Below are 144,179 nucleotides of genomic sequence, written 5' to 3'. Positions count from 1 at the left end.
ATAATGATGGATGTCTAAAGAACTCCAGTTTACCTCAAAGTGCTACCTCAACGTTTTGCTTGGTTAGCAAAACAATTTGGGGTTTATCATGTGGCTTTTTTCACTTACCAGGTTAATGTCTTTCAGATATTGTAAACAGAAGAAGGCTGGTTCTGTGACTTAGGTATACCTGAGTCTCCTGGACTGGATGCCAAAATCACCTAGGTCAAATAGCTGTTTCTGAAAGTTTTACCTGGGGAAGTTATGTCAGAGCCTCAATTTAGCTGCCTGTCCTACTGCTTCTGCTTCCACTAAAATTGTTGAAGTTGCAGCCAGGAAGAATATGTCCCTGCTATTCACAGGTGACCCATTTCTACATGAGAAGCCCCATTAAAATCAATCATAGGTGAGAAACCCTATTAAAATAAATAAAAGTTCAGTTGCTAGCTTACTTAATGGCCTGCAAAATGCCTTTGAGCAAGTCACTTTCTCTATCTTTATTTTTTTGTTACAGTGGTAAATTATACTCACCTTTTAGAGGGGCTTTGCACCTGCCAGGAACAAGTTACGTGGAAAACCTGGGTATTGTTGCGCTATGAAGGCATGGAAACAAGAACAGTCTTTTGCATGAAACCTCCAAATCTTTATTGTCCTCCAAGTGATAAAATAGCAAGGAATCAAAGCTGAAACAAATTTCAGAGTCATCTAGGAATATAATTCTTCAAGCAAGGAATATAATAACTTCAAGCAGATGGTAAGAAACACAAGAAATTTTTTGCATTTTGGATTGATTGTCTGTGCTGCGATTTCATAGCTAACTTATAGAAGTGCTCAGAATATCAGAATAAAACTGTATGGAATTTGTCAATAGTATTTTTCACAACAGTTGGAAATTGTTTTTAACGTTAAAGAACCCTGTTACATTTCAAGGGCAAGCGTTTTATCTTTTACACTAAGACTTTCATACATACTCTCCTTTCTGCAAGACAATAACACAATCCAGTGAGTTTGTTGGTCTTCCCCTGGTTAATCTGGGCTTCCAAGCAATGTTTCCATAAAAGGGATTTTAAATGCGTGTCCTCCCTAAAGGATGCCTGCAGTCTCTGCCAAGGTCTCCTACGCAGGCTAAATTTGGTAGCATATACCTGTTCTACGGTTAGCACATGGAGATAAACGAGCAGAGCAAACTCCAAGCCCAAAGCAGTAAACCACACCAAAGGCAGATGATGTACCCCAACAAGCTGCCAAAGCATGCCAGATGCTGCAAGTTTTGGCAGCAAAATGGAAACAGAGAACATAGAGAACCATGCACAAGTGTAGTAATAGTTTTTCACCTGTTTTCTTTATTTTACCTAGGAAGGGATTCTAACTAATCCCAAGGTAAAACTGGAACCTGTTAGAGTACTGCATAGGCTACTTTGCCCAAGTGAATAGGAACTCCTTTACAGAACAGATCAGGAAAAATGATACCAATGATTATACGTTTCCTCCAAATATCACATTCTCCTATGGCTCTGCATAGGAAAAATGTTCAAAGGATCCTATTAATATTTTGATTGGGAAGGAGCAAGACTGTCTATACAAATTACGTGTTATGAATCATGCTGAATTAATTTTTAAGAATAAAAAATAACAATGCTGGCCAAGCTGTTGGGGAGACAGAAATCAAAGAAACAAGACAGACTTGGGTAAGCCCTTCTGCATGCTTTCACATAAGAAAATTCACCTGGGATATCCACTGATACTGATCTGTTCAATATCAGTCCTACAATTACCCCTTCTAGTGCTTTTCTTCCACAAAAGGCAACTTCACCAAATGGCAACTTAGCTTTGCTGTGGGTTCTTTCCTGCTTGAGGGGACAGATCCGGTTTTTGTACTGCACAGCACATCTTATCAGCACACTTCATCACAATGTCTTGAAGCATGTTAGACCATTGTGTTACTAGTCTGTGTTACTGAAGCACAAATAGCACATGGAATACATTACATGTGGTAATCAATATAAGGCAGATAATGATGTGTAGTGCATTATTACTTGAAAGTAAGCAGCCTCTATGAAAACAATAGTGATAGAAACAACATTGCTTCTTAGTACTTAGTTTTCTTTACAGGATCTATGTTTCTGTTTTATATGGTATGCGAATACTCACTCCATTACTGTCTATCTACTGGAAGCTGTGTCTTAAAGCTAAGTAATAAAACCACTTCTGCTCAGAATTAGCCAAATCTGTTCATAACAGATTACCATCAATAGCTTTTATAGAGGTGATTATCAGTTCCAATTGTCTGCCAAGTGGCATTAGGTTTAGTGTTTCCATCCGCCTAGTCATTAAGCACATGTCAAGCTCAAAGTAACTGGTAATTTCTGCAATTAAGGCCACCATTATTGTTTCCTTTACTTAAACAGGGAGTCCAAATTACATGATTAAATATAACCACCAGTTGTTCCCCCACACACTTAGGGTCTATGTTGCAGAATGGTGTTAATCCTATGAGAATAAGAGTTTGATAACTGAAGATTGCATTTGCTACTGTGAGTGTAAGTCTTCATTTTCTTGAAGGCATCTAATTTGAGGAAAGTCACAGACATCAGTCAAAGGGATCTCCTAGAACCTTAAGAACAAATAAGTTTAAAACTTCTGTTTAAATTTATGTGTATGCTCAAGAAATTGGTCGAGCAGTTGTGTGCAGTGAGATGAAAACCTTTTTTCTAGCTGTTGATATGAGGAACTTAGTTTCTTACTTGAAAAAAAACCTGGAGAAAAATGAAAAAGATTCATGAATATGATCACTGGGGAACAAGCAAAACTGAGGAAAAGCATTACAGGACATTGATGAACAGGAATAAGAGACAAAATCTGCCTGAGAATTCCCTGATCAGTTCATACAGGACCTGGTCCAAAATCCATTCCCAGCCTGTAGAAGGATTTCCTGCTGACTCTTTCAGTAACCTGGATTTTATTTCCACTCCTTAATTCTTATGTTTCTGAGTGTTGATGGTAAATGAAATCTATCACTACAAAGGCATTAATTTGACATAGGCCAGTTCCCTTGACACGTTGTACTGTGAGTGAGGATGAGTGATGAGAACAGGATAATTGATATTCCATTTACCATTGGCTACTATTAATTAAGATGAATATTAATAATTGCAGATGGCAATTTACTTCAGGGACCAATAACTGTTTAATAATTTCTGAAGTAATTGTTCAATCTCTTTCGCTTCTTTAAGTATGTGAGTCTAATACAAGAAACAATCGCATGGCACTAAGAACCAAGTGTTAGCAGTGCAAAGCCACAGAGACTCCCAAAGGAAAGCTGGTAAATTGCTTCTATTTAACAGTGGTGCCCTTCTCTTCATAAAGCAGGACTAGGGAGGAAGGTCGTATCACTCCCTCGCTGCAACCTTTTTTGCTTGTTGGTTTAAGACCAGCTGTAATGTTATTTAAATGTTGGTTTCTGGATTTGATTGAATGTGCCTTTATTGAGAGAAGCAGTGCTCTCATACGAATGTGACAGTTTTTGCTGTGTTTTTTTTTTTTTTTCTTCTTTTCTCCAAAGGAAAACAAACCTATTCAAATCACTTAAAGAAATGTGTAAAAGCTACAGTGAATTTAATTTAATCTGAGTGTGTGTTTAATCACCTTTAAGGCACTTAAGGGATTTTGTTGATTCATGTATTTAGTAACAGGGGTTCTTTTAGATCCTGCTTCATGAATGTATGGCCCCTTCAAATTAAGAGTAATGTTTTGTGTCTATTCTCTCTTTTGGCCAAATCTAGTAATTCCTGTAATTGGCAGTGCAGCATATGTAAACTGCTGAGGGCCCCATGCCCTGCAGAGCAAGGAAACCACCAGGTAGATAAAAATGGGACCTAGTGAAAAGACGAGGTGATGTGTTTTCACTTGGCTGGAGCAGAGCCTTTAAGGATGAGTGCCCCTGCCAATTTAGCCTGTGCACCCTGCTTTCCTTCCGTCCTGAAGCACCACTTTCCCTAAGAAGTACTTTTCTGTCCTTTCTTGCGGTGTTACAGAGCTATAAATACAGGTAATGTTGTGTTTGATTGGATAGAGTTTTCACTGTGGACATATTTTTGAAGGACATAGACAATGTTTTTATCCAAACATAGACAATGTTATTTACTTCTCCCAGACATAAATGTATACACTTCAGCTTCTGATTTAAAAGGGGGAGAAATCCACCACCATTATCAAGACGTATAGGAGGCTATCATGCTCCCCTTGAATTGTACAGAGAAAAGGAGAAAAATGGAAAATTAGATTTATTCCCCAACATAACAATGATGTCTTCATTAATAGTTATAGCTCAGCTCTGAAAAATCCTACATGTCAAAGCATTTGAGAATGTGGAGAACTGAAGCATGCATTTGAATAGTCCCAGTGACCCTGTTTGGGGTAAACATGAGGACCTCATTAAAGTGCTTGTGCTCCACCTAAGGTTCATGGTGTGAAGCTGCTCCCACTAGAGTTCTTCCAGTGACTTCTGTAGGAATTGGCCGAACTGCCTTTGAGGATGGATGAATTCCAGTCCCCTCAGGTTAGTTAGATATCTTTCTTCAGAGCCAAGAGTTTGTCTGATGTATTAAGATGAGGTATCAGTCACAGTAAGAAGAAACTCTATGACCAAGAGTGCCTCCATGGCAAACCTTTACTGAGAGACTGTAGAGGAAATACTTCCCTCGTTCTCGCCACATGATGTAATTTCTTCCTTAAAGCAGTGTCATATCTCTTTATCCTGGGGCTAAATATTGATAAGGCCGCTCTGTCAAGCAGAGTCATGTTAGTGAAGTGAAGTGGGAGGGGGTGCGGGAGCTTGGCCCAGTCCCCTGACAAACTGCAGACATAGCAGGCCACTCAGGCACTTGTTACAAGCACATAAACACTTGCTGTTTCAAGATATGGGAGAAGGGCAGCAGCTAAAAACAAGCTAAATCAGAGGGTCTGTGAGACTCTGCTATTTATCAACTCCTAATTAACTGTTAATTTGCTGGTCTTTAGGTTCAAGCACAGCCCTAATTCATCACAGGCAGCAATGACAATGTCAGAGCTGGGGGGAGGTACTCTGCACAGCACTTTAGCTCTCTTTTCATTAACAAAAAAACATTATGTGAAGCAATTCATATTGCTGTCCGCGGCAGAGATAAGACTGCGTGTAAAACAGAGGAATATTTCAGCAGTCCCAGCAGCCTGGGACTGAAACGTGTGTGAGCTGGCTGCCGGCCTCCTTCTGCCACCCGCAGGACTGCTGCTGCTCCCCGGGTGGTGGCTTCTACTCCCCGGGGCCTGCTCGGGGACAGCCTCCACAGCCCGGGCTGTGAGGTCTCCCAGAGATTTTAAACTGCAGTTTCTGGTTGTACCCGGAATTAGTAACTGAAGTAGTCTGTAAGAACTGCTATAAAATATTTGGCCCTAGCAATGTAATGTGATTTTTTTTTTTTAATTATTATTATTATTCTTTGCACATGCATTGAAAGTGCTAGGGTCAATGTTTTAGGGCTTTATTTTAAGTGTGTTTTGACTGCAGCTTTTGGGTACATGCCTACGATCTCATCATATCATCTTTAACAAATTCTCTCTCCAACAATTTAAGACTGCCCTTTTCTTTCCAGAAATATTCCTTCTGTGATGCAATATAATCTGGTATGTCTCTGTAGCAGGGCTCTATCTGTTGCTACCTGCCCCTTGCAGTGCTCAGTGTGGTGAATGTCTCTGTTTGCACAATGGTTCAGGACATGCCCAATGGCAATCATGGCCCCAGTGCTGCAGCAGAACCCATAGGATCTGTCCCATGGATTGACCGAGTGCTGGGCGTTCAGCACGTGTGTAAGCACAAGTCTGCAAGTGCTGGTGGCAGGAAGCAGAGTTTATGTGGTATCTGTAACATTTGTGGCACTCTGTAAGCAGTTCTTTATAGAAATGCATGTTTGCTTTTTGTTATCAGGCTGTATGTGTATTCCCCGTTTCTCCCCAGTGATGTGATCTACACTGCTGTGCCTGCAAACCTGCCACCATACACGTTGCTGAAATGATTATTTTCACTCTTGTTAGCGAAATAGCTTACAAGTAGCAACAGCAGAAGGAAAAGATTTTACCCAGAGAGGCTAAGATGAGGAAGAGTTATTAACACAGAGGCCTCATAGAGAGCTTGTGACATTTACGCACTTTGTGCCACTTCATATCCCCTCGTTATAACACCTAGTTAACGTTTTCCCTTTATGGTCTTCCAGGCATAGAGCACCTTATTAACATCAAGCCTGCAGCTCTCCCAGCCAGGGCTGGCTGCTGCCTGCTGAAATGAGCCCTCCCTTCCAGGGGAAAATGGTTTGGGGGGTGCCTTGAACGAAGTTAAGGGGCAAGTTGCACTAGTTAGAGTGCTTTTTGTGCTCTGATAACAGAAAATGCTTCATTGTTTACACTGTAGTTTGGCAGGATGCTCAAGTATTTACTGCGATCTTGGGAGCAGGGGTGCTGCTTGGCAAAGCTGGCTGCTTTATTAACACTTGAAAATTACCTACTGCACAACAGTAGCTTTTCACTGTGATTTCAATAAACTCATCTGCATCGAGGTGACCTGCAAATCCAACACCTCCCTTTTTTTCCTCTAGAGGCTCTTGGATTTGGGAAGAGTGGTTCTGAGTCCAAATTGGGTAGCTCGTGCTCATGTTTGCAGTTGGACTGGTTTAGCTCAGGCACAAATGACCCGATCTAAAAGGATGCTGCTTCTGGACCTAGTAAGTCAAAGGCAAAATGGTTTGTTTCATTGTAGGGTTGATGGGCCTAATTCGGAAGGAAGGAGAGTCAGAGGTGTTGATTCACAAATGCAGATTAGGATGATTTTGTGATTTATTGGATCACCTGGAGTTGTCCACCTCATCTCTTGCATGGATGGATTGCATGGCAAGGAGCCTAGAGGTGCTGAGATGTTTTAGCATTCTGTGTACAGGTTGTTATTGGTAATGTGCTGCACCAATTAGCATGATGAAATATAATTATTACATTTAGACTTCTGTTCAATTACTGTTTTTCATGTCATGTTGTTTTCCTAGGGTAAATTCTTAGGCCTACTGGACTGCATTTGCTTTGTGGCCAGAAGTGCAAATTGTATTTCATAAAAGCAGTTGCATTCAGGAACCACAGATGGGTCTGAAGTCTGCACAGCACTGCTGCAAGGCCTCAGCAATTCTCTGTGGTGCTCCAACACTCAGTGCGCTGCTGACCAGTCCCGAGCTCCATGACAGATGAGGTGGCACTGGCAAAGCACAGAGATCTTGTTGTTTCATTGCACACAAAATTAGGGGTAATAGATGGGCACAGGCTGTCGCGCTGTGACTGAGAGAAAAAAGAATCTGTCCTCTTGGGTATTGTTTCCATATGGTGGTGTCAGTGAGCCCAGCCACAAGTTACTAACAAACTACACTGTGCTAAGGGATGGACCGAGTTACTAAGAAAAAATAGGAGGACAGTGTTGGCCTATTTTTGTGATAGCATTAGACATACTCTGTCTGAGCCCCATTGCAGCTCTGTCTCTAAACCTTGGCATGGGCAGTCAGAATGATTGGGATGAACTGCCCAGCTTCCCAGAGAGGGAGTTTGCATTTTCAGCACACAGCTTGTTGTATTCAGAGAAGTAGCAGGTGTTTTGTGCTCTCCTGAAAGACAAAGGGCTTTGCACCTTCACAGGATGGAAAAACATTGCCCTTGGGAAACCTATGTTCTGCAGCAAGTTGTCAATGGGCTGTGAAGGTGAATACTCGTCCCCCGAGCCTGCAGGCTGCTCTCTGCCACTGCTGGGTGCTGTGGTGTTTAACGCTAACAGAGTCAATGAGGCTTAGCATTTGGGGACCAAAGTGAAAAAAGACGTGTATTCACTTCCCCAACTCACCACTACCACTATTGCTTTTTTTTTTTTTTTTTTTTTTTTTCCCCAGTAAAATACATGTGCAGGCTGTTTTTGGACTCCAGAATACTGGATACACCTGTGTAAAATGACTTCTTGGTGGTCCCTGAGTGAGCAGCACATGCAGGTGCTGTTGTGTGCCACCCTTGCTGGTGGCCTGGAAGAGCAGCAATGTTTTCCTGTGCTTGTGGGCACTGTAGGAGGTCCCTTGACAGTGTTTTACCAAGGAACTGTGGAGTATGGGTGTTTCTCCAGACCTCACTGTAAGCCAGCTCATGGCTATGGTAATAGAGGGGTTGGGGGCAAATGGAGAGCTGATTTATTTCTTGTCTTTTCTTCGCCCAAACCCGGAGTGAGAAGAATCAGGTAAGTTCACATTTGCACTTTATTATTGCCATGCATTGGCATTCTGGGTGAATTATGGTTTGTGTCTTTGTTTTTAATTAAAGTTTAAAGTGGAGACACATTTGTTTGCACTCACAATTACATCATTTATTACTCATTAATTACGTAAGTTTGGGGATATGGAATTATCTCATAGTCATTAATTGTGCTTTCCAAATAATCTTTAGTTAAAATGTAGGATGACAACTGCTCTTTAGTAGTGGAAGTTATTAAAAAAAAAAAAAAAAAGTAAAGAAAAAAAGTATCTTTAAATGACTGCAAAATCCCACAGTATTCCATTATGAAAAGGAAAAATAATCTACATTCTTTGTGTTCTTATGCACTTGTGCCTTCTTTTCCCAGCCTACATTTCATTAGGGTGCCAAGCAGACAGTGAATTGCCAGAGGAATATAAAATACAGCTATGTCCAAATAAGCCTCTAATTCATTTTGATGACAGCTTCTCTCCTTGCAATGGGTGCAGCCCACTTAACGCAGCTGTTGACAGCCAACTATTATGAGAAGTGTGGAGACAACATAACTTCTGTATCTTCTCAAGTTCAATGAGATAAATCCTCCATTCTCCCTCTTCCCTCCCAGACTTGATGTACATACAAATACCCTTCCCTGAAATAAATATTTGTATGGTGGCAAAAAGTTAATGAATTCCTAGCTAATGAGCTCTAACCAAAATGGTTTTTCTGTACAGTAGTGCCTCAGCTATGTGCATGTAACCTGAGGAGTACTCACTTCTGAAGAAATATGTACAAATGGGAATTTTTCTTCCCCTGTGCTCTCCTGAGTCTTGTATCTCTGTGATTTATGTCAGAGGATGTGAAAGCCAAACCTCAAATAGATGAGATTGATGTGATTGATACATTCTTTGTTGTCTTGATTTCAATAATCAGAGATGGAGGCTGGCCCACCACGCCTCCGCTGGGACTTCGGGTGCCACCACAGTGCTGAGTGCAGTGTTACTGCCGTAACTGGAGCATGTTCTGGTGCTGAGTGCCCATGTAGAGTGCTGGCCTGTGGCAGGGACTGGCGAAAGATGTTGCTTTCCATGGCAGGGTCCCCTGAGTGCCCCCAGCTGTCTGCAGCTCCCTGGGTGATCAGCGCAGGACCCTGTCCTGCCTGCCCCCTGCTCTGTCTGTGGCAAGCAAAATGCTGTTTGTGAGGCTCTTATATAAGAGAGATGAAATAATAAAATTAGATAAATAATTTTATTTTTAAAGAAGCTATGTCACTTAAATGAACAATATAAAAAAAGACCCTTTAAAAGCGATTAAACTTTTGTGCTGAAAAATTATACATCCTCAAATTTGCCTGATTACGTTGACTGATACTTTGTTTTCTCTGTACATCTCTAGATCTTCTTTACAGTGACACTTAAATACATCAGAATGATTTAAGACCTACTTCATCACCACATTATCCCTTCCCTTTGACCAGAGCTGGAGTCTTCGCTGCTAATTCATTCGTCTGCTGCAGGAGAGGAAGGGTCCCCTTAAGCTTCCTTATCTTTCCTTTCAAGTTGTCCTGAGACTAATCTGGACTTCCCAAAGGCCCTCTCTGTAAATATGTACTCTATCTGGCTCTGTGATGTACATGGGTTGTGAGTTCCTGAATGCTGTAATTAGCAGATTCAATTAAGGGTGACTTGGAGGTGCTCAGCATCTTACAGGATTGATCACTGAGGTTGGGAACAGAAAGGTGGCTTCTCCTAAAACACAAAATGTCTGTTTCCTTTAGCAGTGGGTAAATTCAGGCATTTTCATCTGTATTTGGAGCACGGTGTTCTTTCATCTCTGAGAGACACGAGGTATGCTTACTCCATGACCTAAGCTGGATTGCTGCTTTTTCTCTCTTCCTTTTCATGCCTGATTTCTGTATTTGTCAAGGTCAGAAGTCTTTGCTTTCTTTCTCAGGCTATATTCTGTATTACAGGCAGGTAAGAAGGTCACTGTGATTTGATCCCTTTTGATTACGCTGGAATTTGAGCCAGTGTGTGAGCACCTGGGAAGCAGTGTGTGCTAAACCCAGGCAAGGTCTGTGCCCTCAACTTGCAACAACTGTGGGGCAAATGTGGGTACATTTGGAGCAGGGGCAGGCACTGTGTTTATTTGCTAGCTTTATTTTCTAGGAGGAGGATACACTTCAGTAGCTCTAGTTAGTCCTTGTCACACTTTTCCCAGTGTGTAGGGCACAGGGCCCCTGGCCTGGGTGTCCCCACAGCAGCTCTGTGGCTGTGTCAGGGTTGATCTGGGCTAGAGGAGATGAAGAACTGCACTCACGGGTGGCCAACAGCTGTCCCAAGGGGATGGCAGCTGCAGAACACCCAAGTCCAATGAGCAGAGCATCACCCAACACCATTTTTTCTTCCTCCTATTTCTGTAGCCTTTTGAAAAGAAGATAGGCCATGTTGTATTGAAGAACTGCCTCGAACTACGATACTACAGACAAATCTTGCTTGCTTTGGAGGAAGGCGTTTTGACCAATACTAGATCTGAGGCTGGTGAACTGCCTCCGTGGACTACACAAAGTCCCAATCAGAGAGGGAGAGAGCTTTTATTTTAATTGTCTGGTTACAACCTCCCCCCAGCTCAAGAAAGTCCTTTTAAATCTATACCTCTTGTTGATCTGGAATAACTGGAGGAGAAAACAAATTTTTCATCTGCTGTCTCCCCAGATCTTCAAACCTCTGTGTGAAGATACTGCACACCACGCAACTGCAAAGCCTTTCTTCCACCTGTGCACTGTGACCGCTGCGAGCCTGGGACTCTGCTGCACTGCTCCAAACGGGAATGCAGGCATCGTGTCTGCATATGTGAAGGGTACTTAAAAACTATTGTTAGTAGGATCAGATTAGCAGTAATTTAATTTTAATGGGAATGTTTACGCTGAAACATCTACAAGTACAAAGAGCTACAAATCATATCTGCCTTTAATTAATTCTCTTGATAAATCAGCTTCTCAGACTGCACCAAATTACCTTAATGAGGAAAAAATCTTGTTTATATCAACAACGTTTAGCCAAATGTGGGATGTTTATAGCAATAATTCAACAGTGTCCTTCAAGGAGCACAAACAACCATGATGGATGTTCAGGTTGTGCTGCTTTTTCTGTTCTCTTCCCTCCCGTCAAATTAATAATATGTTTGGTTTAAAAATAAATGGAGATGTTTTGGGTAAGCAGTAGTATTGCTGAAGGGGAAATGGGCTAAATTATAGCACTAAATTATTTGCTTAGGTAGGCGAAGGTCCCACCCAGTTTGGAAAAGACCTTTTATAAATCAGACTCACCCTGAAGATTGGCTTTATTTTAGGGAGACTTTGGTTAATTTTTTACTTTAGCAACAGACTAAACTTTAGGTAAAGCTTGGTCAGTCTGAGAAATTTCCTCTCTTCCAGCCCCACATGAGCAACCCATTCCCCGCAGCGTACACCTGCTGGCACCATGCAGCCAGGCTCCATTGCGTGACACGGCATCCCACAGCTGATTTTCAGTTTAGCTTTAACTTGATTTTCAGTACGTGCCACTGCCCTTCCCTCCATGCTGCCACTGCCCTTGCCAGCAGGGCTCAAAGCGTGTGCTGCAGGCACCGATACCTGCGAGGGCACCAGTGGGCAGGGCAGCACTGCCAGGTGAGATGTGTACCGCTGACCGAGGCGTGTACCGTGCGATGGCAGCTTTGCTGGGGAAGTGCTGGTGTTTCTGGCTTATCTGTGTGCTGCATATATCAGGGCTGTTGACTCAAGATGTAATATTTCTGATGTCCAGTGCAAAGTTTTGCCTGTTCATGGGCACAGATATTGCTGAGCTCAATGACAGTTCAGGGTAGGCATGGTGGCAAAGGAGGAGAATGCTTATAAAAGAACATATGAATAAGGTGGTGTGGAAAATAGACTTATTCAGTGCCTGTTTTTTTGCAAGGAGAATGCCATCCTTCCTGACAGCATAAGGCTGGGGCACCTCCTCCTTTGTGGAGGTTTTTACTGCCTTCCTCAGTCTCTCATTTCTTCTTTAACTGCAGCAAGGAAGCTATACATGGGTCTGCTTGTGATTAGGGTTAAGAAAGACGTTTTCAGCTGACACTATTTTCTAATGGTTTTTGTGTTTTGTTCTCTGACTTTTTGAAATCAATCTTTCCAACATATTCACTGTTTGAAATCTCTCTCCTTTAACTTTTTTCAGCTCATAATTTGTCAGCATGGTTTAGAAAGCATTCCCTGTATTTTTCTTTAATTGGAATTCATACATTTGGGGTTTATACAGAAGTCATGTACTATTTTCACATGGCTTGTTTAAGTTAGCATCCTGCTGAAAAGGCCTCATGAGTATTTGCCTATACTTATGAATTCAGTATTTCCTTTCTGAAAATATTTTCCCATCATTCACTTTTAGAAGAGTTCTTGCCCATCATGGGGTATACCCCAACAGTTTCTGGAGAAAGTCAGTATAAGGACAGAAATATGTATTTGATGAATTGGTTTTAAAAAACTGAATGGACACACCAAATAATATCTTTCATCCAGTCTTGTTCATCATATTGAATAACACCAATTGTCATACTCACAATGAAAATGGGACTTTTTCAGGTCCCTTTTCCATATCAGTTTTACAGCGCCATTGATTTGGTTTGTCTTTGCAGGTATTTCTGCAGAGATTTGTAAAAAAAGTTATATTCATCCTAACAAACAATAAACGTTTCATAGCAAAGAGGTCACGCGAAATAAACCTCAGAATCTTCTATACTCTTGTTGCAATATTATAAATTGTAGCAGGAAAAAGTGTCCTTGTAAGAACAGCGCTCACCACCTATGAGAATTATCTTTTTCCTTTCTATTAGCTGTCCCTTTCACTTTCCAAAATAACTTAAGTCATTCCTGGGGAAAAAGGGGGGAGTTTTTTATTTAATAAATCAAAATTGAATATAAATAACACTTTGCAATTATGAGTGTTTAAATTCCAAATTTTTTAGGCTAATCACTTTCAGAGACAAACAAGAGATTCAATTTATATCGCCTGCAGTTGTTATTGGAAAGGTATGCCTAGAGATTGCTAAATGAAGTCAGTCCCAGTGCAATTATGATCACTCAAGCATGCTTTCAACGTATCGTGCCAAATTAGGTAGATTTGAGCAATTTGACTTCCTGTAACAAATCTCCAGGGCACTTTTGAGAAAGTACAGACTGTTTACAAACACTCTCAGGTTTCATGAGTAACTCAGCGCAACAGCAGTCCTAGCAGCACACAAGCACACACCTGTCAAACTGTGACAGCATGGACTTCTCATGCTACATGTGCTGGAGAAAGACCTCGCTCTCTTGGTTTTGTTATCCTTTATTTGCAATTTAAAAACTGAAAGGCCACCAAAGTTTTAATTACCTTGGACTCAGCCTTTTGAAAACCAAAATGCTACAATCTGTTAAATGTAAATATTGTCAGCTTTCTGTATTACATTTTTTCTTTGAATTATTTTGTATTGCTAGAGTTGAACTTTTTTTCTCTCTCTAGCACAAAAAAACAGAGATTGTGTATCTGGACTATATACAATGGAGGTGAGACAGTTTAGCTAATGCTTCTGAAGCACTGCTATTGCCCTGTTCCTGATCCAATATAGATGATCGCTACTTCTGCAAGCACTATCCAGCAGATCATTTAGCTGACAGCAGAGGTCTCAAAACCAGCACAGACGATTTAAGTCATATATTTTCCACTGAAAACAGACCAAACTTTCTTAAGAAGTTAAAAGTGAATCTTGCAGAAAGTACTAAAGTTGCTCTTATGTCATGAGTACCAGATTTGCAGAGTACAGTTCTTCCTGAGGCGGGGATCAAGTTGCCGTAATGCAGTTAGTGAGCGGCACATTTTTTCCTGTTCAATGTACCATAATGACATTTGTTTCCAGCTGGGGGCTTTGGGCCCAGCTCCGTACCTGTGCCCAAGCCGCACTCACTCCAGCAGTAAGTGTTTGCGTGGTCAGGGCCTGCAGCCATGGGCGCATAGGGTTACACTCTGTTCAATCGCTTTCCTGGGTCATGGCCAACATGCTCAGCACCTTGAAGGACTGAGCTCTAAAGAGATGTTAAAGTGCTTGCTCTTTCCCCAAGCACTGCCACTGAAAAAAAAAAAAAAAAAAAAAAAAAAAAAAGTCTCTAATTAATGGAGCTGTACAGCCCAGCACTTCTGCAGCTCCTCCAGCACAGCCATGCCAAGCTCCTGCTTGTGCCCTGCTCATCCCTGGGTTGTGGTAAAAGCCCATAGGTGTTGGGTTTGTGTAAACAGAGTTAAAATGCACTGCTTTAAAAGCACTTCTTTTGGAGCAGGAGGGTGGGCGGGTGGGTTAAGAGGGAAAAGAAGGCAAAGTTTTTAAGCCCTTCCAAAGTGCTGCAAACACATTCGTTCACATGGGTCCGTGGCAGGAGTAGAATGCAGTTAGACCTCAGTGATTTGCAATAGCTGCTTTTCTGCTGCTCACTGAAAAATCAACTCAGTCCTGTGTGTAACATCACAGGCTGGAAGCAGCAGCACCATGCGATGTGATGGTGTTTTGCTGCAGCGCCAGCCCCAGCCATGCTGGGACCTTCTGCCCGTGCACTGCACTTTTCATGATGTACGTGGAGAGAAAAAGGAGTTCCCACAATTACTCCACTGCAGAACTAGTTGTTCAGCAGCTTATAATACTCTCCCTTTTATAAAGAAGAATTAAAAGCTCACTGAAATGCTCTGGCAGCTGGGGTTTTTTCTTGGTTCTGTTTAACAGCTGGGATGACCTGTTGCAGTAAGTGGAGTCTCCTTGCTGGCATTTCAGCATCTTGCTGCCTTGGTCTTACCGGATCAGTCCCTGCCTGCCTACAGCATTTGTTCATGTCACTGCACGCTGCCTTTGCTCTTCCTACTTCAGGGCAGACAGTCAGCTGCTTCTCAGGAAGATGTAAACTAAAGAGAGTAACTTTGGCCTCTGGTCTGGAGTCCTGCGTTACAGATGTGCAATGTGCTGAGGTGTTGATGTGGACACAAGATTGAGCACTTGGAGCTTCAGAAATGCTCATGTCAAGTGTTTGCAGAGCAGAAATGTCTCGGGGAAGGTCTGCCCTTCCTTCGGGAGACCCTGAGCAAACCACCGTCCTCAGGACTTGAATCTTTGCAGGACCGCACAAACTGCCCCGGCCTTTTCCACAGGCACTGGGGAGAAGAATGTGCAGACGTGCTCCAAAGCCTTCAGCCCCTCTTCCCCTCCAGGCTCAGGGGATGCCTGGGGTCTTGTGGTCTCTGAGCAGAACACATCGCACAGTGAAGGGTCTGGGCAGAGCTCCTAGCCCAGGACCTGCCAAAGGAGCCACAGCCTGCTTTCCAGTCTGGTGCAGTGCTAATAGGATTAGAAAGATATACATTTTTTGAATTGTCTAGTTTAAAGTTTACTGTTGTGTTGGGTTGTTTTGGCCTGTGAAGCTGTAACATAACCTCCCTCGCTCCTGTAGCTCATCCAAACAGCACACAGCATCTTCATCTCTGCCATGGCATCTGGGTTTTTGTCAAGCTGCTGCATTAATTAAAGTTGGTCCTGCCTAACAAGCATGTGGGCCTGAGCAAGCTGTGCTAAAGGCCTGGCACATCTGAGTTTATTGACCAATTAAAAATCCCCTGCAGCTAATTAAGCTCCCTCAGCTTTTGGGTATTGATGTGTTTGCCATACAGCAGGGCATGTGCTGGCTGGGGCCAGGAAGGGCTGGTTTTCCACCACCACCACCACCGTGGGCTGCCCTGGTGGGACCATGCGAGGCATGCCCTGTGCCACCAGCTGAGCTGCGTGCCAGAGGGTGGGCAGCACGATGCTCATTGTGGTTTGAGCCCTGCAGCAAATGGGCAACAAGGAGCAAACTTCATAGGCTGTCTGAAACATAAGCAGTTGCTGCACTGTGAAAAACAGGGGTAAGTAAACATGAGAGAAAGTGACCACATAGCACAAGGGCTGCATCCATGGGATTTTTCATGTCTGCAATTATTCATTCCCCTGCAAACAATGCCAGAGCAGGCTGGCAAGACTGCCTGGTTCCTGTTTAAAGTGCAAAAAACACTTTATTGTTTATATTTCTACTTGTTTGTGTTCATGGTTGTCTTCATTACAATGAAGAAGATCTAAGAGTGTGTTATGAAAAGGTACTAATTGTGTAGAGCATAAACTAGATACCTGAATGTTTTGCAAGGAAATTTTTGTGCAGTAGGTTGGAGTTTTTGCATCTACTGTATAAACATTTAATTTGCAGTGTCATTGCTCACTTGCACTGTTTGTTCCTGTGATATGACGCATTGCATTTCAGCAACAATGTAGTAAGTTTTCTGCAGGAGCTGGTAATGCATCGTCCGAAAGCATTTCTTCCCCCCAGCCTTTGCCAGCTATACCTTGTTTATCTTTTACTTGTAATAACAGTGATAAAGCAGAGAAACTATTAGTTGTATATTAGTTGAAACAAGTGATCCCTAACTTTTCTGGTTTTGTTTTGTTTTAGTAGTTGTCATTGCAAATTTTATTTTATCTTTTTATGCTTATGCTATCATGTCTACCTAATTTTAAGAACACTAGGTAAGAAGTATTTGGAAATAAATATGTAGTATTTTTTTGAAAGTCAGCTGGATGTATGTCTTCATGTTTAACTCTCAGCAGACCCAGCTGTGGGAGTTTTAAACACAATTGCAACTGAGGATTAGTCTTGCCACTCAGTATTTTAAATGTAGTTTCCTTCATTGGAGGCTCTTATTTAAGCCGGTGCTGGCCCAGGTGTGTGCTGAAATGCCAGGTACTGCTCCTTGTGCCCTTGTTCTGTTTCTTCCAGATGCCCAAACTGAGGGAGATGCTTCTTTCAGGACAGACATCCTGGCAGGCTCTGCACCAGGTTAGATTTTAAAGTGCAGCCAGATATTAAAACGTGAACATGTGCTCAGGCTGTTTTACCGTCCCAAATTGTGTGGAAGTTCATGTTTACAGCTGGAGCACAAAACACGCCTGCAGTGTGCACTGGGCTGGGTGATGACCCCAGCACAACTGTGGGGCTGCTTCCAGCCTTGCCCCTCACTACTGCAGCATCTTGTCTCTCTCTGGGGCTCCTAAACTCCGGCTCAAGTTTAGCACGCTCTCTATGGTAAATAAGCACTAACAGATAACATCTAGAGTTTTTTCCAACTTTGAACTTTTTTCCAAGAAATGCAAAGGTCAAGTGGAGTGAAATTGTTTTTAAAAGCAAACAGGCCAACAAAGAAAAGAATTAATTGCAGGTTTGAAAGAACGGCATTGGAAAGGAGCAAAATGGGTTTGTAGCTTGAAATCTTTTTTTCAAGTGATTTATGTTCATCATATTTCTGCTTGTAAACAGAGATTAGAGAATAAACTTAATAAATCTCCCACTAAGGCACAGAGAGGCACATGTGCATTGCTAATGTTTTAAAGGTTCCAGTAAAAGCTCTAGATTTCACTAACAAGCAGACACATTTTTTGCAATGAAAGCTGAGGAGAAAATACTTTCCTGTGAATTAATGAGCTAATTTTTGGATTACACTCACAGCTGTTACTACACGGGCTGGCTTTGGTCATTGTAATACATTCTGATAGTCCCCCTAGTAACAAGTAAAGCAGCCTCCCAAGCTATGAGCAGTTCAAAGCTTTTGATTACACACAGGTCCTTGAAGCTTCCAGTCGACCACTTGCTGTTATGCATGCTCTCCGTCTGAGAGAGCATCCACATGACAGAAGCTTGCAAGAAGGCCTGCTTGAGCAATGCTTTCAAGATGTCAGTAATCAGCTAACAGCAGACATTAAGAGCAACTATTACAGCCCTTGCCATCCAGGTTGGGGGATTTCTGTGTTCCTTCAGGAATGATCAAACTTAATCTCAGTAATACAGAGCACAGGCTCTCCAAAAGAGATCCAGGCTTGTCATGTGTCACACTGTTTTCTCAAGCCAAAAATAAATATATATATGTTTTTTCCTTCAACTTCTACGTTTCATCTGCTGAAGGATTTGAAATATAACATGTGCACGGGCCAGCTCCATCGGTGAGCCTAACCTGGCTGCCTTATGCAGGCAAGGCTTTAAATGGGAATTGTCTCCAAGAGAGACCTGAAACACTGACCTGCAGCTACACTCACTTCGTGAATGGTTAGGATTTGTCTTTCTGCTCCAAACTTTACTTCTACGAGCCCTCGGGTCCCCTTCATACCTTGTGCATTATACACTTTCCATTAACAGATGCCACATGTTAACAGCTTTAATAGAACTTATTAGGTTTAATGGGATGGCGGTAGGGAAGTAGCAAGCAGGATGATGGATAGTTGCAATTCATCCATTAAGAAAGCTTACTTTAAAAGTCTTTGTCGGTGTTTTACCTGTGTTTAAAGCATCTCTAAAGTGATCAATTAGCCAAGAACTTTTAAACAAAATTTAAAGCTCAGCGCTGACTTGCAGCCTAACAGAAAGTACAAAAGATAAATGACTTGTGTAGCGCCTCAGCATTTACACTAATGTATGTGGGGAGGGTAATTGCATCGTTTTATAGGCTTTCATTTACATAAAAAGGAAATCAGTGCTTGACATGTAACAAAGTTATGTGAGAAATAACCACAGTTTGCCGTACTGTGCACTAATAAAATCTGTTTGTTTAAAAAGGTTTGCTCATGAGACAGCTGTTTGCACAAACTGATAGCATAAGCAAAGACGAATACTTTATGATGTGCTTTTTTTTCCTCATTCACTCCAAACACTGTGTATGCTGCAGTGCTTTTACAGTAAAATAGTCTTGGCTTATACATTTCATAAACAGAATAAAAATGAAGTGGCTAGTAATCTACCTTGCAACCACACTTGTCCACGGTGAAATTATCAGAAAAAAAGATCTGACTGTGTTTGAATGTAAAGCACTGAGAATACTTTTGGAGCTGTACAGCTGGTTATTAAATTGAACCCTTTCCTTGCATTTCAGATTTTAAAATGACTCTTTTCAAACATTTACCTGAGTTCTCTTGGGTGTTTTGCTGAGGCATTGTCAGAGATGTCTAAATGTGCATTAGCTCAGCTGTGTGTTACCCAGTGAGCTTGGATGTCACAAGCTGCTCTACTTGTGGGCTGTAATTCAAGAGGAAAGAAACATTCCCACTACTGCCCTCCCCACGTTAGCGCTGCTGTGCCCTGCTGCCACCAGACATGCTCTGTAAGGAAAATGAAGAAAAATGTTTCAATGGTCCATGTTCATTTTTCCTAATTTTAGCTAAGTTGTCTTGGGGTAATGTTTGTATCTGTGCTTCCATGCCCTGTGTGCTGCTTGCGCTTGGCAAGAGGAAAATCAGGCATTAGTGAGAGGCAATGCCCGTGCCAACCTGGGCAAGGGGATTTGGCCACGTGGAGGAAATGGGACCTTTCGGCAGAGTATCACAAGTACAAATGGCCTTAGCTTGCATTTCGCTCATCCAGCTCAGCACTCTCCTAAGGTTTTGGGGATGTTCAGGGTCAGGGTTTTGAACCGAGTCAATACCAGTTCTGTGTTTTTAGTAAACCAACAGCAAAAGCATTGATGAGTCCAAGTTTAAGACTCCTCTAAGCTTCCTCCTGGAAAATAATTTTTATCTATTATATTTCTGAAAGGTGCAATTGTTACTCAGGCTAAGAATGACTGTTATTTAAATCACAGAACATGAGTAAGAGTTTATTTATATCCAGTCAGTTCCTTAAATGGGAAACAATGCACTTGTGTTTGTTCTAATGCATTATTAATTTCAGTCTGCTGGATTTCTTTTCTTCTGGAGTATGAACCTATTGTCGAGAAACAGCCAAATTTTGTATATATTTAAATATATACACATTCCCAACGTTTGAAGTGACATGATTTGTGCTCTTTGCAATATATTTACCCAGAAAGTTTTGGATTCGGTAGAGCATCTGGTTCCCAGTGCATTCCTCATTTTTAAACTTGGTTTTGGTTTTGACATTGAAAGACCAAGTGACAGAAGGTCACATACTGAGTCCTGACTCAGCAGGAGGCTTGAACCATGCTCTTGCTGCCTGCATGCCTTTTGCTCAATGTGCTGTCCAGGCTGGGACAGGTCACCAGTAGCAGTGAGTTGCACCACAGCAGGGAAGCATGCCAGCCAAAGGCGCCTTTTACAGTAGGAAGCAGGAATGACTGCTCTGTTCTGAGGTCTTCTGCATAACCCATATCCTTGCCAGCCCAAGGTGGGATGTGGGTACAATGCTCATTTCCCCTTGTTCTATGAGAAGTACAAAGATGCCGGTGGCTCCTGGCAGATGGGCAGCACAGGAACCCTAAATTGAACAGCGTAAGTGTGGTGGGTTTGTGACTTTCCTATGCCAAAAAAAAAAAAAGCCATATATTAGTGGGTATAAAAAGCATTAGATTCCTCAAGGGCTGTTACAGAGCAAATGTCGGTATGTGTGTCCCAGTGGGCATGGTGCAGGAGAGGGAAGGCTTGGTGCTGCCCACTGGCCTGGGCTGGAGCTGAAGTGCTGCCCATGTGGTTGTAAGAAAAAGTCCAAATGACTTAATCAAGTTAGTAATTGCCTTTCTATTTTCAGATTTAAAGGGGAGACAAGCGTGCTGGGACAGCTCTTCAGCTCTGTAAGTGCAGCTTCCATTCATGTCAATGCCAAAGTACAAATTCAAGTAAGTTTCAGCTCTGAGCATTTACTTTCTAGCTATGTTTAAGCTAGATATCTGTGACACAAAATCATACTACTTTCCCAAAGCAAGCCATTGCTTTTATGCCATATCTGCAAACAATTAGTCAAAAATTGTACTTATTTGAACTGTAATCGTCTTAATCTTCCTGTTCAAGAAAATTCCTAAACCTTGAGCCAATATTGTGACAGTTGGTTTATTATTTGATAACACAGGCATTCTATATAACAACACTGCTCTGGATGTGGAGTGTCCTTTAATCAAGTGCAGGGCTGGAGACAGAAATTGTAGATGTGTTGGTCTCATAGGTGATAGGAAGCCATCAACGCTGACTGGCTCTGCAGAAAGCATGTAGTCAATATGGAGTGGCTGTTCTCTTCTCTTCTCTGGAAACCCCTTAGGATGCCCATTGCATGTCTACATGTTCTCACTGAGGTCTGAGAACCAGACTTGCTACATTTCTGCAAATCCTGAGCTTAATAAACATGGACAAGGTGGGACCTGCACCTGGCTGTTTCAGATGGCACAGTTCTGTGCTGACATGGAAATTATTCATTTGCTCTTTACAAATCTGGAAATTCCCATTGACAAATTAAATTCTGGGGATCCGTGGAGGTTCTGGGACATGCCTCCACAGACACATTCTCTCGTAATTGGCAGCTGGCACACAGTATTTTATACTGATTCAGAAACTGATATTCCGTACCACTCACAGCAAAGTCTAAGAAAGTTCTCTGCTGAGATCCCTCATAAATTTCTATAACACATTTATGTTCCCAATCTGCATCTAATTTAGGTTTAATAAGACATTTATACTATAGCGTATTCACTAACACTCCATGATTATTAAAATCTGTGGGCGATTAACAAGTTCATGACTCGCAGTGCCCAGGCTGCTGGCCCACTGCTGGAAGGACTGCTGCTGAAGGCCCTAACCCAGGCCTGCCTGGTGGGGCCTGCTCGCACGGCCCCAGGCAGGGGGTTCCCCGTCTGACTTGGCCCAGAGCAGCCAATGCAACAGCTGAGCAGTGAAACCACAGCAGGATTACCTCTTGGGTGTGGAGACTTGAGATTTCATCCCTCAAATTTCCTCATTTTTCAAGGCACACCAAGCGCTGTCATGTAACCGAGGGGCAGCTTGGGGTGCCTGGTGCCCTCAGGAGCTGCAGAAGGGGCATTTTCCTCACTTGCACCCCAAACCCTAAAACTCCCTAATCCACTTGGAGGTGGCTGTGCAGAGGGGCTCCCGCCCAGCTCGCACTACATCACATTGCCTGTGCTCCTATTTTAACCAATCTACAACACAATAGACAAAACATGAGAAATATTAGACAAAATAACGGAGGGAAAAGTTAAATTTCTTGTCAAAATATCTGTTTTTGTTGTTTGCGCAGGCCTGACGACGTCTCCTAGCTTGCGGCATGAAAAATGGGGATTATTTCTCCCAGTGCTGGAGTGGGGACAGGGCCCATAAGTCGCTCAGAGCTGTCCGGACATGCCGATCTCTGCCCCGTGGCCTGATAACATCAGGGCAAAATACCTGCCAACAAGTCGGCAACAGGAAGCCGTCAGAGTGGGGAAGAAAGCACGATAGCGTCATCTCTCTCTGCTCGTAAAATAACAGCACTTTTTTTTACGTGACCCAGGTACTAAGTAGCAATGCACCAGCCAAGCTGTAAGAGAAGCCTTTGTTTAACAGCTGGAAAAAGTGCTTAAATGAGTCATAAAATATTACCCGCGTTTGACAAGTTTATCTAGCAGTACCGTTGAGATCCTCAGCAATGGTGTTTTTGCAGTCAAAAAGGAGCATTTTATACGAGGGTGGATGTGTAATTATTTAAAGCATTAATAGCAGTTCAGCAGGATACTCTTGTGCTGTCCACACTGAAATTTAACTACTTCTGCACACTGAGCTGCTAGTACCTGGGAGGGCAGGTCGGAGCCAGGCACGATTTTAGGACAGTGTGGTGTAAAGGACCACGTCTGAAGCTGAAAACAACCAGGAGAGGCAGGATGCTGGCAGTGCTGTTCTGGAGCAGGCTCCACATGTCCTGTGGGACCTGCAGCATTGGGTCCCAGCATGGCCCCACTGCCCTGCAGGGCTCAGTCAGGCAGCAGGGCTCAGGTCCCCAGCTGTGCTCTATCTGGGGCAACACACAAAATACAGGTCATGCTCTGCTGTGAATTACGGGTCAGAGCTGCACCCATAAAGGAGTGCAGCTTTATAAGCATGGTTTCATGTCAAGCCATAGGAACTGCTCTGATCAGCAAGTGCCAGTAATTCAGTGGGTCCATCGCAAGGAGCATGGATGAAGAACTGATACAAAAGAAATTATTTTCATTATCAATCTTTCTATTCCATTAGGATTTATTCAGGCATTCAACTTCCATTATTATCTATGGTTGCTGAAATTTCATTCTTGGATTTTTCGGTCAACTGTCCTGGTCACTGGCAGGAAGGCTATGATGAAGCACCTTTTATCCCATTGAGATTTTTTTTTTTTTACGTCCTCACAAGCAGGAGGCTGCCCCAGGAAGTCCTGGGGCCAGGGACCAGTCAGGCAGGCAGTTAACAACAGGCGGCTTTCATTGCCGGGGCACGTCGTGGCGGCGCTGCCGGCTGCGGCCTGGCCCCAATTCATTACCCGCCATGAGCGCAGAGGTCAAATGCCCGAGCCCCCGTGATGGGGCACCTTACGCAAAGTGCACGTCCTGGGAGGAGCCCCTGACAGCTTTGATTTTTCCCACACACAAACTGTTGGTACAAGATGTAATCTGGGAATGAAAGGGCTGTGGATGGGATGATTGGGGACAGCTGCTCCCCAGAGGGCTCCAGCAGCAGGGCCTGCACTAAATACCCTCCGCTTTCCATGGCCCCAGGACAGGAGAGGTGTCAGGCTACAACGAGGCACAGATGGAAGTGAACAGGATTAAGTAGTGCTGATTAAGTATAAGTATTTTTCAGTAGGGGAAGGGAAGGGAAGGGAAGGGAGAGGTGGAGATAAAAGAAGGCGGATGGGCCCTCACCAGCCTCTGGATGACCAGGCTGTGCCCGAGATGGTTGCCCTGTGTCTGTGGGTGCCTCCATGCTCAACAGCACTTGGCTTCAAAGAACATGAGTTCTGCAGCAAGGCTGCCCTGCCTCGATTGCTGCAATGAGGAGGAGAAGAAGACACAGCCCTTTGTACCCACTCAAGTTAGCAGCTGTGGCTGCAGTGGGGTTTGGATCAGGATCATGCAGTGTAAGAGCTGCTCCAGTCTTTTACTAAAGCACAGTGGCCTTTTATTCCTTTCTTCTGCATATAGAGGTGACCGCAGCAAGTGTTCACTGTTTCCCTGCTAGCTCTCCTCTGGGGGTAAAAGCACAGATACTTGCTGATAGAAGCACCTATGGCGCATGGATTCATCCTGCTGCCCTCTAGGTTGGAAGAGGTTTCACAGAGTTCTCCCAATTTCATTTATTTTGTCAAATCTTATGTGTACTAGAGCTGGATGAAGAATAAACACACCTTTTGCTCAATTCCCTCCTGATATAAATGAAGGACTTTTTTTTTTTTTTTTTTTTTTTTTTTTTTAAATCAGTTACCTTGACACTATAATAACAGCTCTTAAATCTGAAGAGGTGGAAATGTGCAACTGCAAAAAAAGGCATGAAGAATCCATGATGTGATCAGAGATATATGGAAGAAATTCCCAATGCGCAGGACAACAGAGCTGATTTATGATGTTTTGATTAATCGGTGTCACACAGTTGATTTTGGCTCAGACTGACAGTTCATTTTAATGAACCTCAAATACATCTTTTCTATTGGCACATCTATGTTATTCTTCCCTCCTCTCAACAGCTTGCTGTGCGCTCCTGAGGTTCTGCAATGCTCTGGCTGTCAGGAAAATCTGATACCGAAGCGGTGATGCTGTAACTGGGGAAAGTTCTGTTGTTTTTGTCAGTTCTCTCCCACCCTTGAAGTGTCAGTTAAATCACAATCAGCCTACAAGTGTTTTAATTTTCCTCTCCATTCACAAAGGCGCCGGTACAGGGAGGTCTTGTGCTTTCACACCCGTAACAACTGAAAACAGTTAGCAGCTCCTGTACTAGGCCCTTGTCAGAGACCTCCCATTACAAATCAGTTGTGCACTTCCAAATTGCTTTTGCTGCTATCAAAACCTCCCTCGTGCTCCACGATATACCTAAAGGTTACATAAAGAAGGCTAGCTAATCCAAAAGAGGAGGAATTTCCAACTCCATTAACTTTACTGTAATCTGAGAAAACTCTTTCCAGATTGTTTGTGCGCAAATTGCTTTCACTAATGGCCACAGCGGAGGTGGCAGTGCTGCCTTGGCTGCTGCCGCATGTGTGCGTGGAGCCCACACTGTGCAGCCTGTATTTCTTCTAACTGCTTGATGAGCAGGACTACATTTATCCTGCTTTCTCTGGGAAGTGGACATCAACCACCACGGGAGCCCACCTGTCTTCCCCATGCAGGACTGGGGGACAAGCATGGCACCAAGGCCTCAGGGTGCTTGTGGTGCTGCTGCTGCTGCTGCTGCTGTTCCTCTCACCTGCCACCTGGCACAAAAGGTGTGTTTTTTGTTGTTTTTTTTTTCCAGCTTGCCTGCCAAATCTGTTTCTCAAATTATTATTTTGCTGACAGAAGTATAATTTTGTAATCAGTTAAACAGCTGATCAAGTAAAATTGCAGTACTTTAACTGAGCAACTACATGTTCATTTGTATCCTACATCCCGACACTTGTGCTGGCTTTGATGACAGTAGCGTGTCTCCTACCTGTATTTCCCACCACAGGTGACATTTCATTATGCTCATTGCACAGTAATATTATGATTTTGGAATAAAATGCTTACACAGAAAATAAGTTGATCCATAGGGGCTGTCAGTCTGTGGTGAGAGAAACTTTCAAGAGGAGGAATGATGGTCTCTTGAACTCAAGTGCTCCACTTGCAAGCATGCAGCAGTGGCTAGTGTGATCCTGCATTTACACATGAGGCTGAAAATGTGCCTGGAGCACTGCTTTGGCCTGGTACAGAGCACAACTTTCCTCTGAAACTGCCCAGCCAGCACAGAACCTTATTTCTGCCAGTAGTTCTGCTTTCTGAGGAGATAAGGAGCAGCATCCTACTCCGGTAGTACTGGAAAACTGGAATGCTTCAAGTAGAAAATCTCAGCTAGCATCATTACCATCCCAATCCTTGGTACCTGGCCCTGATGCCTGCCAAGTAAGCGCATATGGGGAGCTTTGTTTAGGATGCGCACCTTGTTTTACCATGGACGGAGCATGGTGGAACAGAAACTCAGAGAAAACAGCTCACACACATCTCTGCTGGGCAGGTGGGGTGGGACCTGAGGTGGGAAGTCAGCACCTTTGGTCCTCCCCAAAACCATGGCCATGACATGTGCAGGGGCAGATCCAGTTCAGGCAGGGTAGATCTGGGGAGGACTCTGTTGTCCACAGCAACTGCTCATCACTTCAGGATTTACAGGTGGTTCTGGTATCAAAGCCACAGGCATAATACAAGAGCTTCGTTGAAAACCAGGACTACAGGACATTGCCCAGTGCGTACTGGAGCAATTTCCAATAAGGGTGAATTCCTATTTTGACTCTGTGCATTCATAAATGCAGTGCATGCAGAATTCCCAAATTACTGTGCTATTGCCCAGGAATTACCAGCCACCCCACCTGTAAAAATAAATAAATAAATAAATAAAATAAAAAAACATTTCATTTGGATTATGTGATGAGCTTTCCATCTGGAATAGTGATTATCTTGTCTTCATTATAATAGGCCCAGTGATCATTTTTAACTTACTTTAGAAGAGAAAAAGACCAGCAATTTCCTTAGCTCTGGCTCTCAAAGTGTTTTTCATTTTGCCTCCTCATTGAAAATGCCACTGCCCTGACCAAGCAGATGATTTCAGTGTAGGCTGGATTTTGAGAGGCAACAATCACTGAATCCATGCGACAGCTGGGTAGGAGCCAGCAGAGAGTAATTTAATAGGATTAATGGCATAATTATTTTCATATAAAATTTTATAATGCTTATTTATTTATAGACAATTTAAGATTATGAAGTCATGTTTAATACAAAATCTGCTACTTCAGCTCTATAAAAATACATCTTTATTTCCATAGTTGTGTGTGGCAGACGCATGCATTTCGTAACTGCAGGAGAAGGAAAGCCCACACTGTATCTAGTTTGTGGTAAAGCATTTGACTTTTGATTAATGTGTTGAATTTTGCAGTTTAGAAAACAAAATGTCCCTAATTAGAGAGGTCAGGGATGGTTCAGAGCACACTGTGTGTAACAAGTGGTTGGTTATTTCTGCTGTGGATACTGTAATACCAATGGTTAAGGACACTTGGAACATACTGGTTAGCAGTGGTTTTCAGTGAAATTTTGGTCTCTCTACACAAGCCCTCCAAATTCTGGCTTCTCTTGCAGGCAAGGTACTGTATACGCAGATGGCATGGTGGTCAGGCCACAAGCCAGGGCTACAGATAGAAGAGAAAACTTGTTGCTTGTGTATAATTCAGCATGTTACATACAGCAGATGATAGACAAATGGAGAACAAAAATAGGATCAGCTCTTTAATTGTCATTGCCTTCAGACACCACAGCAAAGAAACACAAGTTGACCAAGTTTCCTAAAGGTGAATTGAGCTCACCATCAGCCAGGAATCTGGCATTATTTCTCAGAAAAGGGCTTTTACTTTGCAGGTGGGTCCCAGGCATTTCTCCACAGGTCATGGTGGAGATTACATTTCAGGTCAGCAGCCTAATGAGGAGCTGCCTGCCCTGCCAGGCGAAGGAATGCCATATGGCTTTTCTTCCCTACTTAACACATTATGAAAACTAAAAGAAACATCATTTGGAGCTGTCTTGGATTGCTGAGAGTTCAGGGGGGAAACGGGACTAAATGTGTGATGCGGTTTGTGAACAAATGCTAGCAAAATCACTTTTGTACCGAGCAATATTGCTTTTCTGCTATTTTAACAGATTCTGACAGTTTTTGTTTAGCATAGTTTGGCAGCATATTAAAAAGATTTGTTCTCTAAACAAGACCCCACTTAACTGTTTACTGGTATCTCCTTTTCTATTTAATATAAGTAGAGGCAGCTTCCACATTTGTTCTGCCAAAGCAAGAAGGCATTGAAATAAGTCTGAAGGGTAGCTTGGCTTCCCAGCTATTTCCAGGGAGCTCAGTCACTCATGTGCATACTGGAAGTCAGTTGCCCTGTGAATGTACTGTGATCAAAGGGCTAAAAATGTGGCGTGCAGGTGCTGCGTGGTGCAACTGCACAAAGACCTACCTAAAGCCTCAAAGTGCGAAGAAGCCGATTCAGAGAACCAGGGTTGTAGTTTTGAGGCTGTCCAGCTGGTAAATGCATGGCAAAATTATTGTCTAAAAGTCTCTAGGCTTAAAAATTTAGGAGTTTTCATGTTAAGCTTTGTCAAAACTGTATTCACTCTGTCCGTGAATCTGTCCATTCCTCTCACTTTCTCTTTTTGAGTGAGGGGTTGAGAGGTTGGCAAAGGGATAGACTCCAGATGTCAAGGGGGGAAAAAGAAGGGAAAAAAAATCTGAACTGATCCCAACAGAGTGCTCTAAATCAATGGCCTCCGTAGTCTAACAGCCCGTGAACCTCAGCTCCAGTTAACAAAGGCATTATCTGTGCCAGGAGCGATGCCGCTGCTCTCCGACTGTATTTGTACTACAAGCTTTTCATATTCAGAGGAAGTGCCCTGGGTCGGTGAGTGTTCAGCTAGGTAACCCCGGGGTCAGGTTTAATTGCTCTAAAAGGTGGCACATGGCAATGAATGAGCTCTAATGATTTAGATAGTATCTATTTCACATCAAGAAGTTTCTACTCTGAACAGACCTAATCGAAAGTAATCTGAAAATTAGGGAAAATAAAAACCATGCCCGCAATGACCTAAATACCTATTTCCTTGAATTTTATGCCCTAAATAACCTCATTCCTGGGAAGTTTAATTTTTCCCTTCTGCTAAATATACAATTGCCTGGGAGAAACGATTGGTCATAATCAAGCTTTTTAGAGCTGCAACTGTTAAAATATTATTGTTCTACTAAGAGTTTTGGAGGGGGAGAGCAGCCAGTATAGAGGGAGGGAGGGAGAGAAGGAAGAAATATCCCCAGGCTGTCAGAGCAAACATCGTGTGCACTGCTGTCCGTGGGAATGCTGCTCATGCAGCACTGCTTTTACTTTTTTATATACACATGCATATATGTATGTGTGTGTATATATGTGTGTGTACACACTACATGTATAAATGTTTGGGGATGAGATGTTTAATATCCTTTGTTTCACCACCTGCTTCCACCAGTAAGTACCAACTCACATTTTCAGAGGAGACAGTCAGTCTTTGTCAGCCTCACTTCAGCAGGAGGAGAACATGCCAAGGAGCTGGCACAGGTAGTGCTGATGCCCAGACTGCAGCCCCCTTGGGGACGGAGCAATGTGTCCACAAGGAGCAGCGTGCTCCTGTCTGCCTGCACTGAAACAGCATCATCTTTACACATGAGTCTTAGGCTTTGTGATGCCTCCACATCCTTATATTTTTGGGCAAAGCACAGATCGCATGAGCTATGCTGTCAAGACAGGGCTATGGCATGCCCACGGCCAGCCAGGTGGGACACGTTTGCTGCTCAAGGCTTCACAGATGTGCTCAGGTGATCCCAACAGGTTAGGCATCACTGCCCCAGACACCTGGCAGCGGGGTCAGCACCACTGCGTTTTTTGCCCATTGCTCTGTTGCACATGAAATGCAGGCCATAGGAAGCACAGCTTTTGCTGTGTCTTTGTGCCCTGCAGCTGTCCTGCTCCATGCATTCGGTCAGGGGTTCCCAGGTAAATATGTGGAGCACCCACGGCTTGACTGGGTTATAAGCAGGCACGTAGGCTGAGCCTTTTGGAATTTCTGTGCCCCGAGTAATTGCTGGCTGCCTGCATTTGTGCTGGAAAATCCCAGGCAGAAACATGTTAACCCTCTAGTCAGGCATGCAAACCTACACCCATAGCTGAAGAGGCTGTGGTATTTGGTTTGCTAGCAATTAACATATTGAAGTATTTGTTTTGAAAAGCTAGTGATTTCTTTATGACCTTGAGCCATCAAAGACTAAGTATGCAATTAGTTTTAGCTGCAGTGAGGCATTTAAAGTCAAGCATGTGTTTTAGTGCTTTGATAAATCAGGGCATAGCAGAAACAAATTTGAAAACAAAAAATATACATAGAGTCGAGAGGAAAACCATTTCAGCTTTGCAATCATGCCATTTTTACAGAATACTCATGTTACGCAGCTCTTTTGCTTGACGACAGCATCGTGCAGCCCAGCAGTGGGACTGCCTGTGTGTGGACAGAGCCAGGGACGTGACTGCTCAGCCACAGGGCTGTGCTGGCAGAGCCAAAGCTGCCCTCACCCCGTGTCATGCTCAGCCCCGAGCTATGCAACATGGTGCAGGGGCTGTGAAGAAGCAGAGACCAGCGCTGTGCTGCCTTCAGGTACAAACGGACCTGTACCTGGTTAAAAATTTAATACATACTTTCACAGAGAAAAACTACATGTTATTTGCCATGAATAGGCATCTTTTCCAAGCTAAGCAAGAGCCCCCAGTGACAGCAGCCCTGGGTGCATGGGCTCTGCTCACATTTGTGCTCCCAGCAGGGAGGAGTGGTGCCTGCCCTGGGCATGCTGCTGGCAAGCATGGGCTGCTTTCAGGGTCTCTGTGCTGCTGCGGAGATAAATGCAAGTAAATATAGCTTTGAAGCAAGTAAACACAGCTTTTGGGCAATGGGATTTTATTGACTGTCACTGTACAGCAAGGAGGATGCTGAGGAAGCCACTATGTGTGACCCATAGGCTTTTTCTTAACCAAAATCAGAGGCAAAATGGCATCGAACTTCCCTCCAGTGTAAACCAACGTGGTCGGGCCTTGGAGGTGCACACAGTGCCTTAGACTTTCCTAAGAGGATCGTGTGGGTTCTTGTCAACGAGTAAATTGGATTTAGTCTTCCTGCAGGTGGTGCAAAAGGCTCGGAGGAGGGGATGTGTGGAGGGCTGTGCAGGGGACAAGCTGAGGGTCTCCATGGGGACACTGAGAGATGGGGAACACATGGGGCACTTGGGATGGCTTCTGTGGGGAAGCAAAAAATATGCAGTGGTGGATGACATGCATGGAAATGCCCAACTGCAAACCAAGACACTCATCTCAGTGGTAATTAACCATTCTCTTTCTTACAGTCTTGTGTCATGGTGAATTTTACTTGTTATTTCTTCTCATCTATGTAAGCATTACGGTGAGAGGGAAAAATGTCTTGGTGCTGTTATTGCTTGTTTCCTGATGTTGTTCCCAGTCTCAAGGCTGGTGGTGATCCCATTCCCTGAGCACATCCTGGGCTTTGCTGGCGGTGCCATGGGGCAGGATCCGGCCCGGCACAGCCGCAGACCCTGGGCAGCAGCAACCACGGAGGGCCAAGCAAATTCCAGCCTCCTGCTGCTTTAGTAAAAAGGAAAAATGGGAACAATGGACACAGCCCGATGGGTGGCATGATGATAGTCTTTTCCTGAAAAAAAAAAAAAAAAAAAGAAACTGGGGGGAAAGAGAGGCAAATGCCCTCATCTGACTGAAGTTCCACTCCTGTGCCTGGACATTTGTCCCATGGGCCAGCAGTGCCAGGATGGGAAGGATTCTGCTGATGTGCGTGGTGCAAACCTGACACAAATGAGCAGGGGACAGGGCTATCCAACCACCCATCTATTTTAAAACGTTTCTTGCAGTCATCCTCTGTTACCGTCTAGGCATCTTGTTGCAAAACATGGACATCCTAAACTATAATTTGCCTTTGTTGAGCTATTGATCCTGATTGTGCCTGAGATTTGGGAGGTTCCCAAATACAATAAGTGTGTTTACATGCAGTAGTCAGAGAGGAAATTACATGTGAAAGCACTCAATAAGGAGATGGTATTTTGTTGCAATTATACATAAGCCTTGTGTTTACATGGGGTTTTTAAGGAGAATTCAAAGCATATCTCCTTTTTGTGATGCATCAACAAGCATATCAAATGATTGTTCAAAAAGCCTGTGCTTTTTGCAAAAATAGAAACCAAATGGCTGAGCAATTTCCAACAGAAAAAAAATTGCCATAGCAATTCCATGGTCTATTTAAAACTCCTTTATAAAACCTTTTAAATAATAAAACTCTACACTCTCAATTAAAAAAAAAAAAAAAAAAAAAAAAAAAAGGAAACTGGCTCTCTTGGTTTCAAGTTTCTAAACATTATGCATTGTAGGGCCATTATATGAAATGCATATTTTTTTTCTCCACGGGCCGTATGTTCCTCTCCTTCTCCCCAGCAGTTGCCAGGCTGCTGGGGTCACCCTGCTCAAGCCACTAGGCTCCCATGGGGCATCCACAGCGTTGCTGTGGGTGCGTGTCCCCAAGACTGCTCTGAAATGGACTGAGTGGCTCTGGAGCATGTTCCCCACGCACAGGACATGCGGCTGAGCTAGTGCTGCTCCTGCCGAGCCCAAGGAACAATTGCTGGGAACCTTTACTCTCACCTCTCGTACAGCCTGCTGCAGGGGTGTTGTCTGAGTGCAACAGGACCGCTTGCAGGAACAACTGTACAGTATACAGGTGGTGGAAAAAGACAAAAGGAAATAAAAAGGATTGAAGGCTGTAAACCTTTAGATATGCAGAAGAGGATGCAGAAGAGGCCTGCTTTGGGAATGGGTGATTGCAGAGCAGAGGCTAATGCCAAAGTCATTCAGAGGAATTTTTTTTATTATTATTTTTTCCGTTATATGCTTCTTTCATGGAGAAACACGAGCTTCAGCTTGCCCACGGCCGTGTGGCACTGCTGCAGCCTGCCCTGATTGTATCCCTGGGCTTTGTCATCTGGCCAGCATGAAACCCAAGCCTGCATGCATGCCCATGCCAAGGGCTGAGCGTGTGGCTGGGTCCTGCTCTACATGTGCAGGGTGCATGGCACGCCGAGCTCGTGCATGCGAGCAATGTAATGAGCTTTGAATTAAAAGCTCCTTTGTCATGCTAACTCTCTTTTTGGTGGCCACTACCAGTTCTCTTTCAAGTGCCACGCATGTACCTTGGCCAGTCGCAGGATCTGTTTAAAGGCCACGTCTAACTTTTAGGTTCATGTTACAGAGGCCCCTTAAAAACAATTCTCCTTTTCCCTAACAGAAAGGTCTGGTAATTTAGCCTCAAAACAAACACGTTAAACACATTACAAACTAAAACCATGATCTTTGCACTCCCATTACAGCAGTAGGCCAGCTAACATCATGCATAAACACACAGATTGGCTAATTCTCTCGTTCTGTAAACAGGATGCGCTGCGCTGAGCAGCGGCATGGCACCTCTGCTCCAGCGTACGTCGAGCTCGGCAGGCCAGTCTTTAGGGCAGGGGGAAGGCGTGTATGCGCACTGAAAGCAAACAGATGGGATTAGACACAGTTTAATCACTTACGTGGGGTTAAGTTGATTGCCAGAATCGTAGTGGTGCATGCACGAGCTGGGGTTTGGAAACAGCTGCCTGCGCAGCATCTGACTTGCCCGTGCTCCCTGCGGTGTTTGCACGTCTCTGCTGACCTCAGGAAGGCCATCCGTCTCCATCCATCCGTCTGTCCATCCGTTGGCGATGTCCGGCTACTGCTGTGCCATGGCATGTTCTGCTCTCACAGCTGCTGTTTCCACGTCTCGTTTGGGAGGCAGGGAAGGGGAGTCCCATGTTCTGATGCACTGGCAAAGGGCTCTGCCATGAGAATATGAACCCAAGCTTCTCCTTGATGAAGGCCTGCTAGGAAAGGAACAGGATATAAAGGAAAGAAAGAGGGACACATTCAGGTATTGTGCTCCCCTTATCCCGGCCTGCGGCGTTACTTACCCCCCTGGGTCTTCCCTGGTGACAGAACCTGGGAGCTGAGCCACTGGGCCTCTGGGTCTGGTGCTGCTGGAGACAAGATGCTCCCGATTCCTACTCCAACAGTGAAGGTCCATGAGGCTCAGTTGTCACTCCCCAAGCCTCCAACCTCTTCTCTAACTTCGCCTCCTTGCTTGGAGGTGCCTGTGCTACATGAGGCCAGGCCCTGTGAGGTAGCACTCTGCACACCTAGGGCTCAGTCACCACTGCAAATCAGAGGAAATTTTTGTGATTTAAATCTCCTGGCATATGTTTCCCTGTTTAATACTGTTTAATGAAAGCTGTTCTTGTTGTGTGCATGTATACACACACATATTTAGCCATATTTTTCCAATTACTTTCATACAGCAGATCACATTTGAATGGGACTCTGAGTCTGGACTTGTGGTAGCTAAAAGCACATGGCCTTTCTGCACGCACTTGCGATATGCTAAAATCTTTTAGTTATTAGCAAAGCCGTGTTGTTGATAATATTCTTTTGCTGGGGAAGATTTAGAAGCATGCCTGTTTAGATAAAGAGGGACTTCCATGTAGTCCCAGGCTCAAAACCATAATATTTCCTTTTTGATGTATATCGGGTGATTTCTGGATGGCACAGAGGTCTGCCTCTACATTAATGGAAGCTAATGCCTCCAGCACTTGCTTGTGGCACAGCTGACTGCACGCTGAGACCCGACGTGCACTTTCCAGAGGAGACAGATCAGACACAAAGCCATGTCCTGCCTCAGCTGAAACTCAGGGCAAAGTACAAGTAACCAGTGAAGTCTTGGTGTGCCAGGCCTTTGCTAGGATGGAGCGAGCATTGCTCTCATTTGCGTGGTCACTTCAGCAACCATGAGCTCTGGTCGAAGTACATGTAAAGTACATGCCAGTCATGTCCGTCCACACCTAAGCACTTGCAGAAGATGGCAAAGCAGTGTTTTAAGCAGCATCTTTAAGCAGCTGATGGCGGTAGTGGTTATCCGTGGGTGAGGCCACCATGTTCTTTTCCAGCTGCATTGCTTTTTCTTTCCTCCCCTCCTGCCTTCCTTTTCTCTAGCAGACCTTGGCTTGCCATCCAGGCTGTGACAACTGGTTGGGAATTTCCTCTCTAGCTCTGAACCTGGGGTCTGTCCCTTCTGTGAATGTGCTGCACGCTGCTTTTGCCAGCACATGTATGTTTTGTCAGTATAAATTACCCACTAAGTGTTTGAATCTCCTTTTCTTCAGCTTTCTGCAGCCCCACTGTCAGTGGCTCGGTGCAGAGCTGCAGCACACCGAGGAGGTGCGGAGCTGACAGGCGTCACTCCATCCAGCCCAGCCCAACCTGTTGGCCAGGCAGCGCTTGAGTGACGAGTGCCTGCTTTCCTTTGAAACCAAGATGAACAGAAATGTGTATGTGTTCAAAACAGCCATGCATTTCAAAGGGAGAAACATTTTTCTGATTAGTTTCAGGTTTATAAGTTTCAAGTTCAATCAGAGAAAGCATTTCTGGTTCTTAAAGCCAGGCTTTCCTGATCATCCTCTTCCTCCAGCCACGGGCATTTCTAAGCCGCCAGAGCACACCGAGAGTGCTGCCGCAAGGGAGGCCAGGGCTCAGCAGTCTGAAGAACAGCTTAGTGCTCATAACTTCCAATTTTAGTTTTTGTTACCTAAAAGGGCACCCTCCCTGCTGGTGTGCAGGAGGGACACCCCGGTGCTGTATCTCCCCGCTCCCAGAGCCTGGCTGAGCAGCACCTGGTGCCTGGGATCAGCTGGGGCCAGGCCGGGCACCCCATGCCTCATGGGGTTTCTCCTATAGAAAACGCAAGGAGTACTCATTCCTGCTGGTCTCGTGCTCTAATTGCAGCTGAGACATGGTTTTGTGTATCTGGGAGCTGGTAAGTGAGCGGGAAGCCAGCACTATTGTTGGGAAATACAGCTACCTGCAGCAGCATCTGCAGCCTGCGGCTCTGCTAGCCCTCTGCCTGCTGGGCTCAGACCCTGCCTCTCACACACTGGCCTTTCCCAACCTCTGGCCCAGAGTTTGCTGCTAAACAAAATGCAGACACAGACAGGGACGTGTGTACATGAAGCAATGGGACACCCAACCCCCTTCCAGCCTGTCACATTCCCTAGGCTCCCCAAAAAGCCCATCAGCTGTGCCACATGCCTGGTGCAGGTGGTACCCTGCTTTTCCTTGCTGTTAAGGCTCAGGGAGTGATGGCCAGAGCAAACTGCTCAGGCTATACCATGTTTGTCTGCAAGGAAATGGGATGTTTATGTTTATTCAAATCAATACTGATGGATTATACTTTTGTTCCATTTAGCAGCTGTTTGGACCATTTTATACCACAAAAGGAGATTAAGATCCAAAGTACTGTAGGGCTGTGTTATGAATAACAGACGTTTAATAGCAATAACAACGAATAACAATGTGAAGTATGGCTTTTAGCTATTGTTATGTCTAAGGTTAGTTTGTTTTTCATATCTATAAATACATACATGTATATATATAAAAAAGGAATACACCCATCTGCTCATCTCGTGTTCCTTGGGAGTAACAGGGTACAGAATAGCACACTGCCTTTCCCTCCTGGCTGGTAGATAAGAAGGAAAGAGGCTGGGAGCCCATCTCCTGCCTCTGATTCCAGCCCAGGATACCCATGAGCAGCAGCCGTAGAGCCAGCTGCCCTGTGTCTGCTTTGGAAAAGGGACCTGGCCCAAGGTTTGTCTTGCCTGGCATGGGTTGTAAATGGGGACCGACGCAAGCACTTGAGGACTCAGAGCCATAAAGTACACATGCAGCGCAATTAGCATGATTTCCCAGAGGCAGGTGTGTGCCTAGGAAAGGCCTCACCTGGCCAAGTGGTTGCTGAGCATTTAGGGCCAGCACAGAGACAGTTCTGGGAAAGAAATTTTCCTTGATTTCCACATATAAATAAATTGGTGCTGACAAGAAATAAGTGTAATAGAGCCTGGTTCCTTGTCATTATTGGCTAGAGCCATGAGGAAGATAATAGCTGAAAATATGGCTTTAAATGGGAGGCACACATTTATTTTGTACAAATACTTTAAAATTACACCATATAGAGAACATTAAAACATATGACTATTACATTTTAAATGACTGCTTAAATCCAAAAGAAAAAAATCCTGGGTTCTTATGCTGTCTGACAGGTGGCTTACTTCTGATCCTACCTCTTAATCTTCGAAGTCATGTTTTCTTTCAAACTCTGTTATTCCATTTTAAAAGGAGATCAGGTTATGTAGAACAATGTATTATGGAGCATAGCACTCACTGCTGGCAAATAAAAAATATTATTAAAAAAAAAAAAAAAGAAATTCAAGATTCAGGATCAATTTGTTGATCTGGTGACATTGCAAGACAGAACCATTCTCAGAGGTCTGTGAGGTTGCGGTTGGACAGTTTTTATTTGCAGTATTTGTCACAGATGGCATTGTGAATTCCCTTGAAAGCATCGTGTTGATCACTTGGAGCAAGGCCCTGGGGGTCAGGCTGGAGCTCTGCTGCTCCTGCAGTCCCTTACCTGTGCATGCAGTGCCGTGTCTGTCATGCTTCTCCTTGCACACGCAGGACCTGCAGGCATCCAGAAGGGCTCCATGTGAAGTCAGGCGGAAACCTTGTGCTGGCCTTGTGCCAGTTCAAGGTAGGAACATATGGCCTCCACTTTTCACAGGCCAAACAGCAATCAACAAGAAATGATTCTGATGAGAGGTTCTTCTTCCCTGAACCCCTTTTTCCCCTCTCTTTCCAGACAGTGTTGCTGCAATGGAGCACATACTGTTGAGGTACACCCAACATGCCTAACCTTTAGAGACAAAACCAGATGCTCTTTGGCTTATAGTCAGTCCTCCAAAGCCCAAAGATATCCACTTGCAAGAACAGAACGAGTCATGCTAATATTGCCCTTGCTAGCAGTTCACAAGACTTTTTGTATACTGCAAGGCAAGCATGAATCAAAAAACCACTTGCTGCACAAGTTTTACAGATTTATTTCTCCCCCTGCTCCTCATTTAGCAAACCAAGATTGTTAAAACTCAGGAAAAATATTTCATGAGGCTCTTGTTGAGTAATGATTGAGTTGGTGTTGCTCTTTAATGAAAATGGTAGAGGAGGGAGGTCAGGAATGGCCTAGGAAGGGTACAGCCATTTTGCCACCTAGTTCGGTGAGTTACAGGTTATCTAGCCCTGCCAAAGCAGGGTGTGTGGGGGGGGGGATTAGCTGTGGTCTTCGTCAACAGTCTGGTTATTAATGCTCCTGAATGTATTGCTGAGAGTCTGGAGGAAGGTTTAGCAGCAAGCACTGTACAGAACTCCAGTATCAATAACACTGCAAACAGTAAGTGTCTTTTGACAGCAAATGCAAAATCTGCAGAAACAGAGTCTTCTCCCTTTAACTGTGGGCACCGCAATAAGAAAGGCTTTTGATTTCCTTCCTCATTTGCTTTTGTTATAGTTGGTTTGATATTCTTTATAACAAAGCGTGTATTCAGAGGAGTGCAGCATATTTTCAGCTATGCAAGGATTATGTGGACAAATGTCATCCTTCCCACAGTCCATTTGGTCTCTTGACTCATCACTCAACAGCTCTGGCCTGCCAGAAGAGCTGATGAAGGCACCAAACTCTTTACCAAACCATCTAGTGTGCCAACATCCCCAGTAATTTCCACAGGCAAAGCAAGCAGTTGGGTTGTAGTGCCGAGGGGAAAGGAAGCTCTGTAGAACATAAGGCACGTTTGCAAAATTCTCCTCAGAAAACTCTCATCTGCCTCCTCAGAACTATGACTCTGGCAATGCAGTGTTTGACCAGAGTTTGGACAGTACTTTGGGGAATATCCATTAGTGTGAAAGTAAGCATTGGTCCAGCATGGCACAAACAGGACATCTGCTTTGGCCAGCAGCAGCACATGATCCTACTTCCTCATGTCTTTAGTATGTAAACAGTTGAAATCTGTAGGAAGCCAGCTAACCACCTGAAAAATACTGAGTAGGGCTCTGGAAGGGATAAAAAAGCAAGCTGATAATCAAGAATTCAATGGAAATAAGGTTGCAAGGAGGGGGAGTAAGCCATAGTGTTTTGAGATGCACCAGACACAAGGACTGAGTCATTTTCATGAGACAAACCACCGTATAAACAGGCCCCATCTGATGTTTTTTCCTCTTCATATGCTACTATACCCAGCTAAAGCAGACTGACAACAAACAGCAGTTTCTTAATTGAAGTTAATTGCTTTGCCTGGATGAATTTTATTTCCTGATCAATTTTAAGCAATGGGCAAATAAACTCTAGCATTAATCATCTTTTCCTTTTTCTTTTTCTCTTGATAGCAAATGTTCCTTTCTGTTCTTCCCATCGTATTTGTGACATTGTGCAGATAATGGACAATCACAATGTTCTTGGTGATTTACATTTTTTCTTTCCATTGGACATAGCTCAGAAGCTTAAGAAAAGCTGTGACTCATAAAGTCACACATAACAAATCGGTGAGCAGGGTCACTTTCTTGGTAAATTTGTCGCTAACTAACTCATTTTGCCAGTGCTGGAAGCTGGTGGCCTAAGGAGCAACCAGAACCTTCCTGAAACAGCCCCAGGATCCAGCAGAAAGCTGCAGTCATGGATTAGGAAAAGAATTAATAAGCATCCAGATTTGTCTGGATGTTACAGGGGGGAAAAATCAATTTTTGCGGGTTTTCAAGTAACTGTGATAGACAAGCTATGATCAAAGTGTCTGGCAATGAAATGGTGTCTTGGAGAAACTGAGGTGTTTAGGTAGAGGAAAAGAAAAGTTTCCTTTGTCTCAAGAGCAGAAAAGTCACCTCATGTGATGAAGGTTTAATCCCTGCAGATGGTTTGAAGCCACAGCATCTTTATTCTCTTCTCACTAGCATCTGTTGAAAAGTTGTCATCACTGCTTATGCCAAATGCTGGACAGGGAACAATTTGCGTAAGACCTGCTCAAGATAACAAGCTCGTTAATAGCTTATATTCGCCATAAGCAGCCAAGGTATACTTAGCCATGACAGTTTTCTTTCAGTGGACTTGGGAGCTCTTATCAACTGTGACAGCGCAGAGCGGGTGGAATGTGGGAAACAAAAGACCCGCACAAAGGAGGCACTTTAGGTCTGAGCGTGTCTGGGTTCCTCTTGCTTCCTAGAGGCCACACAGTGACGAGCGTATGGTGAGATTCTTTGCTCTAATTAATATTTCACTCTCTGAGCGAGTTTCAAGTTATCCCTTGAGAGAAGTTAAAGGTTTGCACATTTTGAGGAAAAATAACAAGGCTGGTGAGCTTGAATTAAGAAAGTATGTTGAAGGAGCTGTTACAGTCTTTAACTTTGGGTGAGGGACATGTAAACCATACAGTATTAGTGCACTTTTTATTGTATAACTTGTTCTATGTCCTATTTTACAGTCTGCTCCAATAAATTTATACATAAATGCTGCTAGGAAACATTCACCCCTTCTTCCCTTTCTGCCTCCTCTGGACTGGGGCATCTGATATTTCATATTCTGCGGAGGTATTTGTTTTCCAAACCAACCCACCAAATATATTTTATGACAGCAATAAAATAAAGTGGCTATGTGGTTGGAACTGCTGAGTTCAGCAAGGAAGGTGAAAAAATGGCCACTGGAGGAGAGCTGCTGCTACCAGCAAGTGCAGGGAGCCCAGATAGGGCCGACTGATGGGGCCTTCAGCCCCGTGGTGAAGAGTTGTATGAGCCACGGGTGCAGTGCTGTACACCCTTACAGATGTGGCAGATTGGGCCCTGCCATAACAGAATCACACCAGAAGTTACGAGCAAGCCTAGGGTGGCTGAAGCCTTCATGAGCTACAGCGCTGAGTAAAAAGCTGAGCTACTCCATCCAGTGGTTTCTCGTTCCCTTCACCGTGTGCTGTTGTTAGGCAGCAGTCTCTTAATCCAGCTGTAATTCCTCAGGATACAGCTTGTATCCTGAGCAAAGTAATTACAGATCTCAGAGCTGCAAGCTGAAGGTACAGTAAGAAAAATGATGCCACTATGTGTTGAGTGGTTTACCTATGGGCTTATCAGACACCATTTGAAGAAAGCCCTCCCTGGATGTGCACAGAGGGAGAGAGAGGCACTTAATCTATCTAATGGCTCCCGTGACATTGATATACCATCTCTCATTGTTGTGTTAAGGACCTCTTGAGCATTCTGCTCATGCATCACTGGATGACATTATCCCAGCATGTTATGGCCAGTGGCACACCTAGGTTAGAAAGGATGTTGTGGTATCCTAGAGGAAAGCAATTAAATTATCATTGTCTATTCACCAAAGCAAAGGTAGACCATGGAAAGACTCCCTTGTGTGAGGCATTATTTGCCCTGCCTGCAGCAGCAGTGCACCCCACTTGCATGAAGTATCTCACCATTAGGTGCAGTGCAGTGCTGCATCTGATGCTTTCAGCAAAACGTTGCTACACAGCAGCATCTTGTCCAGTTTGACAGCCACAGGGGTGGTATTGGTCTGCCTAGGCCTGGAGGTAGGTCATGGTACTACAAAAACTGAAAGAGAGAAAGGGCAAAGAGGGAAGGAAGGAAAGGAATTTGAAGGGTCAGGGATTTCTCAGCAGGCCTGCAAGCAGCACCACATTAAAAATGTCTCCAGCTCTGGGAAAAGGCCATTTGTTCCGTACCACAAATTCAGGGAAAAATAAATAATTTCTGAGATGTCCCTGTAGTGTAAAGCAGATCAAGAATGAAGATGTGGGAGGGAACAGACAAATGGCCTTGTGCTAAAAGTCTTCCTGTTATGAAGAAGAAATGCCTGTTCTTCTCAGCACATGGAGGATACACATGCCTATTCAAAGTGATACAATCTGTGTTACCACTGTGAAGAAAAAACAACAAATGGCCCTTGTGCTGCCCTCCTGCTGAACCATCCCTTGGAGGGAGGACATGCCACCACAGCCAGGCAAGAGTGAGATGCATGCGACCTGAAGACCTGTGGTGGTGCAGGGGACATCGCTGTGAGAAGGGCTCATGGTACAACTGGATGTAAGCACCCACGTGGCCCTCACAGAGCTCTGAGGCACAAGCACGGTCTTCATGAAGGGGCAGCAGGCTCTGTGTGAGCGTGAGGCAATGCCTGGAGCAGAGCTGTGGTCCCGGCAGAGGTCTGTCCGCAGTGCCAGCTGCTGTCTCACAGCTAAAGGCGAGATATGAGGGGCAAGCGTGGCCGGGTGAGGCGTGAGGCTCATGGTGCGGGCAGGCCTACAGAGCTCAACCAAGATGCCCTAGTGACCTCAGGAGAAAAGGGTGCATCGTGTTTTCCTCCAGCTGCCAACAAAAGCTTTTTAAACAGTAAATGAAGGAGTAGTGTAAACACAAGGCCTTTTAAGACGTGTATCCGTGTCACTTAAGTGAGGGCTAATTATTAATTTGATGAAGTTGAAGGTGAGAGAAAGACTGCAGGGCCCTCTTTTTAGGAGCGGATCCCCTTTGCACATAGCCTGCAAACTCCTGCCAGTGCACAGAGGGGCGAGCCAAGGAAACGAGGCGAGCAGCGGCTGGCAGCCATAGGTTCGCTACGTGCCTTTCTCAGAGAAGTGCGCCATGGAGCTAAATGTTTAGTAAATACAGTTAGCTGGGGGAAAGAAGTATGTAAAGTTTGACAGAACAGTGACCTAAAAATGGGCCTCAAAGTATGTCTTCGCAGCAGACTGAAAACAGAAGGAAATCTAATTAATTATAATTATTACACTTCTAAGAGAAGAGGAGAAGCAGACTTTCTCTCATGATATACAGAGAACAACTTCAAAACTGTTTACACAAATGCTGTGAATTCTGCTGGGTGGGTACTACAAATCCATGTCAGATGTTAACGGAAAGAACAGCGTTTGTCTTGCAAGATGGCAACATGCCACTGTTTTAAGTAACAAACATGCTCGCTGTGGTGCGGTTAGAGCCTGCCATGATCCAAGATGAAAGACAAATGAAGGATCTGCAAGACTGATGTGGGGCTGTGCCAGATGTCAATTTTTGAGTGATCCTTGTCATTTTAAAGACAGATACAGTAGAAACCCAAATGTTATTGGCAATCATTTATCAGAATCATCCAAGAGCCTCTCTGCACGTGTGCAGAAATTACCTATCTGGTAACAACATCCTTTGTACAGAAATCATTGGATTTATGAATTTCCAGTTGACAGTAATTGTAAAATTAAAATCCAGTGTAGAAGTCTCCCTTGCAGGTAACTCCACATTGACAAAGAGGATTAAGAATATTTCACCTGAGTCTGCAAAAGTGCCAAATGTAGCATTCATTAAGCATAGTGAGACTACCCGAGGGTGTTAGATGTCCTCAACCAACCAGTAAACATGGGCACACAGGAGCATTCTGTGGCCTTAGGTGTCTGTGGGGCGTTCAAGGTGTGGAGCCGGAAGATGCAAAGAAGCAGGATCAATGCACAGCTGTCTTGCAGTGTATGTTTCGGGCAGCATTTGCCCAGCACAGAACAAGCAGAGGGAGCTGGAGCAGTCCGGGGGCTGCTGGAGATACCACATGCTGCCTGCAACCAAACAAGCTGCATTGTCGGTGTGAAACAATGTAAGGAGCCTTTTCTGCCTCACCATCACCCTGCAGCTTTCACTCGGGCTTGCTCTGAGAGCCCTGCTGAGAAGCTGAGACGCACCAGGCAGGACCTGCGCCAGGCGTCCTGTACCTCTGCTGTCAGGACAAGGCTGCCATGTGGATGGGAAGCATCAAGCCAGTCTGGGGGTAAAGTAGGCTGGACCCCATTGTGCAGTGTGTGCTCTAGTTTTTATATTATGTTTGTGTACAGAAGAACTTGTCAAATGCCAAGCCCTCTGGAGTTAGCCCAGGAAGGGGTTGAGGAGTCGCCTGGAAAGCTGCACAGGGTCAAGAGCCTGTCTGTAGACACAAAGACTTTTTTACCAAGACAACTCACAGTGAAGGCCAGTAGTGAGCTACACACCCTGTCAGTTGGTACATAAGCACATGGTTGAAAGAAATGGACTATTTGAGAGCATAGAGGAAAGGCAAAAAAATATGCAGGGAAACAAAGTAATAACAATTAAGACAATAGGCAAGAGAAATGACTGGATGGAATCATCAGTTGGAAAGCAAAGACAAGTAATGATATATAACAAGCCACTACATGTTCTTCCTAGGGGGAAGACTGAAAAAACCCAGAGGAGAATGGCAAGAAGCCAGTAGCAAACCAACAGCACAGCAAGGCAGTCCTTTCTAAAAATGTCACCATGGAATTACACAAGAAGCGGCACATGAAGGACATTTGCAGCACTGGCTCAAAACCTTACAATTGGCTATGGATAAGGAAAGCATAAAGACACTGTTGAAACTTTTTGCTTCTGCTGGCCAAGCTACGTGTATGGGAAGCCACATTGTCCAACAACTGAAGTTGCCCACCTCGGTGCTGTTTGGAGGTGTGCTGCACCCCAGACCAGGGGGCAGGACCTGCTCACAGGCTCTGCACACAGGCTGCATTACCTGCAAACAGCCTGTGTTGCTGGAAAACCTCTGTGCTTGCTGATGAGGCCTCCTTGAGCTGTTGGTTAAGCTGAAGCATTTGGGCTCTCCTGCCTGTGCTTTCTAAAGATGTCCAGAGGGGACTTTGCAAAAGCCAGGCACCCCCAGGCTGAGCCTCAGGGACTCGCGCAATCAGGACTGTACTGTACGTTGTCCCATTCCAGCGGGGAGATGAAGCAGCAACTGTTAGCACTTGTCACTGGATGAAAGCTGCAGCCCTGTACTGGTGTGTCAGGATCCTTTTGACTGTAGCAGCCACGCTATGTCATCATTTATTTCTGAGGGTGTTTTCTGCACGGACTGAATCAGAGCCTTGCGGTGGCCTCCTGGTGCTTCTGGTAGCCGTGCGCTTGGAGTGAGTCACAGGGCATCCTCAGCTGCACCACAATAACCTGCCAAACAAAGGCTGTGTGTGTCACCAAGCCTTGAGAGGTGATCGGCATTTTACTACAACAGGTACTATTTTATACACTGGGGTTGTTTCTGAACTGTGAACTCCCCCAGCTGGTGAACGTCTGCTATTACCGTGAGGCACAACCTCCACTCCACAATGTCTCTGTGAGGTACTGCGAGACCGACTCCAAACCTCACCAGCATTCTGCGATGTGCAGTCAGAAGCTGGAGGAGAATCGGAGCATGAGTAGCTGCAGAGCTAATGTGGCTTACCAAGATGCCTGTCATTTGGGAGGAGGAACAAGGTCAGCTTGGGTTTAAAAATGTCATACAGCTGGTGGGGTTTGTCTGTTTCATGAAGTCTGAGCACTGCGATTCTGGACTCGAATATGGGAAGAGCCAAATCTCCAGCAGCTGCAGGCACAGCAATTTCTCTATTACTATCCATGAGGGAGCATCCCAGCCACTTGGAAGCATGACTTCAAGGAAAACAGGCACAAAACCTGACCCATGTCACACATTTCAGGTCCCTTGCACAGTCTTTTGGGGTTTGTCCATAAGAAGCATTATGCATAACAGGTCACTGACCATCCTTGATTTAAAATCCTGAATTAAAGCATTAATTAAATTAATTTAATTAATTCATTATTTAATTCATTAATTATTATTGATATGAATTATCAGTAATTCATTAAATTATTGATTTAATTCAGCATCCCTGAATTAAAGCATTAATCCTTAAACTCACAGAAGAGGCAGGAACACTGCTGCACAGCATTACTGAGAAGGCAGTTTGTATCAAAGCTGTTCACCTGCTCAGCAGCACACACCTTCTCATGGTCTGAGCTGGTCATGATGTTGTGGTTCTGGAAGTGTCCGAGCCAAGAGTCTGCAGCCAGCAAATGTCATCCAAGTCCGATCAATTTTGCAATGCCTTGTACTGCACATACTTTATGGTAAACGCTTCTCTTGCACACATACACGGCCTTTGTGTTTGCCTGGTGTTGTCACAGTGACTTGGGACAGACGCAGGCAAGGCCTCCCTAAGAGGAAGCTATCCCTCAATAGCACACCTGGCCTGCTGTCTTTCTTAAGGAATTACTTATAGCAAAAGTTAATCAAAAGACATCTGTCTGAAGAGATGTGGGCAGTGAAAAGATCCATGTTATCCCCAAACTCTCATGGTCATCTATGTGATCGGCTCGAGACCACATCATGCTTACCTGCAACTCCACAATATTCACCTCGAGCGTGCTGGGGATGTCTGATAGGGTAACAGGTAATTCTGTGCAGGTTACAGTCAGCTCCCGTCACCGTCCACATAATATGGCCAAGAACAAGGGAGCAGCCAGGGTGTAGGAGATGTAACCAGAAACAGCCTTGTGTTGTGAAAGAGAACTGCAGAAGCAGCAGTGGCTGCACATGTGTGTGGATACCATGTTCAGTCTCTTGTGATAAGGAAGCAGTAGGTGGAAAACAGCACCAGGGACAGAAGGGTCCATCAGGACAGCTGGCAGAAGAACAAAGGGTGAGTTACCTGACCTTTCCATGACTGAAAAGAAGGCTGTAGCACCTGGTGACCTCCCAGATGGAGGGAGGAAGCAGAGGGAAATGAGTGTGTATATTTGACCAAGGGTGGTAAATGATGAGAGGAGTGCTAGGCAGCGGGCAGGTGTGTCTGTGTGGACCATGGTGTGTGTTACCAGGACATAAGCTAAGCAACTGCCCTTCAGGGATGGGTAGGGCTGGACAGGAATCAAGACCATGTCCAACTAGCCAGGGCTTCTGGTGGCACTTCAGCAAAAAGAGGTGGTCAGATGGGTTGCAGCTGAAGCACTGGCTTAGCACTGTGGTGTGACTATGAATGGGCAGCACAGCTCCGTGCCTGCCTGCCCCAGCTGAGGAGCAGGGGGAAGAGGGCAGAGCACCAAGAGCACCACGCCAGGCCATTCGCCCTGCCCTGCCTGCTGCCCACACTGGGGGACCCGGGGGCACACAGCTGCCCTGTGCCCCTCCACTGAGCCCGCACACCACCCCTCGCCAACCCCACAAAAAGGCCAGGCCCAGGCGGATGTATACAAAACCTGAAATAGTTTACTTTGCTTTCTTTTTTTTTTTTTTTCTTCCCTTTTTTTTTTTTTTTTTTTAAACTTTGCTCTAGGTTTACTTAGATTTCGTGAACTTGATACAAGAGCATTTGATATGAATCGGTAAATAAAACACCGTCATAGATAGATAGCCACGATAAACTTTGTTAGAAATGTACATGTCGCGAAAAAATAATAATACTAATAATAATAATCATAATAAAAAAAGCCAGCGCGACGCCCAGGCCAGCGCGGCCCTCACGGCCCTCGCCACGGCTGCGGGTGGCTCTGGTTCCCCGCGGGCGCCGCACCCCGGTAATGTGTGTATATAAACAAAGCCCATAAGAAATGTACAAATATAAAAAGCTACAAACATTAATAAATTACATCGTCACAAAACACGGAAACACTCCACAAGGTGCTAGTAAAATAACTGTCTCCCTCCTCGTACAAGAAGTTACGCAAAGAGCTGGTACGGGCCGCTGCGGCTGGCGGCGCCCGGAGAGACTTTCCCCTTATAAAAAACGGGTGGTCGTTATTCCAAAAGCTATGTACAAGCTACATTCTAGGAAAAGGATGCCTCAGGAGACGCATCTACACGGCAGCCAGGCACCGCCGCCCGCCCGCTCCCCGCCACCCCTCACCGCCTCCCGCTGCTCAGCGCCGCGGGGCCGGGCCGGGGGCGCGTTAACTTTTTGCGGACTGGTCGCTCTCAGCACTCTGAGAAAGGACATCTATATTAAAAAATATTTATAGCAGGATTCTGTACACTCCAACCGCTGAAAGTTAAAAGGGTTGCCGTCATGGTGGCCAAAGTTAGGTGGCAGTAGCCCGGAGGCTGCTAGAGCAGCAGCTTGCCATTCCGGTGGATCTTCAGGATCTTGCCGAGCCGCTGCTTGGCCGTGGCCATCCCCTTCTTCGTGCGCTTTCCTGGAGGGAGAGCGGGAGTGGGTGAGCCCCAGGGCGGCTCCAGCCCTACACAAAGTGACCCTCCAGCCCCGTACCACTGCTGCCTTCCCCACGGGAAGCCCGGCCCCATCCCAGCACCTCCACGAGGCCACAGCCACCCCACAAGCCTGGGTCCTTGCCCGCTCCCACCCCAGCTCCCCGGTGCACCAAGCACAGGAGCCAAAGTGGCACCACCGCAGCTGGGGCGCGTCCCGTCACACACCTGGGGCACCCCCACAGTGCCAGCCCTGCTGTGCTGTGCCCTCACCCAGCCCGCATGCATCCCAGCTCATGGCTTGTGGGTGACCAGTTTGCCCCCAGCATGACAGTCCGTCCAAACCCAGTGTCTCCAGCACTGCCCCACTGGGGAGGCTGTGCTCACACAGGCACCCAGCAGGCTGTAAAATGCTGCCTGCTTTCACCGTGGGCATGCACACACCCCCAGGACCTCTGGACACCTCTCTACTGTTCTGCACACACTCAAGGGCTAATCTGTAGCATGGGGACACAGTCTGGCACCTCACTGGCACCAGTCCACGTACCACTGTGGTTCCTTGCCCTCTCTTTCCCAAGAGAGACCACCTGCATCCAGCCTAGGCACAAGCTGCTGAACAGCTGCATGTACCAGTGCATGCACACACACACACACACACACGCACAGACATGCACATCTTTACAGATTTAGGCTAACACCAAGGCACTACAAAGCACCTAACTGGGACAACCTCCCCTATCCCCACACTCAAGAAAGAAAAACACCACTGTGAGCCCTTGCTCGTGGGCTGTGCCATTCAGGAAGGCCTGTGCTCCCTGCATGCTTGTCCTCAGAGACTTGTACAATTGTCACAGCTGATCTCTACCCCACCTCTCGCCAGCTACTACCTTACAGCCAGAAACATTGTGAATCTCCAAGGTATCTGGGACTACCTGGCACTCCACAAACCCACAGAGCCATTTCCCTGCCCATAATGCTGTCAGTGCACTCACATGCAACACCTGCAAAGACTGGTTCCTCTCCACTTCTCCCACCTGCATTGAGTGCTCCAGCCCAAAGGGCAGGTGGTGACCTTCCACACCATACCTTTTCTCAATAAGAATGTGCTTCTACAGCCATAGAAGACTGGCGGCATACAAAAGCAATTTATAGTTTCTTCATTTCTCATCCTTTTGCCTCACTGTGAGTTGTCTCCCTTCCTGAAATAGTCTGAGAGCTCCCTGACTCTGCTTCATCCCACCTTCTCCTTCCACAGTCCCTTCATTCCCAACCTGTTAGTTCCCAAGCTCTGGGATCTCCTGTGCTCCATGCAAGAGAGATGCCCTGAAGTCCCCTAGGTGGCCCCAGCTGGAGGCCCTTCACTGGAGGCTCTGAATGTGCTCCTCTCACCCAATGTCAGGCACATACTCTTGGCACATGGCTCCTTCCCTCCTCTGAGGACTGAGCTATGTCACGGGCAAGGTGTGATCCACGTGCCTGTAAAGGCTCCCTTCACGATGGCCTGACTGGGCACCCAGCTCACCTGCCAGACCAGGGCCTGGCTCCATTCAGCACTCCTCTTCCCATCACATCTTCCATGCTCTTGGACCTGTTTTATTCACATTACCATGGCATCACAAAGACACAATTCCAGGCAAATACTTTCATTTCACTCTGGTTCTGCAGACAGCTACAAGTCTTGCCAGCTCCTGACAGAGCCCTGGGGCCTATAATGGGCTGTACACATCCTCCTGTATGGCCCATTCAGCTGCCCTGATGTTTTACTGGGGCTGCAGGACACTACACACTGCCTCTGATTTGCTCCACTCAAATGCGGAATACTGGAAACGTCTGCCATATAGCCTCACTTTTTACAACAGGGCCTCTCCCAGTGGGATCGAGCACTTGATCTTCACCATACACAGTGCACTTGACTGGAGTTTTTGCCTGTCCCACACACCTGCCTTCATCGTGCTTTCTCAGCACAGTTCAAGCAGAGAACAGAAGGCCCCAGCCCAGCCCTGGCTTTCCCTATGGCAGACAAGTGACTTCTTCCTCTCTTGGTTTTGTTTGCGTGGCTGTGTTACTCCCAAGGTCTGACATTCCTCTGCTCTTTTGTTGCAACAGGATTGCAGATTTGCACTACTCTACACGCGCTGGGCAGGACGTCCTCCTTTACAGGTATGCACAGGTATTGCACAACCACTAGCCGACCTCAGCAGTGCCTGACCCCGCCCTGAGCAGAGCAGCCTTTATGGATGCATCCTCCCCTTGACAAGGCTTCACCAGACGGGCTGGACTGTGACGTGGCCACTGCATGTCCTCCTCAGGAACCCTGGGGCATGCTCAGGAGCATTTCCTAGCACAGGATGCCTCACACCCTGCAACAACAGCCCAGCAGCAAGGCACAAATTTGGGCCCACACTACCAGGGGAGCCAAGGCCGTGGGCTAGATCTCCAACCAGATCTGATCTACCAAAACAATTCTACAGACCCATGACAAACATAATACGTGAGGGCCCTGCAAACGGCATGGATTACATGACCAAATCACCCTTCCCCATTCCTAGAGCGTAACCCCAGGCGTTTCCTGGTACCTTTGGCGGAGGCATTGTTCTGCGAGGATGATGAGGGTCTCCTCTGTGTGAGGAAAACACCGGGTGCCATCGGCTGTGATCCCCTGTTAGGCTGGGCGACCCCAAAGGTGCTGGCCCCTGCGGTGTACTCGTGATCTGTGAGGCTGCTGGCATGTGACTCCAGCTTCGGCTCTGGCGAGCTGCCTTCCTGAGCCGGTTTGTTCGCGTTGTTGGTTGACAGCTTCTTTTTGGTATTTTTTTTCTTCTTGCCTTTTTGTTCCTCCTTTAAAATGACAAACATGAAGCTCATATTAATCCCCAGAAGACCTTTAGCTATGGCAAGGGCCAGCGGCGTTGCTTAGGGTCCTGATACAATGAAAAACAATGGAGTTTGCCATGTACAAACTGCTCAGTCTGTTCCGATACCATCTCTCTCACAGATCTCTGCTGCATGCACACGCTGCCTTTCTTGCCTCTCTGTGCTTTGTGCAGAGCCTCCTTGCTTGTTAACTCTGTGCACACTGCGGCGAGTAGCAGCCAGTCAGGACCGAAACGACCCTGCCTTGGGAGACCAGCATGGTTTTGCATGAACAAACCTTTTGAAGTTCCACATAAACTGGCATCTCCTATCTTCAATCTTCACACACTTTCACAATAGCATGGAGGATATTAAGCACCCCACTTATTCATAGAATCTGCTTCCTGCTAAGACAGACATTATCTCACCACCTACAACTGCACATCATGAGAAAAGTGGTCTCTCACCGTCCTGTTTCCCTTGCCTACCTTCAAATCCACTTCTTGTTGAAACCCTGCTACCGTTCTTGGAGCTCTTCTACCTAACAGCACCCATCATAAAAGTGCAATGCCACCAAAAGCCACAACTCCAGCAACTCCAGCAACTCCAGCATCTCGCCAACCTGGCTCCAGCAGACCTCATCACCTTCACGCCTTGCTCTGTCATATTTGTGGGGCCCAAGTGCATGAGGCACTTAGCATCTATATGACACCTCCAGAGACCAAAGGACACTTACCAACACCCAGAAATGCCTCAATATCTTTGTTGAACTGACATGAGCTATCCTCGGTTCACCAAAGCTTTGAGAGAAAACCCTAATGCTTCCCAGCAGCTGATTTCCACAGACAAGGCAATCACACCAGTCAGACTCTCAAATGCACATCAATACACCGTTCTCACACACTCCTTTCAGGGACCCTCCTTCTACCATTAGCCTGCAAGGTAGCCATGGTTGCTCTCTCATGCTTTTCTGTACTTCTGACACACTGCCTGCCCTGTGCTGGGGCTTTGTCAGGTATGCTGCAACACTACAGGACTTTCCTCCTGTTTATTTCACCTGAGACTGATGACCCTTGTGTTCCTGACATGAATAAACCCTAAGAAGGACTGACACCGCTGCTATTTGGGCATGACTTTGCTGCTTTCATGTCCTGACAGCTACTACTTCCCAAGCAACCTCACCTGCTGTGACAGCTTTGCGGCAGCAGCAGCAAGTCCGGTTTCAATGGAGGCGACTCTTGTACCCTCTCGCACTGGTCTGTCCTGTCGAGGCACCGAGGGGCCGACTCGTGCTGCAAGGAAAGCAGGTGCAGGTGAGACACATGCAGCGTGTGCCCAGATGAGCAGCACAGCCACACTGGGCAGCGAGACTCTGCCCTCCTGAGCAGGAAAAGCCAGGGATGCCACAGCCTCTGCTCTTCCTTCCTCCCCAGGATGTGTACGAAGAAGGAAGTGCTGACAGCCTCCACCCAGTCACAGTGGTTTGGGGAGAAGCTGCCAACAAAGATATAACACAGCCAAGTAACCTCACAGGCAGATGCAGCTACCTGAAGCTGAAGCCATGGGAGATTTCTGCCTACTACAGGTAGTATGAATGAGTCCAGCATCGTTTCCAAATGGACAGCGTTCACCGCCCCATCTGCTGGGGATGGACATGCAGTGCCACGAGCTGAGACACTGCTTCTTTGTCACACGCAGCAAGCTGTGGAGACTCCCCCATTAGTGGGCCATAGCAAAGGGGGGTCTAGGAACCCCCTAGCCTCTTATACTGCCTCTGGTGAGCCACAACAAAAACACCTTTCCAGACCATCAGCTTTGGCCAAACTCAGAGGAGACCATTCTCACATTCCCTGTCATTTCTCTCTATTTGGTCAACACCTAAAAGCCAGGGCTACTCAGCTGTCTGTGGTTTCACAACTACGCCACTGCTAAGGTGGCCACCAATCATTCCTTCACCAAGAGCACGAAGGAAAAAAACAACCCATCCAGGAACGACTTTTTCCTGCTGGTTGATGGCAAAAGGCTAAAACTGGTCGGCTGAGTCCCAGCACATGAAATCACCTCCCATTGTGCTGGAAAGAATTAATCCTTCACTATACAGAGAAATTGCTAGTTGTGGTCTTACAGTTTCCACATTCCTTGAAAAATGGCTGGTTCATTAGGTACCTGCCTGACTTAGTCTGAGTCTGGGTAGCACAGATTTTATGGACTTACCTGTTGGGCTATAAGGGGCATCATCTGAGCTTTTCCTTTTCTTTGACCGAGATTTGAATACTGGATTATCTTCATCCGATTCAAGAGAAGGGTAAACTACAGTAGGAAACAAAGAGGATACTTTCAGTGTGGGGACAGCTCTGTGCTGCACACAAGTCCACTTGCTCTGTACAGTTATGGTGCCCGCAGGCATCGCAGCTCAGAAGAGCTATGTCCCCCAGAGGTAACGCTGAGTGGTGACACAGCTGCAACAATCAGGAGACTTTCTCTTGCTCTCATCTACACACTGCATTTTAGAAGTTGCTGTCATTACGCTGCAACCAGCTACTTTTAGGATACACAGATAAACTTCTCAAACAGCATAAAGCAGTCTTCATCTTGTCTGTGTAGTGGCAGCACAGCTGTAAGAGACACAGACAAGTTTCTTTATCCCAAGCTAGACTGATATTGAAGACATGCCAGTACAATTCTCATAACCCCTTGCGAGACAAGATGTGAATCTTCATGTGTCAAAGAAACACATGTAGGTGCGTGGGTACTCCTGCCATGAGAGGAGCTTCTACCTTTCTTCAAAAGCTTGGGAAAAAGTGAGCCACGCTATGATTCACAGGGAGACAGCCACCTCTTTGTTAAGGGACTGGTCTTTGGACTGCACGGAAGGACTTGGTGCCATGTCTCAGATTTTTTCCTGTCCCCATGGGTTTAGGTTTTGCCAGATGCAAGCAAGCCTTGCTTCACATTTTCAAAGGAGGCTCTCTCACATGCACAGTATGATATCAGGCCCAGCGCTAACACGGCTTGCAGATAAGTACCCTGGTCACTTGATACACTCCTAAAGATCCTACAGACCTCCCACAAACTCCTATCCACAACAACTTGGCTAAGATACGTGTGATCTGCCATGTGTCTCTATCGCAGTAGCAGTGGTCCTACTTATGACTTAGCACGGGTATGGCCCACTGATATTACCAGGCACAGACAGCTGTCACAGCAAGGAGATATGCAGGAGAGATCACAACATATCTTGGCTCCCACACTTGATTTCTGGTGTCTGTAGGGCTTTTTCATGTTCATGGCTGTCTGAACAGCATCCTCGCTGGACAGCAGTACCCGCAAGCACAACTCACACCGCAGTGACTCATGGTTCCCTTCATGCACGGAGCAGACCAAGGCAGATTCCTTTACTGCCACATCCCCTGCTCTTCCCCCAGGAGCAGGAAGCAGCCTTTTCTGGGAGCCTGCCTAGTGCAAGCAGAATTACCAGTGCCAGGGAAGCCAACCGCTTCATTTGGCACCTCACCTTCCTGGGCCTTGTGACTCCAGCACAGTCAGGCAGAGAGAAACAAGATGACGTGCCATTTGTGCTGACCTCAGAAACTGTTTTCCTTGATTTACTAGTGGCCAAGAGGTAAATGTGAACCATTCTACCAAAGGACCCTTCAAAGGCCTCAGGGATAAAACATCACCTGATCTAAACTTTGCCCCAGCCTTTACTGTGAAGTTTTGTTTGTTTGTGTGTGTACATTTTTTAACAGGCATTTGATTTTCTTGCCCGTTGTCATTTGTTACATCAGTAGTGATTTTACCCTTACTGTGGCCTTTGGCCATTGACACTGTAAGTCTGCTGATTAGATGTGGAACAGCAGAGCCTTTGGAAACCAAGCCTGCTCACAACAAAGGCTCTCCATTCAGTCGCAGCACAGATGTGTAATGAGCAAATCTGCCCTTCAGCAGAGCAGAGCCCTGCCCATGCGTGGCATCTGCTTCATGGAGCTGCCCTTTCTCAAAGCACCTAGCAGCACCACCACTGCATCGCAGAGCACTCTAAATGGCTGGGCTGCCTTCTGCAACATGTCGCAGCACCTCCAGTTTGCCTTGGTATCTCAGAGGGTGAAAACACATGCTATTTTTCTGGTCATAACATGATTTCTGATGGCCATACTTGCCACAAACCTCTACTTTCTTCTTGTCCCATTCAGGGCTTCAGGTTTTCCAGTTCCTATCAATCCTCACATTATTACTTTCTTCCTTTCCTGACTTCTTATATTCAAAATTGTTCCTGCAAATTATTATGGTAGAACTGATAATAACTGGTGCAAACTGGCTATGCGCCCACTTCTGCTTCAGATGCTTACTTTCTGTGCCAACACTCAAAATACCACAGGAACCCTTCTCCAAGTACAAATTCAGCTTCTCACTCAGCTTGCCTAGACATATTAGTGTTATTGTGCAGAGAAGGACATTCCTGTCATAAGCACTAGTACCTGACACACATTTTTGGGACAGCTCCCCATGCTTGCTGGCGGACTGCCACATTGTCAGTGTGTTTCCATGCTTTTTAAGATCTACTGGTAACACCATGTCTCAAGTACAGTCTAACTGGATATTTATATCACCACCGGTTCTGTAGTCAGTCTATCTATTATGGAGTGTTTGCTTAATTTTGCAGTGCAGACCTCTTGTTGATTACACTCTTCCTTACTAACATTTTGGTATTTCAGTGCAACAGACCACATGAAATTAAAAAAGCATCCCATGAGAAACACGGGGAGTATTTGTAAATATGCACACGCATACCCAGGCACACACACAACTCAGACTGCTTCGTGTGTACGTACCATAATCTGAATCTTTAAAACAGGCATCTAAATGGTCCTGATCTTCATCGTAATCTTCAATGTCAATACTGTTTTTTGTGCTTTTCTTTAGTAACCGCTTGCCAGCATTTTTGTTACTACCACCGCCTGTTTTTTTAGAGTTCTGTGTGGAGATGGAGTTATTCTTCGCCTGATTGGTACCCCAGGATGCCTGGAGGCAGGAATCTGATGACTGGAGGTTTGCCATCGATAGCATGCCCTGGATTGCTTCTTGCGTGCTGGGTGAGGCAGGTGGCTGACTGCAGGAAAACATTGAGAAATACAAGAGCTATTAGCGAATCCATGAAAACACAAACCCCTCTCAAACAGTTGACTCCTTTCACCTCGCAGTGTTGCTAGAAGAAATTTCCCAATTACTGTGCTTTGAGCAGCTGGGCATGCCACAAGTGACAACAGGTGTTTTTTTTTTTTATGTTAACAGCAACATCACAGTGCATTAGATTTGGGGTTACTGTAACAGTAACCTCTATAACAGTATTCCCAGCAACACAACATTTGTACTACCCAACCCTGAGGATGTCACCCCAGCCCCTTACACACACATCCCAAATTCCCATCCTCCTACAATGGAGCTATGACGGGTGAAAACCACATTGCCTTCACTGACCTGAACGATGAGACCCCTGCTGTTGGCCAATACCCTTGCAAATTCATTTCAGATTTCTCCATCCCCTCCTTCACATGACTATGTATGAAAGCGAAGCCTGAAGAGGGCAGGGAGCAGTGGTAAGGGGGAACTGCACATGGACCATGACAGTGGGCAGGCTCTCTGGCACCCCTCGAGAAGTGACAGAGCTCAGGAGAATGGAGAAGTCTGGCTGTGGTGACCAAGCTACCAAATCACCGTGTCTGCACGAAGAAGGTGGGACAGCTCACACCGGGGTGCTGCTGTGTGTGGGCACGGGAAACACAGGCTGTGCCCTCTGCAGTGAAACAACCAACAGGCAGCAGTGCTGTTGTGGTGGGCTTCTGTTATGTACTGCCAAGCAAGTGGAGAAAGGATCCAAACAATGAGAATGAAGCTCAGGTTCACAGGCCACAGCTGTCAATGGGGACGTTCACTGCCCCAGGACCGTCAGAAGAGCAACATGATGGGGCACAAGCAGATCATGAGGTTTCTACAGTGCCCTGGGAGGTTTTCTGATGTGTATGTGGGGTGGACTGACGATGGGAGGTGCTGGACAGATGTAGGACTGGATGAGTGGGCTAGAGGAGAGGGAAACCTTGTTCACATTGAACTTGCTTTTTGGCATTTTATTGCCAACTGAAAACAAGCACTGTGCATCTACTATAGAAAACAACATATTCCTACAGAGTAGGCTGAGGTTAAATGATGTGTAAATTCTGACTGGCATGTACACTTAAGCAAGGTGGCAAAGCATGTTCTTCATGATACCGAAGAATGTAGAAGAACACTAATCTTATCAGGAAACATCAGACATTAATTCTGCAAAAACGCAGAACACATCATCAAGTATTTCCAGAAGTTCTGGCAAACAGTGAAATGCCAAAAAAAGAAAAGATATTTGAACAGTTATGCAATAGAAGCCACTAACGTACAGCATTTCCCAAGTAAATTAGCAATACCACATCACTTTCTCTCATTTGATCTTAATTTAATCCACTTAAAACCATTACAAGACTCTAGATAGAGTAAGACTCTAGACATAAAGGGAGTTTCTGGGCACTAATTGCATTTATAAATAATCCTGAAAATGAGTTAGGACTGGTGTCAGCAGCTTGCAACTCAAGGAATAAAAGAACATCGAAACATTTATTTAGTGAAGAGACATTTTAATCCCTTCATTATCATGCCAGATGCCTTAGCCTTCCCCCTGACAAAGGCATATTTCACACCATCTATAAGAAATTAACATATTTTCTTTCCATTTTTCCCCCCAACAGTTTTTGCAAACACTGGACTCCCAAAACAGTGCAAACAGACCATCAAAAACTGACCACTAAGTGGGTAAATCAGAGAGGAACTGCCTTAAGCAACACAAGCTTCAACAAATAAATTGTGGAATATGATCAAAACCAGTGGTTCTGAGAGTCAAACCACAACGTGAACGTGTGGGTAAAATGTCTTAAAGAGACAGAGCTGCACACAGAGCAAAGTGTTTCTCATTAGTTCTTGCCTGTGCTTCTATTAGAGGTATTTCAGCTTTCTAAGCCAAAAAAAAAAAAAAAAAAAAAAAAATCAGAAAGAATCAGGAAGCAATTTTTAAACTCTTGGAGGACTTATCCCCTTTTTTGTAGCTTCAGCAATGATCTTATGTATATATAAATATATATATATGAAAGTAAACTGACTGTGAGTTCCAACTTTAACTTAAAAACAGTAAATATGGGAGCAGAAGCAGAGCAACCAGCATCCTTCTGCCCCTGTGCTCCCTTCCAAGCAGCTGGCTTGCAAGAGCACTTCGAGCATACAGCAAGGTGGCACTTGGTGATAGCACAGACCCTGCCATGGCTTATCAAATCCCAGCAGTCTTGCTTTCCTTTCCACAAGCTAAAAAATAATTTAGTGGATGAATAGAAAAAAGGACACTAATTGACTAGCAGTTCGTGCCTTTTGCAGTGGGCTCCCCTTGGGGGATTCTGTTGTAAAGAAACTCTACAAAGAACTGGAGTGTTAGTGTTCTCAGGGTTGCCCGAGTGAGGAAATAGATTACTGCAATAACCATTTGCTGCCTAGCAAGCATCTGGTGTTTTCAGACGCATACAGTGCAGGAACTAAGAGGTCCACACTGCAAACTGCCAGCCCTGCCTGTAACCCCCAGGACAACGAAGTAAACCTTGGTGCAGCCATGACATGTGCCACAGGCAACAGAAATGCTCAGATGGCCAACAGGGCATGGCCATGAGGTGGCTGCTTCAGCCACCCCTGGGGCCAGGCTGTGGAGGCCGAGCCCGAGGCCTGCCAGGCCCGGCTCCCACCTGGAGCTCACAGCAGGTGGAATTGGCAGCAAGTTTGCACAGTGTTAACAGAGAGCAGTACTGTAACAGAAGGGAAAATATGTTGCTAAAACTCAGCCCAAATAAAAGGACTGATCCCAGGACTGATCAGCCTGCAGTGCATCCAGTCTGATGGTGTGATAAGAGTGGGGAAGGGGAGCTCACCTCCGAGGGAAGCCAAGGAAGGACACGTTGGTCTGCACAGCACAGATGGCGTGGTGCCCTCCACAGTGCTACCTGCAACTATTTGCTAGGATGGGTTTAAGCCTAGGGGCTCTAAGGCCCAGAACAGCTTGCTGTTGCTAGGAGTCTCTTCATCAGGGAGGAGTGCACAGAGCATCCCTTCAGGCTATGCTTTAGGGCTTTCGTGCTGCCTGCATTCTCCTCCTAGACTTGATAAGAGCATCCTTTCCCTGGCACTGCACACCAGAGCAGGTGGCAACAGGCAAACAACTGTGGTTGCTGACAGGAATACACACAGTTCAGCACTGACAGACTAAGGCTTTGCCTCCCTCATTGGGGCTGGCCCCTCTCCAGTACCGCCATCTCTCTCTGAGGGTCCAACGTCTCTCTTGAGAGATCATCTTCCTTTCATAAGTAATTACCAAACCTGTTACCTCTATTCTTATATTTAGAAATTGAATGTATTCATTTTGTTGGAATACAACTCATTGAATGCTGGCCTTTTCCCTGTTCTCCACACTGCCTGCACAGCGGCTGGAGGTACTGAAGGGCATGGGGGAGAAGAGACAGTAACCTTACTAACATTTTGTCTCGCCTCTGAATAACTACTGCTCAGTCTCATAACTGGGGGAAAATAGGTAAGAGCAAAGGAAAGTCACAGGACCCATTGAACATTTTCTAAGTGGAAATATCTAACTTGACATACGAACTGCCTCATGGGGTTACAGAGCAGAGGAAGCCAGATCCTGCTCGGAGGTGCACAGCAAAGGATGAAAGGCAGCAGAGGGGAAATCCCAGCCAGCCACAGGAAAAAAAGGGCCATGCTGAGGGTGGCTGAGCAGCTCACACAGAGAAGTTGCAGAATCTCCATCCCTGAATATATCTAAAACTCACCGAGGCAATGCCCTGAACTACCAGGTCACACTATGCAGCTGGCCATGCTCTGAGCCGGCAGCTGCATGAAATGACTTCACAAGGTCCCTTCCAATTGCCATTGTTCTAGAATACTGCAAATAAGAACTGATGCATGAGAGGGGGAGGTAATGAATCACCATTTTCCCTATGTGATAGTTTTCCTGTCATTTCTGCATTTCCCTCATCCTTCCCATGGCAAGATGGAAATGAACTACAAAGAAGTGAAGCAGAGACATTAATGACTTGTCACTATTTTGGAAAAGTGACAAATGTATAGAACTACAGGACTTAAATAACTTCAAGCACAAAAACAGTATTTTTATCCATATTTTACCAGGCTTGGGAACAAGAAACAATTCCACTGAGTTCAAGATCACATGACTACTAGTCTCCTCAACTTTTTTTTTCCTATATTCCATTTCCCTCTTTTCAGATTGTTTCCACATCTATGGCAGCATTTCTGCAGAACCTCTCTCTCCTTGTCTCTCCTCATTTTGCTACCATTGGCACAAGTGTGGGAGAGCAATCTAGGTAAAGCCATCAGTACATTTGTTTTGGTCAGTTGCAAATGACAATCTAACATTTTACAGAATAAAGTTGCACACTATTCATGCGAGGTCATTAACACACAAAAAGAGCACCTAAGTTACCTAAGTTACCGCTGCAGTTCAGCAGCCCTGGTGCTGGTCTGACAGGACTGTGCTTCCCCTTGCAGAGCTCACCCTAATCTGCACAGATCACCATGCAAGCAGAGGACATCCCACACAGACTTTACTGCACCATTACATACTTTATATATCATAGAATCACAGAATTGTAGGGGTTGGAAGGGACCTATACATATACATGTATATACATAAACACATACATACATAGTACATATATATGTACTACCCTTTACCTGCCTTACAAGTAGGAAAACAAACTAGAGAAACATGGAAATTATTTCTGTGAGTCAGGCAGGACCACATTGGCATTACGTTGCAACACAGTTTGTTTGCATATCAGGTTTCTTCTTTTTTAAAGAAGCACGTTATGGCTGTTTAAAAAGCCTAGCGTAATTATGAAATGAAACACAGTAATTTCATTTATCAGGAGCTTTTTTCAATCAAGCTTCAACACACACTGCCAAAACCTAATTGTTTATACAAGAACCAAAATTGATATGACACATTCCCACTAAACTACCACACACAGTGTAGTAATTCATGCGGAGTTTAGTTATGTGACTGCCTTTGCGACTTTGATTTCAGAAACCACAAAGTCTACAAATACACTGGATACAGAGCCCAGGTTGAAGGGAGGAAAAATGAAAGGCCTGAGTCCTACTCTGTTACTGAATGGCAGTTTTAACCCGTTGCAGACAGCAAAAGACACAACCAAAGAGAGATAATCTTTGAGGAACTTTCCTTTAACCTGTATTTTCAGCTTACCTCTGTATATCTGCACATCACAAGTAGGCAATGAACCACACTGTATGTGAAATAATTAGAACTGTAAACATGGCCAAGACAAATTTCTTTAATTCTTAAAATGGCTGGCATTTTCTTCTTTTATATGGATATTCATGTATGGGAGTCATATTACACAGGCAACCTAATTCCCACAGTTAGATACACCTAACTACCTGCCAAATGTCTAATTACCTGCCAAAACGTAAGTGTAAATTTGATATAAACTCTAGTTCCATTATGCACCATAATACAGAATGAAAAAGGAATTCAGAGGAACAGCCAAACAGATAACAAGTGCCAATGTGATTATTTCAGTGTCTTTTGAAGAGCAGACAGGGCCAAATCTCAAGAGATCAGGAAAATCTAGAAGCACTGACCCATCTGCACTCAGACAACAAAAAAAATATTGTATTACCTGGGAGCTGCAGACACTTTGGTACCTCTCTCCATACCCTCTGCAATCACTGGTTTTGAACAACCACTCCTTGCTAAAAGGAAGGCAGTAATGGAAGAAAAATGGCACTAAACTGAAATCAGATCTCTTCCCTAGAAATAACAGTCTTGTCAAGATAAGCCTCCTAAGGACAGTTACTACATTACTTGTTTTTAAAATCATTGGCTTTTTTCACCTGCAGTTCTGCTGTGTGACACACCCCTGGAATGAGTACCATGGGAAAACGTTAGGAACGAGCAGAAAACTCTTACAGGAGACTTCGCATACACACCCCTGTTCAATGCAGAGATGAGGATCTCCTGAATGAAGGCAGTCTGTATACTATGCTTTAATCTCCTGCAATTATCTGTGTTGGGAAAGAGACAATTACCTAATAAATTGAGAGAGGTCAAAACATCTGCTTCAATAACCCTCTCATTTCTCTGTTGCTCTGTCACCAGACTGCAGCCTTTAAAAAAAAAAATCCATACTCTCTCCCAACATTTTTTTTTAATCACTGATAAAATTCACTTTCTATGGTTTCCTTTGATAATTTATTCCATATGTTCCCCTTTGACCATGAGACATATCTTTTGGAATCCACAGTTATGGCTTTTAACTTCCAATCTTTCCCAGGTTTAGATAATATCTTTCTCTCTGATTCCACTTTAAAAGGTCCTTTCAAATTTGCAAGCTGCACTTTTCCTGGGTCACGCACACCCAACACCCAGCAAGGGCACAGCCTGGGTGAGAAGGACAGCACCAGGCTCCCTTTACCTAGTGTTTTATCTACTCTCAGACCAACTACCACCACTACTACTTTCTGCACAGGTTCTGTGGGTTTGCATAAGCAAGGCAGACCTAAACAAAGCAGGGAAGAAAAAGATGCTGTTGGCATATCCCAACAACTACTGAATATGGTACTTAGCTCTGCTGTGTAAAGCAGATTGTTTTTGCTGCTTTGCACATATAAGCGGCAAAGATCTACTTAACCAGCAGATTGCTAGGGAGCACAGGACATAGGATGCAGCAGTTCACATCCGCTGGGCCATTCTATGCATGTTAGCTGTAAACTCTGATGTTCCTAAAACTCTTTTCCAGGGCTCTGTTCCCAAAGTTTGAATTAAGCAAGACATTTGCATATGTGAAGAGTCCTATTCTGATTCTTTTGAAATGGCACGCATACCCTAATTCATCTATCTGTAGTTTATGATCAGACTTGGCACATAAAGAGTGGAGGCAGTGAACTCAAGCAGCATTCACTGAGCAGAAAGCTCCTTTTGAATGATTCATCTATTATAGTATTATTGCTAGAATGGATGTTCAGCATTTACAGATGTGAAATGCCTCTATTTGTTTAAATTATACCACTAAAATCTTTCCCACACACTTTTCCACCTCTCCCTCCAGATCACAGGATAAAGGAAGAATTTGCTTACTGGAGAAAAAGCAGTGACTGAGCTGCGAAGTTCATTCTCTCTCTCTCTCACACACATAACCACAAAAGAGCAATTCTTGTTTACAGGTAAGAGCAAAAAAAAAACATCCCTTTGTGCATACCTGTTGGTGTTATACTCTAAACCCCCAACTTCCTTGCTTGCCTGCAAAAGGTCAAGAATTCCTGCTGAACTTCCGCTCTCTTTCTTTACTTTGGAATTACGCCCTGGCTTTGCCTCTGTGTCAATGTGAAGCAAATCTTCATCTGACGAGTCATCACTCTGCAAAAACAAGAAGGCAGCTCACAAAATGGAAACTTACTATGTTAGTTAACAAGAACACAAGAATTTCTGCAGCCTGCTGCTCTTCTAAAGACACAGGGCTAGCCATTGTAATTTGCTCTTGTTAACAACAAAATAAAAACAAAAATCTGGTACACAATAAAAATCAGTCTCCTTCCAGCCTTTAGGCATAGTTGGTTTTCCTGTTCCCTTCCAACCCTAGGGAGCCAGCTTTGAGATCAGATCCTATGCATGGGATCACACCACTGTAACAGTGGTGTTTCCAGGTGCTGTGTTCCGTTCCCAGCCACTGCTCCTGTTTTTGAGACCCATGCAGCAGTGAGTGTGTGGCTGTATCTGCCAGCCCAGACATCACGGCTTAGGTTTGTATCTTGCAAGATGCTTAGCTTGGCCAGTTCAGACACAGAGACAGACCCACTTCCACCATCCCTGCTACAAGAGAACAGGAAGATGGAACAAAGGAATGGGACAAATGCGTGAGTACCATCTGAGTACACTGAAGGAAGCTACCTGCAGCTAATTGACTTTCTGGGGCTGATACCTTTATGCACTGTAGACTATAATAAAACAACTTTTTTTCTCCATTCCTGTCAGCTTTCAGGCCTCCAAAGTTCTAGCCATTGTTGCTTAGGCTGCCACTACTGCTTTCTTCAGGAACTAGTTTTGTTTCTTAAATTTCCATGCAATGAGATATCAGCATGTTTTGCCCTGCTCCCCCTGGATCACACTCCAGACTTCAGCTACAGGCTGAGGGAAGGAGATATGCACTTATTCTTGAACATCCCTGAGCCAAACCAGGATGTAGAAAACTGTTTAGCTCTTAGGGCTAAACATTTCAGTCACCTACAGTTCTGTGTTAACAAGCTGTTTTTCTTTCTATGATTGACTCAGGTATTACAATGTGGATTTATACCAACTGCAGTTAGACAAAACATTTCAGCATGTCATTTAATTTCCAGCATTGAGCTACAATGCTAACGCAAATAAGAGCAAACTTATGCCTGTACTGTTAAGCTTCTTGATGCAAAGCTATCAACGGGCACATTGACAATGCCTCAAGTTAGGGACATGCTAAAATATCAGACTGAGCCTAGGGCATTCCAGATGTAAGCCCATAATAGACAGATGGAGACTCTGCTAAGTGATAGTAAATAAATCCTTTAATTGGTACATAATAGGACTTCTAGTAATGTGAAACACCAAATGACATGCCTTCAGTTCTATTAGCATTACTCTGAGTTTCATTGTCAAACATGAACATGGAAATCTTCAATGATCAGTGTTCAAAGAGCTTGGAAATGGGAGACACAGGTCAAAACACAGCCCAGGAGAAGACCCTTGTGCCCATCAGCAATGTAACATCAAGCTAGGCACAACATAAAGCTCCTTCTGACCTTTCCCACCCCTTCTTATGGCTTGCTTCTGCTCTTGTGATACCATTCAAGTGTCATGGTCCCCACGAATGCTTCCCATCAGGCCTAATCACATACAAGCAGTTCAAGCCAAATTCTGCCTAGTCCTTACAATGTCTGAATGCTATCTGTTTTGGGCCAGCTGAGGATGTGACAACCAAAAGAAGTCTTCACTACCATCATTTACAGTGCTGTTACCTCACCTGAGCAGAAAAAAAGACACTATTATCTTGTGAACGAATGTCACTGATGATTACAGCAAGGCATATTGCATAGCTGCCATTAAGCACTGCCTAGCAGATCTGAGACAACTTTCCAATTTTGGATAAGCCCCCACATACTTTAAGAGATATATAATGGGTGTTCACTTGTGATAGGTACAATAATTACCATACCTTATATGACACCGACTCCACCTTTGGCTTCTTAACAGGAGTATGCTGCAGAGTGTCTTTTTTATCTGATAAAACTGAATAAAAAAGAGGAAAAGTAAGTCATGGTCCTTTTCTCTTCTAAACAGTAGCACTCCTAAGCCTTTACTTTGAAAGCAATTCAAATAGAGTTATGTTTGACCAACAGTTAAGATATAGATTTCTTTACTGTAAATCACACAACATAAAGACTAGTTTTGGACAGCCAACGCACAAGACTCTGTCACACAGACAAAAAAAAATATTCTTAAAATATTCTTACAGGGCAGTTCTCTTTTTGTAGTGTTTTTCTTCCTTCTGATTGGAAATTCATCGATTTTTAGCTCACCATCATCTGACACATACTCATATTCATCTCGTACAGGTTTTGCTTTATCTTCTTTAAAATTCTGCAGTGACCCAAACACACTAGTATTCAGTTGGGTTTTGACTCCCTTTGAACTGAAAAAAATAAAAATAAAAAAAAATCAGTAACAATATACCGACTGGGAAACATTTTAAGAATAGACAGAGGAAGACAATGAATACCTTTCCTCATACAGAAATCTCAGTCAATCTGAACACTTTCAGAGGTGCCAGAGCAATTTAAATCATTTTACAAACATGTTACTGTACCTACAATTTATATCCCCAAATACAATGCTGACCAGCGCAGCTTTCCTGGCTTGAAATAATCACTACAATATTAAGTTGTCTCAAAGTATAACACAATATACATAATGGACACACAGCATGGAATTTTGGCATGCAGTGTTCATTTAAAAGTTGGGGTTTTTTTTTGCCTTTTTTTATGTACCCTGAATAGGATCTGCAAAAAACCATTTAACATAAATTTAAACTAGTAAGAACCTGAAGTGCCAAAAAGCAAGACATAGCACAAATACTGAAGGCAGGAGTCTCGAACAAAATCCCAGCCTCAAAGGTAGATCTTTGCTGTTATGGACAACCAAGAAGGATTCAAGGTAAAATCAAGTTCTATAGTAAAAAACTTTCTGAATAAGTGTATTTTCTACATTGACCATAAATTCAGATTTTCACCTTCTTGTATAAAAATAAATAAATAATCACTAGACTTTAATTTTCTAATTAATGAATATTCTAATATTTTTACTTACCCAAGCAACTTCTTATTAGAGAAAGAGAATGTAAATTTGTTGTCCTTATTTCCTGATAAAGGCGTCTTTTCTGATTTGTGTTCCTCTTCCATTTTCAATAATGAATCAGGTTTACTGTTCTGAAATGCAAAAAGACCCCCCAAAACAAACAAACAAACAAACAAACAAAAATAAAATCAGTTATATGAGTTGCTAATATTTCCTAGGTAATGTTAGAGAATCCATTGACCTGTACATAGAAAAAATATGCCCTGCAAATGAGGTAAGTAATAGAGAATTATAGTCTTCCTTAGACTAGATGGGTTCTAGTTCAGGGACTTGTCCCTGCTCAAGAAGAACTTCAGCACCAGTTTGAGCAGTGCCCACCACAAATATGCCTGATGTTAAATTTAAGTATAGCTCTCTTAAATTGGTACAGACTGAGATAAAATATTGAACACTGTTCTTCATCATCACGCTTGTGCAGCTAAGGACAGAATCTAGCACAGTGCCTGTAACATGACCACATTTTATTCCCAGGCTCCACTTGCTTCTTTCATACCTTCAGAAGAGCTTGAATTATGAATTTAATAACAAAGCCATTCATTCTTCAATTATATTTTAAGCATAGCCCTAATACTTTCCTAAGCTGTACTGGCTGGGTAATTAACTGGTATATATTGAACTGAACACATCAACTGTGACTGTTTTTAAACACAAAATTTAGAACTCAGATGTCTCTGTTAAAAGGTCAGGATTCTTAGTAGCTTTCTGCACATGGAAAGACACATGCTTCTGTTTCAAGGAATTTTTTTTGCACCTTTGTCATTAGAAGTTTGCAAAGTAAGCAAAATTCAGACAGCTATTTTTACGAGAAAGCCTATGTCACCCTGTTTTAAAAGGTACCTGGAAAAAAATTAGTTTATTCTATGGATGAATTTTTCTCACCCTACATTAGCTCTCTTTGGAGGCAAGCTTTTAGTTTAGGGGGCGTGATTCAGATTTCATTAACAATATTTTTATACCATCAGGAGTTATTGATCTGGAACTACTCCAGACTTAAAGTACTGTAACTAGGTTAGAGTAAGAACCACAAAAGTGATCAGCACTGAAAAATCTATTAGAAGTGTTCCCACCAGCTTCATCAAGGATAAGAATGAATAATTCAGCACATGCTTTTGAAAAACAGCCATACGCCTCCTTTATTTGTGCTTAGTTTGTTGTTTTCGGTTCAAATATTTTTCATTGGGAACTGAAAATTGGTGACTCGCACTCTCTGCTTAGGTAGGCCTGTAAACATTTCTCCACCATTGACTTATCTCTGTGTGGCAGAACCAGCAACAAAACTTAACAGGAGACCTTACCTTATATTTCCATTTGGCTTCTGTTTTGCTTTTATTTTGCTCTCGAGCTTCAAATTTCTCCACCTCATTTTGCTTATTAGCTGTTTCTTTATTGGGAACACTTAAAACATTCTTTGCAGCCTGGGGAAGAAAATCAACTTGCAGTCTTAATGAGGATGGAGCACTGGCATGTTACACAAATACATTTTTATCTAGAATATAAAATGGCATATTTTTGAGAACTCCTTTTCTGATCTATTCCTTTTTGAATTCAAATGTGAGATTCAATCAAATATTGCTGTTTCAGAGACTGCAGAAGATTAGCTGCATTTCTCCTTCATATAGTAACATACAAACTACTAGGAAATTCAGAAGCATTTTAGAAAAGTCTTATGGAATCTTCTTAAGACAAAATAAATAAAGTGTACAATGCATTATTCTGTCAGCACTTCAAAGAAATCTTGGCCTCTGCTGAGGTCAACAGCAAAATTTACATTAACAGAGATCAAAATGAAACTTGTCCTACATGGACAAAACCAGAAGAAAACTACTGCTTTATCTTCGTTCACTCATTCTTGAGCAAAATCTCACGCAAGCAAGATGCCCCAGAAATAAGTCCATCTTGTCTGATGGACTGATCATGGAAACGAACACAAAAGTGATAGTAACACTTGAAATATTAACGTAATAGTACAGGGGCCAAAAAAAAAAAAAAGTCTTTTAATTTTCATCTCACCTTAGTTTGGAGGGGGACCTGGCAGTAGCTTGCCAGACTCAGCTTGAATCAGTAGGTTTCTTTCTTCATTTCAAATGAGTTACCAAACAAACAGTCAAATCAAACTGAGCAGCCAGGTTAAAAAAAAAAAAAAAAAAAAAAGGCAAACGCAAAACTCTCATTTACTTCAGTAAAGACAGGGTTTCACACTGTGTTGCTTAATTTTGTTTTCCATGAGACGTAAGGAGAGCTTTTATCCCCACTATGACAAGAACGGGGGGAGGTTAAAATACAACCCACCTTTCCCTTCTTTGGCGTCTCAATCTTTGTCAGAGCCTCCTTTGTGTGTGCCTCCAGCAAGTCAAGATTCGGGATTGCTGGCGGTGGACTCTCTTTTGCCTTCTTTCCTTTCTTTTTTCCTTCTCCCTTGACTTTTGGTGTTTTGGGAGGTTTGGGGGGTTTGGGAGGCTTGGGGGGCTTAGGAGGCTTGGATGGCTTGAGTTGTTTGGGGGTTTTCACAGTTTTTGGGGTCTTTTTTTTAGGGAGCTTTTCTACAGGTGGGGGTGGAGGTGTCACTTGGACGGGTGAAGGTGCATCCTCCTTCTCCACAGGACAGGTCTCCTCAGCATTTGTGTTGGCACTCGTGTCTGCTTTGCTGGCTTTCGAAGCATTCTGTAGTTTGGCACAAAATAGGAAGGCATTCAGGTCCACCTGTATCAGGTTAGATATTCCCCTGCACCCTCCCATCCTTAGGGAAACAAACACCAGAGAAACCTCCGTCAATACAGGAGTAACAGCATCCACATCTCAGGGAACGGACACCACACCACATGTCACAGTAGCGTTCTGCCCACTGCTAATTTCCCTTCAGCTGCTGCTCAAGCACAAGGTCGGCCTGGAGAAACTCCAGTGGTGAGGAAGTTAATTCTCACCAGGTTATATCAGGTAGGACTCTTAAATGGACTGCCCACACAAAAAAACGTATAACATGAATGGTCTTTTGTTTAAAATGCTAATCAGTTTGAGTACAACCACTTCAATTTAATTCAGATGTGACAATGTAGCAGAATCGTGTTTCATGCCCTCAGGTAAAATAAGCAGTGAAATAGCTGCCCAATTAAAATTGACAATGCCTGACTAATTATAAAGAAGTTATTTTCTGCTTAACTTGTCATTCCGACAATCAAAAAAAGGTACATGCTGCATCAAAGAGGGTAAGATAGGTTTCAATTTTGAGGTCTTTGGATATAGTTAGAATGCAACACTTCCTTCTCAAAGCACAAATGAACTAGCTGCTATCACCTTGCACTGTCACACATCTCCACAGTGTGGAACATCATACCAGACTTATTGGACAACAGCTCAATACAACCTCTGTGGGTTGTTGGTTTTCTTTGTTTGTGTGTTTGTTTGTTTCTGTTTCTTTTTGTTTGTTTTGTTTTTTTGTTTTGTTTTGTTTGTTTGTTTTTAATATAATGATTATGTTTAATATAATAACTCTGCTTAGAAACCAGCCAAGAGCAAGGCCTCCTACTAGGCCAATGTCCAGAAGGATAGATAGCTCCTGGCTCAGACATCACAGGTAAGACCAAAGAACATATTGAGCACGATTAGGAGATGGCAACAACATTTTCTGAGCTCTACCGTATTTGTGGGTAGGAAGCAGCTAATGTGAAAGGAAAAATAAGGATGGAGATGGGAGTGTGGCCAGTCCTGCTAGCATAACGTGGAGGAGGAAGGGTGTAGGGCAGGCAGAGAGAGCATGAAGTCAAGGAGACAGCAAACAGGAGCCCAAAACATGCGGCCAGTCAGCCACAGACAAGAGTCCTGAAAACCCTACTGCTTAAACCTTTCAAATTACTTTAACAAACAAGATAGGGATAAAAAGATTCATTTATTTCAAGTCCTCTGCTTTAGAGTCTAGGTTATTAAAAAATGAACAGTGTAGTTAACATGATGAAAAGAGTACAAACCTCACTTAATCGTATTTCTTTGGCAAGGTCCTTGATAAGCTGTGCTGGTTTGAAGTTTTCTGGTAGTTCATCTTCATGCTCTGCTAAAGCCTAAACCAGAACAAAGCCAGACTGCCGTTTCTGTACATTTTTGTGTGTTTGTTTGTTGTTTTTTTTTTGCAAAAATATAATAAAATAATGTGTCATTAAGTGACACATTAATGTTTTTTCCAAACTATTCAAATCAATACTGACTACATCAGTAATACGGAAAAAAAAATACATTTTATTTCCCCTTCTAGGTGTTATTGCTGTTCCTTCAGGACAACTACTTACAAAGTCAGCATCTTTTTTAGATATTATTGCATGTTCACAACTGTAACATCAGTTTTCTTACCCCCTTACATGACATTCTATGAGAAACTCCTTTTCTACATCTACACAGAAAGGTTGTCTCAGGATGCTGTCTTCAGTGGACCCAATAGGCACATACCTTGTCAGCAGAGTGGTTTGGGAGCTCCCTGGCAGGACTGAGGTTTTCATTCACATGCCACGTTCCAATATTCAAAGTTCAAATTTACCTAACTGCCAACACAGTCTGACTTCCTTTCACTACTTGTCATTTGCATGGCAAGTAGTAATAAAGAGGGTGGGTGACATGAAGAACAGGTCTTCTACATCAGACAGTCCTACTACAGGCAGTCAGGAACAATTCTGAATTCAGACTGTCTTTTTGCAGTAGGAAGCAGCCAAGACTCTGACTACATTTAAATCTGAGACAGCCACCTAAGTGATCTAAACTGCGTATGCAACATTGTTTACTCAGCTGCTCACCCCTTCTCAAATTGTTCCCATTTTCTGATTGAATGGCCTGCCTCTTGCAGCTAATTCCCCCAAATTTTTGGAGCAATGCATACAAGAATAACGTGGCTGAAATGACTGCAGTGGTAAATTCAGGCTGCAAATATCTTTAAGCCATCTCTCTGGGCATATATGTATTTCCTAGTTTAACTGATGTGTTGATTTCCGGGAACTGAGCACCTTGTGCACACAAAAATGAAGGTGTTGTTCTAGGCCTCGCTCACATACACAGCCTCTACTTAATTGATTTGGCACATGAAAATGCTCAGGGCCATGGAAAACATTTATTCAGTATCCTGTTGACCATAAGCAGAACTGATATTTTTAAAACTCTGATGGTACCTTTCTTATTCCCTGCTTACTCCTCATGTAACATTATAAAGTCCCAATTGTCACCCTCCTTCCCTGCTTTCCTGGTCCCTTCTCTTTGGGATTCTAGAGTTAGGTGTTTTGCTACGATGATACTGTCTGTTCCAGCGTTTGTTCTTTGTTCCCATGACTGACAAACCTGAGGAACACAATATTAAAATAGGGTCTTCTCCTACCTGTTTCTTAGTCCATGACCTGAAAGCACCATTGAGAATTTTTGCTCCTTGGAGTAAATGAGCAGGTGGTTGTTGCCCAGCTTTGTGCAAACCTAATCAGAGAAAAAGCAGTGCCATTCAAATGCTGAGAGCTGAAGTGGTTCTACATGAATTCTCTAATCTGAAAAACTTTAAACTGTGAAAGTTAACTTAAAAGTTGGTCACCGCCAACAAATCCCTATTATTACTTGATGGTAATAAGGAGTATATTTACTGTGTCATAAATCCAACTCTGCCTTTCTATACTGTGGTTCCTGTAAATTATGTTTACACTGGCAGTCATCTTGGCTCTTTTCTTGGTCACATATTCAAGCTAGCTTCCATGTTCATACATCCTAGGCCATGGGCTTACAAAGCTGACATGAAAGGTTGTTTCATTCTGTCTGAAAAAGCAAGCATCAGTATGTGGAAACAAAGCTATACTGGGCAGAGCATTTCACTTCTCCTTTATGAGTACAAGCTTGGCTAAACTTTTCTGCTGGTTACAATTTTTATTTAGTGTCTGTCACAAGGGGGCCCCCTTCCAAGCAACCCCACACATCACTTACTAGTTAGATAAAGTGTTGTAGATGTATCTGGTGGGTGTCTCTAGGCATGTTCCATAATAAGAAAAAGAGGCAAGGAGAAAAGCGAGCCCAAGTTTGTAGAGAACATAACATGCATGGACATTTGGATAAACTCTGAAGGAATATGATTTAGAAGATTTTGAATGTCACAGAAAACTGTGCTTAAATTCGGAGTGGTCCTGCTACCCTGCTGGCCCCATCACTGATGTTCCTGTGAACCCATGTATACATATGACCTGCCAACGTACTTCCACCAGAACCATAAGAATTATGAGAAAAGGTGGCATTATTCCATCTGCCTTGGGCTGACAAAGCAAGCAGCTCGTTACGTTAAGACAGGGAATGAATCCATAACTTACACTACCCAGCCTAGGTAGTTGGTTACAACATTATTTGCCTCTGAAGCAACTTAAATATTTTTTACAAAGATGAAACCTTTACTTGAGTATAGGTAAGAGGGATGGCTAAGGTCCTTCCTAGAGCAAGGTGGCAGGCTGATTAAGGTGACAGCTGGACCAGATCTGCACATTCAGCTGACATGTTAGAACTAGTTTTTAAATACTAGCAAGACTGATTTTGGCAACCTGTGGCTCATCAGCAGAAAATAAGAGTAAGTATTTTCAGGCCCCCAAATCTAAGCAATTAAGGCAGGCAAAGAAAAGCAGTTTTACCTTTGAATGTCTCTAATAGATGCTTTCCCATATACCAACATGCAGTTTCGAAGTTTGGAAACTGTGTTAGACTGACAATTTTCAATCGTCTTTCTACTTCATATGCCCTGCAATACAAAGAAAACTGAACTTAAAAGCATAGCAGGTCACAAGTATGTTGCACAGTGTCAAGCACTGCTCATAAATGCCTGAGGTTCACTTTGCAGTACACATGGAAAGATATTTCTTTGTGCTGCTACCAAGTACTCTGGCATCAGACCAAAAGCAAAACACAAATAACACTAGTAAGAAACTGTGATATAGATGTAAGATATTTTTATTACATTATTTGTCCAACATCAATAAAGACTACTTCTATTGTTTTTCACTGGGCAAAGAGCCCATCTGAGCAGGTGAATATGTATCCAGAAGGTAAATGGCATGTTCTAAGGCAAAAATCCTGACAGTTTTTAACAATTCTTCCTTCAGAATCTGGCCACTTCTGTCCAAACAGCTCACATAAACTTCCAAGCACTATGTAACAGGTGTAAAGATGGCTTGGAATAACCCAGCAAAGGAGAAACTGGTCAAGGGGACAAATATGTGCATGCTTTCCAAAATTCTCCCAAAGAAGCTACATCAATAACATCACTGCAAATGCAGGATAATTATTATGAGAGAGGATGACCAATTTATTAAAACTTGACCCTCTACCTAAATTAAGATTTTAAAAAACAGATTACCTCATCTGCATTTCAACACTTAGACTATGTAGAAAATGTCCTGCAAAGGCCAGGCAGTCTACAGGTGTTAGAGTTGCATAAATCCAACCTAGAAGAGAAAGAAAAGATCCTTGAGAATAAATACTGGGTCCATAGTAACAATGTGTTCACTACATGAACTTCATACTTCACTGTACAACTTACTTCCTATATACCAATACTGCTCCTCAGTCCAAGTCAGCACTAGAACCACCTATGCTCTGAACAAAGTTGCATTTAGGCCCTTGTTCAATTTGCACTAGTAAGGCCCAGTCCAGGGACTTGCTAAGCGCCTTTCACTCACAGTCCTAGGACTACCTTCGACTGTGGCTATTTCAAATAGACAGACAGTGAAGGGAATATATTGCCACAAGTGCCCTTACTTTTTTATTGCTGTTAAAAGCAGCAGCAGTTACATAATAGTAGCTGTTTTCACATCACTGGCAATTCCTGACACTGACTTTATTGCTGTGTCAGAAACAGGTGTTTTCCAAACACTTATTTTCACACAAAAATCTACTTAATTTAGTCAATCTCCATACATTGTTCAATGTTTATTCCACCATCTGCTTCACACATGGTCATGAGAGAAATGAATATTCTTTATGAGTATCATCCTAGGAACTGAGAAAAACAAAATTCACCACAACCTACAATGAAAGCCTGAGTCTATGAAGTAGCCTATAAAAATCTGCGACACCCTGGTCTTCAGCCTCTCGTGAAACCATAAACACACGTTCACACCATGCAGGCACCTTGGTGTCAAAGGGAATCAACAACCAAGAAGTGAAGCAAGCAATGCAACATGAGCTCTCCATTAGATATTGTGGCACAAAACATCAATGTCATGCTTGGGCGTACAGAGAGGACTTGGGAGTTCCTTCAACCCAGGTAGACCAAAAGTGGAACACTGTATGTACTAGTTGCATTTTTAAAAGGCTGTTAAAATATTGAGAGAAAACAGTAAACGTTTAGGGATTGTTGTTGTTTTGTAAGCACACAAAATTGGACTTCTACCAAGAGTTAGACTTCATACTTTGTCAGAGAAAGGTGGTCAAATCACATTCCTCTAGCACTTTGGACATGCTGTTTCAGCAGCTGTAAAACAAACAGTAAACCTCACCTGTAATCGCCTGCTCACCTGAAGGAATGAAGAGTGTCTGTCCTTGTTTAACTGTGCATTTGTAACATTTATCTACCTGGTCTGCAAAAAACATTTCACTGTGGTTTGCTGCTGATTGCCAGCGTTCATAGAGAGAAATATTTGCAGAGGCTGGTTTGATGAGATAAAATATTTTTTCTCCCTGAATTAGAAAACACAATTAGCAACAAGCAGCCAAATCAATCAAAGCTTCACTGACATGGATACAAGCACACACAAATATTTATTTAAATAAATATATAGCATTACATATTTTAACACTATTTAAGTAAAACTTACTAGTCAGCTTTGTAAAGAAGGGCTGAAATAATTAAATCACTAGCTGACTACATTTGCTCAGATTAGTGGGGCAGATGGCACAAAAAGTTTACATTGTCAGGTTCCATTACCCTGCAAAAGCAGGATGTAATATCTTCCAGGTCTTAGGAGATGTATTTGCAGAAGGCACTAAACAAATATTCACATCCTAATAGAGTGAGAATACACCAACAACTTCCACATGACAAGTAAACCCTGGCACTACTGAGAGCGTACCCACTGACGGCAGTTAAGGCTTTGCATATTTCTTATGTAAGTGGACCATTGGGGAAAAAAATGAGATCAAGAGAATTTTAGGATGGTCTTCAAATATAAAATGTAGTTCGTTACTAAATACACTGCAAAAAAGATGAACCCTCACCTTCAGCACATGGTACCATGCAGAAGCTCCTCCTGAATCTATGTGGAAATCTGTGTAGCTGTCCTTCACACAGATCAGGCAGTACTTGGTCACTTTTGGTTTAGCCAGAAGAGCATCATCAGGCCAATAGTTTTCCACCCAGGACAACTTCTTAACTATATCTGGAGGTTCGACAAAACTGGACATCCTGTATAGAGAGAATTAAAAGCAAGCATGCATCTTTTAAGAAAAATAATAATAATAATAATGCAAGAATCCCAATACAACCAAAAGTGGACTCTGACTCTATTACTTCAATGGCAATATGAAGCAACAGCTTACATATCAGTGGAACTGGTTTTTATTCAGAAACTTTGTGAAAACTGTTTGCAGATATAAATTTAAGGCTTTTTTCAGTACGATGATGCAGCAATGACCCTTTGAATTCTTTCAGTAGCAATATTTATGATGAACTGTTTATATTTTCCAGTTCTTGCCTCTTGCTATGTAGGCTCAGTTACTAATTGTGCTGTATCCCAGCCACTTTTCCAGCCCCCTTCAGAGAAGTGAAAGGTGTGCACTCTTACATAAGTGGTCTAGTAAATCTTAACAACGTTCAGGTTAAACTTAATAGTAATAAAATTTACAGTATTGATACTTCAGACATGTGAACTAAATAAGTCTTGATCTGCTGCTGAAAATCAGTTATCTTTTTATTTAGATTGATTAAATTACATGAAAAACTCTGAAGAAGAAAAGATATAATTTGGTTGATAATGTTAATATACTTAAAGTATGATATATAATTAATTTATATATTGTCTTATTTACAGTAAGCATACCATTTAAATACATTATATAAATTATATAAGCATACTGTATATTATTAATCACAGCCAAAATGACGTGGTGGCGTAAGAAGAAAGTATTCTAAGTCTTTCATCCCCAAATGTGTTAGGTTTTATATTTAAATAGTGAAAATTTGGCCTACTATTTGCAGGAGGTTGAAGTTCACTGTTGGACACCCTAAAATATCACTTCCATAAGAGTATCTGCACTTCAAACTAAAATTAAAAGCTCTCATGTGTCATTTATGCTCACTGTCAAATACTGGTAACAATGGCCCCATTTAAAATGGCAGGGAAAGACAGAGCAGTGCATTCAATTAAAATGTCACTGTCTATGCTAAGAGATAAAATATTTGCTAGTTAATGTCTAAATTAGCAGCATATGAGTGACAGCCCCAATAGTCCTTCAGAATAAAAGATCTCCCGTTATTCTCTGATAATGGCAGAAAGCTAAAAAATTCCTACTGGAAATACTGGTAATCTTAGAAGCCTGTAATTACTACAGATGCTTTCTGCAGGAATGGGTGTGCACTACTAAAACACTAACTACAGGGCTTGAGGTTAAAATGGCTTAAAAAAAATTAATAAACTCGTAATTATTCATCAGCTTACTTTTTAAAGGCTATATTAAGTCTACTGTCCTCAGCTAAAATAGAATGGTCCCCAAAACCACCGTTCTTTGTTGTTGTTGTTGTTGACACTCATCATTTTCTGCATTGCGTTTATACAAAAAGGAATCTCTTCCTCCATTAACACTTCCCATTAGAGCATTAGATACCCAGAAGGACTACAAGAACTGTAAAAACGATTTACACAGTTGCATAAACTTCAATTTATTATAGATGCATCTACCTATTTATAGAATAAAATCACAACTATATAAATCATAAAGTAATAACTTAAACTCTTAGGCATTTACATCAACTAATTGTCCTATGTGTAAAGCATATAATTTAAAGCATGAGAAGAATAGCAGTTTTTCTGTCATTGAGGATTGATGATATTCACATAGCCAGTATCATGACATATGTCTCACTGAAACACTAAAGCACCTCAGCCTCAAATGCAGAGCTCATCTGGTACTGTTACACATGCATACACACACACACCAACTTTCTGTTGAGACGTCAGCATCACTCTAGTTCTTCACTGCTGTCATCCAGATTATAGGTTAACTTGCAAAAGCACCAAGACTGAAACTTGAACACATAATATAGGACTACAAAATCATAATCATTTCAAACTTACTCTCATTCAAGGACATCCAGTGACATGTTATTCCATACCCAGAGCCACATCTCATCTATTTACTTTAAACAGAAGATTTCAGTGCGTAATATACAATGCACTTGTGCCAGTGCTATATGAATAGGGTGCTCACTATGTCACAACACATTTTAAAAAAGAATGCTTCAAGGAGAACACATTAAAAGATTGCCTTAATCTGGAAGAAGAGCTGTCACTGATTTACATACATCATGAGTCTCATCTCTCACGATATAATAGTTTATATTATATATGCATATATATAAGACTCCTTTTGTCCATGTTCTCCCACAAATCTATGTTGTCCTTCTTTCTTTGGGTCTTACCAGTATGTGTCAAGCCCCACCTAAGATCATAATAGGAACATACAACATTATCACTCACCACTAGGACAAGGCAGAGAATTCTCTCCTGGAACAACTAGTTATGTCCTAGTTATAAGTCTCTAGTATACAGTTGAACTGAATTAACTATACCTGTACTACTGGAGTTAAAATAAAAATTAAAAGACGTAAAAACGTTCCATTCTGATATGTGAATGTTGATAGCATGTGAATGGTGATGATATGCACATCTGAATTACCATGAAAAATTCTTGCCCAACTAATCCACACCATACTCTTCATACAGCTACAGCACTTTCATTTCCGTGCTTTCCCTAAAATGGCTACATATGGACAAAGCCATACTTGTCAGCATCACAAGAAACCAGGATCCCAAGGCTAGAGCAGTACTTCCTAAGAAGGGAACCACTAGAGAAGGTGGAGGCTGCTCAGAATGCAGCAGTTGGACCCCAGGGCACTGCGCAGTGCCGCAGGATGGACCAGCTCACCTCGTGTCCGAGAACTCCAGGTTAGTCACATTGAGGACCCTTTTCCTGTTTGTACTGTAGTAGTAATCCACAAATTCCTTCAGCTTCATCTTGCAGTCTTTCTGTTTGGTGACATCAGTGACATCAACACTTCTCTCTGGTCCTAAAAATTAATTCAATGAAAAAGGGAGATTGATTGGTGGCCTGACTTGTCCCATTTTGTATGCTTGGGTGTGAGTTAACATTTCCAGAAACATCTTGGACATTTTATTTGTTGATTTTCTTAGCTTTTGTAATTTATTTGGCTTACATACAAAAACTGCATATGTATAAAATGGTACTGTTTTATTCATGCCCCATGATAAAATTATTTCCATAGTTTTTATTTTTAAAGGATTAATATTATTTTTCATTACAGACATTATTTGCTTGGTGAAAATTATATGCAAATACCTGAATATCTATGGAGTAAGCCCTACCCACCACACTGTAAATTTCTTGTGATTGAGTGTAATACTGTACAGGATATCTCGTCAAGCAGATTTTTCAGGACAGTTTTCCTCACGCTCTATTAAAAATTTTATTTATGATTTTTTTTAAGAAATATTTCAGGTGTACCATGAAATTTTTTACTCCTTTTATCACATTAGGAGAGCAAGAAAATATTTTTCCCCCTACAAAATGCCAACACAGTAATGACATATTTGGCAATCTCATTTGTGGTGTTCCATCCTCTACTGCTTGCTTTAGATTGTTGCTAGAAGACATTCTAGGTACAATGTAATAAACTAAAAAACAGTGAAATAAATTCCTGCTTGTGAAATCTCACTGAAGCCAACCAATCCCATGGAGGTTACACCAGCATTTTATTTGTTCTGTTCACCTTAAAAATCTGGTGCCAGTTTTGGATTAAATAGCCTGTGCTCTTCCTGTTTTTTCCTTCAGCTTTTCACTAACAGGTTTTTTTTGTTTTGTTTTGTTTTGTTTTGGGTGGGTGGGGGGGAGGAGGAGGAGGTGGATTATTTCAGCTAGAGGCTGAGAGAAAGCCAGCAGATGCATGAGGAGCACCTAGGTCAAACAAGAAAATCTGCTAAGTGTAGCAGATGGGCAAGGAAAATATGTTTCCTGTAGAAGCAATGGGATAGAAATGACAATAAAATCAGGGGTCTTGAATTCTGCTTTATTCATAGTTATCTCACTGCACACAGTCACTGCAAGAGGAACAAAGGCAGTCAAGAACAACAGTGGCTGTTGACAGCATCCACCAGTTTGGGGAATAGGTCAATGGCCTGGTAAGTACCGCACAGAAGGAGGAGTGGTTAGCAGGTTATAAAAGGAGATAAAGGGAGCCCTGAAACACATACATACATTAAAGCTGGAGTCATGGCTCCAAAAGGACGGCAGTTTACCAGAACACTGGAAGCAACAAGAATCTCATTGGAACTGACACAGAAGAGAGACAGAGTGAGAGCGAAGAAGAGACAAGATCACACATGCTAAAGGAAGAAGGATGTGGAGATGAGACAAGTGACTTCAGAGCAGTTCCATGGCTCCTGGCCAAGGTATGTTTTCCAAGGGTGGATGACGTGATGACTTGCAAGATGCAGTACAACACCCTGCCCAGGTTAGAGTCTGGAGGATGCCAGCAGAAATCCAAATGACCGGCAACAATGACAAAAGCTCTGTCTGTGAACTGACACCAGTGTAGAAATAGACTGCCTCTGCAGAGTGGGAGTCACAGTCTGGTATTTCCTTCAATAGAAAGTGAGACGGCAGCAATCAATTAAGACTTGGCCCAAAGGAACAATTTATTGATACTACAACTACTATTTTAATGCAGTGCTATGGAGTACAACGTGGTCTGGCTCAGGTTCACAGTAAGATACACAAGTTGGTACAAGAAACAAGTGTGGATTAATTGCTAATTACAGGCTACCACTACATAATAAATCTTAAAGTTTGCATAGCTCAAGGTCTGATGTCAGTATTTTACAATAACATAACCTCCTTCCTCCTTTGGCCATAAAACACACATATACGCATCCTACCCCCAAAACCTAGTTTTCATTGATGTCTGTAAAATCACAAGAGAAAATACTATTGATTCTGAGCTAGCAGGTAGCAAGCAATGCCAGTGCATGCTGCCTTTCAGTCCCTCACCTCTCACAGTACAGCCCACTAGGACCATGCTGACTCCTGGAGAAAAAATTACCCTGGGATTATTTTGATTTACACCAAAAGCCAAACTTCTTCTCTGCCATACCTGGGTGATGGAGGAATATGTGCAGGGTGTGCAACACCCTCTTTCTGCTTCTTCCAGGTTTCTTCTATAGTGTATGTTGATTGGCCTACATACGGGTTATATGGCTCTGAAGTTTTGAGCTGCCTCCATCTTTCCAAAGCCTTCATAGATTCTTGTTAGAGACAAGACTCTGCAAAGACTCTTGTTATTTAACCTGCAGTTGACCGCCACCTTTCCCTACTGCTGTTCTGCACCGAAAGGCAGACCAGGAATATTCCAGGCAAGGGAGCCTTTTTCACAGCCCTGGGACCATTTTTAAAGAAGTAAATGAGCTCTAGCAAGTAAAACGTTACTGCTGCCCCATACGCACCAACGTAGTTTTCAACATCGCTGACGTAGAACGTGGGTGCTGGTACAGACAATCCCAGACCATCCTTCTTTGGAACCAGGATGGGCTCTGTGAAACCATTTTCTTCCAGATACTCTGTTGTTAGTTGGCTGCCTGGCACTTTCACTACTATATCTTCAGCACTAGAAAAGTAAACACAGGTAAGGTTCAATGGTAAGGTGCTTCTAGGCAGAGCTTGGCATCTTCTGCATTTCACTACTGAAAGGAAAAAGTTATAAGCAAACAAGAATAAACTGACATCATCAGATAATAGTCACTTCTCCCCAATGCCTATGTGGCATTTTTTGTTCAGTTGGGTGTCTCAGCTCTTTTTGAGACCTAGAGACCTAGAATGACCTAGAATAGACCTAAAATAACTCAATTCTGTTATTTGAAAAAAACGCTTATCTTTTTTAAAAAAAGAAAAAAAAAAAAAAAAAAAAGGAAAGAAAAAAGAAAACCCAGACTTCCTGAAGCAGTGGATTCTAGGCACCCAAGTCTTAGCTTGTTTACAAATGCCAGCTATGCTGTGATTTTTCTATATTGCTGTGGGTATCTCTACCGAAGTAAGCAGTATATGAATGTGAACTCTAGTATGACTACTTGTACGCCTTGTTTGTTTAACATCCAATTTCCCACATAAATAAGTGGTATATTTGTTGAAAGCCAACCAAAAGTATTCGCTAAATAGCAATTTGCAGATAGGCAAGAATGCACAATGCCAGCAACTATAGACAAAAAAAAAAAAAACTATCGGTCATGAAATGTACCAGTTCATATTTGAGTTCTGATTTTATTTTATTTTTTAAAGAAAACATTTATTTTGAGAACCCTCAAACAAACAAATTCCTATTACCTGGAATAAACACTCTATATGCAAAGCACCTCTGAGAACCAGGCAAAGCCCTGTCGTCAGAAGAGACTACACTAGATACAATAAACCCCAAGGTCTTGGGAAATTCACTCAACAAAGCTAAAAATCAATAGTCTTTCAGATGGCATTAGGCTACATGGTGTTTTAGGCTGTCACTGAGACCTGCCCCGTCTAAACAATGTTTTAGCAGCATCCAGTACTCATTTGGAGTACGTTGAAGTGACTACACATGATAGAAAGCCATGGAATCAGAGGTTCGGATCTCTTTGTGCCTAAAGAGCTAATTTCATTCCTATGAACCATGCTGACCATCACAACTAACTGAAAAACCCCAGTTATATGCAAAGGAGGTGCATAAGACAAAAGCCATAACGCAGCATATTGCAAAGCATGTCAGGCATACTAAAACCATCTGCAACCAACACACTCGACTCTAATACACCAACTACTGGAAACTTCTGAAATAACAGCTTAAAGTGAGAGACTATTTTCCGAACTATAGGAATCTGTCAAGTTACCAGTGATTAATGTCAAAGAAATTAGTGTTAAATATTTAAATTTAAAGAAGGTAAAGTTTAAAATGCTACATAATCTCAAATAAATTGTCCAGGAAATACTTTGCAAATCATTCTTAAGTAGTCAAATAAATTGTTCAGGAAATACTCTGCAAATTGTTTTCAAGTAGCTGAGAGGGCTTCAAAGTGACTAATAAAAGGGCAGGTTTATCAAATGATCAGTTATTTAAACTGACAACTGTAAAAAGAATTTCAAGGCCAATTTCTAGATCTTTTCAAGAGCAAAATGTTTTGAATTCAAAGTGAAAACTGAGTGTACTCGAACGGATCGCCAGGCCTAAAAGCGCTCCAGCAGCTGTTGCTTGTTGTTTGCCTCTCTTTGAGCCAACCTGGGTAACCCAAGCAACTCTTTGGTCTTTCTGAAGATATTTCAGGCCTTTCCTGCAGCGTGGGGACAGCCAGCTCCGCCATGGGCCGGCTGGGGACAGTGGAAATAATAAAACTTTGCATGTTTACGCCCAAAAGCATTACTTCCCAGAACCTTGAAGGCCAATACGTGACTGCCCTCTTCTGCATCAGTTCTGAATTACAGCTCACGTTTTCAGTTACCAAAAACGGGCGGAAAAAACGGGCGGGATGGGCGATGGCACTGAAGGGCACGGCCAGGCGTTACCTGTGCTCCGTCCCTGCAGGCACGAAGTGAGCCAGGCCCCAGTCGCAGCCCTGCCCAGACCGCCATGCGATCAGCCGGGCCTGCAAGACACCAGGCACATGCTATAGGCCTTGGATGCCACCATCACAGTGTCTGGCGCTGGCATGGACACAGCCCCCAGTATACATTGCTCCACAGGGACGGCCCAGGCCAAGCACCGAACACCAGATGCCCTGCTGATGCCCAGTGTTGGGCGCATAAGTGCTTGAGCAGGGGTCTGTAATTACCAGGCTTCGTGAAGCACATCGGGCATGTGGGAGGCAAGGCAGGGGAAGTGAGAAGTGTATTAAATGCATTTCTTCGCAGGCACTCATGTGGCAGGGCTTCCCAGGGAGAATAAGAATGCAAACTTGCTGGATGCAAGCAGGGGTAAGATGTAGAAAACAGCTCACTTCTGGATCATCCCAGCCACAGTGGGCAATCAGGAGGCAAGGTTAGTCACTGGGTCTGGGAGAGCCCGGCTCACACCGCAAGCAACATGCGGCCTCAGCAGTGCCACAAGGACAGCGGTGGCAGGGTGGGGACCCACACAGCCTGCCCATGCCAGCACTTAACACCATGCTCCTGCTGCCATGCCACAGCGTGGGCACCCAGAAGCAGCATGGCCTAAGGCAAACAAGGAATTATCCATGCACACTGCTGGCAAAGCAGAGTGAAGACCGCCAGAGAGGCAGCCAGGTGGGCAGCAGCGTGAAACACTGAGCATTAGGGAATATACCACTGATCCAGTGTTCATGGCACTGATCCTGCTGCCTCACAGGTACGTTCTGAGGCTTGGCAGGGATTACAGCATTCTGTATTTATGCAAACAGTAGTACCAGGCAGCAGTAACATATGAAGGATGGAGGCTGGAAGTTTTAAAGAGCAAGATGTAAGCTATGGGAAGAACCTCAGAGGAAGGCAGCATTTTGGGAAATTAGATCCTTGCCTGTGCTCTTACAGCCTGACACTTCTTTGCTGCCCACAGAGTGCTTATTAGCTCAGGGAGGGTTTCCTGCTTTAGAGAACTGGGATACCTCTTGACAAAGTAGATACTAATTAACTGAAGCTAAGCTCCTCTTTAAATTCCAGGTAATCTTGTGAGCTGATAATGAAGAGGAAGAAAGCATTTGGGAAACAAAGAACACAGACTAGAACTACATGTAATGACAGGAGTGTAAGACTGAATGAATCAAATTCATCTATCTTATGGAAAGCTCTAGAGCATATTCATAGATTTCAGTTACCTCCTGGGTGTAAAATAGCATCTGACAGGTTGTTACAGGTATGTCTGGTGTATCTGGCACAACTATAACTTTGAATAAGCACAGGAAACAAAAGTACCATGCAAGCCAAAGAAATGGATGGTGAGAGAGATTCAGCAGCAGCAGCAGTAACAAATAGGAAGCCGCAAATCATCCACATAGGTTGGGTGACTTCCTCTGCTGTCCTGATACAGCGTAGTCTTTCAGTTTATTCTCAGTTTGAGCAAATGGTATTGATATACCATTAAACCTCTGCTGTTACATCTCACATACTCATTCGAGTCTGGTTTGCTTCTGTATGTGCCACAGAAGTGTCTAGTAATGATCATGCCAAAATGGAGTCTGACACCTACACTGAAGTACCTGAACAATTAATTTTTTGTTATTACTACTGTTACTATTCTAATGCTATTTCAGTATTAAAAAAAAATCAGCTGCATGACACGAATTCAGTTTTTTGCTTGTTTGCTTTCTTCACTATTCCTTTTGATCTGAGTCTCACCAAGGGACTAACTGGTTATAACTGATTGTTGTGTTCTGTGAATCAGCCATGATGTTTCTGTCTTTAAACGAAGACCCCCAGTTTTCATTTCATCAGATTCTGACTGCTGAGCATTGGGTTTTGTTCTGTGAACATCTGCAGATTTCATTCATTTTCTTTAGAAGAGAAAATTTCTCAACAAGACTTTGTTTTACTTATGCCAGAAGTGTCAATGCCAGAGGCCTGAATCTTGCAGGGACTCGCTTTGACTACAGACTGTACTTGCTCAGTAACTTTATTTTGGCAGGAGATATTTTCTGATTTGGCAGCATGGATTTCCTTACGTGTGCATGGAAGTGGGAAACAAACAAACAAAAAAAAATGGAGGTCCATATTTTTAAATAATTTGGGAATGACTCGTAAATACTGAATATGTGAGCACAGATCTTCCAAGTATATGCAGACCTCTCAGACACCCAGGCATAGCACATACACTCAGTCAAATTCTGATTTCTTTGAATTAGAGAAGAAATCCTATACAGTTTTGTATAACTTTCAGCAAGGTGCTGAAAGCATTAACTGAGAACACATCTCCCTGGAGTGACTGGGGAGACAAAGACATTCACTAAAAACTAGATGGATTGCCATGTTCTCTGAAAGGAATGTCAGTCTTGATGTGATCACTTACTTCTTAGGGTATATTGCTGGTTTGGATTTTGTGTACAAGCCTAGGGTTTTGGATTCAGAAGCTGTTTGTACCTGCAATTTCAGAGGCTATCCTAGGCTACTGAAAACATTGTGCCTAGACCTTAATCCTTTTTTATTAAATTAGCTTTGCAACCTTTCAAATTGTTCTGTACTTAAAAATGGCTAAGACAAAAATAAAGCAGGCCCAGATAAAAATAGCCAATGAAGTAAAAATACTGGGTACTGAATTAAGTGAAATACATCTGTAAGCAAGCACTACAACATTCTGCAGTGGTATTTTCAGCCTTTTCCTTAACCAGCCTAATAAATGATATTTGAAATTAAAGTAAGATCAAATCTTCTGTAAAATTAAGAAGTTTTGTGTTTACCAAGTACATTTTACCAGTTTCTATGGGTACTTCTAAAATAATTAATCATTAATAATTAAGAATTCATTTGGCTAATGCCTACTTCAGAAAAAAATAAAATACCACTCTTACAAACGGCTGTGAAGCAGCCTAATAAAGTGCGGAACATGTCACCTAACAATTAGTACTATTCATTACCCCAAATAAGAGAGCCTTTGTCACTGTAGCAACTGAGGATGTCATTGTTCTTTTCAAGATGGAGAGACTTCAGCAAAACCATTAGTATTTCTGAGAGCTGGATAATTCTATGCAATAAATTTGTTAGTCTCTTATTCAAGCATATGTTGTAGGGGCCAAACACATTCTTGTTCTTGTCTTCACACATACTCGCATCTACTGAAATCCACAGGAGCTGGGTTCAGTCAACAGTAGATTTTAATACTGCTGCACAAAAAAAAACATGGAAGAGCCAGGGACATCTGCAATAAGGAAGTGTTCACTTAAACTTCATAACCCTGTACTATCCAATGCCTTCAGCAAGAAGCTGAACAACAATCAGCTTCATATGAAATGGGCTATATCTGCTTTTCCACAAGAGCACTGTTTACTTATGCAGCCAAACAACTTACCTTGGAAAAGTACGACTTCGAAGTTCCTTTATAAAGACTTGACTCCCGTTCTGTACAGGTTTGACCTCTGTAGTCTGTCCAGTATCGTGTTTATGCCAATTTCTTTTCTTTTTCACTGAAAAAGAATGTGTTGGACAGTAGCATATGCTAAGTAGAAGAAAATTATTAGAACATTTGACAGAAGGACAAATCTTCATGGCATTTCTTAGGTGAGCAGAGAAGAGGGGACCCCCACTAAGCTGCCATGAAAATTTCAGTATTGCTCTCAATTCACCATTAGACACTTATACTGTAGTCTGAAGATCTATTACATACTGAACAGTGTTCGTTTTGTAACATAAGGGCAACCAGACGGATAATTACTGAGCTGCACAGCTATCACAGGCTTCATGCAAACACAGGCTCTGGACATTTTGTACTTGTCAGACTACACACTTAATCCTTATCATAAAACCCTTAGGAAAGACACTTTTCTGCTCTGTCACTACGTCACATAGGTCTTTATGAACATATTTGTTATGAATTACCTTTGTCTAAAGGTCTGTCCAGCAGTGGTAGGTTTGATATCGATTTGGAAAGGTTTTGAATTATGCCCTGCACACAACATGCACATAACAGGAAAAGAAAAAAAAAAAAAAAAAAAAAAAGACGCAAGGGCACCACAAATGCCATTTTTACAACTTCTCTTATTTCTAGGATTTGAAAGGCAAGCCAGGTTTATGCACTAACTTGATACCATCAAATAGAAGGCCCCTTATGCTCCCTGTGGGTTACTGACATATAGGCGAGTTTCTCATGGAAAAAGGGTCAGCTGAAATAAGCACAAATAAGCAAGTCAAATGTCTATATAGTTCTGCCTTGCCTCTGACAGCCAGATAACACAAAACGAGAAAAACTAGTCCAGTTTTTATCTTAGTCAGCATTAGCTCTCTCAGCTATTCCTATTTCCACAGTCTGCTTGGACATGCTCATTTTTGCAGTACACTGTACTGTCCCAAGTGCATATTCATAAAGTTTCAAGAACCATTAGCAGAATATTCATACATCACAACGTTTTTTACCCCTCACAGAACTAAATATTTTACCCCCAAATCAAGATCTCCTCAGCAGCCATGCCTGGATGGCACTCTTTCCTCACACTTTGCACATGCACACACACATATCCACATACTTTTTTGTTAAGAAAGGAATCCGGAGGCCACAGCTATAAGACATACGGTCCGGAACAAGCTAACTTTTTCCATTACATCTACCAATGAATCCACCCCGGGTTTTGCACAAAGCATGTTGGTTTTATTAGTTCCATGCAGCTCTCCAGCCTAGCTGGATATATTCATTAAAGCTGCTAGTTCTTTATCTTAATGACTCTCAGGCTTAGTGTATTAATTCAGTGCTCCTGGTAACAAAGGAAACAAGCACTACATGAATGCCAAACCTTCCTCCTCTTCTCTCCTTCCCAGTGAGTGCCCCCTCCCAACAGAGCCATGGAGCACAGGGACTACTCACACAAGTCCCAGCAAAACAGGTGTTGCTTGTCACAGTGACGATTAAAGAGCTTATCATATTAGCATGTTCTTTTATTCTATTTCAGATAGCATGGCACGTTGAGAAATAAAAGAGGCAAATCAGCGTGATCTGAGAAATCCACCGCAACTCTCCAGAAAGCACCAGGGAGCTATTTCCTTGGGTACAGGGAGCGGGTAGGCATCCACCTCTCATGCAACGACAGCAAGCAGCATCTGCCACCAGAACTCTCCACAGGAGGTGCTATCTCAAGGATCACAGCAGTCCGGCTGCTGTAGGCCATTATGCTACATCAAACAGTCGACATTTGGCCCATTTTCAGCCATTCTCTTTATGTTTCATCTTTACCATGAGCACTGCAGTAAGGATTAAAGTCCATTAACATGTGCAACAAATACTAGCTTTGGCCAAAAAGAGGACTTTTTCTTAAATGATTACAGATTTCTTTTTCTGCAGAACTTTCTGATCAAAATTTGACCTTTGAAAAATATAACCCTCTCCTCTGACAGAAAACCCTCCAGAAGAAAGAAGGAATATATTTTCATGATCTGAAAATGTATAATTCTAGACTTCAAAGGTGTACTTACAGTTTTTCAAATGTATTTATGAAGAAGGGCTACTTAGAAGCACCATATTAGTTCTCTATTGACTTACATGAAAGGCTGTAACTGTTTAAAAACAGTTTCAGCCTAACTTTGGTCTGCTTGCATCTACGTAACTTCCCTGATTCCAGAGAACTTACCCTGATTTTCACTGCTGCAAAACAGACAGCAATCAAACCAAACATTTCAGACTGTGTTATGAAAATGAGTCAAGTCTGCCTTAACAAAGCACTTACATTTTATGTATATGATGTCAGAAAAATTTTTGTGAATGTGTATAATTTTTCCCAAAGAGAAGTCCCTACAAATTTCATTAAAGTGAAATGGCTTAAAATGTCATATGACAGGAAGCAATTTTCTGAAATAATAGCCACTAAGCCACATTGGTAAAGTGGAAGAATGTAAGAGGAGGAAAATGATTTTAAAATTTGACATCTGGAAAACATATATTGTGGAATGTGTGCTCCAGAAATACACATATATTTTTAAATCCAGACAAGTTGCATAACAGACAATTGGTGTCTGTGTTTCCCTTTGCTAATCTTGCAATAATTAAATCCTACCAGTGAACAACTGGCTCAGGAACAACACTTGCTCATTTATTACAAAACTGATACTGCTAGATAACTCGTTTAAACATATATTGGAACAGTTAATAAACAAATGAATCTGATCATCTTGTGGAAGTCTCAACAGAGGCTAAGTGCAGTGTAGCAGGATGTACTGCATACAAATGCCTGCCAGAACGAACGCATTAAGTCAAGCTGTTCCTGCCTTCATTTACTTGGTCTTTCTATTTTCTAGCCTATTGCACTCCGCAAGGAGGGGCTACAGGATAACAGCCTATTTTTTCAACAGAATCCACGATTCTATTGGTTAATGGTGAAAACTGCTACGCAGCTTGAGGAACCTGTGATCTTAGACCAAAACTGAAGGTAAGTTAATCAACAACTAATGTTTAAATGTTCCCAAGATCTTTATATGTAACTACTCTGATGGCTGGTCTTGTACATCCTCTAACCTTCCATAATGTAGAGAGAAAACAAACTCATATTGATGTATGGGAAAGTTATATAATGTTCTGTATTTCTATGACACTGAACACTGTAACTAGTGACAGTGTTCTAGCTCCACTTTCTGCCATGCTGCACAATGCAGACTGAGGGACATACTGCCAAGTCAGATTATATCTGGAGTAAAAAGAATTAAATAGCCAAAAACCTTAAAGCATCAGAAGACTGTCGTTAGTTTAAACTCTCCTCATCTTAACTAGTATATTCAACTTGTAGCCTTTTTAATCAAAAACTGCCATTTCTGAATTCTAAGATCATGCACCACTGTTTTTAACAGGATTTATATTTAATTCCTGATGGTAGATTTTGGCTACTTCTGTCTGATTTCTCCCCCCCATACACACACTGAAAAATAGGTGTCTTTCACCATTCATAATTCAAAGCAAAGTGGAAGAAATTAAATCTCAATGTCATACAAAACTCTCAGAAGTCCTCTGCTTTCTCTCCTACACTGGCTCAATAATAGCCTCAGAGTATCTGTAGCTATACATCCCTTTTCAAGGCAAGCCATTGTAATGCCAAATTGCTTGCTTTAACATCACTTGTGCTTATTTGTTTGAACAATTTCCAGTACATTTGTCAAAAATCTTCCAACAAAACTGATTAATTTAAATCAAAACATTTTGTGGGGACATACTGATTTTGTTAAGTCCTTCAGGACTTGCCTCCCAATTTTTTTTAATTTATTTTTTTGCCAGTGTGCCCAATTTGTGGGTGCCCTGCTTGGACCAGTTGTTAGCAGACCATCTGGGTGACAAGAACAGCTGCAGATTGTCCAGGTTTCCAGTTCACACTTTATTTTGAAAAAGAGTGGAAAAACAATTTCATTTTTTGACCTCAAAACAAACACTTCAGACCATTCCCCTTTCCTCCAAGATATTTTTTTTTCAACTTGAATTTTGAAGACAGTGAAGGAATAATTAGCTGGTTTTAGTATTACTGAGTTTTAATACAACAGAAATCAGTTTCCACCCATCCCTGATTTCTCACTAAAAAATAAATGTTCTGATTCTGTGCTCGTGGGAGATGAGCACAGTGCTTTTCCTCTGTGTGTTGCTGTAATGTTGCAAAGGAGCAAGAACATCCGCATCACTGTTGCTTATTTACAATAAATGGCTTTCAAGTAAAGCATTTAATCTTACAGCAATTGGTTTCTTTTCTTTTTCTTTCCCATTGTGTAACAGAAAGAATTTGTGAATTAATCTGACCAAAGGCAAACACATCCTACAATTCTTTCCCAGACAAAGCTCCCACTGAGATCAACTGTCACTTTTACTCAGGAGAACTTTTACCTGTGAAATAACAGCAAGAATTGGCATCCCCAGCGCATCCTACAGTTTTGACTGCCACTGAAATTGCTACAGTTTTGTACCCTGGCAAACCATAACATATTGTTTCTTACTCTTCTCATCAAAAGACAAAAAACACCACACAGTTTCCGAAAATCACTGTATTAGACCTTTGTCTAGTCCACAGCAGTAAGTGCCTCATGACACTTAAGGGAGGACGCGCTATTTCCATCGCAGACTGGGGACTGAAGCAGAAGAGGTAAGGTGCCTTGCATCAGCTCACGCACACTGCCTGAGGTCAGGTGAGGCTGGAAGCTAAATTCAGATCTCTAGAATCCAGTCCATGATTCCCCCCCTCCCCGATGCCTCTTTTCACCTCATGTTTTGAATTCCTGTTTTTATGACTCAATCTATTTAAATGTGTCTTACTGTAACAAAACAAAAGGAAGATTCTTTTGTTTAAACATACAGAATCTGTCATCTGTCTGAGGACCAGCCGTGCAAGTATACTTACAAGTAGACTTTCCATGGGTTTTCTCACAATTTGGACAGTGATAGATGTCAATGTCTGGTGCCTCCTCTTCTTCAACGCCCACACAGCTGGAATATTTAAAAGCAGATATTACATTAGCTTGAGCCAATTTCCAAACATGCAAGCACACAATTAATAATAATAATAAAAAAAACACCACCCTATAAGCTGTGCATTTACTATGCAGCTATGCTGACTGCTAACGGCTATACCCAAGCAAAACTTAGCTGCTCTTTACACTAGTACAGTCTGACCGGATTTTCTGTAGCCTACGTTCCTGATGTGGTGCTAAAAAAGGTGGCTTTCAGGAAGCCACTTACCAGCTCACTCTGGACTCCCAATTAAAATGTGGCCGAGTACCCAAGAATGTTTTTTTCCTAGGCAGACTACTTTGTACCTACACAGAGTTCTTCAAGTACCCTCCCGCATAAACCTAATTAACAAAACACAGCTTCACCAAGCATGTATGGACAGCTGCTAGGTACTGGAGCACTCTGCCAAGGTATACCATATACAAGGCTTCTGTAGGTTCCCTTTCTATTGCAATATCTGAAGATGAAGAGGCAAAGAAGACACATAGCTCACAGCACTTCTGGCTGCCAAGAAGATGGGTTGTATCATGGCAGCTGCTTGGAACACCCACTGAGATTATTTTGGATGCACAACATACGTAACAATACAGCGCAGCCTGCGGGCACGCTGTGTGAATGCAATCCAATGGCACAACACAGCACTGGGGGAAAACAAAACTAAATTGCGAAGGAATGAAGTACCAAAGATAAGATGTTGCGCAGCCGAAGCGCTGAGCAGCCAGCCAAATAATCAAACTCCAGAATGGCACGGTTCCTCCAGGAGGAGGCAAAGCAAACAGGATTCTGCTCCTGCTTGTTCTGTCTGAAACAGCCCAGACTGCAAGGCACATTTTTGCAGCACATACAGGAAAATATCCTTCAACTGCCTTGCAGAAAGCTGGGGGTTGTGAGAACCCTCATGCCATGGCTCCATGGGAGCTCAGCTGGGCAAGAGGAGCCATGAGAGGCTCCTCACCAAAGCAGCCTCAAAGTTTGTGCTTGACCATCAGCACAAACAAGGCTGGATCACACCACAACAGGAGCAGCCTTGGAGTTTCCCTGCTTCAACCCTGAAACACTTTCTCCATGCTCTTCGGTTGGCAAAAACTCCAATATATCTCTTTTGCCAGGGGAAGGGTTTGGACCCATATCATGGAAGTGTCATCTTGCCATCACGTGCACCACCTGCCTGGCTATGCGGAGCTCAGAGCTCTTGTGACTCTGGGGGTGCAGGTATGTGCACACACAGCATGAGTGAGCACACATGCACACACCGGCATGCTTGGGGCAGCAGGAGCTGCTTTGAAAAAGTGACAGAAGCATGTAAATCAAAATACACAATGACCCTCTGTGTTTACAGAGGTAGGTTTGAAGCTGCTTTGAATCCAAGCCACACAGTGACGTGTAACTGTAAGGATCATGGTTACAATCCACAGATCTACTTGCTTTTGAAAACCAGCATCCACCAAAAAAAAAAACAAAAACAAAAACAAAAAAAAACAAGCAGTGAGTATTCCACAAAGCTGGAAAATGCCAAAGAAAGTAAGATATGGAAATAAATCCTTTTTTTCTGACCACAAAATAATATTCTGCCAGAAACCTTTGTGGATATTTCCATCCTGTTGTAGCCACCAGTGTAAGCATGGGACCCAGGCCTCGCCAAACTAAAGAAGCTTTGCAACCAAAGTTGCAGAAATTCTCATTTTTGTGAGTTCAGCCTGGCAGCAGAGCTGCAGCAGCACTGCTGGTAAACAAAACTTATTTCTGAATCATGTAAAAGTAATCACAGATTTAGCTGATGCTTTTTGTATTAAACAGTTGCTTGAAAAAATACAAAATCACAGGGTCTCCCTGGGCAGACAGCATGGAAAACTGAAGAGTAAGTTTGCAGACAGGAAAAAATCATCACAACAATCCAGTCCTCAGAGTCAAGTACGTACAGGCAATAAATACCAGATTAAGCAGTAGAAAATTTAAACAAACCCTGGCAGATTAGAACAAGCGTAACAGAATGTGGAGGATTCCTCTGCTCGTAAAGCTACATCAGCTGCTTATGCCACTGGGTTCAGCTTGTCGAGCTTTGTAAAGGTATGGATTAGGCTCTATACAAGGGCTTGAAAAGCCTATATTTAGCTAAACTAAGCAGATGAGACCCTTGGGCACCGCATGGATTGCTACAGGAGATATGAAAAGCTACTGCAATGGGCAAAGGCTTCAGTGTGGTGGGAGCTATTGTTCTGAGAGCAAGTAAAAATATTTAACTAGAACAAAATGGAAGAGTAAAAATAACTGACCTCAAACTCAGATGGTTCTCTGAAGGCTGCAGTCAACTCTTCCAACACAACACGGCTTTTGAATAATGATTAGCCACTTACAGCTACCAGCAGCCAGAAACCGCTACCCTTACTGCACCTGAAATTGCAGGTACAAACTTTCCAAGCGATCACCCCTATTGAAATGACTCTGATGATCATTAACAAAATTATGAGCCAGCTCCAGTTCATTCCCCTTTTCTCAGTGAACAGAGCTTGACTTGCCAGACGCTTCCACATGAATGTGGGCACAAAAATTGAATTTCCATAGTTAAAGATGCACAATCCCCAAAGAAATTCCTGCCAGCACAGGAACAAGGACTGGCTGCTGGGCTGCCGTCAGCTCCACTGCAGTGGCCTGTCCCTGAGTTTGTATCAAAAGCACATTTGCACCTGTGAAGGGGGAAGACGAGGAGCTCGCCAGGCCAGCCTTTGGCAGAGGTCAGCGCAGGGTCCTGAAGTGGTCTCCTGCCTAACTTACACGTGTATTTTAAACTCGAGGTGGCTAATTAACAATAGAATAAAATCACATTCCTCTAGGTGAATAAAACCATTTCATCAACAGCAGCTGAACTGTGCTGCCCTTTCCCTCAAGCCCTGTACCCCCCCCAAATTTTAGCACAAAATGTGCATTGTATTTTGTATCTTTTTTTTTTTTTTTGCGAGAATGCTCCACTTTAGACTCTCCAATTTCTCCTCTCTCTCTCTCTTTTTTTTTTTTTTTTTTTTTTTTTTTTTTTTTTTTTTGTCCTATTTGCCTGAGAGAAATGCAAACATAAAAAAGAGTGGAGTCGACCATTTGACCCCCTACAACGATCAAACGGGCTCCAAGTTAGACAATGCCGGATCCCACGCGGCGTGCCTGGGAGCAGCCTCCAGCAACAGCCCCTGCTGCACCGATTCGCACATTAATCTGTCAATATGAGCCCTGGACGCATTACCATCAGCAGCAAAGAACTGGAAAAAAAAAAAACTCTCAATAGCACTTTTGTGCAATTATTCAGATCTGCCAATGAGATAAAAATGGACACGGGAGGTTCAGCAAAGGAACTGCACTTGTAGTGTCGAGGCAGAGCTTACAAAAGCACAGTCTGAGCTGGAAATAAACTGGGGGAGCAGGAACGCCAGCCAACATCGCAGGACAGACACAGCTGCCAGCCTCCTCACAATCTGTTCCCCACTTGCAGAGGCAACAACTGCACGGGACGCACGCAGCAGGAGCCGGCCTCTGCCTGTGCTGAGCCCTGCTCTCTTGCAGCATGAGGGGAGGAGAGGAGAAAGGTGAGCACAGGCCGGTGGCACCAGCAGGAAGGCTCCCATGGGCCAGGAGGAGATGGAGAAGGCTGAGTAGAGAGACCCTGCAGCTTCACAGGGTTGGAGGGGAGAAGCTGTGGAGAGCTGCTCCCGTGAGGGAAGATGGGCAGGGAGCAGAGGGGCAGGCAGCAGCAGGCAGAATGGGAAGCAGCTTTCAGAATGGCAGCAGGAGCAGGCTCCTGATTCATTTACAGATTCATTTGTATCAGCAGGCCAAGAATTGGTTTCAGAAAGCCCGTAAAATCCCCAAAACGACGTACTGACATCCCAAGAAGATCCCCTTCTGCTGCAAGAGCTCACAGACCAAGTGGCACAGCACTTACCCTACAGCAGTCTGACAGAGGTGGTTGAACACAGTCCTGTGTGCACAGCAAGGGTAACCCACCACTGCCTGCAATTTCACACTCAAACGTGTGCAGGTACGAGGGGGGTGTCCTCTGTACAAGTATTTACAGCCCCCCTGACAGTTCTCACTCTCTGTGAACCATCTCTAGCTACTGCTTCTTAACTGTGTAACAACTAGGAAGTTTCGTCAGACCAAGTATGTTGTTTCCAGGAAAAGCATCAGGTTCCCAAAGCAGATTTGAAGGAGAAAACTTAATATACAAAGGCTAAGGAAAAACGGGAAAGAAAACACTCCCCAAGATGTCTTGCAAAGACACTGTGGCATGGGCACAAACACGTGAGAGGCTGCAGCAGCAAGATGCCAGCTGGGAAGCAGGGCAGCAGCCGGAGCTGGAGGTTACGGTGCAAGTCACGGCAGTGCAGATGCAGGCAGCACAGCGGCCTCAGAAAGCATGCGCCACATCTTTGCCCAAATGCAGTAAAGCTAGGAGAAGAGGTTAATTGTTGTGTATCCAAGAATATCTCGTTGGGATGATTTAAAACAATGTAATGGTTGACTTTAAATGTTATTAAAATAATTTAGCTTAGGTTGAGGCAGTGTAAAACTAATTTGATCATCAGATAAAAGCGAAGCACTGTTATTGATGCATTTGGATTTTACCAAAAGTGTCATAGGCTAATAATAATAATAATAAAAGTAAATCATTTGTTACTGTAGCTGTTTAAGCTGATATATCGCACATTTTACATTGACTTAAATGAGAATTAGCACTAACAGAAGCATTTGCAATCAGAGGTTAGAAATTACATTTTTATTAGACACTTTGCCCTTTGCCACTTTGAAACAAAATTGCTTCTGTGTTCACAATGAAGAGATATTCAGATTTTAGTATTCTGACAAAGTTAATGACTTTTTATTATTGTTGCCTGCATATAAAAGGTGCATAAATCTGAACTGTTTTTATAGCACGAACGTCTATGAGGACCTTGATTTGTAATCTTCAGTGAGATGACATTTAAGTAATTTTAGGAGAAAAATTAACCCGTCCTATTAAGGGGTTAATGAGAAAAATTAATCCATTCCATTAAAACCATGTAATAACCATTATCAAACAGAAGACAAGTGCAGAAAAATATCAAAGAACAAAACAACCAGACAAAAGGCAATTTGATGGGAAAGAAACTAAAACTTAGTAATACATAAATAAAACTTGCGAGAACAAACCAATCTTACATTTTATCCTTTCTCAAGGACCACTACTGCACAAACTACAAAGCAGCATGAAACATAAGGTCTTCACACAGAGAACTGGTCTCTAAGTGTTGCAAGACAGCACAGATGGAAATGATGGCAGCTTCCCGGGACGCTGAGCACCTGCAAGATTCGATCGTGTTTGGTAACCTGTCAGGGAGCACACTTCGTTCAGGTGGGAGGAAGCACCCCTAATTGCAGGTCCCAAATTCTGGAGTGGGGAAAAAACATTCTTTCTCTACTTTCCGTCTCACCGAGATGATTACAGATTTAACCTGTTAGCTTTCATTTTGTGCCATGGTTTATCCACTTCCTGCTGAGTAGAGCTCTGCTAAGGCATTACATGTAAACACACTCTGTCTGCAGAGAAGGCCAGCACAGCTGTACCTCCCTGCAGGCACGGAAGGTGTCACTAACAGGACTGGGGGATCTGCTCAGGTTACCCGGCAGGCCAGCAGCAGAGCTGAACATAGAACAAGTCTCCAGAGATTGCTGCTATGTGCAGTAGTGTCTGTCACAACCACTGTCAAAATACACTATTCAGAATTTGTAACTAGCAAATAAACCGCTGCATTAGTTGTTATATTCTGTTTATTTAATTTAACTTCCATTTTCATCTTTTACCACTTCACTAAAAGCACACCAAAAGCTTAGAGAATTTTAACACTGGTAAAAGATGACATTTTAACTCTTGTTTCACACAACTGCATATCTGCTTCTCCTTCTTTTCCTCAATCAGTCCAAAGCCAAATAACTTCCACCACCAGCCACAAACCTGGAAACTTCATCGTATGGCTGAAGAAGTTCCTGACAGCTCAGGAACAGCTTTTGTCCAGCTGCTTCACGAACGTGAATCCAGACACATGGGAACTTTCTGCACAAGCATGTGCAAGCTTTGAGGCATGCAAGGACCCAACAGGACAGAGTGCAAGGCCACCTCTGCCATGCACGTGCCAGTGGTGTTCGTCCCACCGAAGGAATTAGGAGAGCCTGGAGCTCTGTGTCACCAGCACAGCCCCAGGCCAGGGCACCCTGACATACTGAGCACCCAGGCACTGACCCACATTAGTCAGCAGGAGACAGGCTGTGATGTCTGACAACCTTTCTTGTGCTGAGCAATTAATGCCCAGAGCCAAGTTGGAGACCTAAAGACACAGCTGTCCTTACCCTCAGCACTCCTTTCTCATCATCTGCCTACCCTTCCTTTGTCATGGATGGTTTGTCATGAATGGTTTTCTCCTCTGCATCGTTCACCTTTCATTTCCTTGCCTTATCCTGCAACAGCAGTGAAGGATTCCTGCATGGGGTAAGGCACAGCAATTCTGCTAATGAGACCGTGGGGTTGTCACCCCACAAGGCTGCTGAGAACAACTTAAGCAAAATCCTCTTGAGATGATTCAGACTAACGGTACCTTTGGGTAGGGGGTACAGACCAGATGACCCATCCCTGTGCCATTAGCTTTAAATAAGGACCATTAATACAAAAAACGGTGCTTGACCTCACTCCTCTCTCTTCTCTCAGAAGCTGGAGGCAAAATCACTGGTTATGAACCAGGAGAGGGAAGAGGGTGCTGAGGGGCCCGTGCCCCAGCCCACGCAGGGCCTGGCTTGGGGACAGGCAGCAAGGGTGCTCGACCTCAGCACGTGAGGATGTAGCATCAAAGCCCCGGGTGGGGTGGCAATCATGGAGCAGAATAGGCGTTCATGGCACTTCTATGGGTAATAAAGGTGGTAATTAGTAATTAACCTAAGTTCGTCCTCATCATTTAACAACAGGGCATCTACTAGTATAATTTCTTGACATGTCAACTATCACACATTACACAATAATGCTCTTCCTTAACAACAAGACACCACTTATAGGAAAGATACACATCGAGTTTCAGAAGCCTTTGTAATCTGGGGAGAAAAACAAAACAAAACACCACTATAGGTACCACAGGAAAATTGTGACTTCTCAGCAGTCAAAAGAAACATGGTTCCCATTTTGATGGCTATCTCGTGCTTACATATCTACTTGATCATGTGTTTGTTACTCCTTTTCATCAGAGCTGCCAAAGTAGCTGTAATTGCCCCCAAACTGAGACATTCCCTTGGCTACACAGTAGTTATGAGACAGGCCATGACAGTGATTTCTTGGGTCTTAATCACAGCATCCAGAAATGCAATGGCTAATATTGCAGATGAGAGTTGTTAAGGAAAAACAAGACAAGGAAAAAAAAAAAAAAACAAGTAGTTCCAAGAGGAGCAAATCCAGTAAAAAGCTGTTGTCTGGGTTTGAGTCTCATGCTGTTTTCCTGGAGGATGTTACTGGGTGAACTCTGACCAGGGCTCTTCCACGTATATTCTCCCGTGTCTAATAAGCAAACAGACAAGCCCTTCCCTAAGCAGAAGGATATGTCTCTTCTAATCAGCCACATATTTTCACAGAATACATGTGAATTTTTGAGACCTCAAGCCTGCTGTCAGATACGGTTAAAGCTAAATAGTGAGTTGAAAAATCATTGTGGAGAACAGAAAGATGCAGACATCAGTGTTACCTCACTAGGAAACCCAGGAGCAAGCAGTGGCAGCCGGAAAACAATGCTTGTTGACTTAGGCACATCTGCGAGTGTCTAATAAAAGGGACTTGAAGAAGAGCCTAAATGATGATGAACCTGGTTCCACTGGATAGTTAGTGTTCTACATCAGGAGGAAGCAGTGGGCTCCTCTCCCACATGCTGTATTCTACCACTTGCTATGGCTCTCTTTAATCCCAGGTAAATTACATAATTTCTTTGACTCAATTACTCCACCTATAAAACAGTAATATTAATACCTGCCTGATAACCTCAAAGGCTGCTGTAGTATAATTAACAAACATTTGCTCAGTGCTTTGAAGTTGGGACTCTCCATGCAAGTGCCTGGTTCTGCTACCCACATGCAGACCTTTTGCTGCAGAGGTTCTGCCTCTACTGCTTGTGAATTCTTCTGTGAGGATCTACAAACAAAGGTTCTCCTTGTGATATTATCCTTTCCTGAGTGCCACAAATCCACATATTCGGGGAGCACCACCACAGAGCAAAGGCTGCGCAGGGACTGGAGCCCCTCGGCTGTGCCTGGCCCCACCTGGCAGAGTGCTGCAGGAGCGCTGTACATGTCCTCTAACCTCCTGGCAATGAAGTCAGCTTCAAAGCAAACAGACTGTGCATTTGAAGCTGGAAGAATTAACCTCCTCCAGCTTATAGAAACCTTGAAGGCAGTTATTTTCTGTTCTGCAAGATTTTGTCAATGTTCCTTCAAACTGAAGAGTTTGGAGGAAAAAAGAACAACAACAACAAATGGGTAAGGTATAGGTACTATGGCCAGCAGAGGCTCTCTTCTTTATTTTAGAGTCAAAGGGAATGCAAGCCATGTACAGGCAACCTTAGACTGGGCTTTAGCAGGGGAATGTCCAAACAAATATTGCCACCAGGCTACAAACGAGTACATGCAGCACACACCAGGAATACCATGCTAACACAGGGCACGTATTCCAGTCACTCAAACCACACCCCCACTTCTGAGTAGCTGCCGTGCCTGTTACAGCCACAAAACTATCCAAGCACTTGGGGACTGGAGGCATGACATTAAAACCAGCTTTTGCCTACAGCAAGCCTTGTAAATGGTTTTATTCCAGCAAATAGGCACAACACAAGCACTGCTGCTGCTTCCTCCTGGCTGCGTACTGTTCGAAGTGTGCACAGACAGCAAAGGCAGCGTGCTGTGCTAAGCCCCTTGTGCAGAAGGGCTTCGGGCACAAGGGCTGGCTGGGACGTCAGGCCAGCACCCCAGCACGGCCCCAAGCCAGCCTCTTAGACTCATGTCAAACTGCACCCCTCTGCTGAAATCAGGGCTGCAAGTAATGCTCTCCTTTCTCCTAAAACATGCTTCTCCTCCTGTTTGAAAACCCTGGTCCTACATTCCCTCCAAGAACACAGAGAGGGAAATGCTCTTTTAGGGGCACAGCCGTGGGGCGTGCCTCCATTTACACTTTATTATTTGGAAATTGTTTTAGGAGGAGGGGTGCTACCTGCTCTTTCTGATGTTTGCAATAGTACTGGAAGTTAGCTGCTTGTTTACAAAGTAGGTGCCCTTTCGTTTTAAAAAGAGGAACGGACTAAATCTGTTACAGTCCCGGACAGAAATGCAAACAGGATTGAATTACAGCAAGGAGCTGCTCTCTTCTACATCCCTGCACCTCAGCCAGTTGCACAAGTTTTGCTGTCCTGGAGAAACTTTGCTCTTTGGTTGGCTGAACTATGTTTTGTGATTTGTTTCAAACTTGTTTGCAGTTGTGGTATGCAGCAGAGAATCAGGCCTTTGGCAGAAAGTGTGAATTACTTGACCTCTACAAAACTATTTGTAAAAGTGAGTGAAATCAGGACCTCCCTGAAAAACAAATGTTACAGCCAACTAAGCCAGCTGCAGAGTATTTTTTTAATTGCAAATGGTTGAGGGACTTTATGAATGTTACTGGCCATTGCAGGTGCTCAACACCACCTTGATCAAGAGAAAAATCTTCCCTATTTCTGGGGTGAAGACCATCTCTGCAGTACACAGGCATTGAAGTATGCATTACATCTACATGTTTATCACAGAGACAGAGCTGCAAAAGTCTAAACATAAATGTCTCAAACCCCAGTGATGCAAAATACTCAGCTGCTTGAAATAGGGGATTGCTGCTCTGGTCGGTTTGCTGAAGGCACAACCCACACTGAGCTCTATGGAGAGCAAAAATCACAATTGGAGTTTTAAAAGCAATTTTCCAGAAGGAGCACCCGAAATTGCAAGGAAAGTTAAAATAAAAGTAGGTACAAGAACAAGACAGACATTGAGAACTTAAATTACGTTTAGAGAATCACCAATTTTATGCAATCAACAATATCCAGATAGTTCATGCCTGAGTCATAAAACAAGTTTAAAAACACCAGAAACAAATCATATTTAGTAACTGAGACTATTATAGCATACGTTTCCCTAAGGTGTAATAGTTTCATCTCTATTACACTGAATGCTGTTAACGATAATCTGCCCTCAGTCGCTATTTTTGTTAGCAGGTTACTTGTTGTGGAAAAAGACTTCCTGTTTTTTTGTTGTTGTTTGTTTTGTTTTGTTTTTTGAACGCTTTATATCTGATCCACTCGCTGAAGTCCCCAGTGATCTCTGTAATCTCAAGACATTACAAAGGAAACAAAAGTTTAGTTCACTCCGCAGGGAGTTACTATTTTTACATGGTTGCATTGATGCTATTCATAGATACAAAATGTTAAAACTACTCCAGTGGCTCAGACACAGAAAACTCATTTTCAGCCTATTCCTACATTGAAAATACCATAAGATTCTTTTAAATTTATGGTAAGAAAATTAGTCCTTAAAATGAACGGCATGCTATACCACTATTTTGCCTTAGGAAGGAACATAGAAGAAATTCTATAGAATTTCTCCCCAAAAGAGGCAGTAAAAATTAATACCAAAAAAAAAGGGGGGGTATCTTGAAGCAAGCAGCTGAGTGACACTGCAATAAGAGGTACAATTTTTAAAAGCCACTTGGAAGCTTAGGTATTTGTATTAGGTATTTTTCAGCAGCAGTATTTGCACTCAGAAGCCTCTGATCCATATGTTAGCCGATACATAAAATTATCAGTGAGTGAAATGAGCGAAGTGTTCGATTCTTACTAAACTGCTGTCCCACCTATGTGGAGACATCATGAGTCCTGCAATTCAGCCAGCTGTGAAAAACAACCCCCCAGCTCTCAGCCTCACTCCTGGCCCCTCTCAGGCTCCAAACAGCCACCCTGTGCATTTCCCAGCAGAGAGGAAAGCCAGGTGAACCCCACAGACCGCAACGCAGGCCGTGAGCGAAGGCCTGGGCACTGCAGTGAGGACAGCCACGGGAGGACAGGGGTGCCAGAGGGCCCAGGGCTGCCCGCCAGCATGGGACTCGCTGCGTGAAGCCCTTGCCTGGTTCTTGGCAGCAGATCACGCCACAGAGCTGCAGTCGGGGAAGGAAGCCCGGTAGTTCCCAACCTGGGGGCATTTTTCTCCATTTCATGTTCTAAAAATAGTTCCTACAGTTTTGCCTCATGCAAGCTTCCCAGCAAATGCCTGACTGCAGCACAAAACAATCCTTCAAACATCTCCATTTCACCCGAGAGAGACGACTCCAGTCTCTCTAGTTATTTTTAAAAAGCCTTTTAAAATATCAGTTCTCTTTTCACAAGCAGCTCACCTTCCTGTAAAACACGTAGTTAAGGATGGAGTGAAATAGGCGTGATCTGTTCTGACCATACCGAGGTCCTCAGCTGACATGTCTTCCAACATCACCCCACCAGCACTGCACTGGACATGGGCACTGCTCCACAAGTAACAATTACTCACCTGGGTCAAGAGCCAGGCACCTCATAAAGCACCACAGGTTTGGCTTCATTTTTTTCTTTTCTTTCCTTGTGCATTTGTATTTAAACTGTAAGCCATATTCTGGATCCTGTTCTAGCATTTCTGGGCTGCTCTTGGGGCACAAAGGACTGAGAAATTGCACTAATTGCTCAGCTGAGAATTAAGCCATCACAGGGGAATGCCCCGATGCCACAGAACCAGGCTGCATTATCTAATTCATATCAAGGAACAAAAGTTCTCAATAATGTATCAAACACAAGACTAATTTAGTTTTCCTTTCTTAACAAATATACAGTCCTCCCAGTCAGAGTAACACAGAGAATAATGATCTTTACATACCTAATAGACAGAAAGATGACTGGTGTCCCTGTGATCTGTTACAAAAACATCTTTTTATCTCTCAATACAATTTTTAGCTAACACAATTATTTAAAAGTGGTTTCCCAATCTTTGCCAGTCTTGGATTCCTGATGTCCTTTACAGAACAAGCATTTACTGACATCAGACTTATGTTTTTTTGATCAAAAAATCTGTTAAAAACAGAATGATATAAGGGGGTCCCTGGAACATGCTGAATTATAAGACCTTTTTTCCCTGACACCTAGGGAAACTAAAAAAGGTAACAAATGGTTTAGGTTTTGGCCAATCTTCCAAGAAAGCAGGGGCAATGCAAAAAATCTGTTTTATATTAAAAGAACCATCAGTGATTCCAACATTACTGGCACATTTGTTAAGGCACATAGTTAAGCAGTGCCTGCTTTTTGAACCTACCAGTGTAAATATGCCCTCAGCTACTCAGTCTGGATATTCAGTGGTAGAAACATAACTCTAAAACAGTTAGAGAATAAAATTTACCTGTCCAAATGAATTCATAGTAATTATCAACAGTCTGTCACATTTGGGTTTTACACACTATTCTCCCTTAAGAAACCAAGCAGACTTGAAGTTCAGATCTTTGCTGTATTGGTTTTATTTCAAAGCGTTCTTTCTGGTGCAGCTAAGATTGCTTCTTTATTGCAGCAGCTGTTTGGGATTTGAACACAGGTCAACACAAAGTCCCCACCTTCCTTCTGGCCTTGCTATTTCTCCTTTGCATGCCAAATTCCTTCTCATTGCAGGAGTCAGCCAACATCACTGTTCTCACCCGGTTATCATGGAGGCCTCCAGAAAGAGCTGAAAGAGTATTTTACAAACATCAACTTGCATAAGAATTTGATCTTTCTGGTTCTGTATTTAAACTCCCATTGGGCTTAGGAACCACAAATCTTCACACAATGTGTTTAGTGCCAGAAAGGCTCACAGAAAAAGTGGATTTTACACTTATGTTAGAGGCTGTCCCCAGAAAAGGCATGTTTAACTTGTAGACTAGAGGCTTTGCACAACCCTAATCTAAGACATTAGCCTATACCTAAGATTTATCTTCATGCAATCATGATTCATATGTATCCACATACACAGACTTCATGACCTGCAGTGTCTTTGTGACGTAGTTACCAGGAGAAGTTACCTGGGTCCTTCCTGACTTCCTCTGTGAACAATGAATTTCAAGACAAGAGTTTCAATTCTTGCTTCTCTGTAGGGGCAGGAATCAAATTACTCTTTTGGGGTACATTTACAGGACACAAAGCAGCTTGTTCAAGTGCTAGAACAACATAGCTCCACTAGCAAATGCTCTGCCCAGGAATATAACCTCCCCCATAGGACGGGTTGCACAGGGGAACCTGCACTCAGGGCCAGCGCCTGCCCCCATGCTCAGGCTGTGGTGGAACAGCCAGATGGTTGTTCCTGCACCGTGAGGCAAGAGTGCACGTCCTGGCCAGAAGCAAAGGGGGAAACCACAGCCTGCTTATCTCTTCAGTAAAACTGCACCTGGCACTTCTGCAGCCTGCAACCACCCTACTTCTAGTACCCAAGCTAGCACAAGTATCTTTAAGCAGCAGCACTTGGCGCCATGCTCAGGCCTGGTGCTTTGGCAGCAGTGCCCTACAAGCCATAATTAGCTCAGCTAGCATCATGCAAGCTCAGACCCGCAATTCTGTTCCCTCCAGAAGCAATGACAAACTGTAAGCAGTGGCCAAATAACCTCCTGAAAGCAAGTACTTATTTAAAGTACTTTAAATAAAGTATTTGTTTAAAATAAGCTTCTCTCAAAACGGATTGCATGCCTGTTTCTCCTAACTGTTCCTACCCTAGACTGGTCAAACCACGAGTCTCCAAGCTTCCTCCCTAGGTAACTTGAAAGTCACCTCCTTTTTGCTCTTCAGGTGTTTCAATGACTTTAAAGTTATTTTGATCTTTAAGTCCTCAGCTGGCAAATCATGACCTGAGAGAAGGATCCTTTAATCAGTTTGCCTCTTATTTTTCAAGGGGGCACTGGGACATGCCAGGGTGTTCTGGTTGACTCTCCCACAGCCTTCTCTGAAGCTAAATTAGTACGGCTGTTGAAAAATTATGATAACCCAATAACTTCTCATTTATTCATACCGTTATTAAAAGTAATTATTAATAAATCAGTTCACATTCTTTTCTCATCTGTCACAGTTGGGTCAAACTAACTAGTATACTTTTAACTGAATAACTTGAATATTGAAGGTTTTCAATGTAACTTTTCAAAAACTGCCAGACTTTAAAGTTATTCTGGAAATTAGGGAACTCGAAGAATCATTAGGTATTCATTGAAAAGGGGTCAGTTCAGCTTTTGCAGCCTTGACAAAGACGGAGGCTACGACTCCACTGCAGGTAGGCCCAGCGAAGTTACTACAGCACCTCAAGCTGCACAAGCGCTGCCAACCAACCTAGGCCCCACATGCCTACACAGAGCTCCAGGCCCCTGCTACTCAAACCAGTACTCAAACTGAGCAACTTAAAACATCTGGAGAGCTTGCACATCAGAGTAGAGTACATACGTGGACTGAAGTCAGTCCCGAGGGGCCACAATCAGAAAAGCTTGTACTCTTTGAGACATGGGTAAGTTCCTACATTTCCAAAGATTAAATGTGCTCCTCTCCTCATAGAACCCAAAAACCCCAGCTTTTCTTCAGGTTAAAAAACAAAAACAAAAAACAAAACAAAACAAAAAAAAAAAAAAAAAAAAAAGATGTTCGCTGAATTTAAGGCAGCAATATATACACTGTGGATGTGCTTCCACAGAAACAGAAATCTTTATCACAAGCAGCAGGAAAAGCCATTTATCGAATGTAAAGCTCAAAGTCTTGTCACAGGTATCTGTGCTCATTTCAACGTGCTACTGGTCACTAACTAATGCTTTAATTTTCAAAACATTCTCTGAAAAAGAGGCAGGAAATTCACCAATAAATCATCGTACTACACAGCCCATGCTAATTCTTAAGGCCTACCTTGGTTTTGATTCAGATAAATTTTTCTGTGCAACTGGCTTTTAAATTAGGAGTAGGTATCAAGGAATAGTCCTAGCCTTTGCTGTTGTTCCCTGCCACTGAATACATGACCAGTCTTTTAGTTTTGTGCTCCACAAGAAGCTAAGAAGCAGAGACACAATCCTGCCTTTTTTTTTTTTTTTTTCTGAAGCAACAATAACTAGGTCATGAGACAAGCAGAGATATAATCTCTCTCTCACTCTTGCTTTAAGCAAAACATGTAAATTTTAAAAATGAAAACAGGAAGCCCATGTAGAAAGCGAAATACTAACATAAATAAACTGTAAAATATCCTTTCTGTACCTATTTCCTCATTTAGTAATGTAAATAGTTATTCATATTAAGACTCTGAGATGTGCATTTCCTATTGTGCTCTGTTTTCTGGAGGCTGACACCAGTGTCTTGGTACCATAGAAACAATACATTTTCAGTCACCAAAAAGGAGTTAAAATGCCTGGCAAAATATAAATTCGCACACAAAACTAATCATCTGAGTCAACTTCTGCTCTTAGAACCCATCCTCTTCTATGCATGTAGGAGCTCAATTTAGATCTGCTTATGTCTTATTAATAGAGAGAAACCTAAATATGAATAATGAAATAAAAAAAAGGGAAGAACACCTGTACTGAGACAATTGAAAAGCATGCTAGCAATCAGTAGGCTGTTTTTCAAATATACACAGATCTAGCCCAAGTCTTCTCATCAGTGGATGTTTTATTCTCCATCATACATGTATATCTTTTTCCTGGGTTTCAGGAAGTTTTTCAGGTTTTCCTGAAGCTCTGTCTTACAGTCCTTTCCGCCATGTTAATATTTGAAACAATTTTCCCATTGAGTTCAGCTCCTGATTGAATTGCATCATTTTATTTTTTCTTTTTTGAATTCACTACAAGGCACTTTAAGTTTCCAGAATAAAATGTTATAAACCTGGACTGTCTGAAGTCAACAGCAGGATTTGAGAAATCTAAGGGAAGGGAACCTGTCCCTTCAGAACACACACACACAAAAAAAAAAAAAAAAAAAAAAAAAAAAAAAAAAAAATTCTATATCTCTCCACCAACTAAGACACAGCCACATCTATATAGACATAAACCTACACAAGAAAGACACAAATAACATTTTTCCTATAAACATGGTTTTGACCCTCAATAAACTCTATGAAGTCCACGAGAGAATTACTATTGACTTTATTTGGGAGATCCTCAGAAGCTACAATATTTGAAAACAATGTAAAAGTCCAAGATCATACATTTAGATGGCAGACATTAAACTGTTTACTTTGACTCATCTAGGGACAGTTCCAACTCATATTCACTCCAATGTTTACTGAGTTGAACTGCTGACAAGACTTAGAGGCAAAAGATACACAATTAATTGATTAACCTCTATTTTTTTTAGTAAGATGGTAAATATTAGTAACATAATCACTCATCATCTCTGATGAGCTTGTACTTTGGCCTGGATGAGCAGAGAAGGTATGTTCTTTCATCAGAGGCAAAGATAAACCCAAACACACATGAAGACTTTTGCCATTTTGTCTGTAGAGAAGGGGGGGGGGGGGGGAAAACAAAAACACAAAACCAGAGGATTTAAAATATAACCTAATCCCTAAGGATGTCTGTCATTGGAAATGGAGAGTTTTCCTCCATCTTTATCAGAAGCTGGTCTGTAACCCGAGACACAGAAAAGCAAACAAACCAAAAATACTCCATCATGTTTAAAAATGCCAGGGAGGGAAGCAACACAACAGAGGCGGCAGCTTCTCTGTGTGAGAAAGGGCTCCTGGCCACATGCTCTGAGGTGCCCCTCTGCTATGCACACTGGGGTCATGAGCATCATAGGGCCAAGACAGCAAAGGGCAGAGAGCTGTGCCAAGATGAGGGGAGGCAAGAAGCAAAGGCGGAAGAGGAGGCTGAAGTGGCCACAGACAGAGAGGACAAGAGCAGGGAAACGCTGAGAGCCAACAAAATGTCCTCAGCCATGTCACAGCAGGGACAAAAAAAATAACACTTGAATTGTCCTTGAGTAACTGTCTGCGGCATATGCAACCACATCCACCGTAACACCACAGCATAATAGCAGGGCAGGCTCCCACCTCCTCACTGACAGCAAACTCAGAACAAAGCAGCAGCTGTGCTGTGCTATCCCAGTTCTGTCAGTTGGACCTAGTTTAAAATCAGTTTAGCCATAAACATTAAAAAAAAAAAAAAAAAAAAAAAAAAACTTGATGATCACGTATCTTATCAAGCTTCTTTCTAACTGAAAACAAATTCTGTATGAAAAAATGCCACAAAATGCTCATGCTCACAAGAGCTCCCTGGGAGAAGAAGCCGGTGTTCTAGATGCAGAACTGCTGAAAACCACGCAAAAGCCATGCAGGAGGGAAAAGCTCTGCAATTCTGTTCTCCTGTTGTAACTGCCATTACAGCTGTGCATCGCCTGACAAACCTTGGAGGTGATTGCAATGATTGAAGAAGTTACTTCCAGCTTGGACTTTCAGTGAATAAAGACCTACGTTTCTGCATTTCAGAAAGAGATGGAAATTTAGACCTACACCTTAAATTTATACAGATACTGTAACTGTATAAAGTTAAGGAATTTGAACTGACCACGTGGTTGGCTGAGTATACAGTTTCCAACATAGAGGCTGCAAGACAGGTAGCCAGCTGCAATCTAGGGGAAGGATTGACACTGCTGCCACAGTAAAAGTGGAAGACAGATGAGACCTAAGAAAAAAGCATCGGATGTATCAGTTGTTGATAAACTCCACCCCAAAGTCAAGCAGCCCTTCAGCAGGTACTAATCACTGATTTCAAACAGAAGCTGAAATTTGTTTTTGTAGGAAAATTTTGCACCATCTGGGCCTAAAATTGCAGCATTTTTCTATTGAGTAGCATCTCTGCAAGGCATAACTCTCCCAGAAGCAAGGCTTATGTCTTTGTTTAGAGCTCAACTGTGGTCCCCCACCCTTTAAATAATTGTACAGTGGGATTTGGCTAATAAAAAAAAATCTCCTCACTAATATCAAAATCACTAGATCAAAATTCTCCTCACTAAATGCTGAAGAAGGGGCTAACTATTGCAGATCATCATCATACTTATGAAGAAAAATTATCTTGCAGTAATTTAGTCAAGATGGACTACATGTAAAGCACAGCCACTGTGGTGTCCAACCACACCCCGTTAACACCCGTATGATGAGCTGGCTGTGATACACATGACACCCTAAGCCTCTGGCAACAGTGTGTGAGAGGAGCTGGGGTTCATATAGGTCTACGCTACCCCTTCGTTAACAAAACCTACCCTTACATATCTTTGGCTCACATGTAACTGTCATTGCCATCACCAAAACAGTTCAGGATGGAAAAGGTTCTTCAGGAGTAAGTGGAGCACCCAGCTTCCATGTACGTTGAAGTTAATGCCCTGGGAGAAAATCTGACCACTTCTGTTTCTTCAGATAAAACAGTTCAGATATCAGTGTGCAATTATAAGCAAAAGTATGCATTATAACCACTTTTCCAGATCCACTAAGAAAACAATGACGCTTTCCTTCAGTCATTATCTTTGGGCCTTGATGAACCATTGCGATCATTTCTGGAGCTGATTAGAAGAGTCCCGGTGTTGATCTGTACAACTGAAACCAAAACGATGCCAAGGGCCCACCTGCAAGTCTGGAACTTCAACCTGAATTCCTCAAAACAAGTTGTGCTACAGCAATTACAGCTCTCTACAGCAGCCTCCAGCATGGAGCAGCAAGAACAGCCCCTGGCCTGCACTGCATTGCCAACAAAATCCCACTCAGGCTCTGACAGACTCTCAAGGGATCCCAAGATATCCTTGGGATTAGGGAACATGATTCAGAGCAGCCACAAATCGGGTATCTTGTATGGGCATAGGAAACACGTGGTAGTTTGATCTGATAGTTGTAGTGCTCTGACAAGGCGCCAGATTGACAGACCTCAAGGTTAAAAGCTTTTGTCCACGAGAAGAGTGGGACACTTCTTGACCTACCAGAAGCACCTTAGGTGCTCAGCCTCCATGTTGCATTTGTTGCTGCAGTGAGGCCACCAGTCAGTGCCCACCGCGACGGCGGCTCCTGGTGCAGACACCTGCCAGCCACCTGCTGGGCTGGGAGCACCAGCTCGTGTCATGGGCTGCTGGCAGCACTGCATGTGCTAAGGGCCCGTGAGCCAATTACAAAAACTTATGGATGGTGATTTTGTGTTTTGGCTTGTCATAAATAATAAGGTTATGTTTTCTTCATAGATCTTTTGATTTTTTTTCCTTTGGGAGGCTTGTGGGTTTTAATGGCATTAATTCCTATTTGCCAACCTTGTCCTTATAAATGAGGATGTTCATTAAATTAATGTTAAGCGATGAGCACTATAATTAGAACACATTTAAAATGCAGTGCATCTAAATCAAAGACTGTCCAAGATGTTCTCTTTTTTATTAAGATATAATTTGAAGGAGGCTTACTGTTTAGTTTAAAAAGAGCATTTTTCAACAACCTCATCCCAAGAAGGCAAAGAGCAGACCAAGGCAATACCAGAGTGGCTGTTTCCAGTTGACAATTTTTCATATGCTCTGTGGTATGATGTCTTCCACTACCTGTTGTATCAATACTTAAGTGAGAATGTGGAGTTTACTGTGTATTTTTTGCCACCAATAGCCATAAAAAAAAAAAAAAAAAAAAAGGAAAACAAACAAAATAGTGAGCTGCAGATAACTAAGACAGTTGTTATTCTAGGAAGCAACATGTAATGTCACAACTTTGATAAGCTGCTCAGGCTACAGCAGCTGCAGTTTATTTCATTTCACTAGGAGCAGAGGCTCACTGAGGACAGTCACACACCAGCACCCTTGAGAAGGTATCAGCCAAGGCAGAAGAAAGGACAGCAGGGATATTATAACTTCAAGCCAAGGGCCAAATCCATTCCTAGAGCATTTTTTCCGTTGTCCAATTCAACAATGCATCAAGGAAGGAGGCTACACCTTACTGTGCTCAGGGAATAACTGCTCTCACACAAACCAGTGCAACCCCCCACTTAGATGCCCTACTGTCACCCATCCATTATCCTCCCAGTGAGGTACGGAGCTGACATTAGCCCCTTCTCCCAGACAGGGAATCAAGGCAAGGGTAATAAAGTGATTTGCTGCAGGTCATGCAGAAAATCTGTGGCACGGTTAAGCAGCGAATCCAGTTCTCCCAATTCCTACTGCTGAAAAACAACACTCTCACAAGAAGATACCAACCAGAAATAAATTTAGGCTGAAAAGGTTTCTAAATAGGAGTGGGGGTGAAAAGTGCCAGATGAGACACTTCCCCCCCCTTGTTATTTTATATCAAATCAAAATTCTGTCATCTCACTGTCATATAATTTAAAATAATTAAAGGCTCAGAGATCTGACCCCAATGTTTAGTCATACAATTCCAGCTGACTGTGATGTCTGTCATCCGAATGACATCAAAGGCAATACCTGGAAAAGGTCACCTTTACCAGAGACAACATGGGAGAACGGCTTGTGCATTTTTTTGAACAGCAACATATTACCATTTATATCCAAAATTTATCATCTCTCTGTGACGTCTTGATAGTCAGAGCCTGATCCTGTTCTCAGCCACACCAGGCCGTCACGTAGGACCATGCTAATGGAAATCAAGGGACACCTCCAAACAGCTGGGATTAGAATCCTGATGTGACTATTCCAGTTTCTTTCCCTAATTCATACAGTAGTTATGAAGTTTGTTCTTGAGTTTCTTTGCTTAACTTGCCCTCTCATCTCGTCTCCTAGCCATTCTAGCCCGGGTCAAACCCTCAGCCATATGCCACATGCGGTATTTGCACTCTGCACAGGACATTTGTGGAGGCACCTGTTAGTGTGCCAAGGATTCATTGCTGGAAGCAAGGCTCTGCCAAATGCAGCCTGTTTGGCGGAAAAACTGCTCAGCTCTCTGTGATTACAGCTGTTCTGATTCTTGTCCTGCCCCTTCGCCCTACCGGATTTTCCAAAAGCATATGGGAAATAAGCCAACAGGGAAACAACAGAGAAAGAGACAATGCTGAAAAGAACGAACTAAACAAAAACTTCAGGAGAAAACTGCAAAGCTAGAGTGTATTAAAAACAAAAGGGTGAGAAGTACATTAAACAAATAATATAAAAATAACCCGCCTCTCAAAATCATCCCCTTATTTTGCAATTTATTCCTTGTGTAACTCAACTGAAAGAAGTGGCATTGGTCCACAAAGGAATCCAGCCACACACAGTAATAGAACTTCAATTTTTTACAGGCTACTTTGACATAAGGAAATTGCAGGGAGCCCAGAAGTGCTCATTATGACCTGGTAGCCGGGGAAGGTTACAAAGACAAACATGCTGGTTGGCAGACTGCACCATTATACAAGTGTTCAAAAGCATTGCATTGTATCTGAGCTGCACAACAGAAGATTTTGATGAGGGCAACAAAGCTCTGTGCTTTAAGGTGTAAGATGATAGCCTGCAGGTGTGAAAAAAAAAGAATTTATATGCACATGTTTTTTTTCTGTTGCTTTCTTTCTCTCTCCGCTCCTTTCTCCAGTTACCTTCTGTTCTTCACATACAGTTTTCTATTACATCTTCAACTGATGCACCAGGTGTTGGCTAATGACCACAAAACGGATACCAGCCAAGGCACTGGGCTGACTCAGCGTGACAGTATCTATGCTCTCTGTTACAAAATATGAAGGCGATATCATATTCAAAACACATACTTGAACAGACCGCTTTTGGCACTCTGAATTAAAATTAAAAAGTAAATCTAGTTATCAGGAGTGGAAGAGATCAGGAGGCATCACACTGGCTTGTTGGATATTCAGTTTTTTAGTTCCAGGGTCTCCATGGAGCTCATGTATTGTATGGCTATGACTGCATATTTAAGAACAATCTCTTGTCTGAGGATCTTGCTGAAGTCCTCACAGTTGGACTACTCCAGTCACATCATCTTCTATCCCCGTCTCCTCAGAACAGTCAGAGAAATGGTGTTTTGATATCATCTAAAGTAGTATTTGTGTAAGTGTGTTGCCAGAAAGCTTTCAGCCAGGCTCACTGCTCAGCAGGCAGCACTTCAAGTGTACCAGCATAAATCCTTCAGTCTGTAATCCTTCCTCAGCGCAATACTTTCAATGACTGAAACTCAAGGCTGGATTTCCCAAAGGGCTGATGAGAACACTGATGGGCTGCACACCTTCTGCCTCCCTTTCCACACACGCTCTCTCAACACCCAGGTGCAATGCACAGTCCCTTCTGCAAAATTCTCCTCTCCAGCCTGGCAGCATGCAGTTCCATGGCTGACAGTGAAGATGACCACACAGAATTTCTCTGTGTGACTAGCAAGCAGGCAAAAGACAGATGCAATAATCATAGTAATAGCAACGTAACAGGAACCAACGAGGAAAATCTGAACTAGTTTTTAAATAAGCAAAAGTGGCATGATCCAAACTCCATTATATCAGCAGCAATTTTTCAATAAAATAATAGGTCAGTATTACCTAAAGCTGAAAATTACAGGCCTGCTGATCAGCAACAAAGGGAATGCCTAACAGATTGCTCTCCATAAATTTTCCCAGATGCAACATTTCACATCTTTAAAATTTATGTTAGGCAATACAGAGGAATATATATAATATAGAGAATACAGTATGAAAAGCTGACACATGCTCCTACCTGTAATAGAGAAAAAAGGCTGAAATCTCTGCAAATGTATTTTCCCTCTCAGTGAACCCAGTGAGCTCCTCTTTTTCACTACAGACATAAATGGTAGTGAAATACAATTTTTATTAATAAAACTTGCATTCACAATCACCAAATCAGCTTCTAAAACTTTAACACAAGGACAGGCCTTCACTTAAATTTGTCCTTATAGTTCTGATCAAGATTCTAGAGAAAAGGCTACAAAGCAATATGAGACCTATGATTAAAGCAGTAAGAAACTTGATTCTGATGTGTACCTGCAACATATTTCAGTTTGTTCAGGTAAAAGAGCCTAATGCTTTCCCAAAAGCACCCCAGATAATAGAAACGTTCTCCCAGTCTGGAATCTCTGAAAGCACCGAAATATTTCTGGTTATTTCTGGAAGAACCAGTTGTGTCTCCTGTGTCAACACAAATTTCCTTCTAAATGGGCCCAGCCTACTTGTTTATGCACATTTGAATCTCGGTTTTGTAATCTCTACATATATAAAACCAAAGCATTTGTGTCTTTGTCTCCTACACACTGACCAAGTGGTTCTTGCTGACAGCTGTGATTCAGATACTCTGCTAGGAAACATGGGAAGAAGGAAAGAACACTACAGAAGAGAAAAACGGCTGCATCTGCAACAAAATGGCCAGGGACTCTGGAGATCTGGATCCACTTTCTGCATTAATATGCAGTAAGTTATTTTCATAAAATGACATTAATATCTTATTCTGTTTCTATTTTACTGATGATAGGGACTGTTAAGGACAGACTTTCTTCTACCAGTTGCTCAAACATTTAGCACAACAGACCTCAACCATGGTTAAGGCTAGATGCAAGACTGAACAATAAATAGTACACATATTGTAGGGTCTCAAAGCTATTCCCACTTCTCAGTACACGCTCCTCATTTGTGACCTACAGTCACCACAAGGACCTTTGCAGTGCAAGACTTTAAACTACAAACTGCTATGCAAGCTGAGTTCAAGCAAAAACAACTCAGCTCCCAGGAATGATGGAGCAGAAAACAGGGAAGTCATGTGAGAAAATACTTCTGAGAGAGTAAAAATGCTTGAAGTAGAGCATTTTGCCTTGGAATCTGAAGTGCTTCTGTTCTGTACAGAGAAAAGAGAGACCTAATTCAAGGACGGATCATTTCATGCAGTCATATCCAGGTCAAATATCAGTTTACCCATTTTGCTTTGTCCAGAAGAAAGGAGCAGCTTTCCATTCTTTAAAGAAGCATGTTGCTTTGGTGGTGGTTATCAGTTTACTGCACGGAATAGCCTCACATTCACCTTGCAGGCACAATGCCTTCAAACCTGTGATCCTCACATAAAAATTTCATCTACCACAGAAAAAAAGTTTGCCTCCTCTATTTTGAGTCAAATGCTTGTTTTTCAGTGGTTCCCTGCCCTCTGCAAGACACTTTGGCTTCCCCACCATCTGGTTTGACCCATCAGGATCCAATACTGAGCTATTCCTTCTCTCTTCAATTGGACACCAAACTACACCCAGCACCAATGAAACAACAAGCTCTGGTCTGCGGGATCTGGATAACAAAAGCTTCTGTCAACAGAATAACTTCTCACACTAAGTTTCTTGATGGCTGAGATCTAAAAAAAACAACGCAAGTACTGGAGTTACTACCTCAGTAAAATTCCCACTGAAGTCACTGAGAGCTTTGCATGAGTAACAAGGAGCAAGCTGCGTACTGGGCCTGGGGCTCACTCTAGATTTAAACTGTCATTTTAGTGATTGTAAATCAAAAAGCAGACTCACACACAAAATTAGCCTTTGCCCTTTTCTCCTTCAGACTTCCCGCTTGCTACCAGACTCTCCAGGCAACTGTTCAGGTAGCTACAAATGCCCTGTACACAACTTCAAAACTTTTACATGAAATTAGGTGCCGGATTGATCCAAACAAGCTGTTATTTACCAGCTGCAAGTAATCGAGTGAAGTACTTTCTCTAACAGATCCTAAGTGCAACAGTAAACAAAACAGTAATAGCAATGTATTCATTTTCACCTGCGCATTGGGAACTGTAGGCTAAATCCTGCACAGTGCAGAAAGGGACAGAAAAGGAAATTCAAGTGCTGCAGCAAGACAAGGCTCCAGCAAGTAGAAGAAGTGGATCTCACAGAACTGCAGAGAGCAACCTCAAGGCATTGTGCCTTGAGAATTGAGTTCAGGAGCCTGACCTTCTCCTTCTCACAGCAGCATCAAGAACAGCTTGAGAACCATAGTATGTCCCAAGTCAGCCCTAGCCTGCAGTGGTACCTGTGCACTACCATTCTCTGCAGCTATGCTGTTAAGTGAACGCAACAAAAGCTGCTTCTCAGCTTTTCAGTCTGGTAGGGCACAGCTCCGTGTACCACCAGGCACTCTGTGTCCTGCCACAGCAGCACTCAGCGCTACCCATAGGTCACTGGAAATTACAGTGCCATAGCAAGAGCAGTTCTGTGGCCCGGTATCCACAGTGGGCACTCTGGAACTGTCTGTGGTAAAAATGCATTTTTGCTTTATTATATGACCAAAAAAATGAGGTGATATTAGTACCCCAGCACTTTTCCTTGTACAAACTTAGCCCTCCTGCACAGCCAGCACAAGGGGACAGGGATCTGTTACACTAGGCACTCTACAAACAGAACAGAAATACAGTCCTTGTCCAAAAACAGGTACCACAATATTTAAATATTTCTCATGAAACCAATTGATAACTATATGACTAAAATAAAGAACAACAGAAATCAATATTTTGTACTTTGAAACTGCTGCTACAAGAGGTGACTCTCAAAGAGTTCAGACCAGCCTTTGTCTCTCTCTGCATCTTAAACCAGCTCCCTGAGAATCACCATTCATTCAGCCACAAATACATCTCCCAATCCCCACTTAACATGTCTTCCGTGCTATTTACCATTGCCCCATAAAAAGCTTCAAGATGCAGCCCATATGAAAGATAGTGTCAAAATATTCTTGTATTACAGCTATGCACCAAAACCAGCATAAACTGTTCTCCGCAAAGAAGCGCTGCAATTTAGCCTTCATTTGTTTACATTAATATGACACTTTCTGAGTGAGTACAGGTCAAAACTGCTTTAGAAAAGTGTCTATTGTTAGCAAGTGCTTTTTGTTCTTCAGCCAAAACAAATCAGAATTGTATAAATGAAATATTATATATCACAGGAGTTTAGTTACTTTACAATCAGAATTTCTGCCAGCATCACACTGCTAAGTGCCCTACCTAGATACGGTACACACCAACTGCAAATACATTTTCCAAAGCCAAAATGCCCAAATCAGCAACACTGCACTGAGGCCTCACTGATCAAGGTCACAATCTCACAGTATAATACATGTATAGTTTGCCACACACTCACAGTGGAAGAGGAGGATGGGCATCCAGACGTAGCCCTGACGCACACCAAAGCCCCACAGAGCACCTCAGTGACTTTAGTGGAAGCTTGGTCTGAGTGAAAACTGGAAAGCAATAGTCCCTCCGACAGCACCCAGTATGAGACACTGAGCTCGATTTTGCCCTCAGGCTTTCTTTGCCACAGTCTTTCCGTGACCCTTTCCTTTTGTTTCTTCTTACAAAAGGAATGTTACTGCAAATGTTACTGCAATAGTGTCCTGCCACCACAGTAAAAATAGCCACGCAATACCCATGACTTACTAAAATCTGTAACACTGGTGTGTCATAAACTCACATCTGCAGTTTGATATATCCCTTAGCAATTTTCATTTTCTAACTTGCAGTTTAAAAGCAACAGTGTGACCGTATTGCTTCTCAGTCAGGCAACTTGACTACAGCATGGTTCAGGTGGATGCAGCAGGTATGTTGCACTCCACTGTTGGAGATACCTGTCTCACTGGTCTTCGGGTCAGCTGCCTTCTGCCTTCAGCTGAGGAGATGCAGGGACTGCTCCTTACTGAGATACAGGCAACAACAGTGCCTGGAAGGTATCTGCTATTGCTCTGCGAGGCACCTCAAGGTAACTTGCTAGCTTTGGTAAACAGCAGGAAAACCTCCAGCTAAGCAGCTCTGCCTAGTGAGTGAGAGACCATCATGGATTTAAGGGGAAACTCCAGATAGCTGAAAATACAATTTGAAAAATATACATTAACAGACTCCCAAGCCAAAACACCGAACCATAATGCACAGCTGTTTATAGAAACAATGTAACTTTGGCAAACCAAAGACGTTGGGATTATAAACAATAATTTTACATTCCTATCTTTCTAGCAGCAAGTGAGAGACCTGGGCTTCAACTGCTCGTTGCCCTCCCTCGTGCACCCCCATGCTGCCAGCCCTCTGATGTTAGCTGAGAGCAGATTTGCAGCCTAAGAGAACTGCCTTAATAGAAAGATTAGGAGAACTACCTGATGAACAAATCCATGATCTTTCACAGAAAACCTTGCACTCTTCCTCTTCTCCAAACACTTTCTTCATTTGAGACACACATGGATCACACCTTTGGCACACCAGTGTCCTGGCTGCGCTGAAGTCAGCTGTGGCAATTTAGGTCCATTAAAAACTGTGCCTCTGTCTTTTTCCTTTTCACTTCTTTCATTCCCTATCCCCAGTCCCCTCTGCACACACACAAACCCTTCTAGCTTCGTGTGGCTGGCTCAGAATGGGCCAGCAGCTGCAGCCGACAGCAAGGCTGCTCCTTGCCTTGGCAATGCCACGCACCCTTCACCAAACAGCTGTCTGGTGCAGACAGGCCACACGGAGGGCCACGATTTAACTCTGGCTGCATACAGAAAGCATGTTTACCAAATACAAATGCATCTTCCTTACTTTGGATCGTGAGCTGCATGTATGCAAAAGCAGGAGGAAAGAAAGAGAAGGATCTGTGCACAGATGCAAGCACATGTGCATATGTATTTGCTCCCTGGGCAGAGTGAAAAATTTCCCGACAAATCTCGCTTTATGAAAAGCTGTCATGCTTATCTATGGTTTTAGTGCCCACGTTTTCGGTAGCAAAAAGCTCTGCCTCAGGCTGATCTTTCTTGCTCTTTTCTTTTGGGGAATAATTTCCAGTTTCTATGGATAGTTTAAGAGAAATACTCCATGCTGCTTGAATCAATAATACAAGAAGAAACAGGGCTTTCTCCCAGTGCTAAAAACGAGTTTATGTAATTTCCCTGTGCATAGATAACAACATTGGCTTGGATTTCAAACTGAGTAGACCACACCTGCATTTACATGCATTTTTACATTGATAAATGTGAGTTTACAAATAATTAAGCTCTGAAGAGAGCAAATCTCTTTGAATCAGATATTTTTAAGTTTTCTGAAAGGCCGCCCAGAGATTAAATGATGTCTTTGCCTCTTTCTGTACAACCCTGTACACCAGTTGGAGGGCTCATTTATATAGAGGAATGTATGAGTAATTTTTACTGCTAAGTTACACTGGTATGCAGTCTTCTGGAGTTAATGTCTACATGGGAGGTCCATCAGCCTATGTTTTAGTATCTCAGTTATTGAGGCTACGTAAGTACTTTAAAATAAAACAACTGACAACCGTCACAGCTGCTCTGTCCTCCAATTGAAGAAACTGTTCAGAAGACTCGGAAAACACTTTTTGTTTTCTGAAATCAGACTACCACCTTCACAAGAAGTTGTGCACAGAGAGGACTGCACAGAAGGGACCACCACTTGGCCTCACCAAGTCAGCCACTCTCTGAATGACCAAACCACCGCTAATTTCTCCAGCAGCCATCATGCACCGTAACATGCAGAGACAACTATTGTTTTAGGAGTGCAATCCTTGCCATATTCGTTCTAGCCACCTACCCACCAAATCAAGAATCCAGTCACTCTGCGTATCACATCCAAAACCTATGTACTGAAAGAGCATGCTGTAGATGCACAATACACATATACAACTAAGCTACAGATAAATGCAAATAAACATGCTACAAGTAAACTAAACACAAACAAGGCCCCAGGCAACATCATTGAGTTTGTACAACCACAAACACTGTACTGAAACATGCATAAATGAAATGTCTGATACTGCATGTTTGATTTACTTTAATTGTAAAGTCCATTTCTATCACTTATTTTTTAATCTGAGGTAATAACTGTAGAGCAATAATGCCTATGCAAACCAAGATCTCACTGAAAATGCCCATCAGTGTGTTACTGGTCTCTCGTTTTCATTCATACATACATTCCTGCATTCTTTATAACACATAGCAGTCCTGATAGTACATTGACATTACTGTTTTTCATGCTCTATTTTGCATGGCAAATGATCTGAGCGAACTGTAACGCTCACATGGGAAAATCCAACAATGAACCAGTGGTATACCAAGAAGGCCAGAAGGAAAGGGAATGATTTTCACTTTTGCGTTTATGAAGAACCTATTATATTCAAACCGTCAACAATGCTATTTAAGAATGTCGTTTTGAATAAATTATTAACAGAAACCCTCAAACCACTCTTGACTATTTCTGTAGTTCACTTGCATAACCTGCTCTTGTATCTCAACCTCATTAGCTTTCAGCATTTCAAATATACCTTTCTGAAGATTCATATCCAGTTTCATATGATCTAATTACAGATTTACCATGTTTTATTTCTATTTCAAGATGATAAATGGGCTTTATATGCGCACATGTACACTTGTGGTGCTCTCTGAATAGCTTTCACGTACACTTCTCTGCAACTATGGCAGACTTACCTCAAAAATTATTAATTAGTGCAGCAATATGTGATTGTTCTGCCTACCCAGTGCTCTTCATTGTCTCACTGATGAAGACATCCATCATGGAGATGGTACATCTCCTTAGATACAGCAGAGAGGACAAATATCTCAGCATAACAGATGCCAGATGTGATAGAGAACACTAAGTAAAACACTAAGTAAAAACTTTTCAGAAACAAATCCACATAGTAATATATGTAGTATCCAAAGGTGTAAAACACAAAGGTTTCCTAATTTCATTGAGCTGAATCACCGGGCTGGTAAAAGATGTAGTAGTGCCCTTTGTGTCCATCATAATGAGATATGATGATTTACTCCACCTGATAAAATTCAACCGTGAATATACACATTTCAAATATTAACTGGTACTCTGGTACTACTGGTCTCTTCTTGGTCTGCAAAGGTATTTGTTTAACTTGTAGTAAGTTGCATGATATAAGAGGTTGATGATACTTGGATTTACTGAGAGAAACATGAGGCCTGGCATAAATTAACAAGTGAATCTTTCCCAACGGCTGTGTTCTGCCAGTAAAAAGCAAGTGCTGTGTTTTTTTTTGTTTTTGTTTTTTTTTTTTTTTTTCCCTCACAGGATAATGTAAAACAAGCAAATATATTCCTGAAAAAAAAAGAAAAAACTGATCATATATCTGTTGGTGATGCCCAGCTGATAGTAAATGTGATACGCTGTGGCAATGCCAGACAAATATACTGGCACACTAAAATAACGAGTACCACGCTGAACAACAAGGCTTGATCCCAGAGCCCCTATTCTCCCTCTTGACCTCAACAGAACTTTTAGTTACTAAAACAGGTCCCAAAGCTCTGCTGCTAAACGAATTCCTTCTGTGTACTGCACTAGTGTTTATCTTCCTTTATCAGCAATTTCAGAGCACATGCCTACATACCATATTAACATTTGTCCCAGTAAATTACTCAGCCTTCAGAACAGCAACTCGTCCACAGACATCATGCTTTGCAAAAAGTAGCCTGTTAGGCTCTGAGACAGTGCAAGCTCTCAGGGATTTGACAGCCAATTCCTAAAAAATTAATTTGCTATAATTTAATCTTATACTGTATTTTATAAAACTGTTCTTTTAAGCTCTATTTTAGGCCTTAGAGCCTGACTCAGCAAACATCCAGCATTACTCTCCTGACACTGAGGTGAACTGGAGCTTACTCATGTGAGAAGCAGTGCTTGGCTGTAGACGTGACTGCAGCAATTGGGATTTTGATTTTCCACGGAGAGAAAAGAGGTTCACAGCCATTTTAACCCAGGAACATATGTGGTGGGATTTCCAAAGCTGTTTAGCATGCAATGGTCTAACCAAAAGTCAGGAGCAATTTCTGGTCTTGTAGCTGTTCATACAGAAACTAGAGCAATGCTTAACTCTTTTGAAAGCCATGCATATCAAGTAAAGCTGAAGTTTAAACAAAATTCTGAAGTAACATACAAATCCTCCATGAGGTAAGCTGCCTAAACTAAAGCAAATTAAAAACAGCAAGAAGATAGGGCTTTTTTTCAGGGTTCTAGGCAAGGCACCTGACATACCTAAGACTCCTTTGCATATGTGAAAGAAAGAATGCATAAACTAAGTATCAGAATTTCATTTAACCAGGCATTTTAAATAGAACTATGCAGCAGTGTGTGTTCTGGGAAATACATGGCAACCCGCCCAGGATGACAGAGAGCCCGTGGGCAGCTGCAGACCTGAAGGCCAGCCAGGGCCTCCATGGCCAGAGTGGTCAGTGCCCTCAGCACCTGCGACTACCAGCCATTTGCTAGCTGCACCTTCAACACTTCGCTAGTTAAAATAAACCCAACGCTTTAATTCAGGTGACATGGACAAACTTCGTTTTGTTCATGCTGTCCCAATGAAGCTCCAAGGCAACTCTTAAAGTAGAAGCTTCATACTTCTCAGCCCCCGTTGTGCCAATTTATTCTTCTTTTTTAAAAAAAAATAAAATAATAATAATAAAACAGCTCTTTGATCGCTACCTTTTTGACATTGCTGGAAAAGGCCGTTTTGGGCAGCCAGAACAATCTTGTAACGCTTTTTGTAGGCTGAGTGGGAAGCAAAAGACAAGCTTCGAAAGTGGCTATTAGGTTGTGTTCATGTGCCAAAATGGCACTATTCTGGCAGTCAAACTAGATGCATTTAAGATGTTTGTCTTGCTGCTCTTTCCTTATCTTTGCTGTGGATTTGTGTCATTTAAAAGCACAAAAGGTTTAAAAGTTGAAAAAGCAAATTTGAAATCAAATTTAAGCAGGAATATTCCAAATAACCTGCCTAAAATTGATTTTCTTAGGATTCACAATGTCATTACTAGTGCATAATAATAGAGATACTAATTTCTTTTCAGTAAGAAACACATCAGTCTCCAGTAATTTTTAGCCTATTTTCAAATTGCTCCAAATATGCTAAGACCTGCTAACTTCACATTTATGCAACTACGTGTAATTTGTTCCAAACTAACAGAGAACCCCAAAATATTTCTTAGTAACACATTATTTTGAGCTGCAGAGGAGCACAGACAAGTAACAGGACCAAAAATACCAAGTAACATTCCCCGTCATTGGTAACCGAATGATGCTCTTGAGATTGCACATTGTTATGTATGTTATGTTACGCTTTGGCAAATTGCTATTTGCTTCAACTGATTCGGATGTCTGCAAATTGACAAACATTTACTGCACACAATTTATGAAGCAGATTTCCATTTACCAAAGAACTGTAAAAAACATAATCGTTTTACATTTTGAGACAGGGATTAAATGTCTCCATAAACACACTGAATGGCTTTGATGTTCATACACCTGAAGTCTGTGGTTCTTTGAATCTACAACACTTGACACATGCTACTGAATTTCTGCTATTCCTCTGCAAAGTCTTAGATGAAACTTTGTTTTCTTTCTGGTACATACTCCTAAGCAAAATTAGCATTATATTTATGCTTAACATTATGCTTTAAGATTATCATTTAAAAATTATATTGCATGTATCAAGATGCTACATTTACTGCAACTCATACATAAAAGAGTAAGAAAATGAGAACTGGTACTAGTGGCATACATTTCCAAAGCTACTTAAGTTGTTATATGGGAAGTAATACATTTACTCTTTCTCTCCAGGCAGGCTTTATATCATTGTACAAACCCAACATAAAGCATTGATATTGTTTCCTGGCTTGTGGCATATCAACGCAAAATGAGAACTCACAGCCTTGCTCTCCTTGAAAGGGAAAACTTCACCTAAGGAGTGAAAGTTTCAAGTCCACACTGGCTGGTTTTCTCCAAGATGCTCCACAGTTCATCGAACACCAGTCCTCAGGAAGGCTCTGCTGCACAGCAGGTTTGCTCTGCATGCCCACCCTCCCATGGTAAACACACCAGATTTTTACACAAATACACTCGCTGATCTTCCTTAAGCCATCCACAGAAGGACTAACTCCCTCAGCAGTGCAAAAGTTTCTTTACCCTAGGGAGCCTACCTGCAACAACGATCAGAAAAGCTGCAATATAACAAGGTTTTAAACAAAGGTTCTGGGGAATGCTCCAGCGTCTTTGTAGCCCTGTCCCATTTCCATTCTGATACATATTCCTTTGCAGAGCACTAGCAGATTTGTGAGCAGGAAACTTTCCAGGAGTTAAATTCGGCTTTGAGTACGTGCTCTGCTCTCAGTAATCTCTATGGAAACTGGACAAAAACATCTGTGTATATACTGGCCACTGATGTCTAAATTTCAGTATTCCTGTTCCCTGAAGAGCTGTGGCACAAGCAAGACGCGGGACTGAATCTGTTGCGCTGCTCTCAGCAGGCATTTTGCCACTCACTTCCGTGGGAACGCAAGGGGGCCGGTGCAGCTGAACCTCACTTGCTGTGAGCCGTGTTTTGCATTTAAAGTGAACGGTCCTGCTTTGAGCTGAACTTAGCTCCAAGAACGCAATGAAGCACAAAATTGAAACAGAACAACAGCAAAAAAATAAGCAGCAGACAGCTGTTTTAGACTGTGACCGTCAGCAGTCAGATGGGCTGAAAACACGACGCATTCCTGCTCACTGCTGAATTCAGTGCAAGCACTGTTCAGAAACACGCTCCACATACCACACCTTCTTGAAATCTACTTTTCTTTATAACGTCATTTGCCAACCCTCTCTCTCCGTGAAAATGCACAAAAAATATTCTGAGCAGCGTTTGTAGCAACAACTTGGGATCAGTGCAACTTGCTGTTGCCGCAGCACAAAACAACTCCGCTCCTTCTGCCTCCTGTTGGACCGCTGCTGGCAGCAAAAGCAAACGAACAAAAAGCTGTCAGCCCCTCCCTGAGGAAAGCCTCCCAGGAAAGGGCAGAGGCTTGAGGAGGTAAAAACTTCAAGGCTTGGCTTGTCGTTCCTTTAACACAACACGTAACAACATCTCCGATTACAAGTAACATGCTGAATTGGTAACTTCCTCCTGTCCTTTACTTTTGAAGCATAAAGGAACAATTATGGTTACTGCTTACTACAGCTGTTTGAGTATTTTTTCAAATAGCATTGAAGTAATCTAATTTCAGCAAGAGCAATACTTTTTTAAAATGGAAAAACCTAGCAGTATTATAAAAAGTGATATAAATTGTATATCGGACTCAAGTAGTTGGAGAGTTGGTGAGCAGCCTGGCAGTTATCTTGCAGATTAGTTATACACACAGTGTAACAGCTTTATTTATATCTTCAGGCTGCTCGTTCCTCTACACTCCCTCTCCTTCCCTTTTGTAAATCACAAGCACTCCTTCAAAGGAGGCTGCTCAGCACAACACCACCATGGACCCAGGCCAAGCAGCGAGTGCCTGACCTCACAGGACCACTCCAGGGCACTTCCAGCAAAGCACGCACAGCCCCAGTGGCCCAATGCTCCACCTGTCCTTGACTACTGCGGGCAGCTGATGCAACTCAGGAGCTGCCCTGGTTTGTGAATGGGATCAGAGCACGCTGCCAGGGACAAGCACAGTGAAACACAGGGCTTTACACCATTTCCTCAACTCTACTCTGCACATTTAAACTCACGGCTTCTGCTGGATGTCTCACAGAACCACTCTACTAGCACCCTTTTTCTTACCTACTCCATGGATGATATAGCTTGCAAACATCACAAGTGAATTTGAAACATCTATTTTAGAGTAATACCTACAGCACCCAGCAAGGACAATGGACCACACTGAGCTTGAAAATCAAAAGACTACGATCACTTCACATTACCTGAGAATGAACTCAGATTTTTTCTCAGTTACAGTGAGCAGTGACTATGCAGGAGTGAAATAAAGCTGATCAGAAACCGACTTATGTAAGAAGGGAAATCAGGTAACTTCTGCTGAGAAAAAGTGAAACTAAAAATGAAATACAAGAAAAAAAAAAAAAAAACAAACCCACAGAAGAGTGATCAAATGACGTTACTCAAGTTTATGACAGCAGCATTCTAGAAACTGCAAGCTGTACACAGATATGTTTATTCACAATAGCTTATATCACAAGAGCTAGTACTCTGACACACACTCAGAAAAATCATGGTGCACTGTCCCTTAGCTGCTATGCTATACCACTGCCAAGCTGCAAAGTAGCACAGCATGTTCAAGATATATGTCTTGCCTTAAAGAAGCAATTTTCTTAAGATACTAAATCACTGAGGAAGACTCCGTGCAATTACAATTTACCAGACTTCCACCGAGTATAATTAAATATTGCAAAGATCATTGATACATACTTCCAACAGTGTGTAAGTCAATACATGGAAAAAGAAGAGCAAAAAGGATGGCTAGAGTGGTTCCTGTACAATTATGTATCAGAAGTAACTCAAACGGTCAGCCAGATGCATGGGAATGGAATCCAACAAACACAAACCACACTTCGATCACATCTTCCCAACAAATTCCTGGTCCTGTTCTGACCGCGTCTTCCAGAACAACTTTCATTCCCCTTCCTCTTGCAGATATAAGCTACTCATTTTCATTATTGTGTTACATATTACATTTAAAATATTAATGAGGAGTGCAAAGGACATTTTAACCAAAGAGTTCAAGCCACTTTCTAAAGTTAACTAATTAGATGTTACTACATCCTATAGGTAAGATGGATCAGTATTGCAGCCTTGGCTTAGTATCAATTTGTTACTGCTACATTCTGTACTGCATGCAGGAGAGTTGAACCAAACCAGACCACAGAGGGGTTAACTGATTTGACAAAAACTCAGGAGGAAATGAGGAACAAAACCAGCAACAAAATCTTGCAGTCCATCTCTTCTTTCTCTTCATTAATCTGTGTGTTTAACCAGTATGTCTGAAAATATAGATGTCTTCATACTGGTGAAGTATTTAACGTGGAGTTCTGACTATAATAATTTACACAGCAACTTCAAATCCAGACTACCTTTATGCTCCGTCATTCTACAAAGCACAATAGATAGTTGCAGCACATTAGTGTAGGCCTGTAATTTACTGTGCATTTCAGCTAGAAGATTGGGTACATTGCAACAAGAGATGAAAATGCTGAAGAACCAAGGAGAGCAGAAAGAAAAGTATAGCTTGCTGCCAGCCACCTCCCTCCCCAATATTATTTTTTATTTATTTTATTATTTTTATTTTTTATTTACAGAATTTAACATTACAAAATCCAGCCTGGTGAAATCACCATAAAGCCCTCTAATGACTGCCTGTGGTCAACTAAATGCTGAGGACATGTCTTCCAACAGTACAGCTCCTTCCAACATGACGCCAGCCAACTGCTCGAAGGGCAGCACATTAGTCACTGAGTCCTTGTTACTCATTTTCATTTTATCAACACTGTGAGCCTCTCAGTAGTGCTCAGCTTTCGTTGCTTAGTCCTCAAGACCTTTTAAGGCCACAGCTATAGGTATGATGAAAGGAATGACAAAGTGACGCACTTGGTGGATGAGGGAAAGGCTGTGGATGTGGTGTACCTTGACTTCAGCAAGGCTTTTAACACCGTTTCCCACAGCATTCTCCTCAAGAAACTGGCTGCTCTTGGCTTGGACTGGCGCACGCTTCGTTGGGTTAGAAACTGGCTGGATAGCCGGGCCCAAAGAGTCGTGGTGAATGGAGTCAAGTCCAGTTGGAGGCCAGTCACTAGTGGCATCCCCCAGGGCTCGGTACTGGGGCCGGTCCTCTTTAATATCTTCATCGATGATCTGGATGAGTAGATCGAGTGCACCCTCAGTAAGTTCGCAGATGACATCAAGGTAGGTGCATGTGTTGATCTGCTCGAGGGTAGAAAGGCTCTGCAGGAGGATCTGGATAGGCTGCACCGATGGGCTGAGGTCAACTGCATGAAGTTCAACAAGGCCAAGTGCCAGGTCCTGCACCTGGGGCACAACAACCCCAAGCAGAGCTACAGGCTGGGAGATGAGTGGTTGGAAAGCTGCCAGGCAGAGAAAGACCTGGGAGTGATGGTGGATAGTCGGCTGAATATGAGCCAGCAGTGTGCTCAGGTGGCCAAGAAGGCCAACGGCATCCTGGCTTGCATAAGAAGCAGTGTGGCCAGCAGGGCTAGGGAGGTGATCGTCCCCCTGTACTCGGCTCTGGTGGGGCCGCACCTCGAGTACTGTGTTCAGTTTTGGGCCCCTCACTACAAGAAGGACATGCAGGTGCTCGAAAGAGTCCAGAGAAGGGCAACGAAGCTGGTGAGGGGTCTGGAGAACAAGTCCTACGAGGAGTGGCTGAGGGAGCTGGGCTTGTTCAGCCTGGAGAAGAGGAGGCTCAGGGGCGACCTTATCGCTCTTTGTAAGTACATAAAAGGAGGCTGTAGCAAAGTGGGGGTTGGTCTATTCTCCCACATGCCTGGTGACAGGATGAGGGAGAATGGGCTAAAGTTGCACCAGGGGAGGTTTAGGTTGGATATTAGGAAGAACTTCTTCACTGAGAGGGTTGTGAGGCATTGGAATGGGCTGCCCAGGGAAGTGGTGGAGTCCCCATCCCTGGAGGTCTTTAAAAGACATTTAGATGTTGAACTTAGCGATATGGTTTAGTGGAGGACTTGTTAGTGTTAGGTCAGAGGTTGGACTCAATGATCTTGGAGGTCTCTTCCAACCTAGACAATTCTGTGATTCTGTGATTCTGCGAACGGGTAAGTTTCAATGAATATATCCGTGCCACTAGTAATGCGGGATAGCTTTCAATAGTAATAGTATGGGGGTAGAACTACAGGAAACTGTAAGTAGTGCCATGGGGTGATATACAGCTGTGGGTGAAAAAGTGTTACCACTTCTGAAACAGTTTGTAAAGTGTTAGAGGTACAAGTTGAAGACAAAGTCAATGCAGAAAGTGAGGAACTTCAGAACAGCCTTTCTGTGCTGAGTAAAGCAGATTCTGAAGAATTATAATGCATTATTTCTCCTAATCCTTTGGAAACCCAGAGAATTGCTTAGGCAGGGCTCCTCCAAATTAATCAAATATTTTACAGACATTTCATCTTCACAGTTCTTGTATGTCTTTTGCAGGACTCAGAAATTATTATTTTCCAAAGACACTGTCTTAACATCCTGCTGTATTCTGAAGTTTTATCATAAAGTTCTACCTTCCCTTCCATATTAGGATAGACTGACTGGAGAATGTGAACCCTTATACATAGCAGCAAATAATTTTCCCCAGCTAACACAATACTTAGCACCTGAAAAATGCAGACATTTTCTGAGAGGTGATGTATGGCTTTATGGTCATGAGACCGACTCAGTCTAATGGACAGATAGGAAACTCTCCTGCAGAACTGATGACGAAATGTTCCCCACAGCTGACGCCTGTTGAGAGCTATTAGCTTGTAGCCATGGTACACTGACACCGCAGTTGTGATTAAATTCAACATAAGCCCACGCTTGCAAGTGATTTAAATTTTCTTAAATACTCACACTTTGATTTATCATTGCTAGATCACCATGTTAGAGAGGGTTTTACTTTCTAAAGACTCAGAGTCTTCTGCTAATATTCATGATTTACTTCAAAAGGTATAAAGCCCATTTCCGAACTGAATTGTTTAAAAAATAACTAGTAACTCATAGTTGGCTTCTTTATGAGTTTAATGCAGTTAACCAATATTTGGTGGTTATGACTGGCAAGTTACTGCACACATATAAAAAGCAAAAGGGAACCATTATTGTTGAGTGGAAGACATGTGAAAACATTCATAGAAATACGGTCAAAAACAAGGTCTCTTTACAGAACTAGGGAATTAAACATTTTTTCTTGGACTCAAGAAGAAACACAACTACTTTCTCAGCTGAACTCAAATGAACAACTGTAACATCTTACAATTAAAGAGGTTAGGTGACTCTTAACAGGAGGATGTCAATGTGTTGATGGAAAAATCTGTCTGAGAAAGAGAGCTTGACTCAACTAACCAAATAGCAAGAAACAACATTTAGAAACTGAAACTAAGCAAACAGACTGGAAATACATGTTTTGTTTTGTTTTGTTTTTTATTAATGAAACAATCAACCATTGTAACAACTCACTAGTTAATTGTTGACTTTTTCTCACAAGTCGATGTGCTTTAATTCAGCTCATTTGTTTTGATGTAAAAAAAAGTTGATTGATATTCTATATAAGAGTACAGAATACAGCGAACCACCATTTTGGCATCAAAAACCTGTGAATTTATAGGATCTTCTCAGAACAAGTCTGAACATTTTAAGATCACCTCACGTATCTAAGCAAGAGCAAGCCTACCATTTTAGAACAAATGTCCTGTGTTCAGCTGTAAGGAAATGGTGTTCTCATCTTTCTCAGATCTTCTGTAACACTCTACCATTTTTATGACTTCCAGTATTAAAGCATAACTGAAAGGCCTTGTCTCCAGACCAGAAATTACACAAGTGTTTAGAATGATTAATCCCTAGTCAGCAACTAAATGTAGACTACAGGCTTTAGCGTTTCATACACAAAAGGTAGGGATGAATGAGTTGAAACTGCTGAGAGATTGCCCACGGACTTCTTCTCTAGCTAGATTACACACAGTGGGAAAGCAGCATTCGGTTATTTGGTCCTTCTGTGGATTGCTTTGGATGGTACTTTTGTGATGTACGTTTCTGAAGTGATGATGGAAAAATATTCAATAGCTCTACAATTTTACCAACTTTCTTTCACTTAGCATTCATCCAGGTATCCAGCAGGATTCCTCACCGTGACAGCATTCATTAATTCCACAAGAAACACTTCTGGGATAGGAGCTCATACACAATACCTATAGAAGTCTGTAAGGAGCTGGATGTGATCCTCCTCCCAATTAATTCCAGCCAATAAACTGAAAGTCTTAGCTTAAAAAAAAAAAATACAGTAGATAACACTTCTAATTTTACATTCCTTAGCAACTGCTGTAATTGTACATAAGTGTATTTAATAATCACGAATGGAGAGAAAGAAAGTCACAGATGGACAGCACTGTGGCCCAGGAGATACTCCCATTGTTCAGACACAGGCTGTACAACAACAGAAGGACAAACCCTTTCACTTCCCCCTCCTGCCCTCTGATGAAATTTCAATATAAGGGACTAAATATTGCTCAGGCTCTGGCTATTTGCATTGTATGCCTGAATAACCATCACTGGCTGTTTCATGTGCTCCCACGTTATTCTGTGTTCATCCAAGACCATAATGGAAAACATTTGCAGTCCTTGTTGTATCTGGCATCAGAATGCTGAAGACTTTACAGTACCCACTGCTAGAAATTTACAATGAGATACTGTTCTACACCATATTAGTAATAATAAAGATCTGAGCTGAAAGGGTAAATCATAACCACATGGCTCACATTTAATGAGTATATTTTTATACGCATGAACAATCACAAATGCATACTACAATCACTCATACTACATGTGCAAATCCCACGAAAACCAAAGACATCATCTAGTCAACTGAAATTACTATTCTGTCCACACACAGCGTAGACATAATGTCACTGTGCAAAAGGAACACAGAAGATTGTGTTGTGTTTGTTTTTTTTTTTTTGGTAATGGGTATTAACTAGGTTTTTTTTAAGTCATTATAATTTGGACATATAAAATTCAGTCTTTCCAGACCAATGAATGGCACATATGCCATAGGAACAATGTTCCTGCCAATTTTCACATTTCCACCACTTACCATTGCGATGTTAACAACAAAGAAAGGAGGTTTAACAAAAAAATCACAACTAATGATTCACAGCACAAATATCTCACTTTTTTTCCCCACTTGTTACATCCTTTGAGTCTGCCAGACAAAAACTTTAAGGAACAATGCTCTTCCTGAGGGTAAATGTTCTGTAGTTTTTGCTAAAATAGGAAAATGCAATTAAATCCATAAGCAACTAATTAAAGACAAAAAGGCAACTATAACTGCAAGTGGTCTCACATAGCTCTAAGGGATCACATTAATAATTGCAAATACAAAATTTAAAACTATTTTTCTTTTTAAAATTATTTGGGTTTTTCCTGTCAGAATACAATCTTGCTTAACTTTAGGCCTGTCTTGACTACTTACTAGAACTAATGGATAAAACAGCTGAGTATCTTGTTAAATAGAAACCACAGTGAAAGTGACTGCCCTCACATCTGCTCAGGACTGCAAGTACAATACTAAGCCTGAACAGGAGAAGGAGGTACCCATCTTTTCCAGGGATCTGCCTGAGAAGCAGTGAGGAGAGGAACTCCACTTACTCCTGGCTGGGCATCCTTCACACATCTTCAGCCTCTTACATCAACTGAAAAAAAGCAGGAGCTCAACAAGGAGTTTTCACTCTCTGAGACCATGAGAAAATTATCTCCTCATGTGCTGGATGTAAACACCCCACACCCTCCCTGCTGGAATTCCAGCTATGGAGAGTACCCAAAAAAAAAAAAAAAAAAAAAAAAAAAAGGCAACAGAATAAATGAGGAACTGCTGCAGTATGGCTGAATCATCCTCAGTGAGCTTGGTCACCACTGTCCACCCTTCTGTGATTTTTTTCAGAAGTGGTTGAGCTATTCAGCCATTACATGGAGGATAAATCCAAATTGTATCTCCTGTTATTATGACATTTCCATCAGAAACACGGGTGCAGTGGCAATTGTTTTATAAATCCTGTGTATTAATTAGTGTATCTGGAAAGAATAGAGTGAATTTAGCCAGTCAGATTGCACTGGACTAACTATACATGTTCATAATTTAGGAAGCCTTGTTTTGAAGTATACTCACTGATTTGCAGATGATGTCAGTTAAGGCCTACAATATTTTTCATGTTTAGCACTTACATTGTTGCAAGTAAAATTACACATAATTTGCCTAACACGGTAATTAAAAGCAGGTTCATTTTCTGGAAAAAAAATAAATAGAGAACTTATGAAATTTCCTTAAAACCTTTTTGCCAATATAAACTATATGAAAGGTATTTCAATGCAATGAACAGCTAGATAATGCCCCCAGAATAGATCGTGGATGATGCCCTAAATAGATTGTGCACTCTGTTATTGTTTTCAAATAAAAATCTGGAAAGGAATTACTATTTATATCACTCGGCAAGTCTAGGATTTTCTAATATACACACACATTGCAGATAAAATGGCTACTGTCAAAAATCCAGTTGATTTCCAAGAGTTAGCTCACCTACATCACAAAAAAAAAAAAAAAAAAAATCTAGGTCTACAGGGCACCTTTATATCACACTTTTAGTATCACAAGCTTGGTTTAATATAAATGTTTTGAGGAACCAAAAGACATTTTAGATATATGGAACTTCTGATGAACAGGAAAACAAGTCAAAACAACTAGAAAGTTAGTGCCATTTAGCTAATGGAGTTCTGCTCGTTGGAATCATGCTGTAATAAAATACCACTAGTGGGGTTTTATATTTGCTGTGACAGAACTTGCATGTTTTGGAAGTCTTGTAAAATGCTGCTAATAAAGCTCCAAGCAAAAAGATCGTTTGCTTTTGAAAGTGAAAGTACACTGTCATAATGGGAGGCCAGCGACCGAGGGCCTCAGCAGTGCTCCTGCACAGAGCACGACTCCCAGCAGCTCTGCATAAGCCTGCAGTGCAGCTCTAAAGTGCAACCCAAATTCTTGGAGGCAGATCGGAGCTAGCTTTCAGCGTGGGGCAGTCGCGCAGCTCCAGGCATCAAGTATTTACTCAGAGCCCTTGTGCAATTGCACAGCTGTACAAACTGCACCTCGGCTGCAGCCCATGCTTGCTTTATTACAGGCTGTCATACACAAGACAGCTATCCAGGCCGTAAAAATACCATTAGTTTTCACTGTGGCTATGTTATCTGAGAACTGAAGCAAACACATACTATACTAACCTCCCTCCCTACCGCTTGCCCCTTCCAAGTGTGACAAGGAGCCACGTAGCACTTCTCAGTTAACCCAGTGCCTGCCTGCCACAGCTCCCCGAATGGCCCAGCCTGCCCACGGTGCTGAGCCAGCCCCGTGGTACTGGATGTGGCTGGCACGTTGGGAAAGGATGAAGGCTTCCACCTCATTGCACGGAGGCCACAGAACTGCCATCAGCCGCCTGACGTCTAGAAAGGTAGCAGAGCTGGACCTCCTGTGTTGACAAAGGGCTCTGCACCGCTATTGCTGGTGTCCCGAGGCAGGTATCTCTGGTACAAAGCCAACAAACAGTTCAGCAGCTGGGCATGAGGACTGCGCAACTGTAATAGCTCTGCTGGAATAACATGATCAGAAGAACTTAGGTGGATATGTTCACTCGTTCACTGGAAAACGTATATTGATCACAAAGAGGAAAATGTATTAAGGTGCTATTGAAAATTACGGAGTTTAGAGAGTCTTATAATTCATCTGGAACATTTTTTCTCCTCACCAATTTTTCTCCATACATAGCTACACTGCCTTGATCATTTTTTCATGACATTTTTATCTATTTCCTCCACCGCAGAGCTATTTAGCAATAAGGAAAAAGCAGCGGGTCAGTTAATCAAGGCTCACGTTGCGTGCAGAACTGATTTTTTGTTGCCTGAAAAATGGCATTGCTTTAACTGCCCCATTAAACTCCAGCACCTGCTAAGGGTGCAGTCCTGCTATAACTGAACTTAACAGGCACCTGGATGTTTGTAGGACTGCTTAACAAACACAGTCTAGCTAAAAGGTTTGGGCTGCTGAAGAGCACTCATTAATTTATACTCTTTTTCTAACACGCCTTTTTAAATTAAATGTGAATTCACAACATTTTATCCTCTTACTTGTAAACCCCTCTGAAATTACAGGAATCTTTATATACAGCACCCTTATGTGATCTATACTTACTGCCAGATACCGGTTGAACAAACAACATATTTGTAGGCCAGCTCCTATGTTACTGTCCACACCTAGTGTTACTGAAACTCGTATTTTCTAAAGCATTCTTTAATTTGAGGTCTGAGCTGACACATCAAGACTTCGATGTACAGGCCAGTTAGGCACTCGTTATACCTAAACTCTTATTTGCATAAAATGGACTAATCAGTGCTTGTCACAGCTGGACTCAAAGTGCATCTGTTAAACGCTGTTTCAAACTGAAACCTCAGGGTTTTCTAACCAGCACATTTAAATACAAGGCATCCAGGCACTGTAAACCTAGAGGTGTCTAACAGTCATGCTGAGTCCTACAGCAAAGAACTGATCAGAAAAGAAAAGGACATTCAAAGTCAGCTTTGTAGACCTAAGTGTTGTATTAACATCCTCTGAAAGACAGTTTGCTACTTAGGCAGTGCTCCAGAAGAGGACAGAAGACTTGAAAATACTTGAGTGAGGAAGCTGATGCACTTCTTGCATGCAAATCCACAGACTAGCCTGTAGTTTACCAAGAGAGTGCAGCATCAAGTGCTTTTCCTGGGGATGTCAGCATTAGCATTCCACCTTAGAAAATTAAGGGTGAACTTCAATTTAAACGTAAACTTATTGGGGAGGAGGGGAGGTTGGAAATCAATACTTTTAATTTACAGCAAAGACAAGCATTCAACACTCTAGCATATTTTCTCTGCAAGATAAAACTGCAGATAAAACTGCATTTGAAAATCTGCCATATAAATTGAGCATATTCTTTTAACAAATAGTTGTGAAGTATTCCTGCAGATGTGATTGATACTGCAAAGGCCCAAGACTCTCTGAGGTCAAATGAAATTTTGATGGCATACTAAAACTAATATATTTTCTATTCGGAATCACAGTTTCTTTCTCAGAGCACAAATGGATGTGGGAAGGTAAGACGAGCAGTCTACGTAGCCGTGCCAAAGGACCAAGAACACAACACTGACTGGCAGCACAAAAACCTACTCGCTTTACCTTCTGGCCAGACTCCCTGTACTCTGGAAGCTGCTGTTAAAAATCACCAGGGGATCACACAATTGTATGAGACAACAAACTCAGCATGAGTACTGGGACAAGTGTGCCACGCATTTCTATCTCTATGCAGTCCTGGATATTTTTTTTTAAATGCATTTAAGTATATTTTTTGAACTGACATCATTTGAACTGACAAAAGTCTCTTAAGTTCTCTGAACTGTTTTCAACTTTCAGAATAAGTAATACTATGTTACAGAAAGGAAGATTAAAGTGACATTGATTTCAGCCCGAACAGAAGAAGGCTTTTAACAGCTTTATCACAAGTTCAAAACTTTTTCATGTTCCACACTAGCAAATATATTTTTAAGTAGGTGTTTTGGTTTGTTTAGGTTATTTTCCTTCTAAAGTAAACAATTCCCACTAACTTGTCTGTATGGATAGTTTATCCAGAATAATTAGCATGCTTTATGGGCTCTATAAAAACACTTCTCAAGAACCTGTCTTTTTTTTTTTCTTTTTTCTTTTTCTTTTTTTTTTCCCTGGAATAAATCGTCCATAAGGAAACACTTCCCAGTACAGGTATTAGTATGGCTTATTCACAATAGTTGCTCTGGTCAACCTCTCAGTATAACTGAGTCTATAATGCTGACAAACTCTTCAGAAACAACTAGAAATAATTTTAAATATTAACTGTTTATTTATCGAAAAAACTTATTTACCTTGCTCTATCTAAATTCTTCATATTCAATGAAATCTTTTCTGTGCAAGGTACAATTAACGTTAGTAACTCCCTCCATTGTTATAGTACTAAGGGGAACTGCATGGTATTTTAAGGATTAACCTAATCTTTAAGATTTACCCAAATTTGGGCACAGCTAGTGATAAAGATGTACAAGAGAAGAACTAAACACTGCCATGCAAAACTAGACCTATTTAAAAAAGAGGCAATTCTGAACACTCCAGAAGGAGAATTACATCTCTACAAACACAGTGTTTTTAGTTTTGCAATATAACAGAAAAGTGCATTTCTTAATCCAGATGGAGTTCATTCTGTGCATCAAGGCACTATGATTAAAACCCATCATAATTTTATGCTGATACAGTAAGTGCATTAACAATTTCTAGTTAACTAAACCTTTTATAATTTTACTAAGACATTTACTTCAGCTATGCCTGTGGCAGAAAGTTTTAAAGTTTAAATCTACATGGAGTAGAAAAATAAATATTTAAAATACTTGTTATTCTTGTATCAAGTGATTGTACGATCCCTCCCTAAAACCACAGGTGCATGTTTTAAATACTGGTAACAAAATATCCACTGCAGAGAAAATAAATAAGTCACCTTCCTTCACCTACAGCTGTACCAAATAACCCACAACGGATTTTTAGTTGAACAAACTTGTACAAACAGACTTTCCTTGCCTTGAATATTAGGTTCTGTAAACTCCTGTAGTAGCTGAGTTTGGCTCGCTAATAAATATGACTTCTTTCTAATCATGACATCTTCCTACCATTATTATTTTGCATTCACAAACTGTCTGCAAAAATACCATAACTGCTTTCAACTGCAGCAAAGGTGCACAGGAGAAGAGGGTGCCCCTAAAACGGGTGGCTCCTAAACCACGTGCAACTTCACAGATTATGAGCAACATCATCACTGAGATGTAGACAAGAAGGTGCCGTTCACAACACAGAGGCAGAACATGCTTTTGCCAAACCATGCCCCTGAGCTGGTAAACTATCTTCTCCCACCCCACCTAAAGCAAGCCTGCACAGTACGTGGCCTGGAAGACACGTGTAGCTCGCAGCACTGCCTGCACAAAGCAATTTGGCTGGCCAGGCCTGCAGAAGACATAGCAGAGGAGCTGCTTGGGAACCTGCCGATTCTCAGCTTCTTTGTCAACCAGCACGTGCTACAACTCCCTCCTTCTCCTCTCTTTGCCTTCCCCAGGCCCAAAGAGCCACCTCCCACACCAGCTTTACAGCTGGGGGAACCTCTGACGCTCCGCTGTTGCTCGTACCCACGGTCCTGCTGCTGGATAACACGCAGGATGACTCCTGGCACTCCTCACCAGGCAGGGAACCCAGGAAGTGGGGCCGGAACATACGTGCATTATGGCAAAGATGCAGGAGCTAGGAAAGCGTGGAGCACCCAGGCTGGCCGTTTACAAGAAAGCAAAGGATTAGAAGCAATTGGGGTGTAGGGATTTCACTAGACCAAACATCCACATCAGACGGCATACATCACATATAGCACCAAATGACCACACAAAATCATGTGTAATATCTGCACTATACAAGTTTTATCCTGTGCCAAATATGGGGAAAAGAGCTTGCACGCTGAAGTTATGCTGAGTTGCCTGGTCAGAGGTGGGTTCTGTGCACTATGAAAGCCACAGCTGCCATCCAATTTTCAGGGGTATTTCAGGAGATACCAGACAACACTTTGGAGGTCATAGCAGGAGGATGCAGAGGACAGCAAACACAGGAGCTGGGATTACTGAAGCTAGTATATGGTCAGCTCCACAAAGACAAGTCTGAGTCTTGAATGGTTTATCTGCCCATTTGAGTCCAACACCTTATTCGAGACTTTCAGGTAGTCCCCAGCAATATCCCTAGTGAGAATGGACTGTGCAGACTCAGTGATTAGAGTCACTGGAGACCACTGTAATCCTGTAAATACAGGCCATAAGACTGCATTTGACCTAAGTGATGTCTTCAGTAGATTTCCACTCATCATTCTCACAGAGGATGACAAGTCCATGACCACTGCAACAGGAAAACCCGTGAGTGCTGTGCTACAGAAACGTTCTGCCAGCTTAACTAACCACAGGGGAGGAAAAGTAACAGCAGGGACAAGCGTGATTCCTTGGGAATCCAAGAGTAAGTATTTCAAAGTGTCCCAACCCCATGCATTTCTTTGGCAAAGAATGTACAGTCTTCATGAGCGGAGGAGTCTGACAACCCTGCTGTCTGCTGTGGGATTTTTTTTCCTTTTGCCTATAAGATCATCTCCATTCTAGCCGGAGCTTGGAGCTGCTCGTCTCAAGCTGCTCAGGCACATAGAAAGCACAGAAACGATTGAAACTCAATCTAATGAGAAGTCACAAACAGCACTCTGTGAACATACCAGTGGCTCCTTCGTTCAATCCACTTCATAAACAGCATCTAAGGGTCTCTGATGATGGGTAACATATGGAGTCATAACAAAGGGCCTCTGAAGGCATTCACAGGAAAGGAACGGAGCCAATGATGAAAAAGTCTTTCCTCTTTCTCTTTATAGATCACCACCACCACATGGGCAAGATTACCAGTGACGACTGATGCACAGAATTAACAGGGATGCCTAAACTTTGTCTCTCACAGGAAACCTATCAGCCATCTATATCAATTCAGCAGTGTATTCTAACGCAGTAACTTCACTACGTACAGGCCCAAACCAGAATGATGACAGGCAGCCAGGAAACAGAGGAGTGCTCTGAGGTACAGCCTTCCCCTGCCACACAAAAGTTTAGATATGACAATGAGCAACCACGTAGAAGCCTCTCAGAGTTAAGGAATTAATTCTAAAGATCAAACACTGCTTCACAAGAGAAATCCTCACTAATAAAAATTTCCCTGATGAGTGAAATCTGAAAGCCCCTGAGAACCCTGGCTCCCTCCCTCTGGCACTTGTTTGAGGAAACATCACAGAGCAGTGATTTCCAAACTGTAGTAAACGGCACATCAGCAAACTGCTGAGTACACTGTGGTGGTCTGGAAAGCGCTCATCCGTCACGTGGTGGTGGTTCCATCTCCCTGTTTCCAACTTCTAATTGCATTAAACAAGTTTCTAATTGCATTAAACAAGTTTAACTCACATTTAGTACTTCTAATTTACCCTCAAAACCACTGAAGTTGCCACAGAGATGCTACCCACCATTAGATTGCAGGGAGACAGTGACTGCTGTGTAACTGAAACTGTGAAAAATATTTCTTTAAATATTTGGAAACTAGGGCCAGAAAGGAAGCAGGAAAACACCTTATCTTTTTCCACAAAACCAAAATAGGAATGACATTTGTTTTCTGAATTGCACACTGTGTGCCATGTTAAAGAGACAAGCATGATTACAGAATTAAAAAGTTGGGCAAGCCTCCTTGTGCAGCTTTGCACACTTGCTTATTTTTGGTTGCAGTAGAGTATCCACATAAACATTAACACTGTCAGTGCTTTGTGAGACTAGGAGACAGACAGGACAATTCTACATGACTAAATCCTGATTTACATTTTTCATTGTTGAATTTGTTCATGTAATACCAAGCAAATCAAATAGGCACATATACAAGGGGTTTCCTACTTCATCAGTCAACATACTTCTCCAATACAACCATGAGGTTTCCCCTTGAACAGAAGTCTCCTCCTTCTCAGTTTTGTTTACATTAAAATACATCTCTGGATGCTACCTTGTGGCTAAGCAAAAAGCATACGCACCCTGTTTTTAAGGCAGTGTGATGGATTTATGACCCCACTCTCCCTTTATAAATGAACCACCTTTCCTTGTGCATGTGGAAGATGGTCACCGAGCTGCTCACAGAACGATCATCGTCTTGCTCAGTTACAGCTGATCGCTTTTCATCAGTTTTAATCAACATTACCCACTGTATCGAGGCAGCTTAACTCCTTGTCTTGCTTAGGTTTTTCAGGAATCCATGAAGTGTGAAAGTCTTCATTTTTATCAAGTACTTTAGTGTCCCGAGTCTCAAGCACACACCTACTGAAGTTCCTCTTCAGCCTCTCAGTCAGTTCCACCTGTACCTCAGTGTTAGCACAGGCCGGCGCGCATTGTTCGAGCCTGATGTCCAGAACCACAAACGCAGAGCACCCCACTGCCAACACGGGCACGGAACTGCACATTTCCCTATTTCACTTCACGTTTACAAACAGCTTTTTAACCCACTGGTGGCACACCATCCCGAGGGCCACCTCTAGGTTTCTTTACCAGCTCCTCTGCGCACGGGGCCAGTTCCCAGGACGCCGCACTTGACACGGGGCCTGCTCGGCTGCCCGTGACCGCGGTCAGTGCCCCCTGCCCCAGGCACGTACCCAACACCTCTAATTTAACACCATTTCACCTCACCGGCCACCACCCGCGCCCAGCGCTCGCCCTGTGACAGGCTGCATTTTAATTTTGACCGTGACTCTGACTCTCCCCGCCCCGCCACCCGGCTCCTCAGCCCCTCTGCCGACTTCCCCATTGCTCTCAGAGCGGAAGGAAAAGAGAATAAAAATTAAAAAAAAAAAAAAAAAAGGAAAGAAAGAAAAAAGCGAAACGCTCCCGAAGTTCAGTTTCGCGGCGTTAACTCGCGCGCGCTCGCTCTGCCATTGTCTCCCGCACAAAAGCCCGCCTGCGCCTGCTTTCCATGACAATGCTTCAGGGGAGAGCCGGGGCGAGAGCCCCAGCCCGCCTTTGTCCGCCCCAAACGAGCCCCCTCGGAGGGGCTGCAGCCCTCGGCGGCGGCCGGTGGGGCGGCCGGGGCCGGTCACAGGCGGGCGCCCATTGTCCGGGGGCCGCCGGGGCTCGGCGCCACACGGCGGCGGAGGGACCGGGGGGGGGAACGACCGGGGGAGGGGGGACCGGGGGGACCCTGCTCGTCCCCGCCGAGGCGGGGGCGCCCTGCCCGGCCCTGCCCGGCCCTGCCCGGCCGAGGGGCGGGCTCTGTGCCGCCGGGGTCTTCCCCGCCCGGCCGCGCCCCGCCTCGGGGCCGTCGCTCCCCGGTTGCGGAGGGGCTTCCCCCCTCGGCGCGGCGGAGCCAGCGTGGCCGCGCTTCCCCTCCGCCAGGGCGCGTGTGGAGCCCGGCCCTCAGCGGCGGCGGCGCCGCGTCCCCCCCGTGCACACACACACACAGACACACACACACACACACACACACATTTATACACATAATACACACACACACACACATTTATACACATAATACACACACACACACACATATATACACATAATACACACACATACGCGCACACACACACACACGCCTCCCTTTCCTCAGCCCTCGCCCTGCCCCGCCGCCGCCCGGCTCGCCCCGCCAAGGGTTAAGGCGAGAGGCCGGCGCGGCGATGGCAGCAGCCCTGTCAGAAACACCCGGTGGGTGCCGCGGGGTGGCGAGGAGAGAGAGAAACAATAAAATAAATTTAAAAATAAATAAATAAATTTAATAAATAAATAGATAAATAAATAAAAAGAGAGAAACCCCGCGCGGGGGCCCTGGGCTCCGTGCGGCCGAGCCCGCTGTCAGGGCGGCCGAGCCCCGGGACGCGCCGCCGCCGCCGAGCCGCTCCCGCGGGCGGCCGGGGGGAGCCGCGGGGCCCCGCTGAGCTCCGGGCCCCGCAGCAGCGGCCCCCGCGGCGGGGCGAGCGCGGCCCCCGCTCGGCGGCTGCCCGCCCCGGGGAAAGCACAATAGCCCCCCCACCCCAGTGACACCGGAGCCCCGGGGAGAAAGGGGGGGGGGGGGGGGGGGGCTTTGTGAGGAGAATTGAGCGAAATTTACAAAACAAAACAAAAAAAAAATACAACAGAGGGAGAGAGAGAGACGGGGGCAGAGTGGCTCCTCCTCCTCCTCTCCAAAAAGGCCTGTTGGAAAACTGCACACGGCAGCGGCTCCAACGGCACCGTCTCCCTCGCTCTGCCCTGGAGAGAGAAAAGGAGGCGAAAGGCACCGAGCGAGAGGGGGGGATCGCGGCGAAAGGGGGGAAAAGGCCCGATCTCTTTGTGTTACCTGCCGTGAAACCAGTCCTTGCAGGCATCGCATTCAATCATGAAGCGGGTTACGTCGTAGGGCAGCCTACAGATGCAATAGACGGGCACCGTCGCCATGTTAGCTCCCTTCAAAACAACGCTGGACTCCCAGACAAGCGAGCGGGGCTCGCTGCGGCTCCTGCCGCTAGGTAGCTTTTGCTGCTTCTCCTTCCAAAATGCCAGCAAATTTGCAATGTCGAGAGACGGAGCGGGGAGAGGGGGGGGGGGGGGGGGGGGAAGGGGGAAGAAAAGAAGGGGGGGGGGGAAAAATCAGATAATGCAATTACGGCTCCTCAAGGGCGAGCGAGCAATGTCAGAAAAATAATAAAGGGCTTCGCAAAGTTTGGCTGCATGGTTCCTCCGGCTCCGCGAGCGCCGACCGACCGGACTGGGGCTTTTTTGTTGTTGTTGTTGTTAAATGATTATTATTCAAAATGTTTGGCGAAATGCATTATATTGCATGCCCCCTGGTGACAGTACAGTACCGAGGCTTTTCATAAACACTCCGAAATGTAGCCCTTTCCTTGTAATGTCCTTACGTCAGCTTGCAACATTGCAATATTTCCTCTGCTGGGGCTGGGGCGGGCGGCGGCGGGGGAGGCGAGGCGAGGCGAGGCGAGGCCAGGCGGCAGCTCCGCTCCGCTCCGCTCCGCGCCGGGTGAGTTCGGGGGGCTCCCGGGGCCCGAGGGGGGTCGCCTTGTGCCTGGGGCAATCCCCGGTGCGGTGCCCCGGGAGGGACTTTCTAAAGTGGCCCGGGAACGGCGGGGGGTGCCCAGGGATGGGGGCAGGAGGGAGAGACCCCCCCGCCCGGTGCCCCCCAGCACCCCCCCGGTGCCCCCCGTCCTGCAGCCGGGCTCGGACGCCCCCGCCCAAGGGCAGCTCTCGCTCCGCGGCCAGGTGCGGAGCATCCGCGCTTCCAAGCGGTTCGCAGCCGCCGTGCTGCCCCCTCGGCTGACAGGACACCCCGCTGGGTAGTGCCCTGAGGGTGGTTAGGGGCCTCTGGGCA

General features: G+C 43.2%; 1 protein-coding gene across 2 annotated transcripts; it reads right to left on the bottom strand.

Moving 5' to 3' along the window:
- Positions 1-47,006: 47,006 nt before the first annotated feature.
- PHF2 (PHD finger protein 2) lies at positions 47,007-143,707 on the bottom strand. 2 transcript variants are annotated; one of them, XM_032194133.1, is made up of 22 exons: positions 143,154-143,707; positions 91,554-91,639; positions 86,552-86,666; positions 81,024-81,184; positions 78,433-78,574; positions 75,508-75,694; positions 74,808-74,970; positions 73,649-73,736; positions 72,927-73,033; positions 71,651-71,742; positions 70,266-70,355; positions 68,593-68,964; positions 67,599-67,718; positions 66,256-66,374; positions 65,403-65,581; positions 65,105-65,178; positions 63,119-63,276; positions 55,577-55,854; positions 52,959-53,054; positions 51,927-52,036; positions 50,468-50,729; positions 47,007-47,878 (listed from the first exon to the last, which is right to left on the bottom strand). In XM_032194133.1, the coding sequence occupies exons 1-22, from the start codon at positions 143,249-143,251 to the stop codon at positions 47,790-47,792; spliced, it is 3,186 nt and encodes a 1,061-aa protein (XP_032050024.1). In that variant the 5' UTR covers positions 143,252-143,707; the 3' UTR covers positions 47,007-47,789. The 2 variants fall into 2 exon arrangements, with proteins under 2 accessions (XP_032050024.1, XP_032050025.1); XM_032194134.1 differs by lacking the exon at positions 50,468-50,729.
- Positions 143,708-144,179: the final 472 nt, after the last annotated feature.

Source organism: Aythya fuligula, chromosome 10 (genome assembly GCF_009819795.1).
Source record: "Aythya fuligula isolate bAytFul2 chromosome 10, bAytFul2.pri, whole genome shotgun sequence".
In the NCBI taxonomy this organism is placed as follows: domain Eukaryota; kingdom Metazoa; phylum Chordata; class Aves; order Anseriformes; family Anatidae; genus Aythya; species Aythya fuligula.
Note: the sequence above shows the minus strand (reverse complement) of the source record. Positions and strands in the feature narration are given on the sequence as shown.

Coding starts and splice junctions, on each gene's coding strand:
- PHF2 (XM_032194133.1), bottom strand. CDS start 143,251: ATGGCGACGGTGCCCGTCTATTGCATCTGTAGGCTGCCCTACGACGTA. Junction 70,356..71,650: donor GGTCATGGACTAAGAAACAG/GTAGGAGAAGAC, acceptor GTTCTGGTTTAG/GCTTTAGCAGAGCATGAAGA. Junction 52,037..52,958: donor TGCCCCTTATAGCCCAACAG/GTAAGTCCATAA, acceptor CTTTCCTTGCAG/CACGAGTCGGCCCCTCGGTG.